The 142744-nt window shown below is 40.3% G+C and overlaps 5 protein-coding genes and 1 long non-coding RNA gene across 10 annotated transcripts; 3 read left to right on the plus strand and 3 right to left on the minus strand.

Moving 5' to 3' along the window:
• Positions 1-64881: 64881 nt before the first annotated feature.
• On the minus strand, positions 64882-68551 carry LOC113030522 (microfibrillar-associated protein 3-like). Of its 3 annotated transcripts, none has more exons than XM_026182033.1 (3): positions 68461-68551; positions 67187-67354; positions 64882-65829 (listed from the first exon to the last, which is right to left on the minus strand). In XM_026182033.1, exons 2-3 carry the CDS (start codon positions 67317-67319, stop codon positions 65102-65104), a joined length of 861 nt encoding a protein of 286 aa, XP_026037818.1. In that variant the 5' UTR covers positions 67320-67354; positions 68461-68551; the 3' UTR covers positions 64882-65101. The 3 variants fall into 3 exon arrangements, with proteins under 3 accessions (XP_026037818.1, XP_026037816.1, XP_026037817.1); XM_026182031.1 differs by having other exon boundaries at positions 67187-67472; XM_026182032.1 differs by lacking the exon at positions 68461-68551 and adding an exon at positions 68170-68237 and having other exon boundaries at positions 67187-67472.
• Positions 68552-69153: 602 nt separating this feature from the next.
• On the plus strand, positions 69154-77580 carry fam114a2 (family with sequence similarity 114 member A2). 2 transcript variants are annotated; one of them, XM_026182700.1, is made up of 14 exons: positions 69154-69436; positions 70923-71165; positions 71663-71762; positions 71933-72034; positions 72568-72683; positions 72807-72941; positions 73115-73279; positions 73403-73526; positions 73609-73694; positions 73939-74034; positions 74169-74293; positions 74393-74465; positions 74915-74968; positions 75885-77580. In XM_026182700.1, the coding sequence occupies exons 2-14, from the start codon at positions 70947-70949 to the stop codon at positions 75984-75986; spliced, it is 1497 nt and encodes a 498-aa protein (XP_026038485.1). In that variant the 5' UTR covers positions 69154-69436; positions 70923-70946; the 3' UTR covers positions 75987-77580. The 2 variants fall into 2 exon arrangements, with proteins under 2 accessions (XP_026038485.1, XP_026038486.1); XM_026182701.1 differs by having other exon boundaries at positions 72583-72683.
• A 563-nt stretch (positions 77581-78143) lies between these two features.
• On the plus strand, positions 78144-85131 carry cnot8 (CCR4-NOT transcription complex, subunit 8). Its single transcript, XM_026181575.1, has 7 exons — positions 78144-78247; positions 81656-81881; positions 82279-82472; positions 83049-83210; positions 83818-83962; positions 84110-84220; positions 84589-85131. Exons 2-7 carry the CDS (start codon positions 81765-81767, stop codon positions 84715-84717), a joined length of 858 nt encoding a protein of 285 aa, XP_026037360.1. The 5' UTR covers positions 78144-78247; positions 81656-81764; the 3' UTR covers positions 84718-85131.
• A 1192-nt stretch (positions 85132-86323) lies between these two features.
• On the minus strand, positions 86324-104620 carry gemin5 (gem (nuclear organelle) associated protein 5). Its single transcript, XM_026181573.1, has 28 exons — positions 104196-104620; positions 102584-102738; positions 101725-101906; positions 101119-101270; positions 100831-100923; positions 100368-100500; positions 99482-99647; positions 98826-99038; positions 98298-98383; positions 96980-97062; positions 95885-96021; positions 94618-94691; positions 93595-93776; positions 93285-93424; positions 92956-93127; positions 92661-92879; positions 92520-92576; positions 92320-92445; positions 92040-92135; positions 91757-91894; positions 90060-90207; positions 89829-89948; positions 89512-89722; positions 89182-89436; positions 88808-88970; positions 87615-88119; positions 87286-87373; positions 86324-86731 (listed from the first exon to the last, which is right to left on the minus strand). Exons 1-28 carry the CDS (start codon positions 104335-104337, stop codon positions 86567-86569), a joined length of 4401 nt encoding a protein of 1466 aa, XP_026037358.1. The 5' UTR covers positions 104338-104620; the 3' UTR covers positions 86324-86566.
• A 72-nt stretch (positions 104621-104692) lies between these two features.
• mrpl22 (mitochondrial ribosomal protein L22) lies at positions 104693-110742 on the plus strand. Its single transcript, XM_026181576.1, has 7 exons — positions 104693-104742; positions 104845-104887; positions 108769-108901; positions 108982-109047; positions 109514-109591; positions 109807-109876; positions 110436-110742. Exons 1-7 carry the CDS (start codon positions 104718-104720, stop codon positions 110642-110644), a joined length of 624 nt encoding a protein of 207 aa, XP_026037361.1. The 5' UTR covers positions 104693-104717; the 3' UTR covers positions 110645-110742.
• A 5087-nt stretch (positions 110743-115829) lies between these two features.
• Positions 115830-117236, minus strand: LOC113030815 (uncharacterized). 2 transcript variants are annotated; one of them, XR_003273657.1, is made up of 5 exons: positions 117170-117236; positions 117030-117083; positions 116438-116630; positions 116235-116275; positions 115830-116115 (listed from the first exon to the last, which is right to left on the minus strand). It is a non-coding gene; the product is annotated as an uncharacterized LOC113030815 (long non-coding RNA). The 2 variants fall into 2 exon arrangements; XR_003273658.1 differs by lacking the exon at positions 116235-116275 and having other exon boundaries at positions 115830-116196.
• Between the last annotated feature and the right edge of the window lie 25508 nt (positions 117237-142744).

A 142744-nucleotide genomic window follows, 5' to 3' on the forward strand; every position in this document is an offset into this window, starting at 1 on the left:
TTTTTCTTTCTGCCTCTATTTCCTTTGTGACTTTTTCTCATGAAAAATGAGCAAAGTGATCGTTTCCATATTGATTAGCAGGGAACGATTTAGCTTCTTATTCCAGTGGCTTTCATGTGCATGTGGAGAAGGGGCTGAAAATTACTTTGTGGAATTCGTGCCACAGACACAAGCATCCCTGCTGCTCTATCAGAAGTATTTTCACAATGTCTTTTCCATGTGTGTTCCTCTGTATTTTCCAGTGATGTGATTTTAAACATGACTAGATGTGTTTGTAAAGTAAAACATGTATGCATGTGTGCCTCCGTCTATGCATTTACATTTTTGCATACATAGTAAAGTGAGTTTCTTGCTTCAGTCCTGCAATCAGTGGAATGACATTTCAAGGAACAACTGCATTGACCAATGTTGGTCATTTTTAAAATGCTGCCCTTATTTTACCGAGTTTAGAAAGAAAAAAAAAACTTTTTCAAGGTTGATTTAAATTCAGTAAAATGTGAGTCCAATTAAAATCCCACAGTATACAACTATTCCTCAAAACTTTGGGTTAAGCAGGCTAAAATTTTGTTTTCTGTCCTTCCCTGAAGGTTTTCACTTGTCTTATTTTCTGTTTACCCAAGCGTGTGTGTGTATATAGTTTTCTTCTCCCTTTGTATTTTTCAGATTGTCTTGGTCTTTGTACCTCATGTCTGATTTTCTGTTTGGGACTCTTCATGACCAAATATTGCTTGCTAGTATCTTGGAGAAATGAAAAGCTTTAAGAAATATCACAAGTTGGCATTTTGGCATCAGTGTTATTGTTTCATCACATATGAATGTTTCTTAAATCCTGCTTGGCAACTCAGCTGGTAATTATAGGCGTGTGCAGTATTCATTTCATTAAGTGGCATATTTTAACCCAATTATGATCATTTGTCCCAGAGACAAATGTAAATGTAATAGTTTTGGTGAATGAAAGCACAATTTAAATTCAAGTAAAAACCAATCATCAGGTGAAACAAAGTGAAAAACACTGAAAGTGGAAAATTGGAAAGTGGTCCAGATCGTTGCCCACCTCTCAATTTTAAATACACGTAGACATTGAGGGCTAGCAGGAGGGACCATGCGCTTACCTGCTGCTCTCTGGCAGGTAGCTCCATGCCCTCCTGGGTTTTAAATGCACCTTAGAACACACATGCATCAACACTACAATGAGCGGGTGGAGGGAGGTTTGGAGTCTTCTCTCACCCCCATTCTCTGCGGCCTGCTGGAGCGGGGGGGCTAGGAGGAGGAGTTGGCCGTCCGACTGCGGTCTGGAGTGTGGGGCCTCCCTGCTGCTGCGGAGTCGGGGCGGTCTGCCTCCCCCCACCACAGGGAAAAGGGTAACAGAATCAGAATCAGAATCAGAATGGGTTTATTGCCAGATGTTGAGGTTTACAACATTAGGAAATTGCTGCGGTGCTTCAGTGCAGACAATAAGAATTAAAGTGCTATGTAGAAAGAAAGATATGTGCATGAGATATACATGAGATATATACATGAGAATAAGAATTATGAGTGCTACGTAGAAAGATATATACATGAGTGCAGGTGGTGATCAGTGCCAAACATGAAATGATGCAGTGACACAGCGTAGGGTCATGTGTTAGTGGCGGGGACAGTCATGTGGTTATTGTTCATGTGTCCAACAGCAGAGGGGAAGAAACTGTTCTTGTGGCGAGAGGTTCTGGTGCGAATGGACCGGAGCCTCCTGCCTGAGGGGAGCAGGTCAAACAGACTGTGTCCAGGGTGAGAAGGGTCAGCTGAGATCCGAGCTGCACGCCGCAGTGTCCTGGAGGTGTACAGGTCCTGCAGAGATGGGAGTCTGCAGCCAATCACCTTCTCAGCAGAGCGCACAACACGCTGCAGTCTCTGTTTGTCCCTGATAGTGGCTCCAGCGTACCACACGGTGATGGAGGAGGTGAGGATGGACTCGATGATTGCAGTGTAGAATTGCATCATCGTCCGTGTTGGCAGGTTGAATTTCTTCAGCTGCCTCAGGAAGTACATCCTCTGCTGGGCTTTCTTGATGACGGAGGTGATGGTGGGCTCCCACTTCAGGTCCTGGGTGATGGTGGTACCCAGGAAGCGGAATGAGTCCACAGAGGTGATGGGGGTGTCAGTCAGGATGATGGGGGGGAGTGGGGCTGTGTGCTTCCTGAAGTCCACAATAATCTCCACTGTCTTCTGGGCATTCAGCACCAGGTTGTTGTGGCTGCACCAAGACACCAGACGTTCAACCTCCCTCCTGTAGGCAGACTCGTCCCCGTCCGAGATGAGCCCAATGACGGTGGTGTCATCTGCGAACTTGATTAGCTTGACAGACTGGTGGGTGGAGGTGCAGCAGTTGGTGTACAGGGAGAAGAGCAGAGGAGAAAGAACACAGCCCTGAGGGGAGCCGGTGCTGATGGTCCGGGAGTCCGAGACATTCTTTCCCAGCCTCACGTGCTGCTTCCTGTCCGTCAGGAAGTCAGTGATCCACCGGCAGATGGGATCAGGCACATTCATCTGGGAAAGCTTGCCTCGGAGATGGTCTGGAAGGATGGTATTGAAGGCAGAGCTGAAGTCCACAAACAGGATCCTGGCGTAGGTTCCTGGGGAGTCCAGATGCTGCAGGATGAAGTGTAGGGCCATGTTGATGGCGTCGTCTACAGACCTGTTGGCTCTATATGCAAACTGCAGGGGGTCCAGGAGGGGGGCCGTGAGGGTCTTGAGATGGGAGAGAACTAGGCGCTCAAATGACTTCATGACCACAGATGTCAGAGCCACGGGTCTGTAGTCATTTAGTCCAGTGATCCTAGGTTTCTTGGGGACAGGGATTATGGTAGAGGACTTGAAGCAGGCAGGCACATGACATGCCTGCAGTGAGGAGTTGAAGATGCCAGAAAACACTGGGGCCAGCTCGTTTGCACAGTGTCTGAGGGTGGCAGGAGACACACCGTCTGGGCCGGGAGCTTTCCGAGCATTCAGACTCCTAAACTGCTTCCTCACATCTGCTTCATGAATATGAAGAGTTGTGGTCGGAGGAGGTGGTGTGAAATCCTCTTTTGTGTGGGGTGAGGGGGCGGGTGTTGCAGGTGAACAGTTTGAAGGTGGTGATGGCTCTATGGAGGGGGGAGAGGTGGGGGAATGAGTGTCCAAAGTGCCTCTATTGTTGGGGTCGTTGGAGGTGTGAAGGCTGCCTGATGGCTCGTCAAAACGGCAGTAGAAGTCGTTAAGGGTGTTGGCTAAGAGCAAGTCATCAGTGGAGTGGGGGGTTTTAGGCTTGTAGTTTGTAATATTCCTAAAACCTTTCCACACAGAGGCCGAGTCGTTCTCTGAGATCTGCTGCTGCATCTTCTCAGAGTGCTGATGTTTGGCAATGTCCACTTCTTTAGTGAACCTGTACTTGGCCTCTCTGTAGCAGTCCCTGTCTCCGCTTCTGAACGCCTTACTCTTTTCCAGCCACAGCTTTTTGAGTTTAGGAGTAAACCAGGGTTTGTCATTGTTATAACTCACCCTGGTGCGTGATGGCACAATGCTGTCCTCACAGAAGTGGATATAGGAGGTGACAGTGTCCGTAAACTCGTCCAAGCTGTTAGAAGCAGCCTTCATTGTGTCCCAGTCTGTGGTCTCCAAACACGTGCGAAGCTCCTCCACAGCCTCGTTGCTCCACAGTTTTTTGGTCCTCACGACAGGTTTGGAGAGCTTCAGCCTCTGTCTGTACGTGGGGATCAGGTGGATCATGACGTGGTCACCACCTGGGTCTGGGTGCAGTTCCCCCCTCCAGGGGCAAGGGTACCTAGACCCGGTTTGTAGAGTACGCTTGGGGAGTGTGATCGTGTGTACAGCGTCTCTTTATGTCTGTCTCCACGTTGGTTGAGTGTGGAGTAAGTGCATATGAGAGCATGAGGGTGGGAATGGATGTTTGTATATGTGTGTGCCTGTATGTCTGTGTCTATATGTCAGGTTGGGTGTCAGGTGCCACCTCTCTGGGGACATCTCAGGCCCTCCAAGGTTTGGAGGCCTATCTCCCCCTACCACCACTTCCCCTGCCAGTGGCGGACTCCCTCAGACATTGGTGCGTTGGTGGTTCTTTGTGTCCGGGGATGGGCGTCCGGGTACACACCGGCTCACTCCTTGGCGGCCGCTTATCGGGGCCTGGAGCCTGGGGCTTGCTCGGGCCCCTTCGGAGGTGGGGTGCCCCCGGCCTCTCGGCCTGGGGCTCGGTCACTCAGGCACAGCTGGCTGCCGGCGGAGCTCACGGGCGCGTCACTGCAATCCCCCTGGCTTCTGCTCCGCGGCTGCTGAGTGAGCCCTCATCTGGGACTCTCCTCAGCTCTTACTGGGACAGTGGCGCGGCTGCCCCTCTGTTGGTCTTCCTTGGTCTCTTGTGCTCTGGGGGCCTCTGGATGTCTGGAGTTTTGATCTCCTCCATACCTGCTTCATACCCTGGAGGACGGGGCTGTGGCCCCCCCACACCCTCTAGCAGATCATTACATGAAGGAACCTTTTAAAAAAAACAAGCGCGTCCATGCTCACAGGTGTACACACGGGTGATCACACCCACAAACTACACCCTTTTTGGCTCCTACCTCTTATGTGCTGCACAATAATGTTTAATATTTAGTATTTACTGTCATATTCCCATATATCATTGTGATGTTGTTTATTCTATTACTCTTGTTCTCCTCTGCTTGTTTTCTTTTTTCTTTCTCAGCAGGTGATTGATATATGCATTTTTTTTCTCTTTTTTTCTCTGCCCATTCTGTTGGTTTTTGTTTTTTGCCCTTCTCCCCCGTCCCTCTTCTCAGCTGTTTCTCTTTCCCTCTTTCTTTCTCCCCTTCTTTCCCCCAGTCAAGTCTGTCCCATATTCAACAAGTGAAAATAAAATAAACAATAAAAGGTGAATCAAATGGACCATTATGGCAAAGCTGGGATGGTCAATTTGGTAAAGTAAAAAAAAAAGAAAAAGAAAAAAAAAAGGAAAGTGGTCCAGATCAATCCCAGACAAGCCCCCATTCGTTACAGCAGGCTTAAATACTGCTACAAGTAGTGGGAGATGTGACAAGGTGGTAACTTGATAAATTAATGTATTTACTATTTACGTTCTAAATTAAAAAACAAACAAACATTGAACAAGACTCAACACTGAAGTATGTGGATGACTGGCAGCGTAGGCATATGATAAAACAGAACCCAAAGAGCTTGCTGTACTGTCGCGTGTTCAGAATATTGAGGATGAGAACAAAACAACACTGGTCCAGGAGGGTTAGGTCAAATGATGATTTTAATGAACACACGCGTGGGGAGATGAACACATCATTATCATTATTTCAACTTTCAATTCTCATGAGACTTTCACCAAAATCAAAACATACATTCACCGGCAATTTTACTGAATAAACATTTAATTTTGTCGTCCAATTCAGCAGACTTCGGATAAAATCAACAGGCCTGTGCCTACCTCTTTTTAAAAAGGCGCCTGTCCACTCAGCTCGATTGCCGGATCATGCCTGTCCGTCTGACCACCCTCGGACCCCGGATTTCTCCGTCCACACCTCCAAAATCCCCTCCTCAATATCACGTCGGGGATCACCAAAACTGTCGCGTGTTCAGAATATTGAGAATGAGAACAAAACAACACAGGACCAGGAGGGTTAGATCAAACGATGATTTTAATGAACTCACGCGTGGGGAGATGAACACCGTTACACACTCAGCATCGATCTCCACCTAACAATACACAAGCAGTTGTTTTTATAGCATCAGGGTATTCTTACACCCCCTCATGTGTCAAGCAGATACATCAGGTGGAAATCACAGCCATTTTTGCCCTTCCCCTTTACTCTGCATTTATTCATTGCACAGAACAGAAAAAAAGTCTCAAGCCAATCATAAGTCAACTTATTGATAATACAGTAGATTATTGGACCTAATTGATGGGCTACCTTTATAGTGTGTGTCCTCAGTCCCAACTAGTTCCATTTTAGCCTTTAAGCTGTATTGACTCCTTGAACAGATTTGCTTTCACTGTCAGATGTAACTTTACCAATGAATCTGACCAGGACCAGACAGAAATCAAGTAATTGATAATAAATTAGACTCTAGGATGATTCAATTCTGGCCCTTATAGGTTATACAAAGTAACACAATGTGACAAGCCCAGACCAGGTTTGATTCACAGCAAATGTGGGTTAATGCTTTGAAGTAAATATTTTACAAAAAGCTGTGGACATAAAAACAGTTAACAGCTTTGACAAGATTAACTGAAGACATTTAATAGTCGTGTTCAAACTAATAAAGTCGGGCTTGTTGACAAAAAATAAATATATATGGTGTATATATGGTTCATAAACCCATTGTATTTGTTTCTTAAATGAAAATGTGGAGCTTTTAGTTTATTTTCTGTTGATGTATTGGGTCAAGCACATATAGAGACCAAAAGAAGCATTCCATCCCCAGTTAAACATTTTGATATTCTGGGAAATAAGGTGGTTGGTTCTCTTTCAGAGTCCTAGATAACTATATTGTCTCCATTCATCATATTTAATTATGATGAATGGAGTCATATTTGTCCCATATAGTCTAGATAAAAGATGGATGAAGCTCCCAACATGCCACCCATTGGCTTTTGGACTCAAAATAAGCATTTTGATTCTTGCCACTTTTTAAAAAAAATTGGACACGATAGGCAAAGAATTTTGCTAAAGCATACCATGTTTCATGATCTATTTTACACTACATGGATCCATCATTTACAAAATAAACATTATGTTGTAATAAATGAGACATCAGACCATGTCTCTCAGGAAAGTGTTTGAGGTCATAAGTCATGACAGAAGTAGGTCTCTGTGTCATGGAGTCAGTCCATCCATCCGTCCATCCACTTCAGGAACATCCCAACTCTCACTGAGAAACATGCAGATACACCGTGATTGGTTGCTAGCCTATTGCAGACAATATAAATGGTCTTCTTTTCTAAACCCAGGACTCACAGGAAGAGTCACGTCCTGCCAGCCATTAAAAGGAATGAATTTTCAAGGCACTTGGTATTGGCTGAACTTTTCAGACCTGAAGATGTTCTATCTTTTATATATAGTCAATAATGTGTCCATTAAATATAAGGCTACATCTTGACTCAGCACAAACACTAGAAAATTGGGAGACAACCAGTCTTTACCTGTCCAAAGTCTGCATCTGATGGTTGCCAGCCAATCTTTGGTGACCTTTAGAAGTGCTTAGACAGGTTTTATTACCTTGTGACTGACGATGAGAGCATACTGTCATTATTCACGGTGCCAGCTGTGTTTTTAAGTTTGTGTCCCTTTGCAGAATTTCCAACACATTTTGAAGGAACAGGAGAAAAACAATTTCAAACCCAACATGAAGAGCACTGCATCACTTTGAATGAACAACGTGGAGCTGTTCAGCATGACAGATGGAGCAACCATAGAAAACACTTTACTTCCACAGCTGTACCCTCTTCAATAAAATGCAAAAATAAACCTTTGATGGAAGAGAGTGATGGAGTTGGGGGGGGGGAAAAAGTATGATGGCATATTTCAAATCGTGGATAAATTCAGTCTTTTGTGGTCAGAATGTGCCCAGGTGTCTCTTTAGAGTCTCTCCTGTTGACTCAGATCTTAATTGCAGCAACATTTACTTAACTTATTGACACATCTGTGAAGGCAGCACAGACTGTAACTAGACTGTGTTTATAGCTTTTTGTGTGCATTATGCACACATGTCTACCTTCTGCCAAATTTCTGACAATCCATTTTAGTTCAGCTTCCATGCACATATTAGATTGTGTTTGTCACACAGTATGTAATCTGCTTGCAGAAATTTAGGTACTGCTGCTGTTTGTACTGTAGTTTCATGTATATTTGAGTGTTTCCTGTTGTGTGGTAGTGTATAGCCTGCCTGATTCTAGCATGGCCCTGTGCTGTGATGAAGGGCCAGCTGCCACCTCAGTTCTCTGCCATATGGAGGCAGACCAAGGCTGCTCCTGGATGGAGAGATTAGAGAATAAATGACAAGGGCCAGAGGAGCTCTGAAAGAAAAGATGTAAATCGCAGCCGACAACCACTAGGGGAAGAAATAAGTAAAAGTGTGGAGGTAATTGACAGATAGTGATGGGGTTGGTGTTGCATCAGCAAAAACTGCATTGTGAATTTAATTATTATGCATTGATATGGAGGCTGTAAATAACAAGGTTGTCTCCATAGACCTGGTTGATGCAAATGTTTATTTGATACAGTTAAGTCTGCAACATGCTGAGCAGTCACTGCTGTATTGTCTAATTAATTGTGATAACGTAGTATACAGAACACTAAATTAGTTCTGTGTATATCGTCACTGATTGCTAGCTGCAGATGATGAAGGGAGAACGATCAAGACTGCTGAAAGGTCTCGACTGCCTCACTCTTACTTCACGTTCTGCATATTTTTACCAATAAAGACCAGATGGCACAAGAACAGCACCTAAAAAAATTACTGGGCCTCACGCTGGAACCAGCACAACAGTTGTCATGGAAGGTGGCCACCCCAAGAAAAATGTAAAAGGATTCCCACATGTAGCCTGCAGTCTCTGTCAGCCATGACCAAAGTTTTTGTTATTGCTTGACAAACTAGCTTTCTAGCTTTATGGTCATTTTAATTGATGGGACTATGTATACAAATGTCTCCAATTCCTAAACAATTATTGCAATTTTTGTTACTTTTACGCTGAAAGTGTGCACTTCAATCGCATCTCAGTTGACTGATTTAAAAAAATCTAGTGCAGTGGCACAAAAATGATCTTTTTATCCAAAAATATTTATGGACATTTGTTAACTGTGGTATTAACTGTGAAAAAATTCATTTTTAAATTTATCTTAACATTTATTTTTATTTGTCATAGTTGGTGCTTGGTTCATTGTTCAGCTTCGGTGGTTGCTACTGATGGCAATAAAGAAAAGCACGAGCTGTGAGAAACGTTTTAGTTCAAATAAAACCACGAGCTGGTGAGGTAGTAATATTATTGCATGTCTTAGCTTTGTATTTAGTCAACAGCATAGTTTCTACACTGAGTCAGGAAATACAAGGGCATGCATTCCACGCAGACAGCAATATAACAGTCCCTGCTCCATTCATGTTTGCCACTTCTCTCTGCTTCTGTGCTATAGAAGGAGAGAGAGCTGGCAAACTGCAATTTCTATTCTATTTGTTTTTCATTTCCTCACCTTTATCTTGTATTATCAGCTACGTTAAGGGACTTTGTTAGTCTGTTTCTTCTGACCGACAATATGTAGATCAGCTCTTGTTGATTTTTAATCGCTGTAATTGCAGAAGAAGAAATCCAGGACTTAATGAGGCATAAAAAAAAACTAAACAAAATTTAAATCAATTATTAGTTTTATTATAAGGGAGTTTTTCCTTCCCACTGTCATCAACTGCTTGCTTACAAGTGGTCGTTTGATTGTTGTTGGCTATTTTCTGAGTTACAGGCCACTGAATTACACACAATTCTTAATTTTCCTTGTTTTTTTATAGCATTTGTCAGAGTTGGAAAACACATTTAAATGCCATATAAAACCAGTATGTTCAGTATACTGGTTCTAAACATCAGAATTTAACGTTGGGGAACAAACAGTTCAAACTTTAAAAACTACATTTTAGGTCAACTTTAAAGGGTCCTATCACCATAAAGGACTTTTACAAATAGATTTCAAGCTCATCTGTTTCTTCTGATTCCTTCTGTGTCTAAACATCCCCCAAATGTTAAACGTGAGATTCTTTTTGCTAAGACATCTGAAAAAGTTCCCTCTGATGCAGCCTACCTGCTGTCTGCAGGCTGCGACAGGCAAAGTCAACATTTGTCCAATAATTTGTAGTCCATTAAGTTTTTTTGGAGCTGAAATGCTAGCCTGTAAATGTTACAACCCAGTGGATTTGTTTTTTCAAGTTCTTTGTTTTACACTGGCCTTCAAGCTTCAGATTTACATCCAGTCAAAAAGTACTTGGCTGAGCACTGATTATTTAGAGCCAAGCAAAGATTTGTTTGTAGGACACAGAAAAACGTTATTTTTCTTTTATTGTTTCATTTTCCAATCTAGCAATGGCAGCACATTACGCCAGAAAGCATTACTTTAATTGGACCATCATAGAGAGATGTATGAGTGGGTGTATATGTCAGCTGGTCATTGCCATAATGGAATGGAGATATCTTTTTAGAGCCATCAGATTGCAGTGTTTAAGTGGCTGCTATTTTCAGGCTGATGTTTGCTGCCATGTAAAAAGCTTCATTTAACTGATGGACACAAAAGCAATGTACTGCTGAGTATTCAGTTTCCTCATTTAATCCTGTGCTTCGCCTGTGATTGGTAGATCCATAGTAAGCTGCCAGCATCAGCTTGTTGTAGTTTAGTGTATCTTTTTGTTTTTTAAAGAAATGAAACCTCCAGTTTTGCTTCCAGCATTGAACTGCAATTTTTAAAATCTGCTCTGTAATGGAGAGGTGACCTCGGTTCAAATGTCTTTACCCAGTAAGGCTCAGTTTACATCCCTTTTAGAATGTTTGTGGGACTATTAGAGTAGCTTTACACGTTTCCCTGTCCAAAACTCTCCTTATTTATACAGGACCGTATTTAAACTGGTTCCCAGTTCATCCACTATATGGATGTAGCCACTATGACATCACTTCTTGAGTCCTCATTTTAAAGATTTACTGTTAGCCTTTTGGCCATCGTCGTGTTGTTTTTATTTTAATTGCAGAAGCTGTCTCAGTAAAGCTGAAGGACAAACCTCTTAGTCTGTGCCTCACAGCCATACTATCGGTCATTTAATTGAACAAAACACTCGTAACTAAAATATCCATTTGGATGAGTTTTAAAATCACAGAGTTGTTTAGGTGGCAACCATCCATAGAGACTCAATCCAGTGTTTAAACTAAGTTAAAAATATGATTTTAATGCTGTACAGTTAGCCGTTTTAACATGAGTGTCCATGTGGAGACTATTGGGATAGACTTCAATTTGCAGACAGCCTCAAGTGGCATCCAGAGGAACTGCAGTTTTTGCCACTTCTACATTGACTTTATTACTTTTTACTATTATACTTTAACTCCAGGCCTCAGGGGCCGGTGTCTGCAGGTTTTTGAAATATCCTTGATCCAACACAGCTGTTTTAAATGGTTAAATTATATCCTCAACATGTCTTGAAGTTCTCCAGAGGCCTGGTAATGAACTAATCATTTGATTCAGGTGCACTGACCCAGGGTGATATCTAAAACTTGCAGGACACTGGCTCTTGAGGCCTGGAGTTCCCAAGCCCTGCTCTAGAAGGTGTTTCTTATACCATAGGCCAGGGGTCTCGAACTCCAGGCCCTGAGGGCCGGTGTCCTGCAGGTTTTAGATGTGTCCTTGATCCAACACAGCTGATTTAAATGTCTAAATGACCTCCTCAACATGTCTTGTAGTTCTCCAGAGGCCTGGTAATAAACTAATCATTTGATTCAGGTGTGTTGACCCAGGGTGATATCTAACACCTGCAGGACACCGGCCCTCGAGGCCTGGAGTTCGAGACCCCTGCCATAGGCTAACGTCTGACCAAGTCTTTGTCCAGCTCTTTATCTATGGCGGTCCTACCCAAACACATTTTCACGTTCAGAGCAAACTCACACTAGCCTGTTGTAACCATGCCAGAATGTGTTTGATCTCCAAGGTTTATCTATCCATTTATCTATCCCACTTGTAAAGTCAGGCACAGGTATAGATGACTTGGCCTTGGGCACACTGCATATGTGGCATCAGCATGATGTGAGCATGGCCCTCTGCTTCCTCACAGCTGCCTCTGTTCTTTAATATATTTGTTAATGTCTTAACAACATGATTTCCACAATTAAGCCACAAAATAAAGACCAAGTTTGCACTTGACAGAGGAGTGAAACTGAAGTGTAGCAGGCCCAGAACGTTAATTGCAGTGGGGACAGTTGTGCTTGGTGTGCTATTTGTAAATACCGCCTTAAATGGTATTACTTTAACCAAGTTGTTTAGACGCCAATTCAGTTTTTTTTTTATCCATTTCTAAGTATGGGGCTACACAAACAAGGTATTAGTTTTGAACCCTCATTATGTAACTCTACATACCTGCCCAAGCTAATGATGACAGTGAGTGACTGTCACAAAAAAAGGTCAATACTTTACAGCAATTTGCCAGGCAGACAGAAAAAAAAAAATCACACAATTATGGGAGTTTTAAAATCTCTTTTGAATCCTGTTGAAAAAGCTGAGCTGCTTTATGAGTTTAGAAATTACATTCACAGCCTGCTTTGTGCCACAGAAGAAATCAGCCACTGAATCAAACCAAAGCTTCGTCACAAACTTGTCCACTTGACTAATTAACATGTAGGACTTCAGTGATACGTTTTTCACATGCCGATACCCATTTCTCAAGATTTCAATGTAAATCAATGCTGACATTAGCAGAGTAATATACACACACAATAAAAAAAATGAATGGCGCATTTTAGAACATTTCTATTTAATATAAATAAATAATCTGGGTCCTTGAGAAAAGTGTTCAATTCATTTTAACATTACAGCACATTATTATGGACCCCCAGGGTGACCTTAATTCCACAGTCATTCCCATTTGCAATTCAGAGATAAAATTCCACGCCTTTTCACAGAGAAGATACAGAATGACCTTCATTACTCAGCAAACCTATTTAGAAAGCACAAAATAACCTCTATTTTACAGCAAAACCCATCTGAGTTGTACTGATAGAACTTAATTCTCTTAAAACGGCACAAGGCTCAGCTCTGGACCGACAGAACGACCTTCACTTCACATTACAACTCTGCGGCCCTGCAGACAGAAATCTGGTACATAACTAACGCATCTGAAGAAACAAAAAAGACGGAAAGTCGTTTCAGTCTTCGGTCTAACAGCTGGTTCTCAGGGTGTAAAATAAAATATGCTGGTTTGTCAAAACCAGCAACATCTAAGAGATATGCACAAGTTGTCCTTTAGAGTTTACGACTCTCTGGTTTCACATTTAAATGTCCTGAGCACCCTTAAGCATATTTTTTAACATATCGTTAGCTTCATAGCATAAGTGCCTAAGTCATTTTTTGGTCAAATTGAGATTTTTGCCTAACTTTACTCCCCTACCACTGCTGCATCATCCTGTCCGTCTGCCTATGTCATTGGCCAATCACAACACTCATAAGAGTCAAAAAACATACTTGCCTAAGTCATTCATTTGACTTAGGCAGTTTTACCATTGGACTTAGGCAGTTTTGCTACAATCAATTTGACTTAGGCAGTTTTGATGTATGCAAAATGGCTGATAAGAAGAAGAGGTTGACCGCAAGTGAAGCCCTTGCTCTTCTCTTTGATTCATTTACATCTGGTAAAAGTTCATATTTTTTTAGTTTTTTGGTCACTAAATGTATTTTCATTCAATCAAAGAGGTTATGACCATGTTAAAAGATTACTTTTTTGTTGCAAACAAAGTATGATGGCTAGCTAACATTAGCGTTAGTAGTGTAGCATTAGCATAGTAATGTAGTACAAGCTAGCAGCTAGCTAACAGCAGCATGCTACCAGCAGAGGTGGGACCAAGTCATTGTTTTGCAAGTCTCAAGTAAGTCTCAAGTCTTTATCCTCAAGTCTCAAGTCAAGTCTCAAGTAATGTCAGGCAAGTCAGAGTCGAGTCTCAAGTCACTGGTGTAAAAGTCCGAGTCAAGTCTCAAGTCTGAAACTTTGAATTTCAAGTCCTTTCGAGTCTTTAAAAAAAAAAAGAAAAAAAAAAAGCATGTTGCAGTTATGCTAAATGTAAATATTAGACCATGTAATTTTAAAATCTGTTTTTCTCAACACATGACAAAATAGTGAACTTAGAAAATATACACAAATTGTAAAATTGCACCTCTTTAAAATGCAGCTCAATTAAATCTAGCTCCAAGAATAATTTTCACCGACGGTTCTGAGATAAGCTGCATGTTATTCTTGGATGCGGTTGTAGGACCAGCTTTAAAATCGCATGACAAAAATATCATACATATTAAAAAAAACTGCATCACCAACGTAGCCTGGACAACATTTGCTAGTTAGATGAAGTCAGCTATCTCATCGTAGCATATTTATATGCATATTTATAATCATACGGTTCTTGGAGTGAGTGCATACACTCATGAAGTTTAGTAACTTCAGGTCACTGCAACAAGCCCAGGTACAGTTTACCGATGGATGGGTGCAGGACCTTGAAATGCGTGTAGAACGAAAGACCATCGTACATATCATAAGTTTACCAGTCTCACAAATTGTCGTCATAAATACACATTCCTTAACCGTTTATTAATAGGACCTTTGAGCTCAACGGTAATTAATTAGTAGTGGAAATAATTTCTGGTAGCATCACAGAAATGTAGCAGTGACAATAATATTGTATGCTGTAATCGTACTGGGCAATTAGCAGTGTTGGGTAAGTTACTTTAAAATAGTAACTTAGTTACATTACTAGTTACTTCTCTCAAAAGTAACTCAGTTACTTCAAGTTACTCGTTACTTTCAAAGTAACTAGTTACTAGGGAAAGTAACTTTGGTTTTACTCAGAATTCTCTTGTTAATGTGTTGCTTCCATAACTTTGCCAGTCTTCTAGCTTGCTTACTTGCCACAAGTGCACTGTGCCACCTACCAATAGAAAGGAAAAGATAATGTGCACATTTCCACGAGAGAAATCCCACACCTGGACCGTCATTGACTGCTGCCATGATTCTAGCCTACGTCACAGAGTCATGTGCGCCTTTTACATCCAACACAAAAACTGCAGTCGTGGTGCTTTGATTGTACTCAGAACTCTGAAATTCTGCCTTCTGAATAGGAAGATGTAGGTAACACCAGACTGCAGATGAGCTGCATACAGAGCTGGACTGGGACAGAAAATTGGCCCAGGCATTTTGACTAGAAACCGGCCCACCATTATAGGAAAAATCTTAAAGCCTTTGAATGAAAATAAACACTGTTGTGACAGTGATGTACACTGTTCTGATGGTATATATGCATCAATCTATCAATCGTTTGTTGTAAGATTCAGATAATTATTTTTTAAAAGCGAGATATTTTAAATGAGAATAAGAAAGAAAAGTATTTCTTTGTGCCCCCCTTTCCCTGTTAATGCCCTACCTGCCCCCCTGGCAACACTTTGCTAGACCCGCCCCTGCACAGTTACCAGCTGTCAGCTATCTAAAAAAGGATCCTGGGGTTATTTGTCTCTCAGAAACAGTTCATAACTTCCCTTCAACTCATTCATGTCACCTAAAAGGTAAACCTGTTTCTCCATCACAGCTCTGATGATCCAGTAAGGACATCTCCTGGTTTCATCTTCATGTTTCCCTCTCACCAGATAACCAAACCATATCATGACCAGCAGGTTTACAGCTGTGGCTCCAGCAAACATCAGCTGATACTAGAAATTAATATTAAATAAATTCTAACAACAGCTGATCAAGCTTAAACGTGCTGCTGTTGTTTACCGCGACATCCGCTGGTTTCCTCTTTCGGCGCAAAGTGAGCGATAAACAAACAAGAGAGCTGATAAGCTGATCATTGATCAGTTTTCATGATTGAAGTAGAAACAGGAGAGGGAGGGGGGAGAATGAGAGAAGAAGAGGCAGCTGTGCAGCAAAGACACAGAATAACTCCAGCTTTGTGTCTTTTTCATTGTAGCTGAATTACGGGACAAACTGTTCCTTTTCACCTCAATAAGAAACGCGTAATATTTTCTCTGAATACCAGACAGGACGGTTGGCAACTCTAATAACTTATGAACAAAATAAGGTTCAACATCATTAACTTCATAGCACCACCCAGCTGTATAGAAACTCCGTCATGCTAGCTAGCACGCAGTACGGAAAAAGTCAGAATAACGAAAATAAACTCCACCTAAACTTGGTTCATATCTGACCCAGAGAGACTGCAGGTCAGAACTTCTTACCTGAAGTTCAGTTCACACTTGGACCGGCGGCCGCCTCGGGTCTCTTTTCCTTCTGCGTCACTTTTCCTTCATCCACCTGCTGGCCTCCACCACTTGCTAATGTTACTGAATCTATGGAAGCTCCGCGATAGCCACCACACGAAGTAACGAGTAACGAGCCTATCTAAATCCCAGTAACGAGTAACGCGTTCCTGATTTTGGCATAATAACTAGTTACCGTGCTCGTTACCACAATAATAACGTAGTTACTGTAACGCGTTACTTAATAACGCGTTAGTCCCAACACTGGCAATTAGTGATACAAAAAACCTGTTTTATCCTGTGAATAAAAGTATATGTTTTTGTCAATGTACCATAATAACAGAAGCGAAACGCAATATTGTGTCAGGACAATTCACTATTTATGCACAATAAATAAAGGAGCATAGCGCGACAATTTCTGTTCAGTGCCAGACTTGCTTGTAACCTATATCACCAGTTATGTTAAGAAAAATGACGCATTAACTACAACAGCAGACTGACCTTTGTGTAAATGCTTGGAGCAGACTAACCTGTGAGCTGGAGTGTTCTGGGACGTTATATTTGGTCTTAGAATGGCTGCAATCCAGGACACCCGTCGCCTCTTTGTTACTTCGGAAACATGGCTCGAACAATTTCTCTTCAACGACGTAATCCGATAACAACCGATCTCTTTACCCGTCGGCTTCCCGTGGCTGTCATGCGACCGGCTATTGCAGTTAATAATACAACAGCTTCTTGACATTTTTGTGTTTCTTTTTATCGCTGTATAACTGATTTTAATTGAAAGCCTAGTACCGCTTGCCACGAGTTCCCAGAATCCTTTGCGGTTCTACCCGTGAATGACGTCACATTTTCAATCTCTATATAATATGCATGTTAAATTTTATATTTGGGGTAAAATATCAAGTCTTTTCAAGTAAACCGGTTCAAGTCCAATTCAAGTCCCAAGTCATTGGTGTAAAAGTCCAAGTCAAGTCACAAGTCTTAGAACATTTTTTCAAGTCAAGTCTAAAGTCATAAAATTAATGACTCGAGTCTGACTCGAGTCCAAGTCATGTGACTCGAGTCCACACCTCTGGCTACCAGAGTAAATCTTTGGCAATTTCAAAGGCAATTTGAGCATTTTCAGCAAGTTTGCAAATTATATTATGTTTCAAACATTTGCTTTTTATTAGGAGGAGAGTCTAAGGACGGGGGACGCCCTGGGTTCATTGTTAATTGTTAAATTGGACTTTATATTGACTGTGTTCAAATGACTGATACTGGTTGAACTCTATTGCCAGTAATATTCATGTAGCCCTTTGAGGCGACTGTTGTTGTGATTTTGGGCTATACAAAAATAAATTGATTTGATTTGATATTAATAGTACAAATTGATTTTTTTTTTTTTTTTTACATAGCAGACATTTTGACTACACAAGTAGATTTAGATGTCATCTTGATTTACCATTTTAAGATACTCCAACAGCATTTTATTTTCTGTTGTATCATCAGGAAAGGAAGTTGATGTGAACTTAGAGGAGTTGGTGGATATAGATGAGGGAGAAGGAGGAAATTATGTTGATATGGGGCAACAGACTGATAAGCAGCCAGAGGAAGGAGAGGAAGATGAAGGAGAGGAAAAGAAAGGGGAAGGAGAGGAAGATGAAGGAGAAGAAAAGGAAGGGGAAGGAGAGGAAAAGGAAGGAGAAGGAGAGGAAGATGAAGGAGAGGAAAAGAAAGGGGAAGGAGACGAAGATGAAGGAGAAGAAAAGGAAGGGGAAGGAGAGGAAAAGGAAGGAGAAGGAGAGGAAGATGAAGGAGAGGAAAAGAAAGGGGAAGGAGACGAAGATGAAGGAGAGGAAAAGAAAGGGGAAGGAGACGAAGATGAAGGGGAGGAAGAGGAAGGAGGGGAGGTGGAAGCAGAGGAAGAGGAAGCCAGTCCAACCCCCAGCACTTCTGCTGTTCGTCACAAGCGTCCACTGCCCCATACGTGGAAGAAAAATATCATCAAAGAAAAGCGTCTGAAGGGAGAGAATTACAAGAATACAATGGGACAGGAGAGACCACCAAAGGCCATGGGCCCACCATGCACATCACAGCACTGCTTCAAGTCAACGAAAAGAAGTTGTGAGCTACTGACTGAAGTTGAGAGAAGAGGAATCTTCAACAATTTCTGGTCCATGCCTTCCTGGGAGACACGCAAGGTGTATATCCAGACTGTTGTTGAAAATGTGCCCATAAAACAGAAGAAAGGTGGTGTTGATTCAAGGAGAACAACATCTCTGCTATACCACCTGCAACTCTCAGATAGATGCAAAATACCTGTGTGCAAAAATCTTTTCTGTTCCACACTTGGTATTGCCCTGAGAACCATTGGATCATGGTTAACTGCAGGCATGAAACCCAACACTCATACCCAGCCCAACCCCAAGATCAACAAGACTGGTCCTCATATGCCAATATCAGATGGAGACCAGGCCTTCCTGAAAGAGTGGCTCTCTGGAATACCTACAGTCCCATCCCATTACTGCCGCCAGGTTCCCTCTTATCAGAACAAGAAGTTCCTGGAGCCAGGAACAGTTTTGAGAGAGCTTCACAAGGAATACCAGAATGCTGCCAATGAGAATGGAAAGCGTGCTGTGAGTGAGACATACTTTCGGAAGGTTTTTGGAGAGCAGGATTACTCTGTGTTCATTCCAAAAAAAGACCAATGTGACATCTGTGTAAGCGCCAAGGTAGGAAATACAGATGAGGATGCTCTTGCTACACACTTGAGATTGAAGAGTCAGGCTCAAGCTGAAAAGGCTGCAGACAAAAATGAATCCAGTGACACACTTTCAGTGTGGACAATGGACCTTCAACGCGTTCTTCTTTGCCCCCAGACAAAAGCAAGTACAATGTACTACAAAACTAAATTACAGATGCACAACTTTACCTGCTTCAACATGAACAACAGAGATGGGTACTGTTATGCTTGGGAAGAACATGAAGGCTCCCTCAGCAGTGAGGTTTTTGCACATCTGCAGTCCAACCACTTTGAGTCTGTCCTACAGGCCAACAGAAACATTGAGAAAGTCATTGTCTGGAGTGATGGCTGCGGGTATCAGAACCGGTGTGCTACCATCAGCAACGCCTACCTTTACCTGGCCATGAAGCATGGTGTCAGCATTGAGCAGAAATTTCTAGTTGCAGGCCACACACAGATGGAGTGTGACTCCATGCACAGTCTAATTGAACGGCGCATTGTGCAAGACGTTTACACTCCACGAGATTACGTTGTCATCTTTGAGGCTGCACGCATTAATCCATCCCCATACAGGGTGACTCAACTATACCACAATGACTTCATGAAGTTATCTGGCACCTATGTCACCAATATTCGACCCGGCAAAAAAGTTGGGGACCCCACAGTCCATGACCTCCGGGCTTTGCAGTACTTGACTGATGGACGGATCAGGTACAAGCTGGATTTTGAATCTGACTGGGAAGACCTGCCTCGGCGCATCAGCATACCCGACAACAAGCCATTCAAGTGGATCCCACTCTTTCCTGCTCAGTTGCCCATCACCCTGAGGAAATACAGTGACTTACAGTCAATGAAAAATGTACTACCAAGAGTGGCCCACAAGTACTATGATGATCTTCCTCATCAGTAGCATACATAGCCTACCAAATAGTACACACACACACACGCACGCACACACACACACACACACACACACACACACACGCACACACACACACCCGCACACGAAGAGAAAGAGAGAGAAGAGAGAGACAAACACACACAGACAGATACAAACACACATAGACACACGCACACCTCTTTTATGAGCCTACAGGCCTCCTCTGCAAATTAATGGGTGGGTGAGGTGAAGTGAGTAAGTCTCCTTACTCTAGCTGCCATTTTGTGATTAAAATTGAAAAGTTACAGTGTGTTATGGTTACATTATAGTATGTCATGTTCATTTTATAGTTTGAAGAAAAACTGCCTAAGTCATAGGCATAATCTGCCTAAGTCACTTTTATTAGACAAAAGAAATGATGTTGGGTTTTGTTCTTTTTCCATACTTTTCCTCACATATACTTAAATGTTCTGTGAAAATATCAATTAAAAATATGCATGTGATATTTAGAAAATTAGTTTTTTCTTGTTTTCCGAAAACACAAAAAAATGACTTAGGCAATTATGCTATCAAGCTAACGATATAGGGTTAATAAAAGAGGGATGTTTTAAAACAAACAACCTTTGCTAACTAGCTTAGCCCTAACCTTTGTTGTGCTTTCATCTAACCAAGCTCCTGCCTTAGAGCCCTGTCACTTCCCTCTTCCATCCTCTTATTTGACTTTTGTTACACTTTCAAACAGCCTGAAAATTAAGATGGTGCAAAAGTGCAGACAAGTGGAGCTTCTTAGATAGTCACTAGTGGCAGGCTCTGAATGATATACAATATAAAAGATTGAAGTAGCTGTGGAGGCTGAAAATTTAGGCTTTTGTGAAAGTGGATGTTTTTTAATGGCTACCAGGAGACCCTCTTGTGGCTGCATGATAACTTCCAATTATATAGAATATGGAAAAAAAAATCTTTCATCAGTTACTTTTGTCTGTGACCTTAGGAAACACTTTGAGTTTATGGGCACAATTGCTCGTTGGGGATTTTTATAATAAATTAAAAAAATTTGTTTTGTCACACAGGGGAATTATTTAGAGTTATATTAGCCGGTTCACCCTCAGATCCAACCCATCCAGTTGCAAAACACCAAGATAATGAGAGCAAGTTGTGAGTGCCTCAAAAGTGGATTAGTCCCCACTCAGTTTTGTAGAATTAAATTCTATTTTGGATGTTAGCTTACAAATAAGCAGTCTGTTAACCTAGTTCTTCATGCCACTTTCACACTTCTACCTCAATATGGCAGTAACTAAAACACAGAGGCCTCAAAGTTTGGAATCCGAAAAATATTGGATGATGTCAAATTGTCCTTCTTTTGTGTACAAGTTGTCCTTCTTTTAGTCTGTAGTATTGAGGCTTACTTGAAGGACCAAAATGCAGTAAAACATCAAAAAGTTTAGCAGTTTTAATTAGTCTTTAGAGAATGTATATATTCAGCTAATCGGGTGGGTAAGAGTGGGTGAGGCCCAGGTGGGTAAGTACACAGCAGGCTTTCCAACAGGCAAATAAGTACAAGGTCAACAATGACACAAAGTAGAGGCACAGTAAGAGGACTGTCACTACACTGCCTTAAAACTAACATAACAATCCGGCAACGATTGGAGTTGGAAGCCAGTTTAAAATGCTGTTGATTGTAGATCAGGGGTCTCGAACTCCAGGCCCCGAGGGCCGGTGTCCTGCAGGTTTTAGATGTGTCCTTGATCCAACACAGCTGATTTAAATGTCTAAATGACCTCCTCAACATGTCTTGAAGTTCTCCAGAGGCCTGGTAATAAACTAATCATTTGATTCAGGTGTGTTGACCCAGGGTGAACCTGCAGGACACCGGCCCTCGAGGCCTGGAGATCGAGACCCCTGTTGTAGATGATAATCACTAAACAGTGTCTGCTTAGGGTTTCCTGAGACCACACCCATCGCTCTAAGCTATTGGTCAGCTACCATGCGCACCACCCACAACACTCACACAGACAGAGAAGAGAAAGAAATAACAACCAGATAGATACATAGAGTTATAGATATATACACTGAACAAAAATATAAACGCAACACCTTTGTTACTGCTCCCATTCCCCATGGGATGGACGTAGAGACCTAAAATTCATTCCAGATACACAATATAACCATCCCTCCCAAACAGTGGTCACAAATCAGTCCAAATGTGTGGTAGTGGGCACATCTGCTATATTGAGATAATCCATCCCACCTCACAGGTGTGCCACATCAGGATGCTGATCTGACATCATGAGTAGTGCACAGGTGTACCTCAGACTGCCCACAACAAAAGGCCACCCTGGAATGTGCAGTTTTTTGCGCTATTGGGGGTCTGGGGACCCAGAACCGGTCAGTATCTGGTGTGACCACCATTTGCCTCATGCAGTGCAACACATCGTCGCATGGAGTCTATCAGATTGTCAATTGTGGCCTGTGGAATGTTGGTCCACTCCACTTCAATGGCTGTGCGAGGTTGTTGGATATTCGTGGGAACTGGTACACGCTGTCTTATACGCCGGTCAAGCACATCCCGAACATGCTCAATGGGTGACATGTCCGGTGAGTATGCTGGCCATGCAAGAACTGGGACATTCTCAGCTGCCATCTGCCCTGAACAATGTGAACCATGATTCATCCGTGAAGCGCACACCTCTCCAACGTGTCAGACGCCATCGAATGTGAGCATTTGCCCACACAAGTCTGTTACGGCGACGAGCTGGAGTCAGGTCAAGACCCCGATGAGGACGACGGGCATGCAGTTGAGCATCCCTGAGACGGTTTCTGACAGTTTGTGCAGAAATTGTTTGGTTGTGCAAACCAATTGTTCCAGCAGCTGTCTGGGTGGCTGGTCTCAGACGATCTTGGAGGTGAACCTGCTGGATGTGGAGGTCCTGGGCTGGTGTGGTTACACGAGGTCTGCGGTTGTGAGGCCGGTTGGATGTGCTGCCATATTCTCTGAAACGCCTGTGGAGACGGCTTATGGTTGAGAAATGAACATTCAATGCACGGGCGACAGATCTGGTTGACATTCCTGCTGTCAGCATGCCAATTGCACGCTCCCTCATTGCTTGTGGCATCTGTGGCATTTTGCTGTGAGTCAAAACTGCACATTCCAGGGTGGCCTTTTGTTGTGGGCAGTCTGAGGTACACCTGTGCACTACTCATGATGTCAGATCAGCATCCTGATGTGGCACACCTGTGAGGTGGGATGGATTATCTCAATATAGCAGATGTGCCCACTACCACACATTTGGACTGATTTGTGACCACTGTTTGGGAGGGATGGTTATATTGTGTATCTGGAATGAATTTTAGGTCTCTACGTCCATCCCATGGGGAATGGGAGCAAAAACAAAAGTGTTGCGTTTATATTTTTGTTCAGTGTATATAATTCAGACATATACAATAGAGGGATTTATTTACTCCTTTTAAAGATGATTACATCTATATTTTCAGCTCGAACATGATGTTTGGTACCAGCATTTATTATCATTATTATTATTGATTACATTTTCTTCTGTTTGCCTTTGCTGACACAATTAGGAATGGATTTAATGAGCAATCCAACTGCCTGTTATACGTATCTAGTCGGGGGGATATCATTGTTATGGTTAATTGAAAACATTGTCACCAGCTGACACAGACTACCCTAATTCTGGTGCAGCCTAATAGGAATTTTTTTTGTGAAATGGAATCCAATTCAGTACTATAAGAATTAAACTGGAGGGCTGTGACACTGCCTTGTCCTTAAGATTAATCATACAGAGTGGCATTGTTTCTTACTGTCATAAAGTTTTATAAGTTGGAATAGAGTTGCTGAAAACCTGTGCACGTTGTTTTGGTTGTATTTTCAACTTCGCTGCTGTTACTTGATGAGTCAAATGTCATTAGAGAGAAATCTGTTTTTTTTTCCCCCTTCCTTCCAGAGGAGATATTATTGGCTCGGTTCCATTGAGAAGGTGAAGATGGGGGCTTTTTGTAGGCCAGGTCTATTTTGGATTATGGAAATGTTGAGAACAATGTTTCTCCAATTTTTCATCTGACTAACAGATGGAGAGGGGAGACATGGGGGCAGAGAGAGAGGGAGTGAAACAGGATGGCTGGGGGTGGAAATAAGAAATAGAGGGCACTGGAGCATATCCAGTATGTATCATACTCAGCAGCAAAGGGTTGGTTACAGAGTGGGAGGGAAGAGGGTTTTAGGATCACTGCTATGGGCGTCTCTTCTCAGCTCAGCACTGTGTGGATGTACGTTTGCCGAGGTGAAAATACAGAGCTGACAGGAGAAAGAATCAGTTCATGGAATCCTCAATGTGTCCTCTCTCCTTTCCAGCTGTGCACATACGGCTTTTTAAAAGACAGAATGAGGTGGCGAGGAGATGAGAGCAAATCCCTCATCTACTGTGGAAATGCAGAGTGGCCTTCACAGTCACCTTTGAGTCTGCATGCATATTGAAATAATGGAGTTGGGGGCGTTTCAGAGTCCCAGAAAAATCATTCTTAAAAGTCATCATCTTCATGCATGAAAGTATATCCAAAGTTTTGAGAATCACACAGATTTCTTTCTTTTTCAATCTTTAAAGAATCACTGATGTGATGCATGACTTTTTAGCTTCTTTTGCAATCTGAAAAATGGAAAAAAAAAAATCTCCACATGAGACACAGCCACAAAAATAGTCCAAAAGTGCAAAATGGATGGCTCCCTCCGAGTCATAAATATTTCAGTGCTGTGATATATTATACCGAGCTTGATATGCTAGCGTGTGCGTAAGCTAGAACCAATGCTCTCGTTACATTTGATTTAAGAAACAAATTGTTCCCATGTTATCTAACGCATGTTCTACGCTTGGTTGAGTTCATTCATGACTCTTTTTCACTGTATTCTTGCTTTGTCTGGACACTGATAAAGAAACACAGTCTGAGTTAAATGAAGAAGAAGTTATTTAACGTCAGGTCATTTGATATCAGTCAAATACACCAGAGGATTTACGTAATGCTACTGAGACCTCCTTTTAAATGAGAACAAACGACAACAGTGAGTCAGCAGGTGTTCACTTCACAGCAATACGCACTGACTCACGTAACATAACACAGTATTATCGTATGTGTAGATATAAAATACACAACTGTGAAGCCAGAATAACATAGAAAATAACAAAGAACACGACAGGAAGGTTAAATATAACAAAATTGGCATTACAATGTAAATGTTGAGCACAAATCCAACCATAGTGACTTTTTAGATTTCTTTCACTTTAGCGTAGAAAATGTAAACGTCATGAGTGAATGAAATACAGGAAGTATCTGTCTGCATTTACAGACAGATACATTGATGCATTGAGTTTTTCCTTTCCAGTCACCTTTCTCGCTCACTATGTATTAACAGACCTCTCTGCATTGAATCATATCTGTTATTAACCTCTGTCTCTCTTCCACAGCATGTCTTTTATCCTGTCTTCCTTCTCTCACCCCAACCGGTCGCAGCAGATGGCCCCGCCCCTCCCTGAGCCTGGTTCTGCCGGAGGTTTCTTCCTGTTAAAAGGGAGTTTTTCCTTCCCACTGTCGCCAAAGTGCTTACTCATAGGGGGTCATATGATTGTTGGGTTTTTTTTCTCTGTATCTATGAAACGCCTTGAGGCGACTTATGTTGTGATTTGGCGCTATATAAATAAAATTGAACTGAATTGAATTGTAAAGGTGAGGCAGTAGACTCCAGTGTTAAAATACCCAACTCTACTGTAGAAACAAAAAAACAATTTGCAGCCTGACTCTATCACCATTTCCCCTCATTAATGGGGGATAGATTATTATTTTACTCAGTGGCTGCATGAAACTTTATTGGAGGCTTAGTCAAGCAGCAGCGCAGTGGCTGACAGACGGTTGCTGATGCAGGCATTTTTTAGCTAGGCTTTGCTCTAACTAGCTTCGCTTGACTATATTTGTGACTTTTAAAGCATTTTCATGAATTATCTGACAAGTAACAGATAACATGTTTGTAGATAATAAAGTCTGTCAAAGGATCCACATTCTAGTCTACAAACCAATCTCTTGTATACACAGAAAAATAACATGTTTTCATCACATTTGTCTTTCCAATATGTCAGGCCAAAATGCCTATATTGTTAATGGTAGTCTTCATAGCCAAAACTATGTGATCATCCTCAGAAAGTGACGGAGAAATGCACCGACAACACACAGTGCCATTATGTTCTCCAACATCACCATTTTGGCCCCCATATGTCCCTTAGCAACATGTTGCTACCAGTGTCAGCCAAGCCTTAGGCCTGGGTGAGTAAGGTTTTGCAGACACGTGACCAGTAACCATGTGTTGTCTTGTCCACTATGATGGGCATGTGGCAGTCATGGTGACAATATAGGGTCGAGTGAATACCACCCCAGTCACATTGGCCTAGAAAGTGGTGTGTGACCATCTGGCAGCCACCGGTCACAAGAGAAAAACGAGTATTCACCAATCATTTACTGGAGGATGATTGCAGGCACTGCTAAAATGACTCAGAATGTCCTAGTCACACAGGTCTAGAGACTGGTCAGTGACCCCCTGGCAACCAGCTGTCACTAAAGGAAAATGTATATTCCCCTTGGTGTTGAGAAAAAGTTCCTTGGGATTATTTTAGTAGCTAGCATATTGCTATGGTTGCAGTTTGAAGTGACTGAAGGAAGATGATATATTGGTTTCCACAGTTTAAAGACAAGTCAAAGTAAAAGCTTACTACTTTTACTACTATTGCTCAGCTAGTACTTTGGAGTACTTTCAGAAAATATGTCGATCTGTAAATATGCAAGCAACCGAAGGAAGCTCCTTCTTTGGGGCGATCGTGGCTCAAGAGTTGGGAGTTCGCCTTGTAATCGGAAGGTTGCCGGTTCGAGCCCCGGCTTGGACAGTCTCGGTCGTTGTGTCCTTGGGCAAGACACTTCACCCGTTGCCTACTGGTGGTGGTCAGAGGGCCCGGTGGCACCAGTGTCCGGCAGCCTCACCTCTGTCAGTGCGCCCCAGGGTGGCTGTGGCTACAATGTAGCTTGCCATCACCAGTGTGTGAATGGGTGGATGACTGGATATGTAAAGCGCTTTGGGGTCCTTAGGGACTAGTAAAGCACTATACAAATACAGGCCATTTACCATTTCTTTGCATCCAATTTCACCCAGCGGCAGCCAGAAACCTCCACCACCCACAGCCAACCAGTTGGAGAATTCACATTTTTACCTAATAACTGGTAGCGGTATGCCATAAATGGTGGACAGCTCTTGAGCAACACGTGCATGACATCACATGAAAACCCACTTGCAACCACTTCCTGACTGTTTCCACTGGGAAAAGGTATTAATTGTTTTTAAAGCTTCAAATTTGGTGAATTGTTTACATTTGCATAAAAATTTGAAGAATTATTCTATTTTTAATTAGTAAATATTTGCTGCACTCTACAACCTGTCAGTGTTTTCTTACTAAACTGAAGAGTCTGAGCTTATTCTTATGGGCTTTGCAGCTTCTGTCCAGTCAGTCACAAGATTATGTTCCACAGCAGGACATTTCATAACTGGACAACATTTTTTTGTGTATTTAGGCTCTCTACAATAAGCTTTAAAAATGAGCAGATTTCAAAAGATCACAACCCTTTCTCAAAGCATTTCTTACACTTAACTGTCAAGAAAACACCACAATTTTTCTCAAATTGTACACAAAAACAAAACCCCAAACCCTTATGCGTACACATAAAAAATGCAATAAAAACGAAAGAGACTAAAAGTGCAAAATGATGGCAAAAGCAAATGTAGTGATCCAGGAAAAGATGGAGAAAAAAGATGAAGATGACAGCAGAAGGAAATGGGTGGTAACTAATTCAGGAGATAGGTTGTGAGACACAAATCTGCTCAGCCGCAGCAGAGAACACTTCATTTTGATCATATGGATGCCCGTGTGTCTTGTGAGTCTTGTCTTACTGTATGGCCATGTGTGTCAATCACATTCTGTTTTTAGCTCCTGCTCTGTTTTGGATTAAATCACTTGTCTTGAACTCTTGTCTTTTCACAGCTAGAAAAACAAAATATCAGAGGATAATGGCATGCTTTCAGGCTGTGTTTACTGGCACTGTGGTGCTATTTTCCTGATGGATGTTACAGATGCAATCTGTCAGTTGCTTTTATTTGTGTGCAGTTAAGTAGCAGAGCCTTCAACAGGTTGGATGCAACTGTATATGGTTGTTGTTATTTTTCTCCCTGCAGGGTTGACTCTGCCTTCAACTGTCTGCAGTCAAACTAAACTTTAATACTGCTAAAGTCCTGTAGATAGTAGATGGTAGATAGTCGGTGTGTGTACATGTTTTCAGTTTAGCTTTAAATTATTGAAATTATTAGAAAAACCATGATATGATTCAAGATGATGACATACTGAAACGCTACACTGAAATTCATTATAACTGTACCTAACATTAAGATTTCATTATGTGTTGCTCCTATTACAACAGCAATACGGCTTCAAAGATGACTCACGCTGTATCAGCATTATGCTGTTCTGATTGGTTGTATTCAGGATTCAGCACTGTATCTTCAAACCCGTCTAACAGTCAGCTGTACCAACATTACTGCCAGGCATGTTCATCAACTACTGCAGGACTACTGCACTGGCATTCAAAAACAAAGAAATATATAAATCAGCTATTTACATTTTCTTTGCATTACTAAGTAAATTCAATACAAAAATGTATATACCCTAGAAATCAGCTGGCAGCTAGACGCCTAGGTTTCTCAGTGTTTTTGTGCATTTACCCAAAAGGGGAAAAATACGAAACTGAAGTTTTAATATATGAGTGAAAGAAAGAAGCAGGCGATAATAATTACCACTGGCAGACAAAACCAGAAGGGAGCCTATAAAACTGTGCGTTGAGAAGAAATTTAAAGCAAGTCACTGATTTTGTGAGCTTGATGACCTCAGGCAACTTGTTCTAAAGTCGAGGGGCCTGATGGCAAAAGTGCGGTCACCTTCAGATTTAAGTCTTTGAAACAGTAACAAGGGCCTCAACTGAGGATCTAAGGATGAAGCCTGCTCAATGGATTCAGTCTTTGTGCTATGTAGCTTGGAGCTAGATCCAGGAAAGCTTTAAAAGCAATCAGTAAAATCTTAAAATCAATTCTAAATTGCACAGGAAGCCATCGGCGTCAAACCAGGACTGGGGTGATGTGATGTTATTTGCTAGCACATCACACCAGCCGCAACCTTAGTGAGTAACTACACATTTTTTCTTTCCTTTCTTTCATTCAAAACTCAAACTGCTGGCATTTTTTAAGGCTGAAAAAAAAATCTGATTTAAGTTTTGCTAATTTACAATGCAGGCTGGTTACAGAGTATCTGTATAAAGAAGGACCTTTTCATGACTTTAAAATCTTTTTATGACAGGATTGTCAAAAATCTCTGTGGCCGATTGTTCAGTTCTTTTAAGAAGCAGACGTGTTGTTTTGGCTAATAATTTGTTGTTAATATTAAAAAAAAAAACAACAACACATTTTTCTTCAACAAGTGAGTCCCATCCCATAAGGTTGGTGCCATTTACTCTCTAACGTTTGTTGTATATAAAGCTGTCTGAAGTTCCAGGGTGAAATATTCACCCAGTTTACATCTTTGAACTTATAAGGCACCATATGGAAAAGTAAAAATTATTTTAATTGGCACAATATAAGAAAAAAAAATCCAATAAATTAGCTGCAAGCTGTGATTTTGTTTCAGAAGCGCTTGGCATTGATTGACAGGTTGGGTTTTTCACCACTTGAAAAAAACATATATGCTCCATTAGGATTTGTTTCCTTTTTATTTCTTTTTTCTTCAAGGAACTTTTGAGTTTTCTTGCACTGGGCTAAAGCAAGTTCTTCACCGTAAATGAAAACCCCGAGACACCGCGTGTCTCTCAGGGGTTTAAGTCTAGCGCAGAGATTCTAATTGGTCCCCGTCTAGCTCTTTCTGCCAACATTAGTGTGTGTGGGATGCTCCTTCACAATGGGTTTAGAGGAAGTCAGCACTCATGATGACGCTGCTTTCAGGTAGACAGACAGACAGTTCATGTGGGGGAGGAAAGTGAAAAGAGAAGTAGTGAAAATTGGCAGAGATGTGAGCTGTGATTGCAGTGGAGTGTGACTCTCACTGTAAGAGTGCAGGTGGGCCTTTATGTGCATTTTTTAAAAAGTAAGTAAAGATCTTTCTAAAGCAGCAGAGATACACTGTTCGTAACATTTGACTGAAGTCAAATTGAAGCTGCCAATGTAAATAACTGTTTTCTGTCAGACATTAATTTATAGTGTTGTGTGTGTATTTAAGGTCACTTTGAGATGAAGTGTAGAGTTGCGTTTTTCCACCATTATATACATATATATATGTGAGTATTTTACTGCATCTCTCAACACTCATAGGTGAAGCCAACCACAGTCTATTTTGCCCTTTCTTTAGAAAATAATTCCTCTACTGCTGGATTCAGCTCCATACGGCATCCTTTTACACACACACACACACACACACACACACACACACACACACACACACACACACACACACACACACACACACACACATATATATATATATATATATATATATATATATATATATATATATACATATACACATACATATACATATACATATACATATATACATATACATATATACATATATATAGGTAACGGTGGTCCCCGTGGTAATCGGAAATATCCAGTGACGATTTGAGAAAGTGTTTTCTCTCACTGAGATGTGCCATTTTTTCCCTTGTTTGTTCTGAGGAAAAAAAAAAAAAAAAAAAAAATATATATATATATATATATATATATATATATATATATATATATATATATTCACTCGACCCTATATTGTCACCATATATAAGTGTGTGTGTATCAAAAGAATCATCTGATTTTAATTCTGCAGCTCGTCATCAGTGACCATTGAAACACATACTGTTAGAAAGAGGGATTCATGAGTTTCACATTGTTGCTGGTAGCTAGCTTAACAACAGTGACTGTCATATGGTCCTTTGTCTTGTACACACACATTGGGCACTTGTACACATTGTAAGTTTTGTGTGTAAAACTTAATGTTCAGCCATGGATTGTAAAATTTGCAACAAGCTTTTATGTCCATTACGCTAACAAATATAGCTGTTTGAAATAACATTATTCTTTTTTGATACACCCTGAGGTTGGTCCTCAAGAGTCTGAACTATGAATCACCTCACGTCTTTGGGAGATTCTTTGTGAATAAAGCTAAACTTGAAAAAATTTGTTTTTCCTCATTTGTGTGACAATGTTGGTCTGAGATGTGTTTTTATGTGCTGAACTGAACTGAATTGACATGTTTTATTTATATAGCACCGCCAAATCAACAGTAGTAGGTGCTTTATATTGGAAGGTAAAGACAATACAATAATACAGAGAAAAGCCCAACAATCAGATGACCACCTATGAGCAAGCACTTGGTGACAGGGGGAAGGAAAAACTCCCTTTTAACAGGAACAAACCTGGCACACCCATCTGCTGCTGCTGGTAATACTATTGATTCCAACGCTAGATGAACCCCAGACTCTGGCTCAGTTCACATGACTTCCACATCCACTCTCAGTGTCTTTATACTGGTACTTTTGCCTTTGTTCTTGATCTCCGACTGTGTGCTGTTGGGCATGTTATGGTTTTGATATTTGGTTGCTGTTTTGGTCGGAGAGTTTTTCTCTTGTTTATTTTTGTACCTTTTCTCCTTCCATGTTTCTTAGTACTTGACCATTTCCAAGTAGCTAGTTTGTTTCTTTGTTTCCTCGTGTGCTCTTCTTGTCTCTGCTTAAGTCTTCACATTGTTATTTTGTCGGTCACTTTCTTTGTGTATTTTGGTTACTTTTGCTTTTTGCCTTTGTATGCATCCCTTCATTCTCAATGCCGTGGATCCTGCTTGTTTTTTTAAGTGCAATGAAATGTGAAAACGTAACTTAAATCAGTATTTGGTGTGACCAACCTTTGCTTTTGAGCTTCTGGATAAATAATCTTTGTGATATTTTTGTTGGTTCTACTTTGCGATAAAGGGGAGTTCCAAAGTTGGCCATTGTAATAGCCTTCAGACAACTGAAAATAGCTCAGAATTATAGGTTGTGAATTCTGCTGAGGACTTAATTTTCTAATCAACCAACAAAAGAAAAAGCAAAAGTGTAGCAGTAGAAATGTGTGTGTGTGACCTGTCCACTGGCTGTTATATCGATTGAGGAAAGACAGTTTGTGGAAAGAAATGCCACCACAATTCCTTGAGAATTAATGTCCAAATCCAAGAGAGCAGTTGGTTACACATTGGGTCATGTAAGAGAGTTCTAAAACGGCACCAGTTCTCCCAAGTCATCTGAAGCTTTTTGGAGAGCTTTACACATTCACATGTTCTGTGGACTGTCTCAATGTCTTCTGTCTCATCACATACAAAGTAAGTGATGCTGAGATCAGATGCAGTCTGCTGCAGAACTAGCTGTTTGGTGTGTTGTGCATCAGATAATAGATCAGATAATGGTATTGAATGATGGATGACTATATAAACATCTTAAGTTCTTTAAACCTTTCCAACACATTCTACTGGGCCTCAAGTAATGTAGTTTACACTCCTGTATAGGCTGTAACACGACAACACAGACTGCATTTGGCCTTGACTTGTGGTTTTGACCAGAGGAGTAGTGCTATTTGTTTAAGTATGCACATACACACATACGTTTAAGTCATTATTTGTTTCTAAGGCAGTTTCACCTCTGGGGCAGTTTTACATACATTATCCAGCTATAACTGTGGAAAGGTGTCAAATGTTAGATTTAACAACATAAGAAGTCATCTCTGACCAACTCTCTCTCTAACTTTGAGACCATCTCTCACCCTCACAATTCTCTAGTGAAGTCTTTCGCTTTAATGTCAGAGTTACAGAAATGCCTGTCAGGTGGAGTGCAGGATTCAGTGCAGAGTGGCTTATTACAAACTATTCCACTGAGTAAACCGGATATGTGTGTTACAGTTGTCCTAAAGGATGCGTATAAGAACACAAAATGTCATTTACTGTCAGATCATGTACTGAAGTTACATAATAACTGCATCATGTGCATAAAGGTGCACATTGCAGATGCCTTTTCGTCTGTATGCCAGTTGATGAACGATTCTTTTTGAGTCCCAATAATTGTACCGTTTTGACAGACATTTCAGTATTGTATATTACAGATATAGTCATATTTGTATTACAAGCCACAAAAGTCATGTGTGGTGTAGCAGAGCTGTTTTACTGCACTTGTATTAATTATGGAGCAGTTGCTATAATCCAACAAAAATCCATCGGCTCACTTTGGAAAAAATATCGTAATTGCCTGCGTGTGGCTTGTATTGTGTGGAATTGTTTGTGGTCTCCATAGCTGTGGATGTGAGTCTGTGTCCCTGAATTATACAGTGATGGGCTGGCAACCTGTCCAGAGTGCACCCTGCTTTTTGGCCTCTCAAGCTCCTACAACCTCAACTTGGATGAGAGATTAAGAAAATGGATAGATGGTCTGCATTTACAGTATTTCAACTGAACCATAAATGTCCAAAGTACCGCAAATTAGCCCCAAATATATGTCATTGTTCTGAGGTAAAGCCAATCCTTTTGCAGTGTGCAGATTATGTAAGAGCTTCCAGCTCAATTTGTATCTATTATATTTGTTTCTCTTTGAAATGTAGTTTGATAATCTCTATATTTTAAATGTAACCAGGTTTGTGTCATTGCTGGAGTTCATCAGATCAAAGTGTATCTGTATGTATATATTAGAAGGCAGAGTGGTTCCCCAAAGCAACTGGTCGCTTTGTTTCAGCAACATGCTGCAAGGCAAATCCAATCAATTTCCACGCCACACTGAGCAAGAGGCACTGTGAAAATAGCTGCTTTCTATTCTACACGTCACATGACCATGTGTTGATTTAACTCTCTTTCATCTTTTCACATATTGCAATCAAAGCGGTTTCATAGCGCCTAATGAAACACAGATGGTAATCTTGGTTGATAATTTAGATGAAAAAAAAAGAACAAAATCAGCATATGTCGCACAAGTTATTGATTTATATAAAACGGAAGCCATTTGTTATTGGAAAAGGCTTTAATCTCAGCAAATTCCCCACATGCGAGAAATGATAGTGTTGATTCAAGCGTCGTATTTGCTGTGTTATATTACAATATCCATCCATAAGCAAATTGTGTAAACAGTCTCCTCAGCCATGCAGACACCAAAGATCCATTTAGATGCTTTAAAACCGCTTCTACGTCATAACGGCATTCCCAATGTGTTCTCCAACATTTTTTCTAGTTCCTCCGTCATTCCCTTATCTTGCTTTTATTTCTCTATCTTGTGATTGTGCTTGAAAATTGTATGCTACAGATGCTCAACAGTGTTCTTTCTGATGATTCTCAAAGTTTTTATGAACTTACTGTCAGTGTTATGCATGTTATTTTACAGTGAAAGATGTCACATGGCTACAGTGCTTGGGTACAGAGTTGAATCAATTAAATTCGTAACTGTGGAGTGCAGTTTCAGTTTGATTATAGGTATTAAATGACCTGTTGCTGAGTTTTCCACATTAAGAAAACAGAAAAATGATTTCAGAGTTGCAAATCGTCAAGCCCCGCATGTGCTGTCATTCTCAGTCCCTAAAAGTTGACAAACTGGAGTATTTCACCACCTGGCTGTCAATTTAAGCAGAAAGTAAAACTCTATATTTGTTGTTTTTTTCTTCAATAAAATGCGCATTTATGTGGCAATGGCTTTGAAAGTTGTTCTCATTTGTACTGACAGTTCAGCTTAATGTGAGGATTACCAATGCTGATTAAATTGTGCCCTTGTCCTTTTCAAATATGCCACTTTTTCACTATTTGGGCCACAGCCATCATCCATCTGGCTTGTAGCCTACACCCCCCAGGCTATGTCTCTAGCATCTTATACGCCCCCTCAGTATGTTCAACATGCGCATTTGTCTCGCCCTCTAAAAAAAGAAGCAAACGCCTTTCGTTTTTAAACAACCCCTTTAATGCATCCAACAAGTGTGGGTCTTTTTTTCTTGTGTTTGCCTCCACAATTTAAATTATGTGTTGATGTTTACTGAGGTCAGAATTGTTTGCTCAACTGCTCATGTTAGGATAATGATGCATGCTCTTTTTGGTTTTACTCCATTAAAATGAGCATGATTCCTGAAAATCAACCCAAAGCAGACATTGAATGCATCGCTGCACATTGGTTGTGCAGAGGTATGTTTCTGATAACCATCTGAGCTATTAAAGTGAATTAATAAATCATTAAAATGAAAAGGTCACGCACACATATTTGAAGAGGTACCTTCCCCAAGCAAGGCACAGCCGAAGACAAAGTACATCATGTGTACATCATGGCTCAGGAGAATAAATATTCTACTGTAGTTGAATATTAATTCATTTCTTTATCTTGTGAATATCTCTCCCCCTCACCACACTTCAGGTGCAGAAATGTTTCTTGCGTAAATCCATCTTTGCTTCATCGATGCATCAAATTATTCAAAAAGACAGCTTGATAGCGATTTACAGCTTTGTTTTCAGGATGTGTGCAAAAGTAATTTCAAATAAACTAAATGCAGCTTCGTCTGGAGGCATTTGAGCAGAGCAAAGGTCATATCTACATCTACACAGGTACCTTCATCTGAAGTTCGTGTGTGACTAATGTGGCTTTTAGAACAAAAAAAAAGGAGAGGTAATTTGCTGAAAGAGGTTTATTTTAATGTTTCATTCTCTCTGGTCCATTTTTTTCTTTTGCTTCTTTATTCAAATTGTAGCTAAATTACTTCTCTCATGACTTCCAAATGTATTATGAGATGCCGGCACTAATCAGTGTTGATGATAAATTGTAATGTCAACCACTTAATATGCTGATATATTCCCAAAATGCCCTGGGATAATAGACTGAGCCTTGTGTGTTCTTACCAAAGATTGCTAGAAAAGTCGCATTAATTAACAGCAATAAATCTGGCTCTTAACTTTGATAATGACCTTGCTCTTTCTCTTTGTCTCAGAAGCATCATTGATTTCAGCATGTTATCTGATTGCGTACCAGTTCAGGTATAAGGGTATTATTAATTCAGTTATGAAAGCATCAAGCAGAGGTGATGAAAAACATACATCACAAGAGTGTGGACAGTAGCTTTGGATAATCATGTATTTCTTTTATAAAATCAGAGCATTCAGCTAGGTTGGCAGTTCAGCCTTTCAAAATGCAAATGGTTATTCTCTTGGAATTATTGTGTTTGCTAAATTTCTCAGAAATGTGTTAATGGGTCTGATGCTTCTCTGCAAGCAGGTCTGGAGGAAACATACGTATGATTAAGCAAAATTACAGACTCTTTGTTCATTCTCTGAATCATGATGCAAAATGCTGTCCTAAATTTCCAGGGGACTGTAGTAATGCTTTCATGTTGCCAGAAAACAAAGAGAGAGTGAATCAGAATGTCGTGACTAGTCATGATTTACTGAAATGTTTTTTTTCAATTTCTGTTTTCAGCTTTATTGGGTGAACTTTTGCACCTGAGCCAAATGTAAACCTGTTTTATTTTTGTATGGCTTTTTTCTCATTTTATTTGATCTAAATACCAAGCAAACGAAGTGCACAGAAATGTACTTGATGCAATTTCAAGTGAATGCCCTGGAAATACTTTAATCTCAAAAGAATGAATGTATTTAAAATCTGAAGAATAAGATAAACAGTAAGTCACAGTGGAGTAATATTTGAAATCAATTGAAAATATTTATTTCATGAAACCATTATTTGGTTAGGACTCGCAAAGGCCCAGAGACCAGTCGACAACCCCAAGGCAAACTCTGACTGCTCGGAAAAAATGAGTATTGCCAGACCAGCTGGGAAGTGTTTGCTTGCGGTTTCTGGCTGCCACTGAGTGAGATCAATTCAAAGTATAGTGCTCCACCACAGACCTCCCTGTGAAGATGTTAACTTGTCTGCAAATACTTGCCAACTAACCACTAAGCAGCAGTGAAGGAAAAAAACGGAAAAAATGAAAAAATGCGACCATTTGCCTTCAAAGTAAAAGTGGCACCACTGATGTCAACGTGGTTGAGGAAGACACATTTTCCCCTAGTGATGAGTGGTTACTTTGCAGTCACATATTAATCTTTAAGCATGCCTGAGTGAGATTTAAGTTGGTTTCAGTGCCTGCTAACAGCCTCTTCCAGCTGGTCAAGGAATATTTATTTTTGTACATGTATAAATTAGGGGGTGATGACCATATAGGTCAGGGGTGGGCAACTCCAGGGACTCGAGGGCCAGTGTCCTGCAGGTTTTAGCTGTGTCCTTGATCCAACACAGCTGATTCAAATGGCTAAATGACCTCCTCATCATGTCCTGAAGTTCTCCAGAGGCCTGGTAATGAACTAATCAGGTGTGTAGACCTAGGGTGATATCTAAAACCTTCAGGACGCTGGCCCTCGAGGCCTGCAATTGCCCACCCCTGATGTAGACGGATGCTGGGGTTGTGAAGGGGTCAAAACAGCAGGCAGCAATGCGTGGTCGCAGTTTTGCAGCTTAAAACAATATATTAAAGACAAGATAGTGGCTAAAAGCATATCATCTCTTTGCAGTTCCATCCAGATCAACATTAAATTCATATTAAATTCATACAGTATATTGTATAAATTGCGTATTATTGTGTAAATTTGCTACAGTGACTACTGGCTGACTTAGCAGGGAGTTAGCAAGGAGCACTCACTCACAGTCCTATTAATTACATTCAGTAAGAGAGAAAGACAGAGGATGAGAGATTTTGTCTTTTCCTAATCAGACAGCAGATGAGCCACGGTTTCAAACACCGTGTTAAGCTCTCACCCGGCACTGTTGCATCAGAATTTCTGCTCCGAGGATTTTATCCATCTGCCTGCGCAGAAGGCAGAGAAAAGAGGACAAATTATCTTGTCCTTTACATTTAGGAATGTGTTATGATGCAAAAAATGTTGTTGACAGCCCATGCAACGCGATGACCAATGTGTTGCTTCAACAATAAATCCCACAACTGTGCACTGCGCTTAAGAGAACAGAGCTTTTATGTCACGGTACCCTCAGGGTTTTGTGTTTTATCTTGCGTCACATTTGGATCAGATAAGATTATAGTAATCTCCTTCAAGCGTGTAGATTTAACCCACAAATACCTGACATTGGGAGATACTTAATTAAGGATAATTAATGCAAAATCCTGCCATAAATCTCATAAATTGCGTTACATTAAAGATAAAAGGTAATGTTGCATAACATACTAAGTAGGAATGTTATATTCCATTGGTAAAATACTTAAGTGAGTAGGAAGCATATTTCAGCAAGTGAAGACCTATGAAAACAACATGAGAATTGATTTGGAGTATTCATAAACAGACAATGCTTCTCTGTGAAATTATGTTTATTTTGACATTCACTATTCTTTTGTCTTGATGGAAAGACCATTAGAATACAGGTGTTGTGTTGTTTACAGAACAAGCTGATTGCCAAGTGCCTCCACAAGAGAACATTAAATCACTATGCCATTCATCACTAATACATAGCTGAGCCGGTTGAGATGCCCAGAATCAATCATCTAAATGGGGCCATGAAAGCATAGAGTGTGCTATTAAATGAGTTGTATCGGCAGCAAGGCTCATGGCTTTCCTCTGCATAATCAGTGCCACTGCTGGAAGGAAGAAAAACACTTTAACATTACAACATCTGTCTAATCACTGAACTTGAAACTAGTTTTCAAACTACAGGGCGTGGTGATCTATCTTGAAGTGTTTTTTTCCAAACTGGTTAGCTCATGGTAAGTGAATAATGTGTCAAACAGAAGTACTTCAAGGAGCCATTCATCCTATTAGCAATCATCAATACATTAAAGGTCAGAAAAATAGTCAAATCTAAATAACAAGTTTCAAGATTCATGAGTTGGTCTTTGTGAGAGCACATTTGTGCATTAATTGCAGTACTTCCAGTCCGACTCGTGGCTGAACCACAATTGATTGGTAACCTGTCGATGACTGTAAGTGTTCTAAGGATGGGTATGTACAGTGAGTGCATGAATTCATGGCCACTCGATATATAGATAGGGGCCAAGAAAACCAGCCCTGTGTCAATGAAAGACAGAAAAAAGCAGACCACATTTCCAAACATGGATATAAACAATGCAGGTTCAAAATAATCAGCTTTACAAATACTATATGTTGAAATACAGAATACACCCTTCTGCTTGTTTCCCATAAAAATGCTTGTATACCTCTGTGTTGACTTTGATGAGAGACATATCTGTCATGGTCTGTGGGAGTGTCTGGGGTTTTTCTTACTGTGGCTGCCAGTCTCCTGTCCAGGAGATTCGTGTAAATAGTTCCCCAGTGTGTTGTTTCTGCATTTGGGTCCACTCCTTATGCAAACCTTCCGTTCACGACAATATCAGTCAGAAATATTTAAAATTTACAAAATATCAAACACAAAAAATACTCAGTAAGTGTCTTTATATGTGGAACACACATATGATAACAAAAGATGTATATGAGTATTATACGGGTTTGGCTGGATGGAGGAATGCTAAGGTTTTAATGCTAGCAAGCATAGTTTGCTAGCTGAACTGGAAACAAAACAGAAATACAACACTACAATTTCACTCACCAAAATTGGAGCACAGACAGTATGATGTCCTAACTAATCACATATCAGTCAATGCCACGTTTTTCAATAACTACAATTTTTCAAAAGGAAAGAAAAGAAAAAGGGATTTAAAAAGGACGAACAAACCAGATATGATCAAGAGGTAAAGGTCAGAATTAGCAGTGGTAAGGCCTAGGGTTGGCTGGCTAATGGCAGTAGCCACCTACTCTAATGATGAACACTTTATGGCTAAAGAAAATTTTAATGAATAAGCAGTGTTGGGAAGGTTACTTTTAAAATGTATTCCACTACGGATTACAGATTACATGCCCCAAAATATATTTTGTGACGTATTCCTTTCTGTTACTCAATGAGAGTAACGTATTCTAAATACTTTGGATTACTTAATATATTATCAAGATTTTTACAACTACATGAATGTACTATTGCTGTGTGATTTATTACTATTATTGAAGGATACTCACCATACCAATACCAACTACATTTTTAAATCTTAATATAAAATGAGTAACATTAGGGTGGACATTAGGTAAGGCTGCACTTTTTGCAGTGATCTCTTATAGAAAACTACACTAGAAAACTAAACAGGTCCGCGGCTCACAAAATCCCTCTGAACAGTTGTTATAAAAGATAACTTCATGTAGTGAAAAATATATATATATTAATATATATATATTTACTTCACACCAGTAAAATTTGTTGTTCTCTCACTGTGAATCTTGCAGTAGTTCCTTCCCCTCCTTCTATTCTTGTTAACAGTGGCTTGGACTGGTGGTGGCAGTGGTGGATAGTGTCTCTGACTCTCAGTGTATTCGCAAGGTGAATGCGCAGTCAAGACACAAGGATTGTGTGTGTGTGTGTGTGTGTGTGTGTGTGTGTGTGTGTGTGTGTGTGTGTGTGTGTGTGTGTGTGTGTGTGTGTGTGTGAGTGAGTCATCAATCAAAACCATTCAAGTAATAGTGATAAGTGTCCCCTGGTTGCAGTGAAGCTGAGGTGATTGACTCTGGCATGTTTTATTATAAGTCAGAGCACTTTGCTCTCCACTTCACTACCAATTAGGACCACTCACCTTTTGAGTCCTGACCTCTGCAGGACAAAATATATTTCTCCCTTTGCACACTGATGAGACCTGAAACTGGCCTAAACTGACTTGAATCCTAATACTCTGCCCTCACCGCTGACACATTATATTCCTGACATCAGGTTATTGTTTCACCTTGACTTTAGCCTCCAGTTTGTGTGTTTTCAACCTCTGGACACACTTGGATGTAATATCCTGTAACCTGGCTGTGGACTGTTAACTAAAGTAGCTATTTATTAGTTCACTGATGAATCGTAATGATAAAGATATGATACAAACAAAGTTAAGTTCAGAGAAACATGGTGTTGTCTTGAAATTGCCAGACTCCATGATCGTAGACTCTGGGTCAAGCCAAGGTAAGGTCCTGTAGTTGGTTGTGAGTCTGGTTTAACACGTGCAGTAACCTCAAGGGGCTGAAAAAAATTAGCGCTTTGACAGATGAGCTGACACGGGCAGCTGTAGGCGATAGCTGTCTGCTGGGCCTCACTTCCAATAATTCAAGTCACTGAACTGGACCTCCTGACTGTGTTTGTGCTCTGGGTGTCTACTGCAGCATTTTTACCAGGATTATCTGACAAATAATTTGGTCCGCTCTGTTGTACAGATGTCCTCTGTGAAATCACAGAGTTTGGGTATTTGCTGGTAAGGAGAATTTAGTGTTTTAAAACAATGTTAAGTAGGAAAGACATCAACAAAGGTTGCTGCCCATCAATTTGGAAAAAGTTGTTTTTTCAGTCAATTTGAAGTTCATGATTCTACAGTGAGAGATTAATAACATTTGGAAAACAAAGCAAGCACAGTTGGCAATCTTCACAGGAGCAAATTCACAACAGCTCAGTGCTCAAACTGCAAAAAAAGCAAGTTAGTGTCAGCATCAGTTAGAGTGTTTAATGTTAAAGCTCACAATTAGAAAAAGACTAAAAATCAATGGTTTGTTCAGAAAGGTTGTGAGGGAAAAGCATCTTTTCCTCCTAAAAAGAAAATCACTGCACAAATTATGTTTGCACAGTTGCATCTGAACAAACCACAATACTTCTAGAACAATGACCAAACTGGATTGCACTGAGTGGAAAATAAAGCAAATATGATGTCAACAGCTAAACAGCAGAAAAAGAAAAGAAACAGGGTATTGTCCAAAACTCCAGGACCTGTGCGAGAGCTGTGCATAAACAAATGTCCACAAACCTCAAATAATAAAAGCAATTTTGCAAAGTATGAACGATGTGTGAAACTGATAAAAATAATTCAGAAACTTATTACTTTAGGCTATGGTTGGTAAAACTAGGGTGTACTTGGTTCTTCACAGGATTATATCTAGAAATATTTCTGTCTCCAAAACAGCAAACATGGCAGCAACCAGAACACTAATGTTGAGCCAAGAGACCTATAGTTGGCATACAGGTGATCTCTGGTCTCATAAACTGGTTTATATACAGTCTACCGTCTGTTGGTTGCAGTTTCAACCAATCATCCACAACATTAAAACCCCTGGCAGAGTAAGCATGTCATAACAAGGCAATATATTACTGAGAATCCTTGACTCCTGGTTTTTATTTGTAACCTTTACATAGACTACCCACACTGCAAGTATTGCTCAGTAACAGTACTAGGAATATGAAAAAGATTCCAAGGTGATGACTCCCCCCCCCCCCACCCCAACTCCTCAGATATGTCCAAGCAAACATCCATGGAACAAGCCCCTCACAGGCACCTTGTAACCCTCAGCTGCTAACGTCCAAGAGCCAGATGCTTTCTCTAAATTAAAGTCTTGATTGTTGCAGTTAATATTTAGTTGATTTTCTTTGTAATGTATCCATTATATTTGCTGTCATTCAATCCTGTGTTTGCAATTAACCCGTGTGGTTCTTAGAGTAACTAAAGGGACTGTCTCGACAACAGTCTTAAATCTAAGTCTTATAATTATGATGAAAAGTTTTCGGATGTCAACTTCACTTCTGTGAACTTGTAATAGTCAGGTCCTCCCGTTTTTGTTCTTTCAGCACTGTTGATTGTGTAAAAATAAAAATAGCTTATTATAACTGCAGTACAGTTGTTATTCCATCTTGAGTAGCTCCGATAGCCAGCCCTCAGAATATGATGGAGCTCCAGGTCCAACTTAACAAGCTCATCAGGTCCAGCGGCCACTAAAATGATGAGCAGCTCCAGCAATAAACGTCTTTAACTGCCAGAAGTCCTTTCAGTGGGTATTTTTAACCACATCCGTCTGTATTCCATCATGGTGAATATATATTCTCTTTGCTACCTCATTAAGGAAAATTTGATAAAGGGATGAGTTCCTAAAGGACATTTCTGCTTTTCTTCACTTACAGATCTTATTTTGTGTTGCAGGGGAAATATGAAGTGCATACATTTAGAACGCCCCATTTGAACATTAAAATGTTAGTAAAAGTGCAGCTAAGTAATAAGAAGCCTTTGTGATTGTAACTAATGTTTATGATGCTATTGAGACTGGGACTGTGCCTTTAATTTAGATATTCAATCAAAAGTGTTTGGCTTTGTTAATCATAACTTAGAATTGTCATGTGTTTGTTTTGGTTTTCCACAGGTCATATAAACACTGAATATCAAACACAGACAGCAGCCATAGACATTGTCTGTGCGTTAACTAACAGAGAAATGCTGAAATGCACAAGAAATGTTTCATTTCCTCTGCAGTTGCTTATGGTAAGAGCTTTTCATCCCCTTCATTTTTCATATCATAAAAATCTGCTGTTGCTCAAACAAAGAGAGTTGCTCTCATGAACCTGCATTATGTTTGGCTATTTTTATGCTGACTGATTCAGTACCATACCACAGCAATTAGACTTAAAAGCATCCCAAGGTTTGGATAAGAAAGCAGCCATTGCTTTTGCATTCTGTGAATAGCTCTGGGTACATATTCCTTCGATTCTGCTCGATTTCTTTTCACTTCCTTTGTCATGCTTTCCTTTACTTCTGCTTTTATCCTCTGACACTAAGCAGAAGTCTTCCACATTAATGTATTAAATTGATATGTTTTCCTATGGTGCCATACGGGGCCAGGATAAAAGCAGCATCGTGCGCACAATAAAGAAAAAAAGGGCAATTCGGGTCGTGGTGTGATTGATCATTGGCATTCTGAGAAGCTTTGATAGCCTTCATGTTGTGGTCTACAGTTGCAGGCAACACGTTTTGATCTTTAATGCCTTTAGTGAGATGAAAAGAAACTTTGAATCACTGAAACTAGCTCCTTCTCCTTTTTTTTTTTTTTGTAAAGAAGAGGAATCTTACTTATATGTGAATTTTTTCCTGTTCCTCTCTATTCAAAATGTGATCTCACAGAAATCTACATTTTCTCCTTGCGTTCTTACAGTTCGCCACCTGGTTCACTCTCCTCTGGTGACATCCGAGCACAGTGGCACATCACAAACATCTGACATCTGCCGTAAAAAAAAAAAAAAAAACTTCCAAGACTTACTCTCTTATGTTCAGGGGCTGAGGTGGATAATGTTTAATTAATGACGAGAAGCATTTCTGTAAAAGGAAGGGGTTGTCTGTCATGCAGCATCTGGAGGAAAACAAACAGTGAAGGAAAAACCTGCAGCCTTGTCATCGTGATCTCTGGAGCCTCTTTGCTTCTGTATTGCACTCCACTCTCTGCCATCCATCACTGCTCTTAGCACCATGTGTTCATCTGGCTTTGTTTTCCTCTCCTGTGGATTTGGGTGCTGATGATGAAAACATAACTGTCCTCCTTTGCTTTATAAGGAATGCGTGCCGATGCACCGTGAATGTATTTACTGTGTGTGCATATGCATCAGGGAGAGGTGATTGTGTGCCTGTCTAAATGCGAATGCTTAAAGCTACATGTATTTCTCGGCATATGGCCCTGAAGTAAACAAAAGCTAGCAGGCCGTGTGACTTTGTGCAGGTGCTGCTGGGAGCTGAAGTGCCTGAAATCCTCCAGATGTCATTTCACTTATGTTGATATTTGTTCTAAACTTGCTGTGACAGCACCTAGGATGGAGTACTTAAACTTAACACTGGTACGCTGTTTCTCTGAAGGTACACATAAATGTCTTGACAAATCGACAGACAGACGGGATGTTACTGCAGGTTAAAGATGCTTCAAGGAGTGGTGGGCAGCAGACCAGACAAATCACGGCAACCTGTCATGCAGACTTGCATGTCAAGCAAGCTGGTGAGTCGAGGTCGAGCCCCTGTTGAAAATAACCAGCGTACATACAAGTGCTAAAGAGGCTAAAGAGTTTTTCATCAAACTAGCTGCAAGGCTTTGGAACAAGTTTAGTCAACCTGCCCACCCCCCATTTCCCCAAAAGGCTGGGAGAATGTAATTGATTCTTTTTGCTTGTCTGCTTGTTTGTTGGTTTTGTCTAAAGTTTTCAGGATATAATTTTCGAAAGTTGTGTAACGAATGACAACTCAAGCTGATTTACTTTAGGTGAAAATCGGCTCAAGGTCAAGATCACACCAAATGTGAAAATCAGTAAAAAAGTTATATTACTTATAATTTTTTTTATGGATCATCTTTAAACTTCACAATAATATACTAGGCCTTGGGTGACACGAGTACCTAGGTTGACCTTTTTGTTAGTGCCCAAGGTCAAGGTTGACCTTGAAGGAAAATTTCAAGAAACCATATTGAGTAATGTATCATATGAAAGGGGATGGAGACAAAGAGAGAACTGAGTTTTGTTTTGTTTTCTTAATGTATTCCTGGATTCAGGTGTAATTTTCCTCCATATTTATTGGACTGGATTAGCCTTCACTTCTCTCTCAGGTCAGGTCTTGCCACAGGGTCATGTGGTTCTTCTACCTAAACCAATCTGTCCTTAAACATGGATACCATGTTCCATGTTTAAGGACAGATGTCCTTAAACATGGAACATCACCAATGGAATGTCATTGGTGATGATGTTCTAAATCATCACCAATGACTCCAGACACAACCAACAAACATACTATTTTAAGAACATAACACTATTGTAGTATTATTTCTGTTAAGGTCAGACTTATCATGTATGTGGTCCAAACATGAAGGTTTGGGCCACTTCTTGCACTGTTCCAAATACTAAATTGGGGCTTCGGAGTTTGTCTTTCCCAGAGGTTTTCAAACTTTTTGTGCCCAGTGGACAAAAGACAAGCCAAATTTCACAGCTCATCTCTACTCATGTCTACATTTCTATGTCATCTGAAATAATTTTATATCTTTTTAATGTAATGTCAGATGAAGGCACTTTGGAGCATGACACCTTTACTTTGCAATAAGCGCCTTAAGCATATAACTTGCATCCATCACCTTGTTAGACGCAATCTTGCTGCTTCTGGTTAGATCCTGTGCTCTAGTTTCACTCGGAAGTAATGTTTCACTTCTATGCAAATCTGTTGTTCATTGGTTGGGAGAAGCTAACCATCTTTTGTTTGACTGTTTTCTTCAGGTAGATTTATGTAGTTGTCTTCAAAGAAGTGATGGATTTTAACTGCTGTCACATTATATGCTCCTCACTAATACCCGATTCTCTGATGTGTCAAATCAATTTAGAAAACACTGCTCTTATCCAACTCTAAACCATAAACATCACAACCAGCTATTTTCTGGAATTTTTGGATGTAAAGTTGGTCAGAGTAAGAACTGAATGTCCGGTCTTCTTTTATCTCTTACAGTGTTCAGCCGGTGTGCTGCTTCCTGTTTAACTACAAAGTGCAAGAGTTGTGTCCACAGCAATTCAGGAAGACTCTACAGAATCTTTGTCAGACCATCTATCGATTTATTCTCTTCCCCTTGTCCTTATCAGGGTCACAGGGAGCGTTGGAGGCTATCCCAGGTACTCAAGGGCGAGAGGCAGGGTACACCCTGGACAAGTTCGCAATTCTGACACAAGGCTAACACTGTCGTTACCACACCCCTCACAAATCAGTTAGTGTTGAGGAATGCAAAGCTGCAGTCTGGCAGCAAAGTCGCAACAGTGAGAGATATTAGTCATTCAAGCTGACAGGTATATGTTTCTGAATTATGTATATTTACAAAAAAGGATATATCTGCTCAAGCGGTCTGACTTGTTGAATACCCAAGTATTCAATTTTTCATTTAAAGGACTGAACATTGGTAATACTTTTCTGTTTTGTTGTGTTTTGCCATTGTAGACCATGGTGCAGTAACTGATGTGAATACAGTCTGTTTACACATGCAATCACTCACAAACTTTATGTCTTTATATTTTGTGCAGTTACAGTTCTGTGTTGTTGGGTTTTTTTAATCATTGGAAGGTAGTGGTGCACTGTAGCTCATGTATAATTAAACATTTGTAGGAGGATAATGGCTCCACTGTGAGCACTTGCCTCACCTGTTAAAGAATAGGTATTCTTGTCACAGGCCCTGTCAGCTGGAATTTTCCACATGCAAATGCTTGTCATGTCCACGACTATGAAAAAAGCAAATTGTAAGATCAAAAGATTTTGTATTTGCTCAGAGCTGTATCACTGTTTAAACTGACACATCTGATATGGATCTAAAAAAAAATGCCGCATGACCCGATCAAAGCAAGGTTTGCCTATTCTGATTAAGTCAGAGCCGCACAAAGACGAACCCGCAGTCCCTTCATCCGCAGGTAACCTACAGCCTTTTGAAACACAAGCTCTGCTCGGGACTTTACCCTAAATCTATTTAGGGCACCAAGCCTCATTAGTGCCATTTTTAATCCAGTTGATATCTACGTAACACTGGAAAGGGTAAAGGCTCCTTGAGGAACAATTTAATTCCAACATAGTGATGAATAGATTCACTTTCATAGAGAGAGAAGTAATACAGAGCAAAAACTGATGTGACAGAATAGATTTGCAGTCCTCTGTAGTCCTGTCTCTGGTGGTTTTCCATCAGTTAGTTTTTTCCTTATGCGTTCAAGTTCTGAGCACCATACATACATAGCTGGAGTGTAGTAGTTCACCGTGACCTCTCGTATCTGCTAGTTTTGAAGGCCCTTCCAAACTAAAGAGGGATTACACCACAAGGTAGTAAGATTCATTCAGCCTTCAAACAGGAATAATGATATTATATTTCTGACTTTGGAACGGGTGCACACTGTGCATTTTGTTAATGTTCTCCAGGTCACAGCAATCCTGTGGCTCCTGTGTAACAATAACATTTGTGTTTTCTGCATTTTAATTTCCCACTGAGACGTACACAGCTGAAGTTTTTCAGTAAACTTATTTCTTTTTTATGTGTATTCCTTTGGAAGACAGGGATTGTTCTAATGTACTAATGAGCTGTCATAGACTAAGTAAACAAACTTCTTTCAAATACCCAAGTGAGCTCAACATTAAGTTGAGGGACAGTTTCTCTGTCAAAAGATGCTATATTTTGCAAGGGGTGAGGTTTGAAATCATTATTAGAAAAAAAGCTAAGTTTTAAGACTGTCAGGCATTTTCTTTTCTACTCTTTGATCTGTATGATGTCAGTTAGGGGGATATCCTTCTTATTGGCGACTGTCAAGCCTTTGAGTCGCCGAGCAGCTGAATAGGGGAATAATGTTGACGCGCCCGCTGTTTAAAACGTAAGTCAAAGTTCCAGGTTAAAACTCCTTTATTTGTTATCAAATCATTAAAATCCGTAGAAAAACAGTGATCAAAAACATTCTAAGCTTGAGCGGTCAGCAAAAGTCGACTTCCCCCATCACCCACTCATTCACAAAAATTCCCTCGGGCCGTGAACAGGTGATATAGCAATCATTATTACCGACACCACGTGATCCAAAGCTACGCCTATCCACAACACTTCTTATCGTCATTTCAAGCACTTAGGTGTGACCACATTAACCCCACCCACCTCCTCCTATGTGTTTATGAAGTACAACCAAGAAAATTGAAAAAGGAGTGGCGCCAAAACCGCTTGTTTTGGGCAATGGATGAGGGCTCAGTATCACATAAATAAGGATTATTTTGGACTGTGAATCAAGCAAAGCTGCTCTAGTAGAGTCCAAAATTGGATGTGGTTGGCTGTTGAAAAACTATTGAAAAATTGTTACACTAACTTCACTAAATCTTATTTTTATATAATTTGACAGTATTGTTTTTAGGGAATATCATGTCAGTATAGCACATTGGAATTTGAATTCACTAAACTGTTATTTGGTGTCAGTTTCCGTTTACCTTCATGGACTTCACAGATGCAACTAGTGCAACATCTTCTTATCTGTTTGCAAATTAAATCAGCTCAATGGTCTTAGCAAAGAAAGAATGAAAACGATAGTTGCTATAAAACATTTAAAAAAGTAGCTTGTAGCTTTGGTGATTTTTGGTCATTTACTGGCTGACTCCTTTAGGACAATGAAAATAACCTTCATCAAAAATTTGTGATGTTCATGTTTGATTTTTCTCCCTTATATCTTGTGTAAAGTCAGAAGCTGTAAAAAATATCATGTTCTTGCACAGCATTATGGTAACAGTTGCTAAAATTGCAGAATTTCTGCCTTACCCAAATCTGGGAACCCACCACAGTCTGCAGGCTACGGCCTATATTTTAGTGCTTCTGGTGTAGCCAGCAGATATCTGGATAGTGGAGAACAGATATTCTGGCCTGTTCCCTTTATGAATGCAGACAATTGCTATGTTTATGGGATGGCATATTGGCAATTGCATTGCCTCCTTTGCCCTCAGCACAGACTGTTTCCCTGCATGCAACCAGAGCCTGCTCAAACATGATTAGTTAACACTACTTGGAGCTACAAACAGACTACAAACAAAAACCAAAAAGCTTCCAGTACTGAAAATCTTGCATATTCATGTACAGGAGTACAGGAGCTGTGTATAAATTAGACTTACCCTTCTTAGCACTCCATGAAGCATCAAAAAGCAAAAAAGTTAACCTTTATATAATTCAGAGTCACTTTACCATAAACCTTTCTTTAAATAATCAGCACACTGTAGAGGTTTTCTTTGTGGGGATGCTTGCTTTAATTGGAGAGGTTTTTGTTTGTTTTTAACTTCTCTACTCCTGAGGTCAACTAGCTTGTACCTCACTAGCAGCTGTCAGTGGGAAATGCTATGGATGTGTTTTAATCTATATCACAACTACGGCTAAAAGGAGGAGGAAGAAAAAGTGATAAACGGATAAAAATGCGACATCTGAACGTCATATTGTTATTCAGAGCACGGGCCTCCCTCGGGCCGCATTCATAAATATGTTATGAGGAGGCCTGCCGCTACTATACAGTCCAGCAGTGATGGATATTCAGGGTGAAGGGGTTCTTGTGAGAGCAGCATGTAAAGGATGACTGGGCCGGAGTTAGTAACGCACCATTAACTGACTCACAGGATGCTCACAGACTGAGAAGAGAAGGAAACCCGGTTAGTCAGGAAATCAATATAAAACACATCAGTATGGGAGTCGGTGAGAAGCGGAGAAGACGTCTTTGGCATATTAGGATCAGTTTAAACACACTGTGCAACAAATACACTGGAACATACTTGTAGATGGTTGTACTAAAACAAGTTTGACTACATGTCGGTGCAAGGTGCTAAGATAACAGAGCCTTCAGTGCTATAGGTGAGCAGACAAGCTGCTTCTGTGCTTCTCCTCCAGGAAGACCTCAAAGAAACAAGTGGAGCTAATTTAAAGTTTTTTCCTTGTGTTTTGAATCTTGCAGGCAACAGTTGTAGTATAAATACAGGACATGACGGATGTAGTACTCTATACTAAAGTGATGGTACAGTAACTTATGGGGCGATCGTGGCTCAAGAGTTGGGAGTTCGCCTTGTAATCGGAAGGTTGCCGGTTCGAGCCCCGGCTTGGACAGTCTCGGTCGTTGTGTCCTTGGGCAAGACACTTCACCCGTTGCCTACTGGTGGTGGTCAGAGGGCCCGGTGGCGCCAGTGTCCGGCAGCCTCGCCTCTGTCAGTGTGCCCCAGGGTGGCTGTGGCTACAATGTAGCTTGCCATCACCAGTGTGTGAATGTGTGTGTGAATGGGTGTGTGAATGGGTGGGTGACTGGATATGTAAAGCGCTTTGGGGTCCTTAGGGACTAGGAAAGCGCTATATAAATACAGGCCATTTACTTATCATGTTTTATTAAGATCCCTACAAGAGAGCACAATGATTTGGGGGAAATTAACAAACCCCTGTAGAAAAATGACTTCCTACTGTGTCTTTTGTTTAGGCTGTATCTGTATTGTGCTCAAGAATACCAGAGGCGCAAAACACCAGCTATTGGCAGACCAAGCAGTCAGCTGAGACTGCAGGACCAGACGGACCAACCTGTGCACTGCCTGGATTGATTACAAGAAGGCCTATGACTCAATGCCACACACCTGGATCCTGGAATGCCTAGAACTATATAAGATCAACAGGACCCTGAGAGCCTTCATCAGGAACTCAATGGGGATGTGGAGGCCAACCTCAAGCCCATAGCACAAGTCACCATCAAGTGCGGGATCTACCAAGGAGATGCTCTGTCCCCACTGCTGTTCTGCATAGGCCTGAACCCCCTCAGTGAGATCATTAACAAGACTGGCTACGGATACCGACTACAGAACGGAGCAGTTGTCAGCCACCTCCTGTACATGGATGACATCAAGCTGTATGCCAAGAGTGAACGAGACATCGATTCACTGATCCACACTACCAGGCTATACAGCAATGACACTGGAATGTCGTTCGGACTGGAGAAGTGTAGTCGGATGGTAACAAAGAGAGGGAAGGTAGTCAGAACTGAGGGGATTGAACTACCAGAAGGCAACATTGCAGACATAGAGGACAGTTACAAGTACCTGGGGATCCCGCAGGCGAATGGGAACCATGAAGAGACCGCTAGGAAAGCTGCAACCACCAAGTACCTGCAGAGGGTCAGGCAAGTCCTGAGGAGTCAGCTGAATGGTAAGAACGAGATCCGGGCTATCAACACCTATGCCCTGCCCGTGATCAGGTACCCTGCTGGGGTAATAGGCTGGCCAAAGGAGGAGATAGAAGCCACTGACATCAAGACAAGAAAGCTCCTTACCATGCATGGAGGGTTTCACCCCAAGTCCAGCACCCTGAGGCTGTACGCTAAGTGGAAGGAAGGGGGCCGGGGACTGGTGAGTGTCAGCACCACAGTCCAGGATGAGACAACGAACATCCACGAATACATCACAAAGATGGCCCCAACTGACCGAGTGCTCAGTGAATACCTCAGGCAGCAGAAATCCAAGAAAGTGGAGGAAGGCAGGGTGCAAGATGGTAGCAGGCAGGGCATACATGGAACGCCATAACCAAGTGGCCAGCATAGTATACAGAAACATCTGTGCCGAATATGGCCTGGGAGTTCCGAGGTCAAAATGCTGAGACGCCCCCAAGGGTGGTGGAGAATGACCGAGCTAAGATCCTGTGGGACGTCCAGATACAGACGGACAAAATGGTGGTGGCTAACCAACCGGAAATAGTGGTGGTAGACAAACAGAAGAAGATGGCCGTAGTGATCGATGTAGCAGATCCGAATGACAGCAACATCAGAAAGAAGGAACACGAGAAGCTGGAGAAATACCAAGGGCTCAGAGAAGAGCTCGAGAGGATGTGGAGGGTGAAGGTAACGGTGGTCCCAGTGGTAATCGGAGCACTAGGTGCGGTGACTCCCAAACTAGGCGAGTGGCTCCAGCAGATCCCGGGAATAACATCGGAGATCTCTGTCCAGAAGAGCGCAGTCCTGGGAACAGCTAAGATACTGTGCAGGACCCTCAAGCTCCCAGGCCTCTGGTAGAGGATAAACCGTCCGCAGGGGCGAGCTGTGTGTTTTTATTTATATATATATATATATATATATATATATATATATATATATATATATATATATATATATATATATATATATATATATATATATATATTTTATCGTTTAGTATTAAGCTTTGCTTGTTCTTCCATATTCAGTTTTTCAGCAAAACTTGTTTGAGTCCATAAGAAAAGATTGATTCTTATATCTGAAGGAAGACTTTTTTTCAATAAATATTAATGTTAGCCTGCGACTTTGTTCCAGTTTTGAATTTTGGCCCACTGTGTATATGAGTTTGACACCCCTGCTTTAGAGCCCATGGACACATGAATGACGCAGGAGCCGAGATCCCTGCAGGAGAGCGTCTGAGCCTGCCTCAGCGAGGAGTCGCATGCTGTGATTGGATGAATGGAAGTTAGGCAGAAGCACAGAGGACAGGCTGGCACAGAGAAAACAATGAACCTGGATCAGTTTCACTGTTTAAACTTTTGACCAGCAAACCAATCTTTTCAGCATGTGTTATCACAATATACAGACAAAAAGTGTCTTCCTGTGAGAGCAGGAGCTGCATTCAGTTGAAACAAAGCTTTTTCAGAGGAAAATGTACTAAAATATCATAGAAGGTATTAAAAAGATGGATCTAGCCACTGCTGTTGTAAAGCATTTACCTGGTATCAGAAGTGACCATATTCAGAGGGCAGACAAGTTATCACCTGATCCAGCAGAGACAGATACTTAACAATCAGTGCCAAGTAACATACAAATAAAATGCAAGTGTCGGTAATCAAAGATGGAGCTTTTTTTTAAGGAACAGCTGGCAGTTTTAAACACCTGGCACACCCCTAAAAATTACTTTAAGTCTTAATTCAAATTTAAATATGCTTGTTATTAACTGAGACTTTAACTGATCAAGCACACACATCCATACATATGCAATAATACTAAGTGCAATAATCCTTTCTGTCATCGTTGTATTTTTACTCAGTTGTATATAGTATTTGTATTTGTATTCTATTTTTATCTTATTGTATATTTATTTTATTTTACTCTACTGTATATAGTATTTTATTCTATTCTGTACAGTTGTGTACTGTATTTATTCTTATTGTATTCTAATTTTTGCCTCATAACTTTTGCACTGTCCACTTCCTGCTGTGACAAAACAAATTTCCCACGTGTGGGACTAATAAAGGTTATCTTATCTTATCTTATCTTATTAAAGAAAAAAATCAACCTTGGACAGTTTTCACAAATAAAGAAAATGACTAAAGTGACAAAGACAGCTTTTTGTTTGTAGTTGGACAGTTTAACAACTCATCTGTAGGGATGAATTCATTTCTAAGAGCAGCCTCATGTGCCCATGAGCCGCCTTTTTATCAGTTTGTAAAATACCTACTATTCACACTTAAAGTGCAGCTTTTATGTCATTTTTCAAATGTCAGAAATCTTCCTCAACTAACTATACAAAGTTGTCTTGGATGTCTACAGCATTAAGATACGTCAGTATCTCTGTGCACATTTTGTGGTGGCAGATTTCTCTAGGTGTTACTGTTAAAATTACTCCACTCTACTATCACCAGGCTTTCACAGCTTGAAGTAACTTGTCTTGTCTCTCCATTACACTGGCATATCCAGACTCCTAATTGGTTTTCCTGTCTCAGCAGCTTAGTCGTCTGTTAATGATATCGAAACCTGTGGTGTGAAGATGCAAGAGACCTCCTGTAGGAGGGTTTTTTTTAAGAAAGTGCTTTTCTTCTGAAGCGCCGTGGGAGGTGGAGGGCAAAGGAGACGTGTTTGTGTTGGGAATATGCATGGGTTTGTGTGTGTGTGTGTGTGTGTGTGTGTGTGTGTGTGTGTGTGTGTGTGTGTGTGTGTGTGTGTGTGTGTGTGTGTGTGTGTGTGTGTGTGCATGTGAATGAGTTTGAGGCTGTCTGTTGTTTACGGGTGGGTAGTTTTGCTTAAGATTTTGTTTACACAAGCTGTTGCTCCCATGTGGCGTTTCTTCTCGTATAAAAGCTTCCTGAAAAACTCAATGTGTTAAAAGTGCTGCCAAATGAACAAACACACACTGACAGCATTTGTCTGCGGCACCATTCAGCTGCGAGACGCAAAACGATAAAATAAAACCATTACAGCAGATGAGATGGTCGTTCCATCCTTGCCAAGATCCATTTGAGTTTTGAGGGTATGATTTTTCCTCATTCGGGGAGTCAATGGAGCTCTGAGTCACACGAAAACCTCGAGAAAAAAAATGACGTCCTAACTGCTAGAAATCCGACACGCCGCGTGAAAGAAAAATGGGCTGATATTTTTCTGCACAAGCGAGCGGTTCTGGTCTTTTCAGCATGATTCATGTGAATCAGTTCTGACTTCTGCCACATAAATTAATTGACACTAACAGACAGTGGCCTCCTAGGTTTGCAGTTGGACATGAAATAAGACGTTACATAAATTGTCAGTGTCATACAAGAGCAGCCACTCAGGGGAGCTTAATAAGAACATCAGAGAAATAAGCATGAGGCTGTGGAGGGTGGAGAAATGGGCCATTAAAGCGATAGGACTTCTCGTGGGAATGACGAGGACAAGACGGCTTTCTTTGTGCTCGCTGAATGACGCAAGGGCACGCTCCTTTAATCCTAAAAACTCAACCTTCGTTTCCTCCTCATCTGCAGCCATCTTCACTGCATGAATCCACTCTAACGGTCCTGAAAGGCTACAGAAAGCCTTTCCTTTATAAAGAAAGAGATTTCTTTGACAGATTTCTGCAACGCAAGGTTTTGGGGGAAATGGCATATTTTTTATGTTTAATGGAAATGGACTAGACTAGTGTCGGTCCCTTAGATCCAGTGTTTAGATACAATGAAATTCATCAGATACCCCTCTCTTTGTATTTTTTTCACAAAACAAAAGACATGGCTGTTTCTCATCGTCAGAGTACAAAACACAAGTTGGCCTTAGTATCAGCAGCCTTTCTCTGGTGCATCTCATTGTGGCGCTACAGAGAGGAAAGGGACAAAACTGCTATATGCAGGAGAAATCAATCACTGTCATTATCAGCCTGACCAGTCAGTCAGTGAAGCCTGGCTTTTCAGACAGGAAGTAAACTCTCCATGTTTCTGTTTGCTGTCTGTCTGAAAACCCAAGGCCAAATAAACAACAAAGAAGGAAACCGGAGAAAAAAGGATTCATAAAAAGAAAGCATAAAAACTACAAACTTCAGAAATGGCTTAAATCCTTCAGAGCAAAGATTTCAAAGATTAAGCAAAAGCCAAGGATAGAAGTGCATGATGGACTGATTAGATTTTAGATGTTAAAAACTTCCCAACACTTGGTTTTTTTTGCCATAACTCAAGATTTCTTAAACTAAGTATGATTTAATTTCACACATGTGGTAGTAATTATAGTAGTGATTATTTTTGACATTTTTGTCTCGTTTAAGCCCCCACAGCCCTTCAGATTACAACAAAATGAAAGTAATTATGTGTTGACCATTAGCTGCAATTTATTTGTTTATGTTCAGCTCAGATGTACCTGAGCAAATATGACCTGAGTAGAAATGTAGTAAACAGCCACAGGGGACCAAAGCATAAGAGACAAAGAAAAAACAGTTGCTGATGAAATTATAAATGTAGAGCTTCAGTGTGAGATCTTTTGTAGTCAACATGTGAATTCAGTGACACACACATATCAGCAGACACAGAATATCTTCCCTGCTGTAGCTCCATCAGGCTTGTTGTAACAGGCATATTCATGTGTTGTGCTTGTTTCACTGGCTCCGCCTTCAGTTTGGTCTGTTGCCATGAAACACGTGATGCGATTACGATCATGTGACTTATTTGGCCAGGAAACCAAGTCCCACTATTTGCCTAGTCTGTATGTTTAGGATATTTTTTAATCACAGTTTATCTAAATCAAAGCAAACTAAAACACAAAATCACCCCCTTAAATCTCAAAGCTATTGTTTATTTTAAACTGCAATATGCTGCAGTACTGTGGAGCACTGAAACTACAAGAAAAATACAATTTATTTAAAAAATAAATAAAATAAAGGGAGAAATGAATTAATTCAAATCAGTTTGCCTTTGTCTTTATCCACATTAATTTCACCCTGACACACTGTGAATGACAGACTGCATAGAATAGAAATGCATAAAGAAAAGTTTAGTGAAAGATCATAGCGGGGAAATGCAAAGTTTAAAAAGAATACAGGGAGAAAGTAACTAAAGAGAATAAAAGAGAAAGAGTAACTATAATATATAATGTAACTAAAATAAAGGCAAATGAAATCAAAGCATAAATGCATTTGTTTTTTTCATTGTTTTGGTCAGTTTAAATTGTGTAATAATATATGATAGACTTCTCTACATTACAGAAAGGAAACAAAACACATTACTGTTCAAAAACTTTACTGACTTTACTTCTCCATCACTCCCTTAGAGCCTACTGAAATCATGAAACATCACACCGTATATTGTAATAGTAATGTGTGATGTCTTTGAAGACTGAGCACAGGCTGTATAATTGACTTGCCATTTATTATGACCTAAATATGACAGAACGATATTGCCATGCAGCTCATATGGAGCCCATGTTGGCAAGCCCTGAATGAACACTCTGCAGCCTGAGACTGCCTCTGAAGGCTTGGTTTAGGCTGATTTATGCTAATATAACCCAAGCTAAAACCCTCCATTTGAACAGTGGCTTGAATAGTAACTTGCAGTCATTACAGTAATGTTATCCAGTAGATTCCAGAGTCTTATTTCACAGAGGAGCATATCCCACCTGTCTGACAAAAAGATGGTCAATAAATATTTCATAAGTTTCATTATTGCATATTTATAGAGTGTGTGGCACTCAGTAAATCTGCCTGAGTCTGTGCCGAGGAACGATCTTTAGCCCATCAGCCACATAGTCGAGACGTGCGGAGCGAGGAAGGCCGAGTCATCTAATTTACCTGCCCTGCCAAGTGAAGCCCAGAGAGTCGTCACTGCAGGCCTGATAACTACAAGGCCAGAATGTTGTTAGCTGAGCTAGTGTGGTGTGAAGTTTGTATGTGAGAGCACAATATGTGCAAAAGCAACAACAAAAGCTGCAACACAAAACCGACTGTCTAAATTCCAAATTACACGCCAGAGGTTGTTTGCTAAATGAAACTAAAATAAAAATCTAGCCATTAACATCACAGCTGTCACTTGAAGGACAATAGTTCGTCTCAGTCGGCTACACATGTCAGTTATCAGTACAAAGTTATTGAAAACTAGAATTTACTACTAAAGAATTTTAAAAAGCTATGTAATGTCTGTGTGAAAATGTCGAAATGTCTTGTGAAATTCAGTTTATGTGTCAGACACCGTTCACACATATATATATTTGTGTGTGTGATGATAAAAGCATGAAAAACAACATAGAAGCCCATTTGGTGGGTGATTTTCCAGGAAATGAAGGACTGGTATGTGACAGACTAAACCTAATCCAGGTCTTTTTTGTTTTGGGTCAAGAGTACTCAAAAAGAAAAAAATACATAACAAACATGTGTTCTCCAACAGTGACAGCTCACTGATGGCTAACTCTACAACCACTGTACTACAATAAAATGTATTTGTGCTGAAACAACGTCTTTGCATTTCTAAACAATCTGGAATTTTATTGGGATTTTTTTCATTCAAAAAAGAAAAATAATGTCGACGTGAATGGAAGCAAAGATCGAATAAGTATGAAATATGAATACACTTAAAACTGCAACTTTGTGGACGTGAAGCCTGTTGATTTTTGCCTGCTGGATGAATGCAAAAATAGCCACATGACGCATAAAGTATCGCCGTTGGCTGCTTTTAGGCTTTAAATTGTAGGCTTGAACAGACGTTACAAAAATTACTAAAATTACCTTTGCTGATTTGAAGAATGATAATGGAAAGGAACGGGCCTCTGTGGTGATTTCTCTACACCAGAGCTGTGATTTAATGCTCTTAAGTATTGACTTGGTAAAACTCACATAATGCAAGAAATTATAGCCTGCAAGCAGCCATGTTTGCTACTTTTGGGAATCAAATTGCTCTCGGTGCAAAAGGAGCGGAAAAAAACAAGCAAATTTCTTGGCTTTTGTTCTGTTTAGTTTTTTTCATTGCTCTTTTTCAAGTTACAGTATGTGTCATTATTAATACCTAAAAAGCACAAGTGAGGTCAGAATATATGTTTGGTTTTCTTTTTGCATCATTTCCTTATGCACCAACCATTTGATAAAGTTTTGTACTTCAAACAGAGAAAATGGATACAATGTTTAGCAAGTGTACTTATATACAACCCCTCATTACAAAAGTGGGTGATTGTATTTGTTTCTTTCATTCTTTTTGCAAGTTTCTAGAAAATGCTTTGGAAATTATAGCTCAAATAAAGGTGCGCTACTTTCTATCCATTCCTTGGGACATTTAGTTTTGGATCAAGGAAGGAAAAATATCAGAGAAATGACCTCTCGGACAAGCCCAGAAGTTTCTACTGTGACAGTCTTAAGGCGCAGTGTGTGTAGCCCAGACTGACCTACAACTCCCTAAAAGTTTCATGCGCACACAATCACTCCCACTGACTTCTCTCAGTGTGACCTTCATTTGGCCAACGTCATCACTCGCCACTTTCATGTTTTCCCTCGAGATGTTTTCACTTTCTGCAGATTGTATCTGTCAAAGAATACAAAGAGACATTGGAAGATGTGACCCCAATACCTTCACCCCAGTCCCCATTGAGCTGCTATGATGTTGCTTCTGCCATTATTTCCCATTAGCCCTTGACAGCTGTGTGGTTTGTTGCAGTGAGACCCTGCAGAGATTCGGGTCAGATATCAGTTCCCCTTCACTTTGTTACCACGTTTGCTTGGCTCCATTGCCAGGCTTCGACACGCTGGCTTTTTTTTTTATTATTATTATCTGAAAATAAGGATGTCTAACCTGCATTTGGGATGCTTTGTGTAAATGCAAAAACAGAAATACAGTTTAAAAGTAGCCTAAGTATAAAAGCTTCCTTTATGCAGCCCTTTGTTAAAATAAATAAATAAAAAAGCAGGACTGACAGAAAGTACAAGAAATAGCTTTCTCCATGGTGCAAAACAGTCTGAGTGTGGAGTGATGCACACTTCTCACCCTCATTGGTCATGCAAGGTGCCACCAAAGCAATGGTAGGAGGTAAATGGACTGGAATTGGAATAGTGTTTGAATAATAATCTTATGGCATGTTTGGTTATTTGGAAACTCACCAAATAACCAAACTTAAATGTCTTTCTCCCTATAACATCATCATGCAGCTAACATTGGTATTGGAAATGATGATGTTATAGGGAGAAAGACATTTAAGTTTAGCTGACAGTGTTGTTTGTTTGTTTGATTGATTGATTGATTTAGGCATTGACATGATATGTTGGGGTCTTATTTAATTTTGTTGCCATTCATGTCTGTTGAATGATCTTGAATCACTGTGGTCAGAAATTCAATAAAATGCAAATGTTCATAAATTGTTAGCAACCTTTGTTGTTCAAAATTTACACAGTAAAACTTTATACATGTAGTTGCACCCGTTCAAATATCTAATCAGCCAATCCGATTGGCAGGGGTTTGTTGGATTTAGTCATTTAGAAAAGGTCAGGATGACCTGCTGAAGTTCAAGCCGAGCATCAGAAAGGGGGACAAAGGTGATTTTAGTGACTTTTAACATGTTGTGTTTTTTTAGCAGTAGGCTATTCTGGGTATTTTAAACTGCTGGTCTACTGGGAATTTCCCACACATCTCTAGGGTTTACAAAGGATGGGACAAAAAAGAAAAAGAAAAACATCCAATGAGCAGCTGTTCCCTGGGAGAAAAGGCTTTGTTGATGCCAGAGGTCAGCAGAGAATAGCCAGACTTCTTCGAGCTGATAGGAATTCAACTGTAACTGAAAAAACCACTCAATACAACCAAGGTATGCACAAGAGCATCTCTAAACACACAACAGGTCAAGGCTTGAAGCAGATGGGCATCAGAATACTACACATGCTGCCACTCCAGACAGCTAAAATTGGGAAATAGAAGACTAGAAAAACGTTGCCTAGGACTTGGTGTAAACAACATGAAAACATGGATCCATCCTGCCTTGTGTCAATAGTTGGTGGGGGTGTGATCATGTAGGGGATGCTTCTTGGCACACTTTGGGCTCCTTTAGTACCAACTGGGCATCGTTCAAACACCACAGCCTGCTCTAGTTCTGTTGTCCATCTCTTAATGAGAACAGCATTAAGAGATCTCAAAGCTGGTTTCTTCAACATGGCAAGGAGTTCACTTTTGGGATGTGATAGAACAAGTGAGTTAAATCATAGATGTGCAGCCAGTAAATCTACAACTGTGTGATACTGTCATGCCAATACACACCAAAAACTGTGAGGAATGTTTCCAGCACCTTATTGAATCTCTGCCACATGAATTAATTACAAATACCGTGGTAGCATCACCTTAGTAACAATAGAGAAGCCACATTTATTTCCACAAATGTGCAGTATTTACCAAATGTGCAAACTGGAGAGAGACTCCTACAGTGTTCCTGGCTTACATTTCTCTGTCTTTCCAGCCCAGCATCCTGCTGTGTTCATTATCCATCCATTCATTGGAAAAACTGTTTCTGTCTTACATTCAGAACACTCTGAAGCCACATCTTTGCTACACAAGGATCACTTTTTCATATGTTTACCTCATCATTTAAAACTTTGACTATGTTTATTAGAACCACCCAACAGTGTGCCACTATACTGCAGATAATCTACAAAGATCATCTGCTCATGTTTAATAAAACTTTAAAAAGAAATCTCTGGATTTTGCTTTACGCTCTCATTTTCAGGTCAATGAGGTCACATTTTTTATAATAATATACAGATATATAATAGATCATTTATACCAGCTACTATAAATTAGCACCACATGGCCAAAAACGATGCTATAGACCACACAAATGTGGTTAATATTTTGCTTTTAAAGGTCTGTTCTACTCCATCTAATCTGCTGAAAAACACAAATGCAAAAGCACACGGTGACATTTTAGAGAACAGAGCTTTTAAACACGGCGATATCCTCACAGCATGAAGCATTACAAATATTTTTTTTATCCATGTTGGTAACAATTAACTTGACTGGGATCCACAGAACCCTTACCTCACCAGCCATTAATATTAACGGGTGTAATGCAGGTAGTGAAGCTTTGATTGAGGCAGATCTGGAATGGCAGATATCCTTAACATGCTGTTATAAAAGTCTTAACAATCTTTAATTTTCACAACTGTCCACTCTGATGTTGGCTTTCCAAAACCTTTAACCACTTTTCCAAAGTTACTGCAAAAAGTTAGGTTTTCCTGCAAATTGTTTTCCTGAGCCATTCATATGCTTCATCATCATCATCATCATCATTTTACTATTGAAAACACAAACCTATGGTTCAAATGCAACCTTTGGACAGATGGCCTCACATTTCCTTCAATCAGGTTTTTTGATATGAGACAGAACTCATAGCTGAATCAGTGACTGCAAGCTGCCCAGTCCCTCAGGCAGCATTTCCCCTGTCATGCTTCATGGCCGGTGTGAGGTTCATTTCCCGAAAAGCTGTCTTTGGTAGGTGCCAAATATGCCTGCTGTTATTGTGGTCAAACAACTGTCACGAAACTGGCCAACCTTAGTTTTCTTTAAATGTTCTTTCTGGAATTCTAAAGCTTTTTCCTGGACCTGCAGCTCATGCAGGTCAAATGTATGTCAGATCTCTTTGTACCTGAAGAATCTGCAGATCCTCTGATGGCTTTTTTGTTTTCAGGCCACTCTCTGAATTCAGTGGCCTGTCTGTCCTAGAAAAGTTGTCATTACCAGACCCATTCTAATTATGTGTTTGTGAGGATTTGATTAACGTAGGGGTGTCATTGTGTTTTTATGTGACCTGAGAACACCTACACCTTTATCTTTATACACATTTGTTCTTAAAAGAATAAAAAGTTTATTCAAATAATTTGCAAAAGTACTTTATATGGCAAAAAAACATATTTCTTTACTTCCCCTTTACCCACATATATGTTAGTCTTTTATATAAGCTGTGATAATTGCTTTAAAACTGTACTTGACTGTGCACCTCCACAAAATATAGAGTTCAATGCAAAAGTTTTGAGCCATCCATTATTTCTTTATATGTTGCTAGGAACATGAAACATGGAAATACAGCATATGAAGCAAAAACAGAGTTTGTGTAGTTCTAGTGAGCTTGAAAGTCAGTACTCTGTAACAATACTCCCACATCGCCTCAGTAATGTTGAGGTGTGGGCTCTGGAGAGGCCAGTCCACGGCTGATAGCACTTCCATTCTGGCATTATTTTACTGCATTGGGAGTGTGTTCGGGATCATTGTGATGCTGAAAAATGAAGCTGTTGCCAATCAGATGCTTTCCAGATGGTTCATAAAAAAGTTATGGTACTTTTTCTGTATTCAAAATTATTACAATTTTGAAAGATCCCAAGACCACTGGCTGAAATCCAGCTGATGACAGGGCCTCCACCATGTTTTACAGATCCATTCATCTGTCCATGATGTATCTGGGTGGATTTCAAAAACGAGCATGGATAAATGTTCATACGTCTTCCCTTGTTAACCTGCACACCCCTGTACAGTCTCATTTATTTCAAAGTCTGAGGATATTCCAGTTATTCTAAAGATTTTAAAATAGTGAGATTAAAGTAGGCAGTAGACCAGATCAGCTCCATTTAAATAAAAATGGATCACAATCCAGCCTTATTAATTTACATGTGTCTGGATGATTTTACCAGATCTTCCAGCTTCACCCAGATGTAAAGACTTTCACCTAAAGTTCCTGCAAAATGACAGCGTCTGCAACAAGAACAACAGCTTTCTAAACTGGATCCGGTGTTTAATCCAAGCAAGACACTGACATATTGGCCTCAAATCAACACTTTGCCCATGAGATGTGACAGTTCAGCTACCAGCACTAAATCTCTCTCTGCTGGTATCAAGTCTTCATTGACATCTGTTAGCAAGCACAAGCTTCCTTCAGGAGTGTTACAGCTTGTGAAAGTAGCAGGGTTGGAGATGCTTAACCCAACAGCTCCACTGTGTGGCTCATTTGGAGCATTGCCTGTAAATAACTACCAGACATTTACACATTTTAATTGTGAATTACAGGCTTTTGCTTTCCCTTTATGAACTGCAGTAGAATTATGTGCAAACACAATTCAGGTTCTGCCACTGACTCAGTGCTGATTCATACTATATAATACAGGCTTTTATTTCCTTTTTTTTTTTAAACATGCGCAGTAAAGAAGCCTGCAAAGCTGTAAATATTTTCACAGATACCATGGAAACAAATACCAATACTGGTGTTGGAGGCACACTGCCAAACACATTTCTGTGCTGTTAATAAAGTTTTAATGAAAACAATGAATTGTGCCAGGAGTCATTATTTACCTTTTGTACTTCATTAATCTGTCAACATGTCACACTCCTTAAATCAGTATGGGTGCCACTATGACTCACTATTTACTCACACGACACAGACGTGTGTTACAGACATGTAAGAAGCTCTATGTGAAGGGTTTTCAACATTTTCTTAACAGCTGATTTAGTTTCAGGGTGTGAAATCTCAGAACTATAAAACAGATTCTATGGAAAAGGCTAAAATACTGAAAACATCCTTAAGTTAAATTGTTTTTCAAATGGAAAAAATATATACATATTTCTACATACACGAGCTATGTATGTCAGTGAACATCTTGTACCAGACATATCAGTGCTTCCCTTCTATACTTGATTAATCTGAAGTTTCACAATGAAATAAATGACTCTGCAGATGCTGAATGTCACTATGCCACAGAAAGTTATAATAAATATAAACTGACTTCATAATAAAAATGTTTTTGCTGGCATAGAGAGATCGGGAAATGATTTATATATATGACCATTAAACAATCAGGAATTTTTCATCACAGCCACGATGATTGCATCCTAGATTTGCAGCTTATTCTAAAAAAAAAAAAAAAAAAAAAAAAAAAAAATTTAAAGAATCACATTTATGCTACTTTCCCTTTAATGCTTCATATTACTTATTCAATTTTGAAAAAAACCCAACCTGCAATTAGCCGCTATCCTTACTCACAAATGACTACACAAACACATATGTGACACAGGAATAAGTCTTGGGATGATTATTTCTCCGGCTTTTACATCTGCCTTCGAGTTTCAAGTGAGTGACAGGAAGCGCTGACATGAAAACAATCGACACGGCGATACGAGAACATTTCATTGCAGCATTTTGCTCTGTGGAAGCTCACTGACTGTCAAAGCGAACGCAAGTGAAGAGTAGCAAATGATATCTGAAAGAGGATAATGAGCGCTTGCTGCTTCATCGGCTGTGTGCAGAAAAACTCAAAGAAGGCAAAGTTAAAGGTGAGCCAACACGCAGGGTTGAAAAAAAAAAAAAAGGAATACAATATATTCAAGAGGGTAAAGGAGGAAAAAAAATTACTATTCTCTGCTGTATCAAACTGAGGCAAAATGAGACCGAGGAACTGTTAGGGAACAGCTTTTGATTCTTGAGAACAAAGCTGGACCTTTTGCACTTTCCTCATCATCACTAATTAAACAAACGTTAGTGTGTGTTTGTGTGTGTTGCATTATGTGCAAAAAGGGAGATTACTGCAAGCATAACGTAGGAATAGATGTGCAAAATGAAGGAAATTCAGTTTTAAGCAGGAAGGAAAACAGTATTTTAATGTCCACAGATGAATTCATAACTTATCATAAACAAGATGTTTCAATACAAGACTTGGTGACACAATTAAATAAGAAAGGGAGGAGATAAGAATGTTATCTAATAATCAGCTGCACAATTTAACAATTTCTTGATCACTAATTTGCAATCAGAAATTAGTTTTTGATGGGATTCACATTACTTATATCACACAGATGTTCGTGTGCCTGGTGGGAGCACATGAGCGGGTCCTCTATCCTCACTGACGGTCTTCTCAGAAGTTGTATGGACAGACACTTTGACGTAGTCACCACCTCCATCATTCCTTTGCCCTTTGCTTGAAAGCAGTGCCTGCTCCTCTGCATCCTTGTCGGGGTTGGGGGGGGCAGTAATCTGTCTGTTCCCTCTCGCCACAGTCGACTCTATGTGTTCTGACGCAGGGTTCCCGGTCTCCCCCGTCTCCTCTACCACCGCCCGGCAGTTTAGGATGAGTGGCGGCAAAGGCACGCTGCGGGCCAGCTCCTCGATGTGACGGGCAAACTCCATAGTTTTGAACTGCGTGACCTTGGCGAGCTCCACCGTCTTGGCTGAAGTGACAATGGGGATGCTCTTGGCAACCTCGAATGCCTTCTGCAGCTTCTCTGTGCCCTCTGTCCGGAAGAACTCATTGATGACCCTCTCCATCTCCTTGAGGTGGCTGCTGACCATGCACAGGCGGGCCACGTTGAGGATCATGGTGATGGTGAAGGCCACCAGGCACACAACGACGAAATGCAGCCCCAAGCCACTGTCAGAGTAGGCAACGCGAAGAGTCACCGTGTAGTTTTGGGTGCCGCCGCTGGCGCTCGAGGCAACGCAGGTGTAGCTGCCGCGGTCCTCAAACAAGACCTCGGTGATGTTCAGGATGCCTTCCTCTTGAATCTGCCACCTTCCACCTGCGGCAATAACGCACAACATATTTTTACTTTTACCACAAAGTTTCTCATTAAAACGTTCAAATCTCCTTCATCTCCTTAATCAGCAGCATTACCTAAGGCAATTTGTCAAAGACAAGAAATAGAAGGCAGTCATTCTTTTTCTCCAAACTCTAATCAGTACACATCTCTGTCACCTGCTGACAAATAGTTCAGCAAGTCAACCAGAATGACAATTTCTGGATTTCTTTAGTATTTGAAAATTAAAATACCTACAGAGACCTTTTGGTGACATGGTAACAAGTGTACAAATACAGAAGGTGGTTTTATTCAATGCCAGTGTCCTGGGTCTACAATTATTTAAATACAACATCGTGTAACACATTATAGCACATCGGGATGTTATGTTAAAATTCACGGAAGTCCAATTATTAAAATGGCAGCACGAGTTAGGTTTGCAAAGTTACATCTGAACAGACTCAAAGACTTCGGGAACAATGTCCTTTAGACAGACAAGGCCAACGTGGATGTGTTTGGCAATAATACCCAGCATCATGTTTGTGCTGATAAGCTGTATTTGATTTTTGTTAAACACCTCACACTAACTGTTTGCTAAAGGCCAACTGTTTGACAGCTAAAACTAGGCCAAAACTGGCTCATGCAACAGGACAATGATCCTAAGCACAGCAGCAAATCCACAAGTTGCACAGGCCCAGCCAAAGTCCGGACCTCAACCGGACTAAACTGCTATGAACGGACCTTCAATTTATTTCTGTTAAAGGTGGTTCAGCAAACTACTGAATCATGAGATGTACTTAATTCATCACACACTGCTTCTGCAGTTTGTGTTAGATAAATAATGATGCAGTGTGTCACATAGTGTAGGCCAGCAGGGGGTTTTCTACGGAAGAGGATTAGGGCCACTAAGTGGGTACGTCTTTTTTTTTTTCTTCTTTTCCTGAATTCTGAGAAAAAAGTCAGAATTCTGACTTTAATCTCAGATTTTTTTTCCAGTGGCCCTAATCCTCTTCCGTAGTTTTCAGTGTCTGAACACACAAAATTTTATATATGAAATGAAGCATACTTCCTTTTTCCACATACTGTTTGTGACTAAAGTATTATTCATGGTAAAAACAGTAACAATGATTGACTAAGTGATTGATATGCTGGTTGAAAGGCAGTGCTTATGTGTCTTACTTTACATAAAACCTTTTTGTCACTTTCAGAATTAAATGCCACTGAAATATCAGCACGAGCACTAACTCTGAAAGTATGTTTTTCAGTTCATTTGATTGCTTTCAGATAAAAAAAAAAGCCATGCAGGACGAAAAGAACTCGAAGCTGATCAAAATCTCGCTGCTTCATTTCCTCGTCCTACCTGCGTCGTCACCCTGCAGGGGTCCTTTAGAGTTGTACCAGCTGATGTTATCATAGGTCCCGGTCACGTTACACGTAATCAGCATGCTCGACCCCTCCTTCACCACGATGGGTGGGATGCTAGCCCGCTGCATTGAGGTCACCACCTCTGACCCATTGTGAGCTCCACCTGCTTTCCAGCAATTGAGCAGTAAGAATGTGGCGAGCCAGTGAGAGAGGTGAGGATTATGAGGCAAAAACATGTTGAAAAGAGCCACAGGTTCAGCTCACATTGGGACGAGACAAACCTGCAAAACAGGAAAAGTCAACGGTCAAATCTGATGTAGCGTCATATGACAACAGGCCCTTAGCTCTTTAGTGTCTTTATAATATGTACGTCTGCATTTCACAAATTTGAATGTTTAGTATATTAGTATTTTATGCAGTAATCATCAGGACATAAAACCTTTACAGGACAATTTTAATTAAAAGGAAATCACTTGAGTTTAAATGTTGTGTTTAAGCTCTTCTTCCAGTGAGTTTTTTTTTTTTTTGCTTGTTTGTTTGTTTTTTAATCTTTTTTTTTTTCAGAGCACTTTGTTGAATTCTTGATCTCATTTTTCTCCATGTCCCAACATTTAAGTTACAAAATCATCACCCTTTTATTTGAATAACATTATAATTTTGCTCTGAAGTCACTTTTAGCTCATTTTTTTAATCTATCTTTTCTGAACCCTGTGTAAGTGTACTGAAAAGAAATCTCGGTTATAACATTAAGTATACGGCGAACGGGACAGGCGTGAGGCACATTTACAGTGATGCTTATGAGTGCGCTAAACTAACAATTCAGAATAAATTATCGGAAAAGTGGGCAATTCCTTAATTCGTTTACAGACTGAAAGTATCAGTAAAAGGTACTGTGGTGCTATAATACACCGAGTTTTAAACAGAAATATAACATAGGTCAGACACAGCTTGATTAAATAACAAACTGGTTCTTGTTACCGCACTAGCGTCCCAGGCACGATAATGGTTTTCGAACTAAAACCATTCAAATTCCCACCTGTTGCCCCTCAGAAATCAAGGCAGCCAAATCCACCATCAGCAAGTGGCAAAAAACATCAGATATGTATAGGATTCAGTACCACGTACGAAAGTGACCCAGTTCGGATGTCGGATTTGTGCTGTTCACACCGTCATACCATGATCGGATATGGGTCGCATAGGGTCAAAAAAGTCGGATTTGATGCGCTTTCGCCTGCAGTGTGAAGTTTTACAATTATTTTAGTAATTTACCTTGAGTGTGCCAGCCAAGGAAGCACAATCCATCCGATCCATTCACTTCCTAGTACAGGTATGAGTGAATGGGCGTGGTTTTCTGTCAACTCTTCCATGCAGGTAGGTGAGATCACGTCACTGTCGCCTATTTATTTATTTTACATTTTTACACGATTTATAAGAAATAATCTAAGTCAAACAGTTTATGTACTGAACGTTTTGTTATTTATTCAATGATTCATTAGCAGTTTTTATCTTTAATCGTGTTTCTCTATTTTTTTCAATAAGTAATAACAAGGGATTTAATAGTCATTTGTATTTGTATATTGTTGTTGGAATTAAACATTATTATTATTATTATTATTATTATTATTATTATTATTATTATTATTATTATTATTATTATTATTATTATTATTAAAGTAGCAATACATTAACTAAGCGCATTTTATTTTGACGTTTCCGGAAGTCTTGTTTTCTTTTTTTAATCCAGGACGACAGACCCCCCTAATGGGACTGATTCATTTCAAAATAATATTGCAAAAACTGAACCCTAAACTACTAACCTAACTTTTCGGTTCGAGTTTGTACTTTTTGTAAATTAAACTTTGAGCACATTTGTTTTTTTTCTCTTCTATAAAGATTAATACGTTTGACGTTACAGTCAATTTGTGAGCATCAATGTGCTACATACTTTTATTTTGAAGAGAATAACAGGAATTCGTGTTTTTCATTGTGACTAACAGCTAGACTTTGAAAACAAAATATGACGTGGCTAATCCGGGTGGAAAAACCACAGCACGAAAATCTGAGCCATTAAAGTGTTTGTCAGAAAACTAGAAGTTGCTAAAGGTGTAGATACTAAAGTGCAAACCGAAACAATAAAAGGCGGATCTTATTTTTAATTTGGAAGCGGAAACTACTACAACTATTAGCTGATTGAGCTAACGTCACCTGCTAACATTACGACTTTGACAGCTGAGCAGGAGAAAAGGTGAGTTAATAGCAAGGAACTTAAGTTAGCTTGTTTTTTCTCATTAAATTATTAGTTTATTATAGTTGAACCAGCAGTCGATGCTAGAAAAACAGCTGACGCTCGTGTAAAGGATACTTGCAAGACACGAACTCGATGTTCTCCTAAACTGTTAGCAAGCGTTTTGAAAGGGAGAACTTAACAGTAAATCCAGTAAACATCCAGTACGTATTGATCCCAGCGCTAAACTATTACCACGGACTACAAGAAAACGTGACACACACATTTTTATGGATTATCTTTATACTTGTACAAACTCCTACTTTTTCTTCTGTGTGATGATTGTTTTCTTTGTCACTTTGGACTTTCTATGTACTTAAATATGATTCAGCATCACTACCTCCAGCTCCCATGGATAGCTAAAAGCAATGCAAAGTCGGATTAATGCATTAATCTCATATTGTAAGAATAATTCGATTTGTCCTGACAGCTCCACGATTTAACGCTTGGAGATGTGAAAAGCTTCTGCTTCAAACCCATAAGAAAATACATCTCCTTAGAGTTGGTTAAAGCCTTGGTTAAGGGCCAAGCTAAAGAAACATTTAGTGCACCTCGTTTTTATGAGTAGAACAGCTTATGAACAGAGCATTATGTAGTGTTTCTTCCTCTTGTGAAGCCCCGGTCAAAATATTTCTGTTTTTATGAAAAGACGCAGAGATTCCCTCACAAGTTTGATTTACTGGAGTCACTGTTACAAGACTAAGTCTTTTGAAATTAGTGATTATCTCCCTGACATTAGAATGTATCACCCCCCCTTAAAACAGTTAATTTCATATAAAAGGTCTCTTTTTTTTCTACCTTTCTTTTCTTTTTTCATTTCTTTTGTACGTACATTTTGATAAAATCCTGATTTTGTTGAAATGTTTCGATTGCAGATCTTATCCAAGTTTAAGTGTCGTTGGGTTTTTTGTTTTGTTTTTTTCTTTTTAACTGTAAAAACTTATAAAGTTATAAATGTACTTATAAAGTTATGAAGGTTTAAAAATTCTGAAAAAGTAACACAAATTGAAATCCCAGCCCATGTACATCAAGGGACTTTTAATTTGAAAATATTCATAATATGAAGGTAAAATTTTCAGTACTTTTTTAATGTGTGTTAGTGTGGAAAAAAAAAAAAGGAACCCGGACTCCTCTGGGAGGTGAACTGAATTTACTCATGATTGAAACTGAATACTACTACTGCTATCACTACTACTACTATTAATAATGATAATAATAATAATAATAATAATAATAATAATAATTAAACAAAAAAATTAAACTCACAAGTGAAGTTGACTGACTCAGTTGAAAGGTCGACTGACACGTGATGAGGTGAGAAGTGCACAAGAGAGTTAACTACAAACCAGTACCTGGCATTTCCGCTACTATCCAAAGCAACAAGCAAATCATTTTGTTTATTGCCAGAGTTTATGCAGTGCCTTTTTTTCCTCCTCTTTCTTTCCAGGTATGCACTGAGACATTTGGTAACATGTCAGACAGTGAAGCTTCTTGTGCAGCAGCCAAGGGTGCAGAGGCAGCGCCGGAAAAGCAGAATGTCTCTCCCGCTCGAACCCCTGACAGCTCCTCTCCATCCACACCTGACATCTCCACTGATGTAGCTCCGACGAGAAAAGCCAGGAGGAGGCCAGAAACCCAGCCTGCGGCCAAAGTTCAGGAGACTCCAAAAGAGGATGAGCAGCCAGCAGAGGTAGTAGAAATTGAAGTACTGCTCATACTCGAAGAACTAAAGATGATTGCAAAAAGAGAAGAGCTGAAGCCATAATTTCCATCATGACTTCTTTTTCATCCTGCAACATATCATGTCACATAAACATCTTCAAAAGAAGCTTGTGTGTTTGGTCGTTGACACTGTAAAGCTATCTCACAGGGAAGTGTGATACCTGATGAGCGTGGGTGCAATAACACTTTCACATGAGATTCTTAATGACCCTGCTGATGTGCGATGTCATCTAATTATCTATTGGATGATTTAACAACCTAATGGGCTTAGACTAAATGGTCTGATGTGTTGGATAGTTATTCTTGTGTGAAATGTGAGTTTTAAACAAGCTGCGTTTGTCATAATCTTTAATGGTTTTCTGTGAAACCACTAAAAGGCACTTGTTGAAGTCATCTTTCTGTTTTACTCATTCACAACATCTGTTTTGTGTCTTTTCTTCTTTCTCCTTCTGTCCTCATTCTCAGACATCCAATCAGTCGACCGTGTCTCAGGGTGGCTGGGGTTACTGGGGCAGCTGGGGCAAATCCATCTTATCCACAGCAACAGCTACTGTGACCACTGTGGGTGAGTATCCAACACATCACTCAGTCTTTACAAGTACACAGTTGGCTCCTCTGAAAAATAGTACAACACCAAGTCATTTGTTGTTTAAACGTAGTCTTGCTTTGGCCTTTTTCATTCTGTTACTGTTAAAGCTTCTCTGCTATATGTACTGATGTCTTCTGTCTGTTTAGGCCAAGGTATCACTCAGGTGATCGAGAAGGCTGAGACATCACTGGGAATCCCCAGTCCAACCGAACTGTCAGCTCAGGTGGAGGAAGAAGAGAAACAGAAGGGTAAGGCCGCATTATTGTGAATATGAAAAATGTTTGTTAGAACCTGGAGGATCAATAAAGCCAGGCTCTCCAGTCAAGATGATCAAGATGTATCAAAACACTTTAATGGGCACATTTGATTTGACTTTTCATCTGCTGCTAATGAACCAATCAGATGTTGATCACTTCAGTCAGAGAGGACTGGCTGATGGAGATCTGCCAAGAATTCAAAATTAATATAAAAGCAAAATGCAACACCGGTACTTCAGATAAGACGGGAGCTGGCAGAGTGTGGCAGAAAATTGTTGATCCTGTAGATTGCTAAGTGGATATATTTGCTTTAGTACTCCGTTTCTGATGTTACAGCAGCAAATTAATAGAGTTTTACTTTCATTTTGATTTAAACATCTTTAGGCTACTGAGTTCCTTCAAGTCCCATAGCTTTGTGAAGGAAAGATTTGTCCAAATGAAAATGAAATTAATTGAATTGACCCATTTAAATTATTATTTTTTTCTCTCGTGTAATCCTTGGACATTGATTTTTATGTCGTTAGTGTCTTCTCCTGTAGATGGCACCAGCATGGAGCCCGACAAAGCAGTAGATGAATCGTCAGCAGTGGGAAGTGCGATGGGAATGTTGTCGTCACTCAGTAGCGTCGTCCAGAGCACGGTAAGCTGATGCTTAAAACTAGAGAGCACTTGTGTGTTGGTGCGACTGTTCTCACTTGACAAAAGTTAGGAATTTATTTTAGCTCATATTTTAAAGAAAAGTTTAAACTGGGCTTCCTCACAGGGTAAGACCGTGATAACAGGAGGTCTAGATGCTCTTGAGTTCATTGGGAAGAAGACGATGGACGTGATAGCAGAAGGTGATCCTGGCTTTAAAAAGACCAAAGGACTGATGAGACGGAACGCCACTCTCTCTCAGGTAGGTAGTAAATACAAAACCAAGCTAAAATCCTAAAATCTCACTCAAACTTAATGGACAAGAGGGAACATATATATATGAAGACTTTAAAGCTTAGTGGATGACAGATTTCTGGAGCCGTGTCGCTTATCATGTGTCACACTCTCTCAACTCTGTCACTCTTTGTTTCTCAGGTGCTGAGGGAGGCGAAGGAGCGAGAGGAGCTGCAGTCAGCAGACAAAGACTCGGCAAATTCAGACAAGAAGGTGGTCGCTCACTACGGGATGCTGTTTGATGAATTTCAGGGTCTGTCACACCTTGAAGCTCTGGAGATTCTATCTCGAGAGAGTGAGTCAAAGGTACAATGAAAGTCTCTGCCAAAATATCACTTCTGCTGTAGCTAAAAACATACAAAGACACTGTTTCTATGCTTTACATTTCTGGGGAATCTAGTAAAGTATTTTCTCTTGTGTGTGCTGTAGGTGAAGTCTGTGCTCTTGACTCTATCAGGAGACGAGCTGGTTGAGCTCAGAGATGAGCTCGACCAAATCAAAAGCTCCTTCTCCCTGGTGGAGTTCGATGATGAGGAAGTTGATGAGAGTAAAGGTAATGTCTTTTAAATCAGCTATAAAAGTTTCACAGCTGCAAGAAGAACCTGAAATAAATGATGGTGCATTTCTAATTGCAGATGAAGACGGATTAGAGTTTGAGAGGGAGTTAAAGGAGGCCATGGAGGGCCTCAGTGTTTCTGCAACTGCAGACAAACTGAGCAAGGTACAGCTCAAACAATTCACTGTGCAGAATCATATTCCTGCCAGTTTCTGACTCATTATTCGAAATGTTACAAGGACCTTAACTTGTCTCCCTTGTCGTTAATTTGATGGGAAAAGTAACAGAAATATGTCAGATACACTCATAGCTTTTAAATCTATTAGACTGGTCTCTTTCTGATTTACAGTAACTGCTAATTCTCAACTCGCCAATTTCCTGTTAAAGTATGATTGCTAACATCCAACAGGCCTGTAAGAGCTCCGCCAGCCTGATTAGTGAGCTGACCAAACAGCATGTGGAAACAGATGTAAATGAGGAGGATGTGAAGAAGCATAGTGTGGAGGTATGTCTTACTGACATCATCAACATATATATATTTTTTCAGTGTCCAACATTGCAAGTATTGGACGTTTGAGGGTAATACTTGACTGCAGGATTTGACCAAGTAGCAATGGTGTGTGTGTTGAATCTTGTCAGGAGGTTCATGCTGCAGCTATCAGGAGTCTGGCCGAGCTGACGGCCAGATCCATCGAGCTTTTCCACAAACTGGCTGAGATGATCCTTTTCTCCAATGGCAGTGCAGAGGCCAGCGTCCTGTCACAGTAAGACAGCATGAGCGGGGGACTCAGGGGTGGGGATATTTCACTTTTTCTGTGCACTTTAATTAACTGTATACCTTTTGTCATGCTGTCTGTTCTCAGGTTAACTGTTGTCCTGTGTAAAGAAATCTCACTGCTGTCCAAGAAGTTTACTTCCTGCCTGACAGCAGCAGGGGTAAGTTTCAAGATCCTATCCATCTGTTTTAACGTCAGGGCGTCACTGATACCTGATGCTTGTAAAGCATTTGTCCCACCACACTTCGATTTTCATATTTACTATGTAAATTTAAAGTCTTAAAAGTAACAGATGTTTTATTTTCCACTGATGTCATTTATTGTTAATCTGACCTCCACGTGTTTATTATTTCTTCATATTATCACACTGTTGATAAGGAATCATAGTAAGCAGTTCAGCTGATGTCTCACAGTTATTATATTATAAATATCATTTTAGAAGGAGATCTGCATTAGCCACAAACTTCATCATTTTGTTTCCATCCACATTTTTCTGTTTTTATGTCAAACCCTAATTTATGCTTCTCTTTGCAGTGTTTTCTCTTCCAAACCACTAATTCTTTGTTCCACAGAGAGATCATTTTAATTTAATTTTTTTCTGTTTTACAGTCAAACGAGAAGGGAGAAGTCCTCAACCCCCTGATAACAGGAGTATTTTTAGAGGTTTGTCATATTACTGCAGCCAACATATGTTCATTAATGAATTGTCCAAAATGTTTTTGTTTTTCGAATACATACAACACACCAGGGGTTCTGGCACTGTCTACTTTATAGAGATCCTCATCTTTTGGGATTCTTCGCAGTTCAGTATGTCAGTTAAAGGTCCGTTCGTGTAAAACAAGAAGCGTTCTCGTCTTTCCTTTTAAATTTGGTGTCCCACAGGGGTCAATTCTCGAACCTTCTTCATTTAGTCTGTATTTCCTTAGTTGTGTTGTCTGTAAAATTCCTGATGACTTACTTAAGATGTCTGATTTTTCCAGCCAGTAGGGTTCTGGAGAAACCTCAATATAATCATTTCCTGTAATTTAAAACTAAGAAGTCGTATCAGCTCATTGCTTCGGCAGAAGAACAGAACAGAATCAGTTATCTGACTGTCGTTGTTACTTAATTGCAAGAAAAGTATATCAAAAATATTTACTATAGCTAAAATAAACAAAACAATTTATTTATCTGCTGCTCAGAGCACTTTAACTTTTGGTTGTCTTGACAAGGACTGTGCTACAATGATATTAGAGTAAATTAAGACTTTTGTCAAAGAAATATTATTTCAGCTCATGACTGAAACATGACTAGATGTCAGGAGAAGATTTACAGCTATTCAACACGAAAGCTACGTTCTAATAGTCAGAGAAAACTGTGCTGAGACTTGATTTTATGGTGTTTTATACAAAGTGTGACCAAAAGCTGATTTAAAATTGGTTGGCTAGTTCCTCCACACCACTTCATCCTGCTTCATCAGGATCTCTGCTTGTAGAAGTTTGAGTTTTAAAACCCCATATAGATTAACAGACATTAGTATGGACATTTGGAGATTGATATTTCATACTAACGTGTTCTTTGTTTTTTCAATCCCACACAGGCATCCAACAGTGCATCTTACATCCAGGATGCCTTCCAGCTCCTTATGCCAATACTGGAGATATCTCACATCGAGAGGAGAGTTCAGCTTACGCAGCAGTGACCCGCTAACCTGACCTCTGCACTCCACTACAGCCACTAAGCTGGGGCTCAGAGTCTCAGCAGAGAACTGACATATCTTTAAAATGTTTAAGTTGTCTGGTTTTTCAGCTCAAGACAAAATCTACTTTGAGATTAGGAGAGAAAATGTTTTCTTGTCAAACAGTGTTACCTTTCTGCGCATTGCTGGTTTATTTGGACTGTATGTTATATGAAGTCATTGGTGTACAGAAGAAGAAGAACAGTGTGGATTTATAATGAACGCAGAACAATTTTTACTTTCATTGCACAAAATACACTACCTTTTCTTGGGTGTTATTCATTCACTTAGTTCAGGCATCTCATACAGGATACCAACCAGTGATAACTTGTTTCCAAAAGAACATCTTAACAAAATAAATGGTAAGATGTAGACATGAGGCTTCACTCTTACTGCAAAGCAAATCATTGCTGGTCCTGGAGCAGCTGGACTCTGTGTTTGCTAAAATCTTCAAGACTCAATAATTTTAGTTTTTGGCAACTTGTCCTTAAATCAGGGGCAGACTGAATATGATAAGCCTACAGTTCTGTTGCTTTTTGGCTAACTGAAGGATGATATTTGGAGTTTTCTTTCCCTTTGTTTTAAACCCACATCCTTCTAGGTTTACATCCAATATCAATTTTAAATTTTGCACCATCACATGTCAGCACTCGTTCTAGCCAACGTCTCTTTTTCTCTATAGACAGCCTCAGATTTAAAGAAGACTTTGAGCCAACATTTCTTTTACGACTGAACCACTTTTACTAGATTTGATAGAAAAGTCGTGGAGCATTTAAAAAAAAAAAAAGACCAACAAGCTGGTCACATAGCTTCAATAGTTTACATTAATGCCCTTGCATTCTGTAAGAGCATTTTAAATAAACCTTTAAGAAATCGTCTAAATGTTTAAGCGATGCTGAGTTGAGATTCAGAGTTGCAGTTTGTTTAGGAGAAATAGAATAATAAATCTTGAAAGGGACGTATTATTTTCATTTCCTGCTCTATACTTTTGGTCTCTTTTTAAGCAGCTTTGTTCACAAATTCAAAATGAACCTCATTTTTCTTATACTGTACAGTTTATCATTTAACTTGAAACTCCCGTTGAACCAACTTTATATTGATTGGTTACCTCTTGTACAAAAATGTACAAGCTCAAATGTTGACAATCAAAAAAGTTTGAACATCCTGTCCTGCCACAGCTTATAATTTACTCCATGTCTGCTTTGTCCTTACTGTCCATCCCCAAAGCCTGTAGGTACCATGTAGAAAACCATTGTTTCATCAATTTTTCCATCAATGAAATAAAAAAGCAGTGCACAGCAAAATAAAACTCATTAGTGAGGTATACAAACATGATGATTGTAAGTGTCAGTGTTATAAGCCTGCTTTCCCCTTTTGTCATCTATCCAACATGAAAACTTCTGTCTGCCAAGAAGATAGAGGACTGCTAACAGCTGAGTGTTGTGGGCATGTAAATTTATGGTTTCGGAGAAATATGGAGCAATATACTGTACGCTATGGCATATTACTGAGATGAGATTCAAATAAATGTGCTTCCTTCAAGCTTTTTGTGTTTAAATTGCAGGGTTACATGTTGTCAGTGGTTTTTGACTTTTTGTGTGCGCACATACTTTCTTTGGCTTCTCGTGACTAAATTAATCTCGTGACAGAATCCTTGGTCTGATGAGAAACCAGACATGTTTTTTGTTAATCCTTTATAGAAATTATCATTTCAATTTTTCAGTCTGGCTAATTGACTGTTTTCACTGTGGTTGTGTCTTTGGTAGAAAATAGTTCTTATGGTGGAGGGATTATCCAGATCAATGTAAAAGCACCTCTTTCACAGTTTACAACATTACAATTAGATTACCAATGAAATGTATTAATGTATATGTTATAAGAAGTAGATATATGAATATCTGAGTTAAAGCACAACAAAAAAATTTAAAGGTAATCCTGAAGTGTCTGAAGTGAAACCATCTAGACGTTAGGGAATTCAAAGTAAAAATATATTTGAAAGCAAAAAATAAATAAAGATGAAAATATCCAAAAATGGAAACAAATGTACCCCAGCATGTCATCTTATCACTTTATATTCTCCGGTTCGATGGGTGGCGCAGTGCCCATTTGAAGGTTCTCACCTAATAAACGCAAAGAGGAAGAAGCAGCAACAGCAGAAAGAAAGCGAAGAAGAAGATAGGGGTGCTATCACCTAGCTTGGAAGGGTACGTTGAAGAAATTTTCAGGTAAATTATTTTTTTTATTCTTCCACAGCAGCGCTGTGGTGTAGTTGAAGTGCGTTCAACTATAGTGAGACTATGAGATGTAGAAAAGCAGAGCTGCTTTTATGTAATCTCCGTTTCCGTGATGGTAGCTTTCCCGACAACGCGAGGCTTAGCTCGTAAACGTTAGCCATTCGTGCTAAACGCCGTGCTAGCTTCAATATTTTTTTTTTTGCAGTGTCGTCAGTTTTATTAAAAAAAAAAATTAAGCTGCACGTTATTAAAAGCTCTCAAACTTTTAGCAACAATTTCCCCCAAAAAAGACCCTTGTGCTTTTTTCATTTTAGCATTTAGCATTTGGGTTAGCTAGTCTAGTATCGTAAACAAAAGCCAATGTGAGTTCTTCATGATGTCATGGTAACACAAAGGCGCTTTATACCTGTCACTGTAACAGCAGGCATCACTATAATGGGACACCTTTCAGTAACAGGTTAAAGTCCTTCAAGAACAAAGTGTCGCCGCTCGGTGGTCAGCACAGGGTACTTATATGGGTAGTTATTTTGGAGCATTGTCTAAGTTCATGAGCTCGATACTTCTAAAAACTGGATGTGTAGAATAACCCACACTTAAAACGGGTAGAAGGCTGAAAGAGCCTTCAATTAAAATACCTTTGATTTGTTCTTAGTGCTGCGTGTTTAAACGGCACATCCTCGGTTGTTTTTTCGTGTTTCACACCCATATGACTATAGTACTGATTACTGTTTTTAGTGGTTATATTAATTTTTTTACGTTACGTTGTATACCGTAGTCTTTGTAGTAAAGTTCAGGATTTTATTTACGTACTTATCTATATATGTATGTATTTATTCTCTTTATGTCCACCAGTGAGATTTTGACCAGGAATTTGCTACAAACAAACAAACAAAAAACCCCCACTGATTTTAAACATTTTTTTTTAAAGTGGGTTTAATTTACTAACGTTTTACATATTTCAAAACGAAGTTTGTGATGACATATGACTAGCTGAAGCACCGTTTATAGTATTTATTTCACTATTTAAATTGTAAGAGGAAGTATAACTGCTGAACAGTTTTTTACTAAAGTAAAGTAACCATATTTTTTCAGGAGTTGCACAATGTTTTTAGAGATCCACTTGCAACTTGAAAAATAGAGGAATAGGTGCCCCTCTGTCGCCATGCAACCGTATCACTAATTTCCATCCACTGTTTGCTCTTCCTGTCATATGGATTGTTACTACGGAGAGCTCAAGCTGTGCTTGATGAAGAAGTCATTTGTTTATTTTTGGGTCACACATTTCCAGCTGCTAGTTTCTCTCATGTACCTTCATATCCTGGTTGTATACAACAGCGTATGCGCACTAAACGCATGGGATCATCCTGTGCTTGATGTCACAATGTTTTTATCACACAAAAATTTGTACTGGCTTCATCGGATATGGTATAACCATCGTACCCATTTTATCTCTTTTGTGTGGATTAATTTATCTAATATAAGCAATCTAACTACCGTATTTCCCGGACTACAAAGCGCACCTGAATATTAGCCGCACAAGCTAAAATCAGCGGAAAATCCTGTTTTGTACATACATTAGCCGCACCTGACTAAAGGCCGCAGGTGTTTCAATGTTGACTTATCATATGTAAGAGAATATGCACAAAGGGAATTGTCGGGAAAGAGATGGCTGTTTGGAGACACCCCTTTTATTAATATTTTGAAAAACAAGTTATGGGTACATATTTGCATAACCTTTTAGGTATATGTACAAGTAGCAGTAATTACAAGTAGGAAACATGTACTGTGCTTCATAAATGAGTAACAAATGTAGTACATAACAATAACCTACAGCACACCAGAAAAATAGATTCAGACTACCTTTTAGGCTCAGGTGCAGTGACACGGCTTTAACAAGAAGAAAAGTCAGTCATTCACCATCATCTTCCTGCCCACTAAAACCACCAAAGTCCTCTTCTCCAGTGTTGGATACGAACAGGCTCAGGGTGGCTTCATCATCCACTCTCAGCTTCTTTCCTTCGTTGTCACTTTCAAAACCAAAGAAATCCTCGTTGTCAGTGTCAGAGTTGAACACCCTCAGAAGGGCCGTGGCGGGGTCCTCCTCTCCATCATGCAGCAGTCCAGCCCTTCGAAATCCGTTGGTGATCATTGATGTTTTCACACTTTTCCACGCTGTCAGAATCCACCGGTGGAGTTGAGCATAACTTGCTTTTCGCAAGTTTATCGCCGCACATCATCCACGACTCCCGCTGAACGTGTAGCGCTACTTTGAAGTTTGTTTTTCGCACTATGTTGTCTGGCGGATGGACACGTGACCAACACACCACTCTTGAACCCCGATACTGTGTGTCTGATCACATGCCCTTCCGCCAGGCAACGTAGTGCCGTACAACAGCGGAACAAACAAAACAAATCGTCTTACGATATGACAAAAATCACGGACAATCCATAGAAAAGCCGCACCTGACTAAAAGCCGCAGGGTTCAAAGCTTGTGCAAAAAGTAGCGGCTTATAGCCCGACAATTACGGTAAGTGGTCGGAGGTAGTTATCAACCCGACAAGTTTACCCAGGGTTTCTCTATCTAGTTAAAAGCATGTTTACATAAAAAAGCTGGTGGAGGCAGCATATAACCAATCATACTGATGAATAAGCAAGAGAACAACTAATTTTCCAGTGGAGGTCATAACTATACTATTAGAAAATGTGAACACCGTAAAAACTTACTACAAGCTGAAAGCGACAGTTTCATTGTTTCACTTCTGGTTTTTATAGGTAAATGATAATTATGAAAACAGAGTTCACACGTAGACTTAAACCTATGTGCAAATTTGTAATTTGCAGTAAAGTTGTGTCAAAATTTTGCATAGCTGTCAAGGAAAAATCAAGAGAACCCAAATTTCTCATCACGGAAACACAAAAACTTGACTCTTCATGCACTGAGGTCTGGTGGATCTTTAAACCTTTTTTTTCTGTTTGTTTATTTTGGTTTTCCCAAAGATTTTTCCAGAGAATTGATTGAATTGGTTGAACTGTCAGTAGGTGTGGATTTCATATCTCAAACATACCCTGTTGAACAAATTTGGCCGTAGTTCTTTAGCACTGGACTAGCCTCATAACACTGGAAAGAGTTAACCCTGAAGTTGTGTTAATAAGACCCAATCCTGCTTTATAAGACCGCCCTCAGGTGTCTGACTGTCTGGCAACCCTACGATCATGAACTGATGTACAAATTGATGAATAAAATTTACCAGAATACAGATAATTAAGTGACTTGACTGCAAACCTCTCTATTAATGTGAAAATGAAAAGTATTCCCATATGTGTGTGTTCTTTTCTCGTGTTACAAGCATTAATTGGCCTTCTCTTCTGATACCAGTTTTCTTTTCATCTTCCCCCAGAGTTGTGTTTTTTTCTTTTTTCTTTTTTTTTTTCCTTTTTCGGTGTACTGCCGCCCGCCGCCTCGGTAACGAGTGCTTTTGTTGGGCTTTTTTCACCTGACCTGCCAACATGCCAGCCGCACTTACAGATTCCAGTCAGATAATCTGTGAGGTCTGGGCGAGCAATGTTGAGGACGAAATGAGGAAGATTCGGCAGATTATTCAAAGCTACAATTACATTGCAATGGTGAGTCTCTGGCGTGATGGCCTAATTTCTTTGTCCAATGTTTTTACACAGTTGAATTTGAGGTGAATTTTGTGATATAGTCTTTTTTAAATTTAGTAGCTGTGGTTTTACAAATGACATTTGTCTCTAGATACCTGCCCTATTGGTATCTTTTTTTCCTGCTCCCATTTATTTATTTTTAAAATCTCTGTTTATTGATGTTTTCTGTGGGGGGGGCAGTTGATCTCAAATATTATTTTCATATTTAATCGTAAAATTTACCTAAATGTCCTTAAAAGACTCATGGCTACTCATTTCCTTAGCTTTCACTGCTCTCAGGCTCTTATTTCAGTGAGTAATGACAGATTTCTGAGTGAAGAAAAACTGTAAACAAACACTTGTTGATATTGTTCACCAGGACACAGAGTTCCCCGGAGTTGTTGTCAGACCGATTGGAGAGTTTCGGAGCACAGTGGATTACCAGTACCAGCTGCTGAGGTGCAATGTCGACCTCCTGAAGATCATCCAGCTTGGGCTCACGTTCATGAATGAGGAAGGAGATTATCCCCCTGGCACAACAACGTGGCAGTTTAACTTCAAGTTTAACCTTACGTGAGTGGACTCTCTTTAAATCCTCGTTCTTTTCATTGTGTTGCAACCATCTGAACGTTTTAGTGTACTGAATGTAGAGAAGAAGGGCTGACTTAACCACCTGTTGCATTATAACTTCATCTCCACCATATGTCTACATGTCTTTGGAACTAAGTTGAAATCATGTTAGAGCAATTGTAAATTGATTGTTGCACTCAGACTGTATGTAAAAGATGGACACAGCTGGCTTTTACAGCACCTTCTGGTTAAAGTCCTGTAGTTAAGGGTCAAACTGCACACTGACAGTTTCAGACATACCCTGCTTTGCTGCCCTCTTTGACAATACAAAATGAGCATTATGTCATATTTGGTAAGTTTTGAAATAGTAACTGACAATTTGCTCTGTGACTTCCTGATGAGATCAAAAGAGCCAAAGGGTTGTTTTTTTTCCCCGTAGATGTCTATACAACCGCAGGTCTTTTTGCAGCTGCGGGATTCGCCACCTGCTGGCTGTTTAAAAAGGCACATTTCAAAGCGTGAAGCTTTTTTAAACAGTGTGAATTTACTAAATGTGTTTTTCTCCGGTTCTCCTTCCAGAGAAGACATGTACTCGCAAGACTCCATAGACCTGCTTCAGAACTCTGGCCTCCAGTTTAAAAAACACGAAGAGGAGGGAATCGACACGCTCTACTTTGCTGAGCTCCTCATGACGTCCGGCCTGGTGCTGTGTGAAAACGTCAAGTGGCTCTCCTTCCACAGGTCAGTCGTGTGTTTGCACCCTACACCACCTTTTAGTTGTATACAATAAAAAAATGATTTTAACAATAAATAAATGGTGTAACGTTGCTCTCTGCAGACCTTTCTAAAACCATGAATGAAGCTCAGCATGTGTAGTGTTAAAGCAAACTGAACCGTTTTCTTAGAGGTATTTCTGTGATATTTCTGCATCTGTGAGGTGTTCAACGAGTTTCTGAATCTCTGTTTCTTTTAGCGTTGTTTCTATCCCAGGAACTTTAACCAAAGAGTAGGAGGTTTGAAGGAAATGGATTCCATGGCCACCGGGATCTAAATTAAACTCTGAGAAATAATTTTAGTGTCCCAAAGAAGCAATAAGCTGAAAGAAGGGAACATTTGACTTCCTTTAAAGCTCCTGGGACTAAAAGTTGTGGATACTGGTGGAAATGAAAAGGCTGAACCTGATCAGTTTAGACATCTGTTACATTCTCCAAGACACAGTCCACCTAATTTCTCAATTTCATTTCGGGAAATAATTTTAAATAAGTCTCGTTCCTGCAGAGAAGACTGTAAGTAATTCTTTAGACATCATCAGTGTAACCCAGCTGTCCTCTTGTCCTTTGGTCCTCAGTGGGTATGACTTTGGCTACTTGGTGAAGCTCCTGACGGATGCACGCCTTCCCGAGGAGGAGCACGACTTCTTTCAGATCCTCAACTTGTTTTTCCCAGCGATCTATGACGTCAAGTACTTGATGAAAAGCTGCAAGAACCTGAAGGTAAACCTGGATAATTGAGTCACTACATCTGAGTTGGTGCTTCGGCTAGACTTGAAGCTGTTAATGGCTTCGCTTTTAAATAGAAGACATCTGTCAGATCAGATCAGGATGAGTTTTGACAGATATCTGACCGTGGTGTGTTTGCAGGGAGGGCTACAGGAAGTGGCAGACCAACTGGAGCTGAAGAGGATTGGACGGCAACATCAGGCTGGGTCCGACTCACTGCTTACAGGCATGGCGTTCTTCAGGATGAAGGAGGTACGCTCTCACAGATACCAGTTTGATCTCTGGTAGAACTCACGATGGCATCTGCAGCATTATTAAATGCTCATGTTTGCTCTTTATCCGAACTTTGAGTTACTTTGGAGATCTGAGTCAAAAGATCAGATATTACAGTAGTTTAATGTAATTTACCACTTTAAATATTTAATGTTATTCACTAAACTCAAACTGGACTTATTTAGCATGTTTGTGAATCCAAACGTCCTTTCTTTGAAAATAAATATGAATTTAAACTAATGGAAATCAGATACAAATTAAGCAAGTTTTGATCAAACAACATTCCTGTTTGCACACCTGAGACAGTGTTTGAGTCATGTCAGTGAAACTTTATATTTTGTCTGCAGCTTTTCTTCGAAGACAACATCGACGACGCAAAGTATTGTGGGAGATTGTACGGCCTGGGCTCGGGCTCCACCCAACCCCAGAACGCCATCTCCAGCTCGGGCCAGGAGGAGACCAACAACAAGCACTGACTGAGCGCTCGACCCTCCAAGTGGAACATGCACTTGTTTTAAAACCCAACCAGCAGACCCCCCACCACATGCTCTCAGACGTCCCTCGGCAAGACTTTACTAAATGCATATTTGTTTGAGCGTCGCCCTGCCAAGTGACAGTGGCTCCTTCACCGCTTTCTTTTTAGTCACTTTTATGAGTATATGGCCATATATTCATAAGACTTTTTTAAAAAAGCTTTTTTTGTTTTCTTCTCTCTCACAGCATCAGTGACATCTTTCTTTACAGCATGGGACCAGCTGCTCGATCTTACTGTGATTTTTTAGACCAAACATTGACACGAAAGGTCGGGTCTTTTTCATCAGCCGGACTCTTCTCTTGTTGCAGGGATTTTTTTTTCTTTCCTTCTTTCTTTTTAAGTTAATGCTGGAAGGGCCTGTAAATTAAAATGTATAATTTTGATGCAAATAAATGTTTTAGCTCTTTTCCACTTTGAGAAACTTTTAACAGTGGGAGTTGGAGTGTATAATTGTGCTTGGGTACTCACATGCTTCACTGGCCAAACTGCTGTCCTTCTGTACATTCACCCTCAGATCAAACTGTCCACGGTCACTTGTGCAGGTGTTGTGGTCACTTTTCTTTTTTTACATTCTTCATTGTTTTAAACAGTTGTACATTAAATTGTTTTGTATTTTCAATGCAAGCAAAAAGCATTTGCTCTTTTCTTAAGTAGATTTACAGAAACACAGTGTGTGTCTGTGTGTAGAAGGGTTAATGATATATAGATGGACTCCATCACAGTTTGTGCTCATAGAGAAAATTCTGATAATTTTGGAGAGAGAAGATGAGCATTTTGCACAAATGTACAGCTTTCTGAAAACAGGAAAATCATCTCCTCCTAAATTTTGCTTCAACTCTTAAACCATTTGGTGCTACAGAGAAAATTCTGATGGTTTTTGAAAGGTGAGCTTTAATTTTACAGGCAAAATTAAGAAATACGTCCAAGCAGCCTGTACGATACAACAAAGACTTCTGTGATGTTCTTTTGAAGATGTTCATTGAAAACGAAATTTGACATGTCAGTGTGTATATCAAAGGTGTGCTAAGACGACCATTAGTATGAGTTTTTCTAAGGGAAGCTGTGTAGTGAGAGACCACCATCACTACCTTCTGATGCACACACAGTTCTAAAAGCTTTTCATGATCATTTTAAATCAGTTTCTTTTTTTAAGACTTCAGTCTCTAGAAGCGGCAGATATTTTATGCATCGGTTTTTACAGTTAGGACTAAATATGTAGAAACACCAGTGAAAACAGTGTTTGGTTATTTTGCTCCAAAATAAGGCTTTAAAAACTTTCCACACAGTCACCTCTGCCATCATCTCTTTTGGTGAATTCTCCACTGGGTTTAAACTCAGGGCTCTTGTTCAGTCCGGCTGGACATTTATGTTCTTATGCTTTCAAAGGTAATAGATATTACTCCATCCAGCCCAGTTCTTATCAATATACAGTAGATCCATCAATCTGTGATTGTAACTATTATAGAAATAATTTGACCTTGTCCGGCTTCAGAATTGGTGAGACTCCTTCAGGCACTTTTAAATGTGGAATCAAGCTGACTCAGGACTTTTTATTAAGTTTGTTTTTATTGTAGAAAAAAACTGCAGAAATGCTGCTTTGAGTGTATCAGAAAACTCAAAGAAACATATCAGAGTGTGTAAAGTCTGCAGTTTGGAACCACGTGCTTTTTGAGGTGTCTGACTGAACACATCTGAGCATGCTTTGTGTGGATGCAGGTAAACAGTCAGTGTAGCAGCGGAGACATGAAGTCAGACCATCAGGCGGGTCCCCAAACTGCCAGCAAAATGAATCAGATGAGGAATCGCTGCGAGGCTTTCAGGACAGAGGGACTTGTCCCATATTTACGAAGCAGATCTTTAGCTTCTTGTAGGAGCGAGTCCGAGAAAGACATTGAAGATTTGCTGAGATGCAGAAGAACCAGACAGCATTCCACAACATCTGGGTGAGGGTACACCTGAAAGACAAAAACATTCATTCTGTAGCCCTGGGGATCAGTGTTTCATCCTAATAATATATTAAATTGCAAATATAATAATACATCTAAAAACTGAAGAGCATCTTACATCACAATAAAGAGTTCCTGTGACATGTGAAGAGAAATCTGCAACATAGTGAACTATTTGTGCAACTTAAACTCTTCATACTAAGCACTTCTTGCTGTTAAGATGTCAAACTGTCTGGTTGTGCTAATCAGAAATGGAAAAAAAACAAGGAGCATGATGGGATAGCCAGCAGGTACCCTGAGGGTAGAGCTGTGAGCAGAGAAACAGGTCAAAACTGACACATGAAACTGCTCCCCTCTCTCTCTGTGATCTCTCTCTGTAGGTGGGAGATCATAGAGGGAGCACAAAGGTCCTTGGTATATCTTACTACTTGACTGTCATGTTGAAATGACAAATACTGCACGCACAGAATCAACATTAACATCCTCTCTAAAAGGTTTACTTCCACGACTGCCTTCAGGATACTTTGGGAGAGACGACTCTCTCTTGTAAGCTTTGGTTATACCTTGAGTGTGTTTGGCAGCTCAGCCAGCTCTTTCTGATGCTTGGACATCTTCGAGGATAATGACAGCAGAGTCTCCGGGTCCTCAGAACTGGGGAGAAGAAACAGCCGCCTGATTCAGCAATCAAAGTTAATCACAAAGAAAATAAGACCACGAGATGGCTGAGACTGATGGGAATGAGGTTAGTTTTAGACATGGCCCTGCCAGATTTCAAAGAAAAAGTGATGCGCAGTAAAACTAGTTTTATAATCATGGCTATAGTGCTATGATCATGGGTCTGATAATCACATATAAACAATAAAAACATAAGAAGCTGGCACAAAGCTCTCACCCCTGCTCAGCCTCAGCAGAGTCCTGACTGTCTGAGGATCCCCTGGTGGTGGAAATCACTGCAGGGCTGTCATCCCGTTTCTCCCCAGAGTCGAGCTGCCCTCCCTGGGTCTGGCTGTGCTGCTGCACCATGGCGGCGAGCTGCTGCTGGATCTGTCTCACAGCTCTCTGTGTGGCCTGGCAGGCAGCGTGAGGCTCACACAGAAGGAGTGATGGATCTAAGCCCAGTTTATGAAAACTCCCACTCACAGGACGGTGGGTCTCTGCCGACTCCAACAGCCCTCCGTTTGACACCTCATCCTTCATTTCATCTTCAGGAGACGAGTCAGCCAACGACAGGGAGAGGCCGTTCTGGATCTCCTGGCTGCCTCCCGAGGTCCTCCACCAGCATTCATACAGGCGGTGGTAAAGGACAAAAGCCTGAAGACTGCTGGCAGCAGCTTTGGCTGCTTCTTCCGTGTGATGAAGCACTTTGGGATGTTTCCGAAAACTAACACTGACATCGCCTGACCAACAGAGAGAAAAGCAATTTTCAGGAAATGTATTCATTATTAATGCAGATTAACCTGTTTATTCCTTTTATTTATTTATTTACTTAAAAGCAGAAAAGAGTACAACATACAAACTGCTCACAGGGGCTCGTCTGATTGTTTCTCTGTATTCTTTCAGGGTCTTTTAACATTACAATATTTAAGTGCCCTGAGGTGACTGCTACGATTTAGTGCTATATAAATAAAATTGAACTGGGTGGCTTTGCAGTATCTGCAACAGCTACAGAGCAATGCAAAAGGCTACCACTGCTACATGCCCAGAAAGGCCGCTGAGCTCAGTGTGGTCACCCTGTTCACATATATACAGAGGCTCCTCCCTCTGCTACCACCAAAAATACAGTCTACTCCTGTGAGAGACACTGCAAGGTAAAGCTGCTAATGCCTGTCAAACACAGTTCTTTTACATTGTCCTAACATTTAAATTCATGCATAAAAGTCTCATGAATCTAAGCTCAGATGTTACAACACTTATCACCACAAGGTGTCGCCAAAACGACTGCGACAGAACTTAAGAAATGCTCATCTTCTGGCTAAAATGTCAGTTTGCCCTTATTCTGTCTCAGTAGTGCAGCCACCACATTTAGGATTGATATGATGTACCCTGATGGACAGATGACTTCACTGTTCTGTTAATAGGACGTACCATCTGGGAACAGCAGCCTGCAGAGCTCTGCAGAGACACAGAAGTGTCCGGCCTCTCTCGGCCAAGCCACTGCGTGCCACAGCTCTGTCACCAGCTGATCATCATCAGCCAGTAACCAGCTGAGCACAGCACAGGTCAGGTGGAGGGATGAATGCAGCAGGACCTGCAGATGGAAAGGCACATGGACAAGATTTTAGTCTAAATTCATTAAAAGACTTCCTTTAGTTTTCTTTCAGTTCTCTGCTTCAAATATGCTTCTACGTCATATTTAAGCTGTTTTTTATATCTTCTGTTGTGCATGCTTCAGTTCTTCTATACATAATACATTTGTTTCCAGCCGTATCATCAATTATGTACCTAGTTTGTGTCTGTACCTGTCTGAGAGGACTGTTAGCAGTGGGCATTGGGCTCTCTGCAGACTTGAGCTCCTGCAGAAGAGCCCCAACGCTCTGATGTGAAACAGCAAACTGCTCCTCCCACACATCTCTCACTCGATCCATGATGCTAATGTGACGCTCACCCGGTGACGCCCACGGGTGACGGGAGGCGCAGGATGCTGCAGGACTAACTTCAGAGTCTCCCAGCATCTCAGAGAGCAGCTCAGCCACACAGAGATGCAGCCTGTGGACCTGCAGAGGGTTGGAACAGGTTTCACAGACTTTCAGTTCATCTTCTAAACCCAAATTCACACTCCGACTACTAACCAGGAGGCTGTCTTGCAAACTCAGGACCTCCTGTGCTCCGACCCAGTCTCTAGCGGCTGCCAGATCTTTGGCACATCTCAGCGACAGAGACTGAGCCAGAGAGGAGTCTCCTGAGATTCTTGCTAGACTGGCCGCGGTCCTCAGTGACAAGACGTCATTCTTCCTGGCGATGACCTTGGCGGCGTCAAAGCTGGCATCGGCAGCGAGGTAGCTGGGAGATGATGTCAAACCAATGAGAGAGGACCCATTTAACAATGTTTGCAAAGCAATTTAAATAATCATTAAGAGCAACTTTAAACTTTCTAAACACTTCTCACCACTTAGCTGCTGCAGAAAAATGCCCATCTTTCTCCAGCACTGCAGCCCAACACGTGTACAGCTCCTTCAGGAGAGGTTCGTCTGCTGGCAGCCGGGCTTTAACCAGCGCTATGGCCTCCCTGATAATAACAAATGAACAAAACATATCACCAGAATATGTAGCAAACAAACCTGGAACAGAACTTTTTTATTTAGAGGAACAAAACAAAGCAACAGTAAATAAAGCAAACCTGTAAAGCTTGTGGGAGCGCAGCAAGTCGACTGCCTCGTAGAGTTTGTTGATGGACAGCAGGTGGGACGCCGCTTTCAGGTACTGCTCCTGCAGACACAGCTGCTTGACGAAGGCCTCCACTGTCCGGCTCCACACCACGAACCCAGCTGGAGGAGCAAATAAAACACTTCCCATTACACCAAAAGCAGAGAAAGTGGATCAAGAGCTGAGTAAAGAAACCGAGCCGTTTATATTTTTAGCAAATATCGACCCCATTTGTTGACATGGCCATAAGATGACATTTACCCTGTCAGCAGCTGATATTTATCCCTTGGCTTACATACATTTTGCACTGACTAAATGTTCAAAAACGAACCCTTCAGCTGATCCAGAAAGCTGCAGCGAGTGCGTTAACAGGGACAACAAAGAGAAAGCATATTTCCCCCCACACTGGCTTCTCTTCCTCCCTCTGGAAGTCACAATCAAATTTATGTCAAATCAAATGCTTCTCCTCACATACAAAATCTTATAATCAAACCGTGTCATATGTAAAAGACCTCATAGTGCCGTACGATCCTAACAGAACACTTCGCTCTCAGACTACGGGTTTACTTGTGGTTCCCAGAGTATTTAAAAGTAGAATGGGAGGCAGAGCCTTCAGCTTTCAGGCCCCTCGTCTGTGAAACCAGCTCCCAGCTGGGATTCAGGAGACAGACACCATCTCTACTTTTAAAATTAGGCTTAAAAACTTTCCTTTTTAATATAGTATACAGTTAGGGCTGGATCAGGTGACCCAGAATTCTCATTTAGTTATGCTGCAATAGGGTCTAGGCTGCTGGGGGCATCCCATAATGCACTGTTTATTCTGCACTCACCCTTTTCACTCACTCTGTGTTTATACCCCGCTCTGCTTTTAATCTTTAGTTATTATTATATTTCTCTCCCGCTAAAAGGGAGTTTTTCCTTCCTATTGCCACCAAGTTCTTGCTCATAAAGAGTTATTGGATTGTTGGGTTTGCCCTGTATTACTGTATTATACTACATCGCCTTGAGGTGACTATTGTTGTGAACTGGCGCTATATAAATAAAACAGACTTGAAATGAATTTTTTTCTTAGTTTCTTCAGAAAAATAAAAACAAAAGAAAAATAAGACTGAAATAAATATTAGCATCAGTTGTATAACTGAGACTACATACGAGTCACTGAGCCTTCAGTAGGAAGGAGGAACCAGGGAACAACTACCAGAGTCAAGAAAGCAAACAAACGATGGTGGGAATGAAGAATGAAGACTTTCCTCAGAGTCTAAAATAAGAAAATTACTCCCCCCCCCAAATAAATAAATAAATAAATAAATAAATAAATAAATAAATAAAACACAGCACAGAGAGGGCCCAGCTGCAGGTGGCATGAAGAGGACACTCTCCATTTTTAACATTTTTCTTTTAGTGGGCTTCTGTTGATCAAAGTCACTGACACTGTGGAAGTGGTCACAGTTGAAAAGAATAGAGAAGGTTAAAAAATATATAAATGAACAAACATAAAATAATAAAATATGTTAGTCCTTTTGTTACGACGTTATGGGTCCCAGATATAGTATAAACACTTTGATGATACACCTGAGGACCAATACATTTTTTTCTCTGCCTACATCTGTGCCAGTGTCACACACTCTGCAAAGGCTCAGTCTCAGGTTAAGTCAATATTCTTGCATTTACCCATGGGAGCGATGGAGAGCAGGTGGTCGTTCAGCTCTCCTTTCTCTGTGGCGAGCTGCAGCGCCCCCTCCAGGTCGCCACTCCACAGCCGCAGGTACACTACGGAGTCGAAGTGACCCGCCTCCACGTGGCCCTCCTCTGAAGGGCAACATCAACGTCACAACGGATGAGTCATCCAACACATCATGTAAAAGAACTCCTCTCCATTTAAAGCTTGTTCCGAGAGCTGAACACGCATTCACCACTTTAACTTTAAAGACTCAGACGAAAAACTAAAGCGCACCTTCTGCATCAAACATGCGGTACAGAGCCTGTCTGTCAGCAAACAGGCCCAGATGGATATGATCTCCCTGGCCTGGGACACAGCCTGTGGGAGGTGCTGGAATATAAATGCACACGCTCATTGAACAGTCCAGATGATATTTGCTTATCAGCTTCATTTTGCTTTCATGCAAGCAGAAAAAAAAAGGTTAAAAGGGTTACATTTTTAAATAAAACGTTATTAAAAGTATAGTCTTTACAGTAATCACTGTCTAAAACGATAAACTGCATGGTGGTCTTACTGTTGTCGTGTCTGACAGAAGCCAGAGTGATGCAGTCCTGCAGCAGCTCGTCTTTGGGCCGGTGGTCCATGGATGTACTGAGAGGCAACATGGAGCGAGGCTTTTTCTTCTTCAGCCCAGTTAAGTCTTAAGATAGACACACGCACGGTTACATACAGAAATGTGCCAAACACCCGTTTCAAAAGGACATCTGTGCATACCTGGCTTGTCTTTACTCTTTACAGCAGCCGAGGATTTTCTCTGCATCTCAAATGTGGCTGAAAGACAGAAAATATTTGGAGCTTCAACGCAAAAGTAGCAGAAAATCTTGAAATGGCAACTGCTGTTTTCTGAACTGCTACCTGGTGAAGGTGCTGGGCTGCTTGTTGAGCTGGCTTCATCTTCGTCATCTTCACCTGACACCCCTTGTCCCGTCACTGCCCTCTCTCCGATTGTCACCGGCGCTCCATTGACCTCTGGCTGTGCAGCTCCCTCAGCCCCCGATGGCCCAGCCTTCTTGTTCTTCTTCTTCTGCTTCGTATTGGCCTTCATCTTCTCTTTCAGGTCGACCATCTTTTTCCCTGAAAGCATATGCGTGTCACGGCCTGCTGGTCAGACAGAAAGGCCGTTTTGTGCTGGTTACGGTTCTGGCGTTACCTTTAGGCGGCTTTGTGAACTCTTGTTTGGAGACGCTCCACTCCTGCAAGGTGAAGTCCTTCCCTCCAGTCCAGATCACATCTGGATCCACAGGGGACCAGTCCACACACAGCAGATAACCAACGTGTCCTCTGTAGTTAGAGACAGCTGCTTCCTCCAGAACATCCCACACCTAAAGAACAAGAATATTCAACAATAAAACCCAAAGATGTGTCGACATGCTGAGAGCAACATAAAAACACGTCTACCAACTGAAAAGCCAACGTGTTGAGGTAGAGATTCTTATGCATCTACCACCATCATTTACAGGTTTACACCCATCCACTGACCTGCGCTGTGCCATCATATGAGACAGTGACGAGCCGAGCGTTGTGATGCGGACTCCAGGCCATGCTGGTGATTTTAGCCGTATGGCCACACAACCTCCGATAGGGCTCCGTCAGCACCACGGGGCTTTCTGGAGGATTTTCTGCACAACAAACAAAACACTGATGTAAATACAACCACAGCCATCAAAGCCTTAAATATGTCATTTACCTTTTTACTCGCTCTTTACTGACAGTTTAGATTCTTCCAAATTGACATAATGAGGATTGCAGTACAGTTCGGTTGACATACTACATGTTAAAGAGGACTCACCTATAACAGAGCGGAGATCGTGCACGTAAACGATGGCGTTGCTGGAGCCCGAGGCCAGGAGGCAGTGCAGCTCAAGTGCAGAGCTGTGGTCGTGATGCCACCGTAACGTGTTAATGATCTTGTGGTGCTGCTGGATGCTGCACAGCAACTTCAGACTGGGAGCCTGATATACGTCGATACACCTGCAGCACAGAGCAGCTGGTCAGCTGGTCGCAAAAAGCACAAAAACACTTCAAGCAGAAATGAAAAGCAACTGTAGTCCCGAGACGACAAGCAAACAAAGAAGGCAGTACGGGATGCAACGTATGAGATTACAGAAGAAATATCTGACTTTGTTCACCAACCAGCTACCAGCTGTGCTTTTCATCTATTGGCAGGTTGTGTACAGTGGGTTTACCAGCTGTTGATATGCTTTTTTAGACATCAGCTACTTCAACGTAGCCAAGATATCTGCAAAAAATTACATTTTTACAGCTGAATATTGACCATTATTAGTTACATTACAGCTATTGAAAAAATGCTAAAGTGCATCTCCTGACTTCAGGAGTGCCCTCCTGAATTTTTATTATCTTAAACACACCATCCATACATTCTAACACCTACAGAAAACACATTTTATGACCTCATCCTTTGGACTTTTTAATGACCTGTGAGAACTTTGCAGAGTTGTGCAATAACTCTGTAGGTTCATGAATCCAGTTGCTTGTGAAGACGTATGATGAGCCACAAAGTGAAACAAACAAGCTGCAAGCCATTTTCTATTGCATCTAATAAATCAAATGTGGTTTGCTTTGAACCTGGCTGGTTCAGGAAGTGTAGACATCTACATGTGTCAGTGTGGCACCCAATCATAATCCCTGAGAGCGACCTAGATAAGAGGGGGCAACAGTTCAAACAGAACAAAATTCATTATTCTGTAGCCTCGAGTCCAGACACTGTCAGCAGACAGTTGGACCCTCAGAGGACTCCCGCCGGCTGCTGATGGTGTGTTACAAGATGGGTCACGCCAGACCGTTCACTCACCCATCCTCGTTGCCGATGGCAACAACTTTCCCATCTGGCTTCCAGCTGAGGTCGGTGTGTGGAGACAGCTTGTGCTGTTGGGAAGCAAATTTTACCTTTGTAACTTATTCAAATCTCCTTTATTTACATTCAGCAGCAGACATGAAACAAACTGTTGCAGGCACGAAGGACCTGCAGAGTGAACTTGTGCTGTCAGCTTTCTTAGTGTGTCAGGTTTTATTTTGCCTGACATGTTGTTGGTTCACTGAGGGCTTAATGAAATCTCTGCACAGATAAAAGTCCTGCTAACAGACTACAAAGCAACAAAAACACGTCTCTATACATGTGACTGCTTTACTGTCCATCTTACCAACTGCACACAAAGCTCTCTTTGCTTGGTGCTGGAAGTGAGATGATGGTGAGGAGGGTGTCAGGCTGGGTTATTTGTGCCTTTATCTGCAATGTAGCCTATAACAGAGTCCTGTTTGATAACTGATCTTATTTCAGTACAAAGTTAGGTTGTTGGGAATTACATCAGGAATCAGTGACCACCAAAGTGATTAGCAATAGATTGCTGAAGATTTGCTTTATTATATTTTAATCTCAGCAGCACTTATTCACCATCCTCTCGAAACATGAAAAAAAAAAGAAAAAAAAAAGAAAGAGGGAAATTCTAGTTTTAAATCATCCTGATTTATCATCCTGATTTAAAACTAGAGGTTAAATTAACGGCGCTTTTGCAGAAAGGCTAGTTTTTGTTTCACAGGGCGTCCACGTTTGTCAGTGAAGGATTTCATCGTATTGGGAGCACACGACAAAGAGTGGAGGAGAGAGAGGTGAGCAATGTTGTGCATATAAAAACAGATTAAACAAGTTTGTAGAACCAGGAATGTGCTACGATCCTGCAATTAGCTCTAAGTGTGTCCAGTGTTAACCAGTGTTACAAGCTAGCATTATCTCAGGGAGGTGGCGAATGAGATGAGCCCTCATGTGCATAATATTTCCAGAATATTTTAATTTAATTAATAAAATATTGGTATTTGTCATCCCTGGATCCATACAATATCACCACATAATCCTATATCAATTTTTTTACCCCACCCCTTACAAATATGATCCGTTCATGTGCGTGACAGTGGTTTCCACCACTGCATTATGGGTAACTACGTGTTAAAGAAAGAATCGTTAGGATCAAAAAGGATCAGTGAGTAATACTTCTGAGTTATTTATCTGAGGATAAAGGGACTGCATAATTACATCATCATCATCACATCAAAGCCCCTCCCACCTTGATGTCGTTAGTATCTCTGATGAGCTTGTCGATGTCCGACGCCTCTCCGTTCAGCTTGTATGGATCGTGCTGGAGTATGACGCCCTCGCCGGCACAGCTGTACAGACTAAAGGAAGGTTTTCCTCCTGCTGTCCCTGAACGCCACACAGAACATAAAACTCAGTGTCTTCATGACGGAGGTCTACTGTGGACAAACTGTGGGTTTCAAGTGTTTTTTGATAGCGTTTACCGCTACATAACAGTGTGTTAAAGCCAATTACTTAAAGACATTTTACTGCATTACAGTAAATACTTTTAGTTTTTAACTAGAACTTAAAAGATTAGTTAATTGGACACCTCATTAATTCGAGCAAATCGTAAATTTGTAATGGCATCTTTAACTTGAAATGACTTCACGACTGCAATCTTCACACAGGAGAGCCGAACTTAAACATTTTAAGGACCACAAGTCTCAAAGATATAAATGAATTAAAGACTTGGTTACTATAACTACCCATTCAATATATACACAGGCATTATTATAGGTAATATAGATAAGATAGACTAATCTGTGAACACCAGGTATGTAGAAGCCTTAATGTAAAGAGCAAAGGAAGCATGGCGGCTGACAGCCCTGAGAAGCAGCTGGTCCTGATATACTCTGCACACCTATTGTAAGTCATCCTGACAATTTGAACCAATCACAAGTCCACGAATGGAGCTGAACTGGTGCCAATGCTGTGGGTAAACTAATTAGCAGCTACTTTTGTTTGTTTAGGAGCCATCAGCAGAATTTTTGGCAGTGCAACAATTACATTTATGGCTTTGAAGCCCAGTGACTGATACGCTAATCAAAATGTCATCTGCCGACAGCTGGTAAAATTAACTTCCTACGTCTTGATTTCCCCACATGCGGCTCAAGAGGAAGGAGGTGAGGAGTAAGTGTTTTCTCAGCTCACTCAATTACAGGGTCGATTACGAAAAGGCGTGCAGAGATGGTCGGGCTTTTTCGCTGACTCTCTGCTTATTTGGTGTCCCACTGCCAGGCTTTTTGCTGGGTCAGAGCGTTCAGAGCAAACAACAGCAGTTGCTAAGAGTTCATTAAGAACTTACCAAATGACATTGGGGGGACCGGGGGCCCCCAGGCCAACGTGTACACCGTTTTTCTGTGATAGGAGCTCGATATCTGAGGAGGCCTGGGAGGAGATGAAGCAGAACAAACGCTCGGTTAGGGATGTGTGATGTGTATAGCTGCAGGAAAACAGGCCTCAAGGGAGTATAAGAAGAAACCACAAGACTCGCACCAGAAAACAAGCAAAAGATAGACTTTGAAAAGTTTTCTGAAAGTCACAAAGTCAAACTCCAACTGAAATCACAACAGTTCTGACGTTTTGCATAAAAATAAATAAATAAGAAAGCAATTTTCTTACAAATTATTTAAAGTTCTGTTTGTTTCTTCAAGTTGATTTATTCTGCATTTCCTTTTTTTTCTGTCAAATGCTGGTATAATACTGGTGGATGAAAGTTAGCAACACCACAGATTCAAATAATGAGATCACCACAAACCTCTTTCACATTCATTTTTACAGGTGCTTTTTTCTAAGCATAGCATTCATGCACTTGCTCTTGGAGAGATGTATCACAGGAAACGTTTGGAGTTCGGCTTTTTGCCCGCAGACACTCTGAGATGCAGGTCGGAGGAGCCAGACTGACCTTCGGATCAGCAGACAACCTGCTGTACCTCCTGAACTACAGCTGCCACATTTTAAATAGGTGTTTTACTTATGCTTTGGGTCTTTTGGTTGATGGGATTTCACTGTATGGTCATTTCAGACACTGGTAAAGCCCTGTAATCCACTAAATGATGCCCCAAAGATTGGTACCAGTGCCAAAATCAAAACACTTCTGAAATTACTTCTTAGGAGTATAAGCTCTTTAATATGTGCAAATTTGATTAACAATTAGGCAAGTCTGATGCAGTTTGTAGATCACAGTATCAGTTTTATTTTGTTTTGCTTTCAAAGGAAAGGCTTGAAGTTTGTTTTGGGAATCTCGGAAAAGGGAATGGGAGGTGGTGTTCCATACAAGCCCTCAGTTCCGGTTGTGGAAGCCAGACGAGGGGCAGCCAATTAAAAGAAAGTGAGATACATAATGATGTTTTGAAAAGGGAATCAAGCAAAGATCATATTTTACAAATGAACATAAATGATCCTCTGTGGAAAAACACAGCATGGATCACCAAAGTTTAACACATACGCTTCTTCATAAACAATGAAAGTGTTTTGAATACCACCGACACACACTGATATATGCTTCTGTACGTGCTGTCACCGATCGTCTATCAAGGCAACAGCATGAAACAAGCACAAGCAATAAACACGATAAGCATGGGGCGGGGTCAGACAGCTAATCTTAGAGAAATGAACCTTACTTGTTGGAGAAGACGTCATAGATACCAACTTTCCCATCATCTGTTCCAAAAGACAAAGATCCCTCTTTTGTCGGATGCCACGCCAGCTACAACAAATGAAACCCTTTTTTTATGCACTTCATCTTTTGTGTCAGCGAACAGCAACAAGCTTGTAATAATTTAGCCACTATCATCAGCCTCAGACATGATGGAAGCTTGAAGAACAAAATAAAATTTAAAGGCTGCTTAAAGCCGATAACATAAGTCTGACTTTAATGTCCTCTCAAAGTCTCATCAGCAGCTCCGCTGGATCATTTTTTAAAGCAGACACTCGGACAGCCGACAAATTGTTTTTTCATCCGAGAAGTTGTTTCTTTACTGATCTGAGATCTCATCCTTTAACGTCTTTCAGAAAACTTCCTCACACACACAGACTTTAAAGTGAAGTAAACCATTTATATTCTTCCTGGGTATAAACTGATCATGTCTCTTATTGTCCCTAATAGTTAACCATAAATCAGCTGTGCTTTGCAAAAAGAAACTCCTTACCGCTGTGACTTTGGACTTGATCCCCTGCCAGAAGGACCTGACGTCATACTTGTTCTGAGTGGTCAGCGTGTTCCACACCCGGATCATGTTGTCACCGACACCGAGCGCCAGACATCCAGTACCCACGGGGGAGAAGGTCAGGGCGTAGACGAAACCGCCCAGGGTGGGCAGAGTCCAGCAGCACTCCAGAGAGGCCAGGTCCCAGCACTTAACCTGGAAGAATGAACCAGCTTTCAATGAACTTCCCTCTTTAAAGGCAGTTTAATAATAAATGACAGAAATCCTTATTTGCTTTCATGCAAAATTCCCACTTTAAAAAACAGGCCAGATGAACGCTGGAACACAGCAGTGCACTCATGGCTAAAAAAGCTTCTTCGAGTGAATCTTAACTAGTGCTGGGAGATTAATCAGACCGTGGTGTCAGACGGTTGTTGCCTTTGGCTTTCGTTCTCCCTCTGGCCACCAAGGAGGTCTCCTGATTCGCGTGAGCCCACTGCCAATTGGGTTTTGTTGCTCGATTACTTTCCACAGAGGAGGATACGGGCTGGCAGCAACAGCTGTCCTCGCAAGAGCTTTACAGTTAAAAAACACCCACTGGCCTGTACTGAATTCCATACTGGCACAGGCCATGTACTGTAAGTTCAAAGGTCACTCACCTCTCTGTCCATGGAGGTGCTGATGAGCAGCTCTCTGCCATCCTGCAGGTGAACCGAACTCATGTTAAAGACGATCCTGCTGTGGTTCTGACCCTCTGAGGATGTGCCGAACAGGGTCCACCTCTGCTTCCCTGTCTTGGTTAAATCCCACATGACCAACTCACCACTGGGGAGACACCAAATTAAGCCTATCAACTCAATTATCAGCCAAGCTTTTGGATACAGCTAATGAAGAAGCCCAAAAAAAGGAAACTAAATCCAGCATTGACAAAGCACTTTACCGTTTTACATTTTAATGGGTCTGTTTTATGTTCTATTTTGCTTTGTTCCTGACATTTTGCCAAGAGACTTTCGACAAACACACCTCCAGACAATATCCTGAAAATTAGAGGCCAAATAAAAAGGTCTAAAAAGCAATTACAAGTGATTTTGCTCCCAATTGTTACAATCCTGAAATAACAATCTTCAATTTCTGCTGCTTGCAGCTACATCACAGTTTTGATTGATTGATTGATTGATTGGTAATTTATTTCAACATGTGAACAATATACAAGTACATTTAGAAAAGAAATAAGAGAGAAAAAAAATACTATACAAATTACATACAAAAAAACATTCTGATTAATTTACATGTTGAAAGGGAGTGGGAAGAAGTATACACTTATTTAATCCCACCCCTTCATTGACACAGAGGGAAAAAATGTGTTTTTTATACTGAAGGAAAAAATATTAAAGCAGGCAAGTTATGTAAATGTTAAAGTGATGAGGAAAAATTCAAAACGGGCCACAGTTTTACAATCACTTCTTGTCGTGATCATTTTGTTACTCAGTCAACAACCAAAAAAATCTTCTTTAAACCGTTTGACTGATTGCACACACACTGTACCTGAAGCAACTGGACACGAGCTGCGTCGGCCGTCCCTTCGGCCAATGAACGCTGAGCCAGAGACGCTCTTTCACCCCGGGGTCGACTGCGGTGCCTCTCCTCTTCAGGTAGGGCAGCTTCAGAGTCATGACACCTGCAAGGTGAAGGTGAAGATGCTAAAAGGATTACGTCTTACACCAGGTATGATCTAATCACCTGCGGTAAACCTTTGTCATATCATGGAGTTATCAAAAAAAAAAAAAAAAAAAAGCTTTTTATGCTGCGTGTGGGGAGGGAAATAAAATCTAACACGAGCTTCAGAGGTGATCAGAATTTGTATACACTGTGCTTTTTTTCCTAAACTCTAACCCTCGTGTTTAAGTGAAATTTTAAACACTCATAGTGAATGAAACATTTTCTTCTTCAAGGCTGATTTCTGCAGCATCAATTAAAAAATAAATCTTAAAAATGAACATGAATCCACCTTTTCCCTTGGCTGTACTCCAGAGCCTTACAGTCTGGTCTTTGCTCCCAGATGCGAGATAGCAGCCACCTCCTCCAGACACTCCATTGGTTGCTATTACATGAGAGGAAAAAAAAAAGTCTCATATACTTGTGTTGAATTGGCTTCTTCGTGCACAACGAACATATTTTAAAAAGAAAAATAAAGAGGATAATTTAAATACTGCCCAAATCACAACAGCGGTTGCCTCAGGGTGCTTTATATTGTAAGCTAAAGACCCGACAATAATACAAAGAAACACAACGTTACCTTCACCGTCTTCAGGTCTGGTGTAGAGGGCATCTTCATGGGCCAAAGGTGACCACGCCAGCGCATGGATCTCATCGTCGTGTCCACGGAGACGGTGAATCACCTCGCCTTTCTTACTCACATCAATCAGCACGATCATCCCATCTTTGTACCTACAGCAGCATTGTCACAGTTACCGACATCATGTTCACTGAATTTAAATTTTGATTCATTTATAATCAAGACTTCAAATGATCATGAAAACATGTTTATTGAGATTTTTGTCTGTTACCTACAGCTTTGTGAAAGACTTTAAAAGAACTGTAATCTAGATGCTCGACTGGTTAAAAATCTTTCTTCAGACATTTTTTTCCTCAAACAAACCTGAGCTCAGAAAGTTGCCCTTCACACGAGTAAAATTTAAAGCGAGTTCTCTCTTTTATGGATAAAAACTACTTTGAAACACTTAGTAGTAGACCCACTTCACTCACTTTATAATGTTAATGTAACCTTTGACAGTCAGTTTGGTAAAATGCAGAAAAACTACCCTCGTTCATGCAAAGCGCTTTAATGTTCATGATCCAGCAGACTAATCTGTCCAGCGGTCGTCTTTCTTGGTATCCTTACCCAACAGCCACATAGTTCCAGGTATGAGGAGAGCAGGTGAGGCAGAAGATGGTTCTGGGCTCAGGGAAGAAGCTGGTCGTGTCACCCGTGTGGTACCAGTGACAGACCACCACGCCTTTCTCATCCCCGGACACCACCAGGTTTTTATCCACAGGGGACCAGTGCAGCGCTGATACGGAGCTCTGTGGACAAAAAGAGACCCGAGTGAGTGCGTGTCACAAGTTCTTCTTAGTCAGGTGTGTGCTGACAGGCAGTGAGCTGCTTCCAAAGACATTTATAGCAAATACTAAACACCAGATACTATTATCTAAATGTAAAACCCTTTGTTAACATTTTGGCATGATGAATCAATATACTAACGTTTTTTTATGCGTTTCATGATTTGTCAAATAAATATCCTTTCTGGGTTTAAACATCTTCCCAATGATATTTAACCAACATGTCATTACATGCAGTTTATTATTCAGATAAATCCACAGACAAAATACTGCTTTAAGGCATCTGCTCAAGCAAAGAATGGAAAATAAATATGCAATGCCCTCAGTAACCTTGACGACTGTTTTAAAAATGCCCTCGAGAGAGAATCACAGAGCTGCTGCAGACGATGTTTTTGCTGCGCATCCCACTGAGTCCTGTCGAGCTCTGATGCTTAACTTTCTTTCTCCAGACCTGGTCAGGGGTCCAGTCTCATCAAGGAGATTGGACCATTTCATATAAATGTGAAAAAAACAACGTGAGACGGCACAACACACATACAAGCTGCTTCCAAGTTGGTGTAGAGCACACAACATCCTGTAGGGGGCGCAAGCACGACACAAAACCTCTTTCTGTGTTAGTGGACACAGGACAGGACACTCACCTGATGAGCTGTGTGCTCCCTAATAAGAGTCTTGCTGCTGGAGTCCCAGAAACGGACACTGCCATCGCTGGAGGAGCTGACACAGATGTGACTCTGCCCTGCATGCTGGCAAAACGAGAAGCCGGACACCAAGTCCTTATGGCCCACGAGCTCACCTGAAAAAACACACAGAAAAGGACACTGATTTCACTGCGACTGGAGGATTAATCTGTTTAATTTCAATTATGATTTTAGCTTCCAACAGTTATAAACCCAAGACAAACTGGAGAAAATATACTAATAATTATTACTTTTTTGCTTTCAGCTTCTAACTTAATCTATAATAGTAAATCATGAGGTTTTACTAGATACAAACTTTACATTAGAAATGTATAAAATAGAGTACAGCTACTAAAGCTCTGAACTTGATGCCCTCTGTGCCCCCTTTAGACTGTGCTGGATTTAAAGTGCCAATCTAAATAAACAGTCCATCTGCATACACGTGCCTTTATTTTTGGCTTCTTCTTAATTTAGTTGTGCAGGCACTTTCGTAAATCAGTGGTGAGTGGGAGAAGTGGAAAAGATTGATTTTCTTCACATTTAAGTGATCCAAATAGATGATTTGATGAAGGACTTTTACTGGTATTTCAATAAGAAAATAAAATATACAATAGGTCTATTTTAGTGAGGGCTATGTGGTGAAAAACAGCCAGTATTCTGAGCCTGCCTGACCACCCTGTGTCCTTCATCATCCTGCCCACCCTCATTTAACAACAACAAAAGGTGAGGCAACAATGAGACAAACTCAAAACAGGAGTGGTTGTACAAGTGGAGGCCAATTACATTTTTCCCGCTTCATCTTTTTTGACTGTTTTGGTTTTTTGTTTTTTTTTACTAGCATTGCATTTGGCTGGGGTCAGTGTCAGTAGAAAACAGTGGACCCTATAGAACCTGGGCAAGTACTCCAACTTCTCCAGGATGGCACATCACTAAGTTTCACTGCCAGGAGGTTTGTAGTGTCTCCCAGCACAGTCTCAAGAACGTGGAGGAGATTATAGGACACACAAAGATACTGTAGGAGAGCTGGACACAATGCTCGGCCTCTTGTGGTAAGAGTATACAGGCAGTTCCTGGAGAATGAAGAAACCACACTGACTGGCCCGCACCTAAATCCAATAAAACACATTTTTGCCATTGTGTTTTCTTCAACCTGACGCCACCTGGGTGTACAGACTAGCACCAGGACAAGCTCCTGGTACAGATCACAGAAAAGATCCCAAAGGATATCCATCGTCTCATTAGGAGCATGCCCTGACATTCTCAGAAATTAATACAAGCACATGAGGGCCATACAAACTACCACAATCGATTAGCCTGTCACTGCATTTTTTCACACTGACTTTTGTGGTGTTTTTGGTAAGTTCATCATTTTTATTTCCATCGAATGTTGTAAAATCCTTTCATTGGTCACTGCAGCCCATCAAAGCCCGAGATCCTCTAATCTCTCCGATTTGGTCAGGCAGATACGTTGTACCTGAGTTTAACGCGGTGTTTCTGGCTGCGGGGACTAAAACATGAATGCCACGATCAAGTCTGTGCTATGTGTGGTGTCCAGCGGTGACTGCTCACTCACCTGCCACTCTGCACGAAGATACAGACACATCTATCAAGTAGATGATGTTTTTGGCCCCGACGCCCAGCAAACCGCTGCTGCTGACATCACTGCAGCGCGAGCAGTACCAGTTGGGAGAGGCGGGAAGCGACCGTTCCCGCATGACGCCCTGGATACTTTAAAAATATTTTTTTTCTTTAATAAAGTCCTAGAAACCTAATCCAAACTTCTCACATGTTACCTGCACTATCGTAGCTACAACACTTATGACCGTACACACAGCGTGGTGTCGTAAATCCTACCGGTGCTTACGACGGAAGCCTAGCTGAGACAATCTAAAATCCCAGGTTGTCGAGTTAAAAGCAATAATTTCCAAAATTTATTTTGAACAAAAACAAAAGCTATTTATTAATTTCCCTTTTAACACGACATTTAAATGACGATAAATAACTAAAGTAAAGGAATTACATGCGTTGTGAAAACGCAATAGACTAATATTGACACTGCCATAAAGCGAAGGCATGAATGTCGTAAAAAACCAACATGGCGGCTGGAATGACAGGACGTGGTGAGAGAAATGCAGATATATTAGCCAATAGCTGACCGTTTCGTTGTATTTATAATAAACCTCGTCTACAGTTTGAGTAAAGTGATGTCTTCTCGTTTTCAGGTGTCTCTTTTATTAGGAGTATACCTTCGGTGTTACTCTCACGGTAAGTGCATCAATACGAGTGGCAGGTTAGCTGTACCGCTAACGCTCTCTGCAGAAGGACAAATCCAGCTCAGATTGACTTTTTATGTTACCCAGTCCTGCATCATTAGAGTGGGAATTCCGGGTATCAATTGAAGACAGTGTAGGAAGTTATCTTAATTTTACAGCCGCTATTTCTTCAAGTTTAGGTAACCAAGAAACTGAGCATAGTTAGTCTTGGGAGAAAAAGAAGGTTATTGGATTTCTTTAGGTTTGTAAAGACGTTTCATCTCTCATCCAAGATGTTGCTTCAGTTTATAAAAAAAAAAAAAAAGAAAAGAAATGATGTATAGTCCCGCTTATTTAATTTTCTAGGTGGGTTTATATCCTTTGAAGGTAGTCCTGAGGGTCGTTGATCTATTTTTGATCACCCATCATGAGACCATGACTATTATGTGAACACTGGCATCACTGAAAGAGTGACCTTCATGCTTTTGGTGCACATGTACAGTTGGGTCTTGTCCTGTTGTGAACCGACTGTTGGGTTTCTCCTGTGTGCAGATCTGAGCACTCCTTGCTGTACTGCATGCACTATGTGGCTTAGCTTGTGTGACAGTTGAGATAAACCAGTTTTTGTCTCAGAGAAAGTCACAAATATTTTCTACAAATAGGACATCCCAGTGCTCTTCAGAACCAGCAACACCCTTACTATTTACTCCCCAGTCAACTCTAGCGTGCAATATAATGCAGTTAATGTGGAACAGGGTCATTAAACTGAAATGTCTGATTTATAGGATATGGAAAACAAATCTTAATAACCTTTAAACCTTTAATTAGCGTATTGAATTTATATGTTCAAAAATGTAAGCTTAATGATTTGAAAAAAAATGTTTTTGTACATTTGCTTACAGACTGCATGTGCTGACTTATTATTAATAATAATAATAATAATAATAATAATAATAATAATAATAATAATGCAACAAATAAGGATCTTTTATTAGGATTCATTATGATGTATTATTTTCAGTCAGGTTTGTTGTAATTGTGATTGTATGATATTTGTGCCACAATTTATTTGCTTAACAGTTAAAATATTTGTTGGAAATTTGATGGATGTAAAATTATTAACAAGCTGAATATGGCAAACACACAGCAACACCATCGAGTTCAGCTAAAACCTTCATATGAAATTATGAAACAACAAAGAAGAATTCTGATGAATGAAGAGACTCTGTTCTTCTCACGAGCAATTCCTTATAGAACTGTAGGAAATTCTTACAGTGTAACACCAGTGACACAACTCCAGGGGTCCGTTACTTTCTCCTGATATTTTCTAATATTTTATATTTTATGTTGTTATGTTTATTGTATATTTGATAGTCATAGATAAATTATTGCATTTTTTTTTTGGAATTCCGTAGTGGTAACCCCCCCCCCCCCCCAACATGGTTCAGCTTCAGGGTTAAAGCAGCACCTCAGTTTCTTCTGTCCTGGCAGCAGCACATGGTAGCATCTCATCTCAAGTTTAGTGGACAGTCTTTTCGGGTCGCCGGGATCTGGTGAGATCCTATTGGCTCAGATCTGCAGCATTTGATGTATATGTCCCGTTGGGTGCACCTCCCTATCTTGGGAATGATTCTCTCTATTGAAGTTTTTCCTGGGTGGAAGTTTGAAGTTCTTTAATCATCTGAGTTGGTAGAGGCATTGATGGGCTTTCTTTACCAGTGGGGTGTCTAGGATGATGTGGGGTGGCTGTAGCTCAGGTGGCAGAGCAGGTCAGCCACTAATCAGAAGGTCGGTGGTTCGATCCCAGGCTGCATCCTGGCTGCATGCCAAATGTCCTTGGGCAAGATACTAACCCCGTGTTTGCCTACTGGTGGTGGTCAGAGGGCCCGGTGGCGCCTGTGTCCGGCAGCCTCGCCTCTGTCAGTGCGCCCCAGGGCAGCTGTGGCTACAATGTAGCTTGCTATCGCCAGTGTGTGAATGTGTGTGTGAATGGGTGAATGACTGAATGTAGTGTAAAGCGCTTTGGGGTCCTATGGACTAGAAAAGCGCTATACAAATGCAGGCCATTTACCATTTACCATGTAAACATCAAGGTATTTGAAGTTATCCAGTTATCCACCAGGGCTCCTTTAATGCTTAGAGGGTAGAAACTTTTCTGCTGTTTCATGTTAATGTCCACTGGGGCTGGGCCATATCATACCGTTCACGGTAATAATAATGTTGGGCAACGATAAGAAAATGAAATATTGCGATAGAATATGGGTAAAATGCGCATGCGCAGTGCCTTTGTTTTCATACACGCATGGCGGCGACAGAGAATGAAAAGGGCGAAAGTGGATCGTTGAATGAAACGGATGAACCAGTTTGTAAAAATGCTGCAGCTTCAGTGGTATGGAACTGGTTTAGCTTTCGTCCGTCAGACACACAACAAAGCACTATTTTTGGTAGAGCATGCTAGCGGGCCGTTGTCGTTACAGTGTTTTTTGGAAAATACGGCACACTTACAATCAATCCTTTGATTTTTCTGAAAATCAACAGTGCCCTGTATAATTCAGTGTGCCTTATGTATGAATTGTAGTTGTGTTTACTGACCTCGAAACTATTTTATGTACACGGTGCTTGAAAATCTGTCAAATATTTAGTACGACTTTGCTAAGCTACAAAGCTGAACCGCTTGATGGATTGTCGGAGCATTACGGCTATCGTAGTCAGGAGCCTGGCGGAGTGATACGTACTGTGCTTCAACATAATGTTACCGTATTGTGTGTGTATAACCTCTTTTTAAGTTTTGTGCATATTATACATGGTTATGCTGAGGATATGTCGGCCAGTTTCCACTGGAAACGCCTTTTGGTTAAACTGTCAGCAAGGAATTTGCATTTGCACTGTTAAATTTTTATAGAACTTTGATGCACATAAAAAAAAAGCTGCTAGTTTAAGTAAAAATACATTGATGGGTTTGTTTTTTGGGGGTTTTTTGCACTAATAAAGTTGTTGAGTTGTAAAGTATTTTCAGATGTATATCGTGATAAATATTTTTGGTTATATCACCCTGCTCTAATGTCCACTATCATCTCATTGGTCTTACCGGCATTAATCTTGAGATTGTTCTCCTTACAGCAGTCAACAGGTGGTTAATCTCATCCTGGCAGTCAGATTTGTCATTCTTTGACATCAGATCTGCGCATATTTTAGAGGGTCCAGAGTGGCAGCCAGGGAAGAAGTGATGGAAGTTATGATCAGTTTCTCAGCACCTTTCATGACCACAGACATCAGTGCTATGGGGCAAAAGTCATTTAAGCAGCTGGGCTGGGGTTTCTTAGGAACAGGGACTATTATTGTCTTTCTGAAGCATGTCGGAATAATGCACTTAGACGGGGAGAGGTTAAAAAATTACTGTGAAGGCTAATGAACTGCAGGCTATTTTATAAAAAAAAAAAAAAAATCCATTCTTAAGCCTCCCATAATTGTCTGACTGGGATTTGATCTGAGTGAAGTTGAGTGCAGTTACCAAAGGGAAGGAAGGGGGGGAGAAAAGTAAATAGCATACATAAGTTTAATAAAAGAAAACCCCAAAGCACCAAAGACAGGATCCATCTCTTACCGGCTCAATAGTGGAAACAATATTAACAACACCAGAAAGTCTTTATTACAAAGCATCACTTTCCAGTTCCTCCAGGGGAGTAAGTGATAAGTGGAGTGTTCCTTCCCCCTCTCCTATCCTCCTCATCTCTCTTCCTGGGGAGAATGATGTCAGGACTACCCTGCTTGGCCTGCTGCCACAATGACTTGACTTTAAATAAGTGGAAAATAACAGATGGACAGATGTGGTGTACACCTGCCTCACACTACTGGACTGAACCCACCTCAGAAACATTTTCTCCACGTTCCCAGGTTACAGATTCTAGGTGGCTCCCAGCAGATCTCATGTCTCCACACCAGCGCATCCCTGGAATCCAAAACCTGGGAGAGGAGGAACCTAAAAGTGTATCCACCTCAGCTGCCTGATGAGCCTCGCAGACCAGCAGTGAGTCTTTCTGCCAGTGTGTGATGCAGAGTGAAAAGATGTCCTGAACAGGAGCTGATAGAAGTCTTTTCTTCCCACAGGAGATTCACCACAGTAGGAGGCAGATTAAGTACAGCAAAGACAAAATGTGGTATTTGGCCAAAATGGTAAGACATACTATATATTCAAATCATTCAACAGCTCCATCCTGATCTGTAGTGTACAGCCATAAGTAATGACGTGAACTTAGAGTTAGCATCATATTTTGAAGTTGTCATCTGATCAGAAATGCTCAAGGAGCTATTTCAGCTTCTTTATTTAAAACACTGTAATTTTGAAAAATCACTTTTCTTGTGTCATGATCATCATATATTCAGTTTGTTCTTCATACTTCACATTAGTCCAAGACAATTGGATTCTTTTAAATATGTTCTATCTCAAAACGCTAGACTGTGTATGTGCACACATTCCACTGTGTTTGTGGCACATGTTCTCATAGACTTGCTCTGGTTTGTAGGCTTAAGCTCAATGCCAGAGTTAAAAAGCAGTCCAGCATCTTGCCGTCCTAACAGCTGTTCAGAAACTTTGATTTGATTATTTAGTCCAGCCTCTTTTTAATTTTTTTTTTCCCAGATCAGAGGGATGAGCATCGATGAGGCCATTGCACAGCTGGAGTTTAATGACAAGAAAGGAGCAAAAATAATGAAAGAGGTTTGGAGCTGCATGTTCACCCTTTTAACTGGTTGTTACCGTGTGTTTGTGTGCACACAATCTCAGAGTGAAGATTAATCAAATTCCTGTTGGATTAAAGCGTTCCTGGTTTCACTGCTTATGCTACAGATGTTTGAGCTGTGTTCACACACCATTCTAACATCATCCTTTATGAGCTTGAAGTTTATGAATAAATGTTTGCCTGTGTGTTTCAGGTCCTTCTTGAAGCTCAGGAGATGGCAGTGAAGAATCACAATGTAGAGTACAAATCCAACCTGTTTGTAGGTGAGTGTGAACATCTGCACATTAGTACCAGAGCAGAGCCTCTAGGTAGATGGTCTGCTGTGTAAATGCAGTGTGCTAACCTCTATGAGGCTCTTGTGTCTTAACATAAAGTTGTCAAGAATAAAAACATGCACTAAATATGCATGCTTTTAAGTTAAAGATGCAATATTGTTTAAATATTTTATTATTATTTTTGGGACATTTTTCAAAGATTTTTTTTTTTTTTTTCTGAAACTACTTGAAAATGTCAAATCAATTCACACACTCTCACCAAAGGCAAGAAGATGCCTTTAAAAGTGAGCAAATGACCTTTAGTAATGGAAAGCAGGTAGCTTGTTGCCTTGTTTAAGATGAGATGCTGTGCAGAGTAATTCATGTGGAGTTGCAAACATTATTACAGAGAAGCCTGAAGTCCACCGGCACAGCCTTCATTACTTTGGCCTGTTTTCGTCGCGGGGCACTCTTCCAAATTAAAACTTATCCCTTCTCTTTCTCTTCCTCCAAATCTTTTGCCCTCTTTCAACTTCACTCTGTTCCCATCCTTTCTTTGCTCCTGCAGCCGAGTCGTATTCTGGCAAAGGGAAGTACCTGAAACGGATCCGTTACCACGGCAGGGGTATGTTTGGCATAATGGACAAAGTTTATTGCCACTACTTCGTCAAGCTGGTGGAGGGCGCACCACCCAAAATTGAGAAGAAGACTAGCTTTGACCAGGCCAAAGAGTACGTCCAGTCCCTGAAGAACCGAACCATCATCCACAGTCTGTAGAGCAGACATCTGACACCATTTCAATCTCACTGTAACCATTTTTATGTGTATGTATCATTTTTTTCTGTAAATAAATACATGAGAATTTCTGAGCCTTATTTTTACAACAATATTTTTTATGAAAAATACAATTAGCGTGCAGAAATAAGAAAAGACTTAAATTATTTATTTTTTATTATGTTTCATAATCTGCCTAAAGTAATCAAGTGTATTATCAGGAAAAACAAGCTTTTATTTTGTAGAAAGAAAGGGCTGAATTTATACAAGTGTGTATTATATAACTGAAGGGGAGTACATTTCAGTTCCTGCCATTACACATTAAGAATTCCCACTTCTTCAACATCTGCTTATAAAGTCAAAGAGTTCAGTGAAATGTGGGCTGATACAGTCAGAAGTTTCAATATAACATCAAACATATTGATGATATATTCCAGTAGGGTTTAAATTACTAAAATACCTGATTTAAAAAAAAAAAAAATGACAAAGGATGAACTGAAGCTCTGCCATCACGTAATGTCGCATACTGCTGTTTCTGATGTCATTTAAAAAAAAGAAAAAATAAAATAAAATACCTGATTAACCCCAAATATTTTATGTAAATAAAAGTATTTTTGTGTCTCGTTCTTATGACAAATAGGCATCCCAAATAATATATTTTAATGTATATTCTGTATTAAAATGCTAATTCAAATCAACATCAGTTTGAGGGCTAGTACCAACTCCAGTGCTCGTATTGGTTTCGGCTGTAACTGCTGAGCTGAACACGCATTTCAAACTAAGTTTGTGCGTTTTTGATTGACCTTCTTTTCGTCCACACCTGCAACCTCATAATAAATAAAAACTCTGTTTTAGAATTAAAGGTTTGCTGCTGGGAGACATACAAATGCAGTTTTGCAGGATGCCACAATAACATTTAAAAACAAAATATCAGAAGCTTGTCAGCGATGCACATATGATCATTTCTATAGAATTATTTTCTATTATTTTATAGAAATTGCCTTTCAGTGTGGGGTTTGCATGTTGTCTCTGGTCCTGAGTGGGTTCTCTTTGAGAAGTTTGGTTTCCTCCCACAGTCCAAAGACATGCATGTTACATTAACTGCTGACTCTAAATTTAAGTGTAAATGGGTGTGTGTGTGTGTGTGTGTGTGTGTGTGTGTGTGTGTGTACACCCTGGGCTGGTCACCTGATCAGAGCATACTTAGCTCTCACCAACCCCACAACCCTGAACAGGATAAATTAAATATTCTAATTATTACTTTATAATGAAGCAGTTAGCTCTACATCAAATATATTGCTTTAGATTTCACAGTGTTTGTTGGGGGCAGTGTTGTGCCACAGCATCTGTTAGAAATAATCTGTTGGTGCTGTAGCCATCTAGAGCTGAAAACCAGCTGTGCAGCCAATTTAAAAGTTGCACATTCCTGGAAGTTTGTGAGCAGATGTAAGAAAAAAAAAAGAGGATTTTTTACTTTTAACAGCTTTGCACACACCACAGCAACGTCTGACATGAACACTGCAATTTGCCTCTGATGTAGCAGTGACACTCCCTCAGCTGTGCCTTTCATCCCACTGCTGCCACAAAATGGCTGCATGTGTGGAAAAAGCATCCTACAGCACCTCAAGAAAATCTCATAGTTCCTGCAGTGCATGCCCAGGTAAGCATGTTTGGGTGACAGCAGTTGCTACGGCTCCTCCCCTGAAGCAAATCTGCCAGCATTGCTGGTTTTCATCCCTTCACTTCGATGCCAGCTCTGTGAGAGTCTGACTCGCAGACACTATCAGAGCTGCAGGAATCCATAAGCTGAAAGTGAGTTGCTTGGCTGGGAAGCCTCGTCTGAAGAATGGAGGAAAAATATTCAGTGTTTACAATGAGATTTCACAGGTAGCAACAAGTGTCTTTATAAAGCTCGGCCTCGTTGTTAACTGTTCAACCTCAATTTGCTACTTGAATCCACTCCTCCGCTGCCTTTGCTTTCTTATCTAAAGCTCCCAAGGAATGCAATTATGTTTGCTTAATGCAGTGTCTTTCATGTGTTCATCTATTTATTGCTTGCCTTTTTCTTTTGGATTTCTCAGACACGCTCGTCATTAATGTCTGTTATTCTCCAAAATAAATTGAATTGAATGCGTTGGAAATGACGCTCAGGAGGAGACAAAGTGTTTCCTCATTGGGAATTTGTACTTTCGAAAGGTCGCAGTGTTTTGTCGAAGCCCAGAGCCTTGGTCTCTGCTGTTCCTAATTGGCTTTTATGTTCCTGTCCGTGATGTGAGTTTGTGTATTTGCCTGTCACCGTCCCTCCAAAGCCCACATCAGGTCTGAGCAGTTCTGAGTACATTTTCAAATAAAATGCCATTTGCTAGCCCCAATTTGAGCAGACAAGTGCCCTCAATCTCAGGTTGGAGGCTGTCTTGGTCCCACAGCACACATACACAAAAGCACTGACTTCAGCAAACAGCAACAGGCTTTATCTCCTTTTTTTTCTCTTCATTCTCTCTCAGCTGAGGTTACAACCTGAATGTTCTTTTTTTACAGTGTACACACACACACACACACACACACACACACACACACACACACACACACACACACACACACACACACAGAGAGACAAGAAATACATCTTTGGATTTTATTTACAGTTTAGAACAAGTAGGCATCTAGTTTAAGTCTATCAATATAGTCATACTGAGTTTTTGTGATGGAAACCAACATTCATCTTTGATTTTTTACAATATCAGACAATATTCATTTTTGACACTAATCAATGACATTATCCATCCATCAATAAACCTTACTGCTGATGCATCTTATGACAGGTTACAGGAGCCTATTCCAGGTGGTGGCAAACACCCAGACAGCATCAATGCATCTAAACATGTTATAATCAAATTTGCATTTCTTAGATAAGCTGATAAATACATTGTTTACCATTTACTGCCCCGCAAAGACCTTTCAGCACCTCCCAGTATCAGCAGCTCTCATTTTAGCTCTCAGGAATTCACCTGTCCATTTGCAAGTAGGAGGCCAGCGAGGTGTTCTACAGCCCAGGTCAGCAGTACATAAAAGAGGCTAAGCTGTTTCATTTGAGGAGGAGACGTGAGGGCTTTAATGACCCAGAAGGATGATGCAGAGCGTGGAGAGCAGATCACAGTCTCTGGAGAAGCTGGTCCTCTGAGCAGTGCATGAATGTAAAGAGTCAAAACAGAAGTACCATCTAAGCAAGGAGTTGTTTTAATGATTATGTTTTAAATACACTGAAGAAAGTTCGGTGAATTGAATTTATCCACACAGTCAGTTAATTAAGCAGCGATCATTAGAGTCGCTTCAGGAGTACAAAATATTTGATAAGATTTCGCCTGGTGACCCGAAGAAGATCCTCTGGTTCTTCTGAGCTTTCTCAGTGTCCTGGTGCGGTAGTGCCTTGGCCAGATCTACATGCAGTAGCTGTTGGGTGTCAGGACTCTGGAGATTTGTTGAATTCCCACAATTCCTCTGTTTGCTTAGTCAAACAGACACAAACAGTAGAACATAAATCCCTCATTAGAGGTAACAGGTAACAACCGGTGACTTTCATTTGCATGACAAACAAGTGGATTTAGCAATATCATCACTTATAATTATTATATGAGTGGGAATGCTTGTCTGTTTCTGTGTGTTGACCTTGCAGCAGACTGGTGACCTGTCTGGGGTCCCTGTGAACCAGAACTGAATCAGCTGATCCTGTTTCTGTTACTGTTAAACATTCTGGAAATGGATGCTGGGGACGATACTTCTTCCACTATGTCAAAGTCATAGTATATAAATGTAGATCTGTTTAAAAAAAACATATAAAAAGCTACATCTTTGCAGGGGTGGAGCTAAAAGTGCAGCTGGGGTGGCACCGCACCCCTCTCATGTACCTCACAGTGGTTTGGTCCACTGACTGTGTTTGCACCAATGGTTTGCACAGGCAGTGGACTTCTTTCAGGATTTGTGAGGCACTGCTATTTGCTTCTACCACTCAGTAAAACAAAACACATTTAACCAGGCCATTTTTTATCTGCTCCATTACCTCACTGTTAAATCTTGAGCTTCAATGTCCCCCCCCCCCCCCCATATTGTTGGGGTGGATTTTAAAACACATGAGCCACACGTACAGTCTTACATTCATTCCAACATACACACTTCCATACATACATTAGATTTAGACTATGGGTAAATAAACCAACAGACAAAGACTTTTAATCCCACGCTGGGGAAATGCGCATGTTGCTGCGAGGGTCATCAAAAAATACAAATAAAAAGTAAAAAATAAATGAAATAAAAAATTCATCTTACTGATGTCAATGTGCAAGTAGGATTGAGATTAAGGAAATGCTAAGATACAAAAATGAGCTTTTTTATTGAACCAGGAAGTTTGCCTTAGTTTGTCTTTCTTTTTGGGTTTTTTTCCCCCCATTCCTGATAGAGTTTTCAGATTCCCCACGAGCATGACAGAATTTCTTCCCCTAGCTCCCAGAAATAAACTTCTAATCAGTATTTATGATCGTGAAGACTAACGTGTGGAAAGGTGGTGGTGCAGGATTACGCAGCATACCAGGCTCATCAGTAACAGCAGTGAGTGGACTCTGCTTGGTTTGGTGATTTAAATAATGTTTGAACTAAACTGCATGTGAATCAGTTCAGGCTAGTCTCCAATAACCACAACAGCACGCAGGGTAAGTCAATGCAAAAGTTATGCACGGTTTCCAGAATCCTAATACCTTTTGTCCAAAGTGACTGATATGATGAAATATTTATGAGGGTTTTTTTGTGCGCTGTGGTTTTCACACGTCACATAAATAAATGATCAAAAATGAGGAACTATGATTCCATACAGCAACACCTCTCCCGTCACCCCTCCACAGGGATGCCATGTTGGAGTTCGGTGGTTACATGGGGTGAATTATGTATCATATCTTTCCAAGCATGAACTCATCCTGCAACAAGACAAGCAAACGTGCTGCCAGCACTGGGAATTAAGTTGAGGAGAGATTTAAGTTGTCTGGAGTTCATTATTCATGACGGGTGAAATTGTGCATTGAAAACACTTCTGTACACAGGCGTATGCGCTACACAACCCAGACCACCTCACACACACACACACACACACACACACACACACACACACACACCTTGATGAAAGAATGAGATGCCATGATGCTTTCTTTCATTTGTTTTTAATGTCTGTTGTCGGTCAGTGTGCTGGGCGGCTCAGCAGAGGCTCGGATTGAGAAACAAATAGAAATCAGAAGCCAGTTGTGTGGGGAGTGCCTGAGGGTGTTATTCATTTCCTTTTAACTTTTCCATTTTATGTTTTTTTCCCAGCCTCTCTGCGGTGGCAGTGTGCAGAGAACGACAGCCGCAAAATAGTGTTAGCTCCCAAATGAAATCTTCGGCATAAAAGCGGCAGAGCAGGCTGCCTGCTGGCCGGCGCTGGATGCTTTGCCCTTGAGAAACAAATCCAGACATGGAACACTTTGTTAGCTCTCTGGACAGCCTCCAATGAAATGACGTTCACCTCTTTTCCCCTAGAAGAAGAAGACAAAAACAGCAACAACATCCTTACCTTATAGTCTTTATCTTTGTGATTCTGTGACAGGGACGCATCTGTTCTTAGAGTAAAGAGAGGAAGCAGAAAGTGAAGTACTTAAGTCCTCATCTGTTCTGTTGTTACAGCTTATTTGTTTTTGGAATGAATAGGAAGCTACCAACACAGTCTCCTCACTCTTCAACATGAATGGTAAATAACATGAGGGATACTCTACTTACAATCTTATGATCTTTTGAACATTAAATATTCCCAGCAGGTTAGCAGCGGGCTGAAAAACTGCACCGTGAGTGTGGTCACCTTGAATCCTTGTCAGCTAGAGCGCACTCTGGTGTTTTCCACCGTTGAAAAAGTATACTGCCATCATTTTTTTCTAATTGTAGTTTTTTTTATGTTCCTGTAGACTTTTTTACTCTAAAAACACATGAAATACAATAAATCTGCATCCACAAAAATAATATTGGTGATGCCTCTGAGTTTGTCATTTCACAGCCATGTGGAAGATAAACGGTGAACAGATTTACTTAATAAGTACCACAGACTGTATGTAAATGATGGCAGTGAGAGACATCACAACCACATGGCAGGTGTGAAATAGTGAAAGGCTAGCATGCACAATCAAAGGCTAGCGACTTGTCAGTTGCACAGTAGAGCATATCCTGGTTTTATACATTTAAAATGTACCATGATTTACGAAATGAATATGTGTTATGTTCAATGTTACTTGAGACTAGCGAATAAGCTCATAATGTCAGCAGGAAAATTGCTAATTGCAATTAACACATTGCAGGGAAGGCATTTTAGTATACGTACAATCAGCTGTCCTGTTGCTGGTTATACAGATATCTGCGTCTTGTCCTACTGACCCTTGGAGAGAATACAAGTTTAGCGCACTTATGCATCTGTGGTTGCAATGTCATACAGGCTAAACTGTATAAAACCATATCACACACCAACAGCAATCATGGTCTAAAGCAGCGGTAGGCAATCTCAGTCCACGAGGGCCGGTGTCCCTGCAGGTTTTAGATCTCACCTTGGGTCAACACACCTGAATCACATGATTAGTTTGTTACCAGGCCTCTGGAGAACTTCAGGACATGTTGAGGAGCTAATTTAGCCATTTAAATCAGCTGTGTTGGTTCGAGGACACATCTAAAACCTGCAGGGACACCGGCCCTCGTGGACTGAGATTGGCCACCCCTGGGCTAAAGGCTCCATAACTAAAATAACCAGCATAACATTTCTCACCTTACACATTTATATTCAGTCTTTGCACTTGTCAGGGAAAATGTGCCTCACTTGAGTTCACAGTACTAAATAAAGTGATTTTGTGCTGATGAATTATGAGGTCATTGCAATACTTCAATACTTGTTGCTTTTGAGAAATGAAATATTAACAGTTTGGCAGTATAGTGAACTATATAGAATAGTTTAGTATATAATGCAGATGTGGGAGTACAGTGTGTTCCTGAGTCAGGGACAGTCAAAAACTTCATTCCCGTTCTATTCTATATCACTATTTCCTCCTTTATTCTCCCATTGAGCCAGCATGTGTATTTGGATTATTATGAGTCTGATCCCAGTTTAAATCATATTATATCTGCCTTCAGCATAAGCACTCTGGCTATTCAAAGGTATTTGTTTTTACACATGATGCAAAGGAACAGCAAATGAGAGCTATATTGCAGTCCTCTCTTTTCTTTAAGTGTTTTAGAAGTGATCACATCGATTTCTAACTTTGTCCACAGTGTCAGTGATCTACTGTTTGAATATCATTAAACACCTAGTCGGCCCAACATAAGTAACCCCTCTGCTAGCCGGCCCTTTAAAATAACCCTACAATGATTCATTATGGTGATAAAAGGTATGGCCCACTTTTTATTTTCATTATAAAATCTAGTCACCCCCCCTCATGCTTAAAGTGCTCAAGCATTGGATGTTTAAATTACTATATGATTTAAAACATGAGATAACTTTAACATTATCAATAATTTCCATAATCCACAATGATCAGTAAATACTTGATGTGTTTCCTCGAGTATTTTCCTTGCACTGGGTGTCACTGTTGCATCATGACTGACTTCACCTGCATATTGCAACTCAAGGCCTGAGAGTCACGCTTCACATGGGGCAGAGGACAGCTTCCCTCCGTGTGTTTTCAGGCTTCTTCGAGCGATCGCATCCCACATGACACACCCACCGAGCGACACACAGAAACCAATCTGACAGAATCCTACTGGGTGTACGCACCGCATGTCTTTCAATTCATCAAGATGAATTTCAATATTTCAATTTGTCACCCGTGCTGCAGCTCTCAGCACAAAGTGGTATAATACAGAGACGATGAGCATCAGGCAGAGACAGAGAACATACTATTAAAGACTGTTACAGTAAAATTGACTTGAGGTAATTCAAATAGTGTGCATGTGCATTGGAAGATTTCATTACAGCTCCACAATACTTAATCAAATGTCCACACAGATGCTCTACAGTTCATTGTTTTCTCCTTTACTGAACAGAAACTCGCATGTATTTCCACATGCAAGAACTTGGCATGCACGCACAGTGTTGTTGATTCATTTAATGCACGACAGTCAGTTTTTGTATCTTTTTCTATTGTACTTGTGAAACGTGTTAATTATCTGTCAAATGTTGGTGCAAAAATGTGATGAGAAGTCGTTCTGCTGGGGGTTTTTTTTGTAACATTTGACTTTCTCTACAGGAGAACAGTCAAAGTGTGCATCTGCTGTGTTTTCTGTCTTTCTGTGCTTTGATAGCTGATGGAAGGGAATGAAAACAAGTCATTTGCAGGAGGTCCCTGGGTGACAACAGGAATGCAGTGGTTTGATTATTTACAGACCCCCAGAACATGACAGTATTTATTTGAAATCTTGGTGATAGAGCTTTTGGAAACATGTCTCAGAAACTATAATTAATGCTTGTGGAAAATAATAACGCTATAAACGCGTGGTGGTGAGTCATAATGTGTTTACTTTTTCTTCCAATCTACCCTTGTCTAAGAAGGTATTTCCACAGCAACAGGCAATTCATCAACACTGTCACAAACAGAAGGAGAAATTTGCATGTCTGCTACTGGTTCTCATTTTTCCTCTTATTGGATAGATCCTGGTCTGGGAATACTGCAGATTCTTTACCCTCTTGAGGAGACTTCATGATATGTGGGAGTTTTCCCATCTACATGATGTGTTTTGTGTATTGGAATATTCATATGCAGTGTCCAATGGAAGATGCTTTCAGAGTATGGGGTATTTGGCATTGAGCCTTTTGTTAAATGCTATTCAGACCATGTACTATTCAGACTGTGCTCAGAGCATCTGGTAATAAGTCAGACTTGTTTTTGAACTTCACCAAAGCTGCACTTTGTCACCAGTTCTGCTCATAATTTTTATGAGGACAGAATTTGGAGACACAGCCAAAGATCAGAGGATGGTGCAAGGAAGTAGTCTGCACATTTCTGGCTTGATTGAGTGATATCCTCCAACTCATACCTCAATAGTGTGCAGCACAAGCTGAAGCGGCAGGAATCAGAATTAGCACCTTTAAGTCTGAGGCCATGGTTCTCAGCTGAAAAAGGGTGGAGTGCCCACTCTGGGCTATGGATGAGTTGCTGTCCCTCCAAAGTGTAGAAGGTGAAATATCTGTGGGTCTTGGGAACAAGAGTAACAAGAGTAATTCAGGAATTTGAAAGATGAACTGGTGCAGTAATGTGGACGCTGTGCTGATCTGCTCTGGCAAAGAGAAAGCTGAGCACCAAGGCAGAACTGTGGATTTACAAGCCCACCTACGTTCTTATTCTCTCACCTAAGCTTTAAACTGTTCCTAGTGAACAAAGAATTAAGACAGCAGATACAAGCAGTGCATCTTTGTTTCTTGTTCTTTGCTTCTTTTGAAATCACCTGCCACTTAACCCCCCAGAAGAAATAAAATTAAAATAAAGAAAAACATTACTGTGTTTAGGTCATGGTTCCCATGTTTACATTTTCTCTAACTTGCTCATTTTTATTTTGACATCTGTATTATGGTTCTGCATTCTGTGTTCTTGATATTTGTCTTTGTGTTATTTCTTAGGGTTTACATGTCTTGTCCCCCCCCTTATCTTATACAAGTTCCCTCTGGTGTAATTTAATGCTGCTCTGTGCTCCTGCTCTGAAGTTCTTTAGGTTTAGTCTGTGCTTTTGGTTTTCAGATGGCCTGGTGTAATGGTTCTGTTCCTGTTATCTGTGCCTTTAGTTGCATGGATGTTTTATTTTTCTCTTTTGTATTCCTCTTCTGTCCTCCAACCTTGTCTCTGTGTTTGTTTATCTTTTGTCTCTGTGTCAAGTGCATATGTCCTCATCCTGGTCTCAGTGTTAGTAATTTGCTGTTTTATTTTGATAGTCTCTTGTGCTTTGTATTAAATTCTGCTTCCTCTGTCTCATTATCTGCGATTGGTTTCAACTGTCCTCCCACCTGTTGCCTGTTCGCTCGTTGTCTTGTGTGTGTGTGTGTGTGTGTGTGTGTGTGTGTGTGTGTATTGTTGCATTCTCCCTCATGGCTGTGTCCATCCTCATAGTATGTTTTCCTAAAAGACTCTCAGTTGTTTGATTATTTGCTCTTAACCTTCTTTTCTTTGTATTTTGTAAGAGCTCAGCAATAAAGCTACTTTTAATTTTTGTTTCTCATCTTTCTAGTTTTGCATTTTGGGGCCACACAGCCAACCCTAACAATGTACACTCTTCAGTAGTGCTAGCTGGATGCTTGACCTTGACCACAACCTACTGAGGTGCTGCACTGAAAACCTCCTTAGTATGGTTTTGTTTTTTAGCAGATTGTATTTTGCATAGAAAGTGCAAGTTTGCCTGCAAGCATTCACCTGCTTCTATACAACCTACAAACTAATAACTGAACTGTGGCAGTTTGCTATTTATCAAAGTAATCACAAGGAGATTTTTTTGCAGCAGCCTGTTTGGTGGATTGATTTCACCCAGCGACACTTGTCGACCAGTTGGAGAATACACAGTTTGACTTTGCACCTGGTGGTTGCCTCAGGGCTCACTGGCCAGTCTCTAGACCCACGTGACTAAAGATTCAGTTAACAAGACAATACTGTTGTCTAATTAAGACAGCAGATACAAGCAGTGAGATTCAGCTTCATCCAAAGTGGTAATTTGTGGTTATTGTGAAAGATACGCTGAGCAGCTCGGGTATTTGGGAGGAGCTCAGAGCAAAGCGGCTGCTCCTCCACGCTGAAAGAAGCCAGTTGAAGTGGTTCGGGCATTAGGATGCCTCATGGAACCTGCCTAAGTATGACGCCTCAGGAAGATAAAATTCAGAAGAGACCCCAGGGCAGACACAGGACACGCTGGAGAGATTATGACTCTCAGCTGACTTGGGAACACCTCTGTATCTCCCAGCAGAGCTGAAGGAAATGGCAGATGGAGCCAGAGACCCAGCCCTGACATTAGGCCTGATAAGAAGATGGGTGTATGGATCGTTCAGCAGATGTACATGGTGGATCAAGCATATCATCATATGACCTTAAACACACCTCAATAACATTTTTAAAAGCAGAAATTTAAAGACATAACCTGCAGTCAAATAGTTCATAAAGAAGCCAGTTTAAATGGGATTGACTTGCCAACTCGTACAGTTTCATTAAATCAGCAGTCAAATCATCAGGCACATTTTCCCTGTGCCTGCTTAGGTTTTCGCTGCATATTAGGTTAAACTGGTGATTCTAAATTGTCAGTAGGTGTGGGTGTTGGCATGAACTGTGGCCTGTCTCTCTGTGTTATCCTGGTAATGGACTTGCAGCCTGTGCTGGGTGTTTCTCGCCTCTCACCCACTGTCAGCTGGGACAGGCTTCAGCCCGACTGCAGCCCTGTTGTTGGTGGTTAAGAAAATGGATAGAAGGGTGAATCTGAATGCCGATGTAGCTATCACAGCGGTGTGTTTATGCGATGCAGCCCCTCTTACCAGTTAGAGATGATTATTAGCTGTGGTCATGAATCTGACTAAGTTTACCAAAATTCTAAGTACGCTAATGTAGTGCAATGAATGCAGTGTCTTAAGCTAATGCTGTTCTAAACGTAACTCTGTAGCTACAGTGTTGCATTTTCTCTGACAAGTAAATAGCTCATATTTGTTTTCTGACTTGCCACTAGGAAAGTCACCGGATGCCTGGCGATGCTGGACATCAGACACCAGTCATAAAAAGGCCCATAAGTGCAGAAACCATAAGAGGGAGGATGATGCATGTGTGAGACTGTGTACTGGAGGGGTAGCGAATATACTGAAAGTGTGGGAGGCCATCAGAAGCTACAGTGCCTCCTTCCTAAAATTCACTAAAGCTAAACATTAACTCTGTGCTGAGCCAAACCTTCTTTATTAACAAGGAACATTGCACCTCTATCCAGTTAATGAAATATTGATTTGGAAATTGTATTGTAAGACGATGGAAAGCTTTTAAAGGGCTTAGTGCCTTTGCTCTGAGCCAACTTCATCAATTATTATTTTTTAATGGTATTATTTGAAAAACGCTCCTAAAGACGAGAGCAGTTTTCCCCAGGCTTTGCGTGCACCGTGTCCATGATTAGCGTCATGTTTCCATACAGAGGGAACACGGGACCCTGAAAGGCTGCATGTTTTTTTAATGAAAGATGTTGGCGTCAAACTGAGTTTCATAACGATGACAGTGGGACATTGCTGATTTAATGATGTGTTTGTTCCTATTCCAGTCAAGCTGTTAAAAGACAAAAAAAGAAAAAAAGATGGGAATTAATCACATTTCCAAATGCTTTCCGCAATCAGCGACTCAGTTTAATGGGATTGTGTGTCCCTGGTGTCCGAGCTGGGCCAATTTTACGAACCTCGCGAATCAAAAAAAATGGCAAAAATGTTGAATCCATCTGTACATTACAGATAACAAAATAATCCAAACCAAATGGAATCTACTTGGTGCCAGAATTTAGTTATTTTGGTATCTGTGTTGAGCAGCTGACTTTGGTGAACCTTACAATTCAAACTGTGCGATAAAAGCATCAGAGCATTGATTTTTTTATTTTTAAAGCTGGAAATACATAAAAATGTGCACATGAATACCAAACAACTCAAAACAAATGCTGGTTCAGTTTAGTCAGTAAAAACGTTCAGAGTACAAAATTGAGCATAACGGCAGTTGAGGCAAAAGTCCTGGCAGAGCAGGGACGTCTAACTCATTTTACACCGAGGGCCACATACAGCCCACTTTGACCTTGAGTGGGCCGGATGAGTGAAACTCCACTTTATATCAGTGAAAGGACATTTAATGACACATTTAATACTTGAGATGTGCTAATATAAGATAAAGAAGCTGAAATTTCAACAACACATCTGAGTTCTTCTACATGATAAAAGTGTAAAATTACAGAAAAAGTTCTGGTAGCTCTAAAAAACTTGTCCTGCTTTTGACTGAACGCAGATAATAATATCAAATCTCTTCCAAAAAATGACTTAACCAGATGAAAATATACGCCAGATCTCTCTGAATAGAAGTAAAAATACTAATGTTACTTTGGGAAAAACAAATCATTTGTATTTATGTTTGTGATATTAGTGACCACAACATAAAATAACATTAACATAATTAATAAGAGCACACAGTCAGTTTCTGATATGATGATTATTAAATTTTTGAGAAAACCTGATCTTGACTTTAGTTTGGCCGACTGTTACAGTCAGGCTTTTCACTTTGAGCCTGACTAGAGGCCTGCAGCTGACAGCCTGGTCACTAGGCAACAATGTGTAGTCCCCCATCTGGCTGGGATGTGGTTGCACGTAACTTAAATAGAAGAAGTGCAGATTAAAAAGTATTCTGGTAAAAACAGAAATACAGAGTCAACTTCTTTAAGTAGGAAAGTGCAGATTCTGAAGACTCTATGTACCAAAAGTAAAAGCAGCTTTTTGGATGATTTTTACTACCAGTTATTTTTGTGCAAAGCTAACTGAACTGCACGCCATATTAATATAAGGGAAAAAAAAATTAAGCCTCTCTTTGATGCTTTATTTCCTCTCTCTGGGAGCAACTGCAGCTTCAACTTGCAGACACATGGTTGGTTTTCTGTTAAGCAATTTTCTTCGTTTCTTTTGAAATCACCTGCCACTTAACCCCCTCCAGAAGAAATAAAATTAAAATAAAGAAAAACATTACTATGTTTAGGTCATGGTTCCCATGGCTTTGAGTTTTGGGATGTTTACATTTTCTCTAACTTGCTAATTTTTATTTTGACATCTGTATTATGGTTCTGCATTCTGCATATTTGTCTTTGTGTTATTTCTTAGGGTTTACATGTCTTGTCCCCCCCTTATCTTATACAAGTTCCCTCTGGTGTAATTTAATGCTGCTCTGTGCTCCTGCTCTGAAGTTCTTTAGGTTTAGTCTGTGCTTTTGGTTTTCAGATGGCCTGGTGTAATGGTTCTGTTCCTGTTATCTGTGCCTTTAGTTGCATGGATGTTTTATTTTTCTCTTTTGTATTCCTCTTCTGTCCTCCAACCTTGTCTCTGTGTTTGTTTATCTTTTGTCTCTGTGTCAAGTGCATATGTCCTCATCCTGGTTTCAGTGTTAGTAATTTGCTGTTTTATTTTGATAGTCTCTTGTGCTTTGTATTAAATTCCGCTTCCTCTGTCTCATTATCTGCGATTGGTTTCAACTGTCCTCCCACCTGTTGCCTGTTCGCTCGTTGTCTTGTGTGTGTATATTGTTGCATTCTCCCTCATGGCTGTGTCCATCCTCATAGTATGTTTTCCTAAAAGACTCTCAGTTGTTTGATTATTTGCTCTTAACCTTCTTTTCTTTGTATTTTGTAAGAGCTCAGCAATAAAGCTGCTTTTCATTTTTGTTTCTCATCTTTCTAGTTTTGCATTTTGGGGCCACACAGCCAACCCTAACAATGTACACTCTTCAGTAGTGTTAGCTGGATGCTTGACCTTGACCACAACCTACTGAGGTGCTGCACTGAAAACCTCCTTAGTATGGTTTTGTTTTTTAGCAGATTGTATTTTGCATAGAAAGTGCAAGTTTGCCTGCAAGCATTCACCTGCTTCTATACAACCTACAAACTACTAACTGAACTGTGGCAGTTTGCTATTTATCAAAGTAATCACAAGGAGATTTTTTGCAGCAGCCTGTTTGGTGGATTGATTTCACCCAGCGACACTTGTCGACCAGTTGGAGAATACACAGTTTGACTTTGCACCTGGTGGTTGCCTCAGGGCTCACTGGCCAGTCTCTAGACCCACGTGACTAAAGATTCAGTTAACAAGACAATATATGTGTTTAACCTAGAGGGGTTAGAAGAGGCTCTATCTAGGAAGTCTTTGAATCTTTCATATCACAGACAGTGAACATGGCTAGGAAAAGCTGAGCTCCACTAACAGGATCACTTCCACTGTTTTGCTTACCCATCCATCCAGCCTGAGCTCCTCACTAGCCAACTTTCATAACATCATCTGAATTCCACTTTTGTCCTTCTCTATCACGTTAATAAAAAATTGATTTGGACGTTGTATCATAAGGTAGAAGCTTTTAAAGTGCTTGGTGCATTTGCACAGAGCCAATTTCATCAATTTTTTTTCTTTTAATGGTATGTTATTATTTAAAAATGCTCCTAAAGCAAAAAGCAGATTTCCCTGGGCTGACTGTGCATCGTGTCTGTGATTAGTGTCATATTTTTGTACCAAGGGAACGTGTTGTTTTAATGAAAGCTCTTGTCATCAGAGTTTTATAATGATGATGACATTTGTACACTGCTCGTTTAATGATGAATTTGTTCCTGTTCCAGTTGAGAATAAGTTAAAAGAGAAATTTTAAAAGCATAACGAATTAGTCACATTTCCAAATGTAGTTCACAATCAGTGATTCAGTATAATGAGATGGTGTGCCCCTGGTGTCAAAGCTGGGCCAGTTCTGAAGCGTGAATCAAAGAATGGCACAAAATTGAATGTGTCTGCACAGTTGAACCCAGCTGTACAGTACAGATAACAAACTAATCCCAACCAAATGGAATCCACTTGGTGTTTACATATGGTTATTTTGGTATCTGTGCTGACCAGCAAATTTTGGTGAATTTCAAACACTCAAAGTATCATATAAAACTAACAACTACCAGTATGAATAAAAGCTGAAAACATTTACTGTATGTTCTGTTCATGAATAAGAAACAACCCAAAGCAAACACTATTTGAAGGATTTTATTGAACCAAACTACAAAATATCTATATGACTAAAATGCTTAAAAAATATATAATTGTAACTGGGTGATGATAAACCATTAAACTGACCTAACTGGTTTTTTACTTCACATTTCTGTACTTCATGTTTGCAAAGCAAACAGTGATATATCACACAAACAGTGCACAACTGGCACTAAGCAGACTTATAGCTACCTTGATGAGCACCTGCAAGCATGGATTAAGTATTTATGTTTTAATCCACCCAGATATTTGGTAGATTAAAACTGCCTCTAGCCTGGATTGATTTAAGAACCAGCGATGAACTCTATCCCTCTCCTGCCCGGTACACTGCTGAGAATATATGCCTGCTTCTACCGACTACTCCGAGTGATCAAACTCTGTGCAGAACCTTAAAAAAATATGTTGATATGTACAGCAGTTTTCAATACAGCAGTACTTTTTAGTGAGCTTACCTGAATATTTGCCTTTGACTGCGCTTCAGCAGTATAAAACACTGCAACACAAATGACCCAAGTCACAAGAAGACAGGTTAGTCACTTTTGGGTTTATTTTGTTTGGTTTTTGAAATACTGCCTGATGCAAATGCATTTGAATTACAAACGTTAAAGAGCAAAATACCTTTTTGGCCGAACAGATTTTAGCGGACAATTTTTTTTCTTTTTTGTAGGGCAATTAAATGGTATAAGTTGAAACTCATCTCACTTATAGCAAAACTCAGTCGAATTATATCAGAATAAAAGGCCACTAAGAAAGTGCATGCTTCATCAAGGCCAATGACCTCCTGTATGTAACAGTTTTAAAGAAAATGATTTGGATCACCTCCAAATTTTAATGGATTCACACTGAGCTCGTGCTCACTAAGTTTAATGAAATCTTCCATACAGGTAAGTGGAAATACAAACTGGCAGACTCTGGAAATGGCTATATTGATACATTAGTGCATTGGTCACATCTATACTGTATGTAAAACAATATGGGGGCGGGGGGTGAGGCTTCATGCAGTTTAACACTTTAGCCCAGCGGTCCCCAACCCCCGGGCCACAGACTGGTACTGGTCCGTGAGTCGTTTGGTACTGGTCCGTGAGAGTTGAGGCTCGGGTGTGAAATTTATGGTTTTCAGCGTTATTTTTTTTTTTTTTCGTTTTTATCGTTAACTCAGTTTCCCTGGGTCTTTTCCCCTGTGTTATGAATAAATCTTATATTTTTTTTTGTACTGGTACTAGTTTTATTTTGTTGTATTTATCTGCGACACCTTTAAGGCCGGTCGGAATATTGTCGAACGTAAACCGGTCTGTGGCGCAAAAAAGGTTTGGGACCTGCTTTAGCCAACTATTGTCCAACCACTGTCCGACCTTAATAATGAGTTTGGTGCTCAGAGTACATTAGAAGAAACCAATGTGTAAAGTCAAGATCAGGGTTTGCTTACTAAGCAATAGATATTTACTACAAACCAGTTCTCGTAGAAATCAGCTTCACCATTCCTGGAAATCTTGTCCTGGAACCTGGTTGCAAAGTGGGAGTTAGATGATCATATGAAGATATACATTCACTGGCTACATTGTTAGCTACATCTGTTGAAATACTTGTTTATAGATATGTCTAATCAGCCAGTCACATCAATGACATGGGAGCAACTCAGTGCATTAAACGTGTTTACATGGTGAAGAAAATCTGCTGAAGTTCAAATTAGACATCACCATCAGAAAGACAGGTGAAGTGAAAATGGCAAATTGAACAACAGAAGATGGCCAGACTGCTTTGAGCTGCCAGGAAGGCAACAATAACTCAAACAACCAGTTGTTACAACCAAGGTATGCAGAAGAGCATCTCTGAATACATAACATGATAAACCTTGAAGCAGATGGGCCACAGCAGCAGAAGATCACACTTGGTACCACTCCTGTCAGCTAAGAACAGAAACTGAGGCTACAGTTCACATGGAGTCACCAAAACTGGACAATGGGAGATTAGAGAAATGTGTCTGGTCTGAAGAGTCTCAATTTCTGCTGTGACATTTAGATGGTAGAGTAAACATTTACTGTAAACACCACGCAATGGTTTTCTTGGCACACTTTGCACCCCTTAGCACTAATTGAACATCATTTAAATGACGCAGCCTACTTGAGTGTTGTTGCTAGCCATGTTCATCCCTCTATGACCACAGTGCACCCACCTTCTTATAGCTGCTTCCAGCATATCACAAAGCTCAAATCATCTCAGACTGGATTAGAAGAACATGTCTTGAACATGACAGTGTTTGCTTTACTTCAGTGGCCTCCACAGTTACCAGATCTCAATCCAGTTGATCACCTTTGGGATGCTGTGTTATACTATCATGTCAATATGGACCGAAATCTGTGGGGAATGTTTCAGCACCTTGTTGAATCAATACCATGAGAAATTAAAGCAGCTCTGAAGGTAAAGGGAGTCCAACCCTGAATTAGCCAGCTGCAACTAATAAAGTGTGTATATTGTTTATGAAGTGTGCATATTCCCTCTACAGGGAACTGCAATCCTCGATCTTTAAATATAATATAGCAATATATTACTAAAAGCGAGAATGATTAATGTACTAAAACCTTTTATTTGTTGAGCTCATATGATTTGCAAGAGAACCACCGACTGAATTAAACAATATTTTTAACTATATCTGTTGTGTCCTCGCTCCCAAGACCATTTAACAACAATAGAGTTGCAGCTGTGTGCAGCACAATTAAATTAAATACACAACTGCAGGCTAATTACAGCCACATTTACTTTCATAATTATTAGCCCTGTCAATATTCATATTCACACAGTGGACACATTTGTACCTTTTATCTCTTAGAATTGGTTGACAATGATAGTTTCTTTTGTTCATGCGAGAAATTTGGGCTATAAACCTGTTTACCTTTGCACATGTATGTTTAAGCATTTATGATTGTTGCAGTAGTTAAGATTTAGCGAAAATGAGGAACTTGACTCATAGTATACCCCGAAGGTGCGTTTAAACTGCATGTAAACCCAGTTTCTACTTTGTTCTGAATTTTATCACCAAAAATATGACTTCTATAAAAATAAGGATCTGTGTACTTTAAAAATCTACACCTTTAAGTCATTCCATTACCTATGACAAGAGGATTAACTGTCAAATGCACTGCAATAATTTGGGTGAGTGACTTTGACACAAAACGGATTTTCATTGTTCCATCCATTAGAAAAATCTTGAACTTCACATGTTCAAAGTAGGTAGAGAGTAGCTGCTGGACAGGATTTCATCTATTTCATTGGTGCTTTAGAGGGTCTGTGCTGCAGTGTGTGAATTAGCAGGAGGTCATCATGGTTTATTACACCGAGTCCATCAGAGCCATTTCCACTCAGCTGACTTGTAACACGCGTCCAGACTAATCAGCAGCGCGGACAGCACCTCTTACACTTTACTCTGCTGAACCGCCACTTCACACCATTAAAATGCACAGCAGCATTCACACTCCTGTGCTCTCAGCTCTGCCTTTGTTTTCACTCCGTGCTGCAGAAGCCATCCACCGTTTATTAACCATTGCAATATGAGCTTTAATCAGATTCGTACCACACAGACAAGTTTGTTTCTTTGCTGTCTTTGACCCTTTGAAATGCTGCGTGTTACTGCAGTCAGAAAACATTCACAGTTTTCAACAATGCTGTGTTTTAAGTACCAAAGAGAAGTCTTTACACACCCTGAGGTCAGCTACTGTAGAACCTATCATTGTGAAATCTGCGCTGCAGAGTAAGATTTTCTTTTAATATATTTAAACTTTCTATATTAAATGTTATGTTGAACTTTACACATGAGTTCCAATAATCCATTAGATGACATTTAGATATATAGATCACTCCCCTGCAGGATTAGCATTTTTTCAGTTGTGTTTTTTTTCCTCTGGAAAGATTTCTACATGTTCGTATGAGCAGTATAAGTTTAACATGTGAGTATTTTCCACAGCTCTGGACAGCGGCGGAAGCAGATTTACTTACATAATGTTATTATTAACCCGATTTTATTGTTCATATTCACACAGTAGACACTTTCTTTGGACCTTTATCTTCTAGATTGGGTTAAAGATGATGTTTTTTGTTCCTTTGAAAAATTTGGATTATAAACCAGATTTTATTTGTAAATGGCGATCTGGTGCAAACAACCCATTTTCAGATAAATACACTGATATCTACATTCACAAAAACTAAATACTAAATACATTAAATATTATTCTTTTTAAAACACATTATGGAAAAAGTAATTTGTAACTCTACTCATTACATTACTTTTTCTCCATATAATGACCTGAAATGAAGGGTAATAATTGCAACTGTAATGTAATTGCTACATTTAGTACAATAGTGGGTTACATTACAGCATTACCAAAAAGGTAATGTGATTTCTGTAGTACATTACTTTGAAAAGTAATGTTACAAAGTAACACTTTACACCAAACTCTTTTTAGCACTATGCTTAATTTAGGAAGCCAAGATGTCTAGAACAAGAGCTGTTACAAGCAGTTCTATTATATAAAACAAAATATGGCAATAAATTAGTGGATTAAAGGATCAAGTGGTTCTGCTAAGTAACAAGTTAGAAAAAGAACATCACCGAGTGAGCAACTGTTTAGAATTTAACACTTAGAGAGAGAATTTGATGGAGAGGGAGCTGTTGCTTAGGTAAACTGGGGGATGAATGGTTAACTGAGCCAGTGAAGGTTGGTCAAGAAGGGATAATCGTGCTTAACACAGCACATCTTTATTGAACACAGCCCACGACCACTACAACGCCAGGTGCCACCATAAACCACAGTCCTGAGTGTGGACTAGCACATTTTCTTAAGACATAAGACCCTCACCCCAACAAATTAGATAGTCAACCAACATTAGAAAAAAATAAAATTCAAGTGGAAAATAATTGGCACTTAAGTGGCAATGAACCATTAAACTCAAACATAACATAATCTAGAATGATTAAATCTGTATCTTGTTCATACTCAATAAATTTTACAAACCCAGCAGTTGCAGGTTTGTGTCTGAGAAAATGTTCTGTTACTAGTCTAATCAAGAAAAATTCAAAAACTGAAGTATAAATGAAGCACTGGCTGATTTACTAAATCGTATAACATACCTCTGGGGTAAACATCAAGCCCCGGGCTATCAGCTAATGAGCTAAACCAACTCATTTAGCCTGGAAGAAATACTGTTTGGTTTAGCATTCATATCAAACACCAGGACCTACTGTAGCTAGTGCCAAAGAACAATCTGGAATGATTAAAGCTCAGAATATGGCTACCTAATGGTACATATACTGCAAGCATGTTCCTTGGTGGCCTTAGTCGTGGTGGGTCTCTTGGTTAGGCCAGACAAAGCAGCCTACATCTAATGCATGACTACTGCCTTAAAAGTCCCAAGCACAAGAAAAGGTTTGCGTTTTATAGAAGGAGGATACGATTCATTGTCTATTATGTGCGTTAGACAGCTTTAGAGCGATTGTCTCTCTTTTGTTTGTTTTAATTCTGTTATAAAATCATCTCTCACACAGAGCCGTGTCGGAGTGTTGCAGTAAGCGCTGATGCATTTGAGTGTGCTGATCATCTAAAACTGCAGAGTCATTTGCTAAACAGAAAACCCTTTATTCTAAGAAATGATCGAGTATTTTCCCCACTCCCTTCGTACGGGACCACCACTGAGCCCAGAAGTACACGAGGTCTTGATACAAGACCACATGTTGTTGTGTTGCCTCTGCTGCAGAGTGACTAACATTTTCATTAATCACTATCTCAACACCTCCCCTCCTCTTAAACAATTGAGCATATGGGCTGCCTTGTCTGCCACAGAGGCCACAAAAAAAGCGGCACCCGCCCTGCGGTGCATCAAGGTCCCACATGATGAAGAAACACGAACTGCTGATCTCCCTCTAATTTAATGATAACTATCACCTGTTCTCCTAGCGAGGCACCATACTCTCTCTGATTTCTGAGTAATTGGTCTGTGCCTTTTGCTTGATTAATTTGATTGCTACATTTTTCACTGTCCCCTCTCTTGTGATTGTCGTGGCACTACAGGTGCTGGGTTTCATTAATTATGCCCGTAATTGGTTTGGAAATGCTGCATGCAAGTTTGTTTTGGGGGAAGGTTGCGGTTTGTTGTGAGCAGCGAAACCTCACAGAGCAATTTGTGTGTCTCTGTTACTTAAGATAAATGAACCTCATCTTTCAGCAGATTGCGGTGAAGATTCCAGGAGGATCGAAACTCAAGGACGACAAGTTGTTGGTGTGGCTGGAGAAGCAGTGGAAAAAGTGCACGCTCTTATTTCCTTTCCTTTTGCTCAAGGCTAAGTATAAGCAAGCATGACTGCCTATTAGTTATGAGAGTTAATGTACAATTAGCACCTGAACATGTTTTCCAGATGTAGGCTCTACTCCATCAAATTTCATCATCAATGAGATTGTTGTGGCTTGTTTGAACGGCCTACTGTAATATGTTTAGAGCATAAACTGTACATAAAAATGGACATAGCCATGTCACATGACCCACTGAAGTATAAAGTCTTGTTCTTGATTCTACAACCTGAGTATTTTTGTCATCTTAGCTTTTTAAAAACCTGAGAAGGGGGTAGATCTGATTGCTTTATCAGCCTTTTTGAGGGCCACAATTTACAAAACGAATGTCCTATTTAACTCTGTAATGCTTCACACTACTGACTGAGACAATATCCTTAGTAGTATGTCTGGAAAAAGTATGGATAACAGGGAAAGTAGGAGCATTTCTGTACAATCAGGATTCAAAAAGTAAATAAATCCAGAATTGGCATTTACTGGCCATTACAAAGAAAGCATGTTTATGTCATTTCTGCTCCAGTTTCCCTTTTAAATGTTGTTGTCTTCACTGGTTTGCACTTGTGTTTTGGTCTCTCACTGAGGTCAAGAATTGGTTGGGCAGGCATGGTTCCACCTCTGGTTGGAGCTGTGATCTCCCACTCTGTACCTGTTGCCCAACCACTTCATCCTTCAACCCCTTAACACCCAGCTCCTACATCCAGTCTCTTCCAGATTGTCTGCACACCTTGTGTAATAATCAGGCTCCATGCTTTTCCTGCATCCCCTTGAGTTCGCTAGTTTAACATCTTTGTGTTGATGTATTTGGAGTGTTCTCCACATGGCCGAGGAGCGTCCCCCTTTCATGGATCATATCACCTGCCAAAACCAAGGTGTAATTCAGTGCTGAAAACTCTCAACGGTACACTCTGCCTTCGTTACCTGTCCAGCCTCCCTCCTGTGACCTCCAGCACCCACTGTGAGCAAACCAATGCCCCTCCCTGCAGTCACTCTGTCTGTGAACACAAGCCAGCTCTCCCACCTCCTGAGCAATATTCGGAACTCTCCCCCGAATGTATCACCTGGACTAATCGCTCTCCCCCTCTTTCAGTGAACTCCTGTTAAAATCTCTGTGCGAATAATTCCTTTGTGTACAATAAAGACTGAGCTGTCTCAGTCCACTCACTCTGCAGCATTCCTAGCCCTTGGCATTCACACAAAGAAGCTACATCCATTTCACTGTCTATACTGTCCATAGTTTGAGGCCTAGATGGCAACTACCCTGAGATCTCCTAAAATACATATGATGTATTTGCAAAATAGTGCAAAAATATATACATTTAGTGAACTTTTTTGTTATTGTATATAGAAGATTACATCAAAAGTGTCCTCTGGTGCATCTGTAGATGAATTGCAGGCAGTTTCTGTAGACTGTAGAGTAGGACTGATGGGGATAGCTCTCCTAGATCTGCTCTGAGGAAACTCTACACTATACAGCAACACAGAGGCATGACCAAGGGTGCACTGTAATCCCTAACAGTTGTTCTAGCTCATAACTAATAAGCTCATAACACTCAAATGTCGTTTTGTAGTTGAGCAAACTATAAAGTATTGAGCTCTGTTGGCTTTTATGCAGCTTTAATTGAATAGGGCTCAATATTTTTTAGCTAAATTTTTTGGAACGCTCAAAAAGTTTAAGAAGCTTAGTTTAGTGACGTTCTGGTGGGTGGAGTCTTGTCGCTCCCTCAGGAAAGCTTAGTCAGCCATCTTGAATTTACCTTGATACGGGGAAGTTTTGGCCAGCCCGTGTGGATTAAGAGTCCCCAACTTCAACCCACCACGACCACCACCTTATTTTTTTTTCATCAACTGCCCTAAATTTGGTAAGTCTAACGTGTTTTTGTTTTGTTTAAATTTAATTTCAATAAACATTCTTTTTTATTTTTTACTGGAAATATATTTGTACTTTGTGCACAGTGAATGTTTGTTATAAATGAATTCGAATCCAAGTAATTGTAATTTTAGAAGTTTTCTAATGTGACAAATACGTAATGTTATTTCAAATTAGAATGATGTAACGTTTTGGCGGTTTTCCGTGGGGGACAACATTTCCCATAACTTTCTACTAAAACTTTCCACTGGTTGTCGTATTCGCCGGTAATGTATGTGCGTATTGTGAGTATACTTATTTCAAGTGTCCGTGTCCGTGTTACACAGTCAGTAGTTTACGCTGTTGAGCTGTGTGTGTGTGCTAGCATGAAGCGAACAATAATAAACAACATGAGTGTGTTATCATGATGGTAATTAGACACGTTTGTATTTTTTCGTAGTCTCAAATGTGTGGTTGTGAGATAATCTCGAAATCCTTTTAACAGTTTAGAGGGGTATTCCACTAAGCGAGCTCTACAAGTCAAGGCTTGCGGAAAAATGCATCGCCTGATTCAGCCTAACATTATACACTGGTCGAACTCGGTGCTACGAACGAAGTTCAGCTAAATTGTTCGCGCTAATTCGACAAGGCTCAACCAGCCAGACTGAGGCGCCTCCTTGACACCTTTAAGCCAGACCCTATCGATCTTTGCTAGATAAATTGAAATGAAATGAAAATAAAGAGCCGCGTTCTGCTCCCAGGCTAAGAAAGAATCATTGATGCAGACTGTGCGGATCACAAATACTCCCTAACCTGTAAGGCTGGGGTGTCCAAACTTTTTTCACTGAGGGCTACTTACTAGAAATTAGGTAAATAACCTTAACTTTAGTGTATTAAAGTGTATTAAAGATCACAAAATCACTTAAAAGTGGTCGAATATGTTATATTGTTGAATATAATTAAAGACAAAACTGCTTTCATCACAGCTTTCCATAAATGGATCTTTATTGATTCATTCAGAAAAAGCTTTGGTAGCTTATTTTCAGAACAGCAGCCTCAGATTTCTTTTTAGACAGAAGATTTACAGCACAGAGAAAAAACAATAAAAGGGAAAATAGGACGGGTAAATTTCAAGTTTGTTATTTAAGTTATTAAGCTTAGCAACACACTTATCAACATTAGTTTGAAACGGTTAACATTAACAGACTGAACTGGACTTAATAACAGGAGTGCATATAATCTTAGTAAATTATTGTGGTGAGTATCAGCTGCGCTGGGTATGTAAATCGGGCCATCCAGCTGCGGTGCTGATTCGACGTCACTCGTGCCAAAAATCCGGACAAATGTCACTTGATCAAGGAGCAGATCTGCATCAGATGAGATCAGCTGACTACTTGTGTGTGTGTGCTGTGCAAAAAATGTTTTTGAACATTAATAAGTCGTCTTTGTGCACATATTGTTTACAGATATCAGACTGCAAAGAGCGCTACAGAGAGTCAACATTTCACCAGTTGTCAGTGGGTGAGTTTTATAATTTGTGTCCCAATTTAAATAAAAAATAAATACAAAGAAACTAGAGAATTTTGCCTTGAATTATTCAAAAATTTTAGATTTTTTTTGGGTTACCCTTCTAGATTGACAGGTTTAGCCCGTTACACAAAAAGTTTGGACACCCCTGATCTATAACAATGACAATCAGAACATGGCTATCCAACACTTTGTTTTTACTCTGCATTTGTGTAAATACTATTCTAATAGATATTGTGTGTTCATCTAGGAACAGCATGATGTAAATACAAGACGGGCCCTCGTCCTTCGTGCACTTCCTGTGTACCTGCGTGAAGATGCCTCCACGTTATTCAGGACTTGTGATGTAAGTGTACTGGCCTCAGCATCAACCATATGACATCGCTCAGAACTCAAGGAGAACCAGGGTGTACAGTGGGGCAAAAAAGTATTTAGTCAGCCACCGATTGTGCAAGTTCCCCCACTTAAAAAAATGACAGAGGTCAGTAATTTGCACCAGAGGTACACTTCAACTGTGAGAGACAGAATGTGAAAAAAAATCCATGAATTCACATGGTAGGATTTGTAAAGAATTTATTCGTAAATTAGGGTGGAAAATAAGTATTTGGTCACCTCAAACAAGGAAAATCTCTGGCTCACACAGACCTGTAACGTCTTCTGTAAGAAGCTTTTCTGTCCCCCACTCGTTACCTGTATGAATGGCACCTGTTTGAACTCATCATCTGTATAAAAGAGACCTGTCCACAGCCTCAAACAGTCAGACTCCAAACTCCGCCATGGCCAAGACCAAAGAGCTTCCGAAGGACACCAGGAAAAGTATTGTAGACCTGCACCAGACTGGGAAGAGTGAATCTACAATAGGCAAGCAGCTTGGTGTGAAAAAATCAACTGTGGGAGCAATCATCAGAAAATGGAAGACATACAAGACCACTGATAATCTCCCTCGATCTGGGGCTCCACGCAAAGATCTCATCCCGTGGGATCAAAATGATCATGAGAACGGTGAGCAAAGATCCCAGAACCACACAGGGGGACCTGGTGAATGACCTGCAGAGAGCTGGGACCAAAGTAACAAAGGTCACCATCAGTAACACACTACAACGGCAGGGAATCAAATCCCGCAGTGCCAGACGTGTTCCGCTGCTGAAGCCAGTGCATGTCCAGGCCCGTCTGAAGTTTGCCAGAGAGCACATGGATGATACAGCAGAGGATTGGGAGAATGTCATGTGGTCAGATGAAACCAAAGTAGAACTTTTGGGTATAAACTCAACTCGTCGTGTTTGGAGGAAGAAGAATACTGAGTTGCATCCCAAGAACACCATACCTACTGTGAAGCATGGGGGTGGAAACATCATGTTATGGGGCTGTTTTTCTGCCAAGGGGACAGGACGACTGATCCTTGTTAAGGACAGAATGAATGGGGCCATGTATCGTGAGATTTTGAGCCAAAACCTCCTTCCATCAGTGAGAACTTTGAAGATGAAACAAGGCTGGGTCTTCCAACATGACAATGATCCAAAACACACCGCCCGGGCAACAAAGGAGTGGCTCCGTAAGAAGCATTTGAAAGTCCTGGAGTGGCCTAGCCAGTCTCCAGACCTCAACCCCATAGAAAATCTGTGGCGGGAGTTGAAAGTCCGTGTTGCTCGGCGACAGCCCCAAAACATCACTGCTCTCGAGAAGATCTGCATGGAGGAATGGGCCAAAATACCAGCTACTGTGTGTGCAAACCTGGTAAAGACCTATAGTAAACGTTTGACCTCTGTTATTGCCAACAAAGGTTATGTTACAAAGTATTGAGTTGTATTTTTGTTATTGACCAAATACTTATTTTCCACCCTGATTTACGAATAAATTCTTTACAAATCCTACCATGTGGATTCATGGATTTTTTTTTCACATTCTGTCTCTCACAGTTAAAGTGTTCCTCTGGTGCAAATTACTGACCTCTGTCATCATTTTAGGTGGGGGAACTTGCACAATCGGTGGCTGACTAAATACTTTTTTGCCCCACTGTATATCAGGAAGGATGTTCAACACAGTCCTCATCTGACTTGTTTTCTCCCATATATCAACTATTGTTGAATAAGATTGCAAGAAGATTGTTACGCATAAACCAGAAAACATGAAAATAGTTGAAAGATTATTATACAAAAAAAATCTGCAGATAAAAACTATCTCCCTTTTTAAAATTCAAGTGTTCTATTTTTTTGGAGGTGCCATGTTGTGGTCAGAGAAATGTTTGGTAAATAACAAAAACAAATATCTTGGCATATATTTATTATTGAAAACATTTATTTACACATATGTTTTGAAACCAAACCCAAATTAAGATTATTGTAATGCATCATGATGTATCGCAATATCAAATTAAATCGTTGACATTATAATCCTAAAAGAAACGTGCGACTTATGAAGATTCACACCTCTAATCAATAGCATGATTTGTGTCCTTGTGGGGCTGAACTCATTCTTGTATTATTTTTGTTTTGCAGTCAGCAGATGGTCCAGACCTCACTGACACTCCTGTGGCTCTGCTGACAGTTGTCACGGATGACACTACTGATTCGGCCCTCTTCAGTCCCGAAAGCATCTGCATTGTCGTTGAGGATGAAATACTTGTGAATGGTCCCACAAATCTGGCTGAGTCATTTCTCCTGCTCTTTGGGTACATCTATGCATTAGACCTACAATACCCAAAGAAACTTGAGCTTACATTCACATTTATCCAGAAGGTTGTGATGTGCCTTGAGGACAACAAACCACTGAAAGGGCGTCTACTGATGCTGAAGAATGATTTGTTCAATGAGTGAATCACTCAGAATGGACTACTTGTTAAGCTGAGTATTGAGGAAGCTTTTTTGTTTGTTTTTTTCCTAATCATTTGCCTCTTCTACACTGAAAAAAAGGGACTGGCCATCTCTTGGATTTATGTAAGCATCTTGCATGTATTTAACACAATTGCCTCATGTTTTAAAGTTAAATGTAACTATATAGTGTAAAAACTACATGATATGCAGAAAGGGTGTATTAAATTGTTCATATCATGTTCAGGTGAAGTAAGTCAATAAGATAGCAACGTTAAATCTCGTGAAACCACGCGTGATTTCATCTCGCGGGCTTTGGATCGTGGTTTAAAAAAGGCATCCATCTCAGTCAAGTCGAGCAGCCAACTCTACGTTTTTGGTATGTCTTGATTTTTTGAATTAATATTTACCATATTTCAGCCAAATGTAGTTAAACGTCTAGAGTGTCGCCATGTAACATGCTAAAAAAGAGCCGTTAGCTTATTTGCTGTTTTATCTGTTGTCAAAGAATTGGCGCTTTTTCATTTGAATTTGTCTTTGGCACAAGAGCCGTAATATCACATTAAACCTAATTATGAGGCACTCATAACATAATTTGGTTTTCTGTGTGAATAGATTTGCCAACTGACTCTTCAGTTACAATGTGTATTTACTGCACCGTGGTGTTAGTGAGATTTTGGACATTGAACAGCTTTAGCTAATATCATCAGCGGCATTATGCTAGCTTACATCCCTACCCCTCCTGCCCTCACCTGCTGTCCTTTTGTTTTTGTTTTTGTTTTTTTTGCTGCACATTGAGAGACGACCTCTATTCTGCATTTCACCAGGAGTCAGCTGATGGATTGTGGGTTCAAGGTGTTATGGTAAGAAAGTATATTCTATTTTCGTTTCTGTAACTTAATTATAATAGGTTTTTTATAATTATTAGGTGCATGCATACTCACCCTATTAATACAACTGAGAAATCCAAAATCTGCCATAGGTTTAACCTGTATGTATTGTCAGAAAGGTGATTACTGGACTCGCATTAATGCACACTTGAACTGAAATGAGGTTGTAACTTGTGGGTTGTTGGGTTGCAAATCAGAAACAAACATCTTTGGATTTTTTTTAATCCCATAAGATCTGGAAACACAGTTTTTATTCAACAAAACATTACTGATTAACCAAGCACAGTGCCTGCTGTTATTTCAAAATAATTTTATGTCATTTCAGATGAAATGCAGCATTCCAGTGCATCCCAACCTTGCCTTTACAGTCAAGGTTTCTGACGGAGCTGAGTTTCTCTCTGACAGTCTGCTGAAAGTGTTTGCAAAGTGATCGGGGGAACAGGGCACAAAGCTAAAGGATGTAGCTGCCATGATGACAGTAAGAACTTTAAAATTCTTTAACTACAAAGTGTATATGTATTGCATTAGGTCAGTAAAAGATTTTTATGCTACATCCATTGAAACAGTCAACTATTACCTGTGAGTAATGATTCCACTAAAAGGATGCCATAATTTTCGTCATGCATTTACTGGCCCACTGAGAAAAAATTATCTTTTTTTAAAAATAAATGTTCTGGAAACTATATATCCATAAAGTTGATGTCAAACAGGAACTTTTGATATTGCTTTGTAGATGCTGGTGTTGCATGTTGACTGGTTTAAAAAGTCAAGAGTTTTTGTCTGGGATCATTTTCTTCTGTGCTACTGAAAAGTTCACAAATCTTTGTTTTCTTTGTTATAATACTCAAGGATGACATTAATGCTCGGAGTCCCTCATCAAAGTGCTCCGCATCTGTGTGAAAGACAATTGCAACATCTTGGTGCAGGAGTTCATGGTGAGTGTTTTATGAGTAGATTGTGGCTTTGCAACATCTAAAAATGCATTTAGTTATCCACTTGATCCTCATTGGACTGGTTAGGACCAGTAGTCCTCTTTAATAATTTGAAGTTCACATGAGGCCTGGTAGTGAACTCGGCCGCCGGCCCTTGAGGCCCCACCCCTGTATTAGGGGTCACATCAGTGTGAAAAAACTTTAAATTTGTCATTCTAATGAACAAAGGAAAATCCCACCAGTATTTACATTAGCTTTTGTTTGAAAAAAAAAAAAAAGACCAACTGACCAACAGCTAACCAAATTGTGGGGCTGAAAGTCTAAATTCTAACATCTTCTGAGTGACATAACCTGGATTTCTGATGGGCCGGTGTCTTTCTAACAAAAACGAATGTAAAGCATTTGAAATTATTATGTTTTTCACCCTCTCTTAGAAACTCTGTTAGACCATGAATGGCAGCATGGCAGGCCACTCTTTGGCTATAGCTATTTACTATGTTGCTTGCATTGGTTTAAATTACTCTAACATTAGAACTGGTAGATTCAAAAGAGATGAGCTTAAAAAGGAATCTTAAAGAAATGTTTTGTGTTTAACCAGGACTTGCCTGAGGCCACTGCACAGATTGAGAAAACCACAATGAACATCTGTCTCCAGAGATGCGCCAGGCAATGACTTTTCTGATGTTGTTCTTCAAGATCTGGATAACGTGACCTTTGCAGTAGCCATGCTGTTTGGACCTTTTTTATTCCTTCAACATGAGTTACCCATCACAACTCTGCTACACTTTTGAGGTGATTCAAAGGGTGGTAATGGAGTTGGATGCAACTCAGCTCTCAAGAAAAGCTCACAACTAAGACAAAACTGCTCCTGCAACGAAGCTCACTGTTATGCATGTGAGGTGACCAGCTCTAGGTGAGAGGACATTTAAATCTCACACTTGTTCTGCTGCATTTTTGAAGCTCAATTCCAGGAACGGATCGCAGGGTTCATTTTTATATACTCTGCAACTGCCATGAGGACGAGCTGTTTTTTGTTGTTGTTTGTTTTTCCTTTTGCTCTGTACAAGTTCTGTTTGTCTGTTTGGCAGCATTTTTAAATTTCTCTTTGTATTTTTTCTTTCTTTTACTAGTGAAGAGATGTAGCGTGAACAGTTATACAGTCTAAATATCCCATATGGGTCGTGTGAAATGGTATTTTCAGTTTCATTCAGTTGAAGTAAAGAACGTTGAATATTTCTAAGTGTGCTGTTTTGAACCAAGATGTCACAGTATGATCAGTGCTGTATTTTTTGACAGTCACTGTATCAATGTTATTTTTGCGTCTCTTGAATAAAGGTTTTGACCTGCAAGTGCTAATTTCTTTAGTTATTGGGGTAAAATGGGTAGTGTTAATAGGAAGGTGTTTGCCAATTCAGTAACCTAATTTAATGTTAATGGAAACTAACATTACCTCAAATTGTTTAGTTATAATTGTTGTTTAACTGAATCTTGACGTCAGAGGCCTTAAATAGAATGTTTTGTATTGTTCTTTCCCAACATTTTTCAAAAGAAACAGTCTAATTTCTTTGCTGCGATTGATTCCAGAGAACACGGAAGAACTGACATTATTTAACTGTTGATTTATATAGATTCAGTAGAGGAGTAATGTCAGTTTAATTCTTTACCTACTGCAGTGAAATTAGACATGTTGTTTTGAAAGGTTACTGGTGGATGCCAGCAACCATCTTGGAAGAGAACAATACAATCTGTTATAAGGCCTCCATTTGAAAATTGTGTATTTGATACTAGAATATAATAGCAAAATGTAATTTGAAGATAACATGTAGTATTTAAGTGACCAAGTAGTATTGGGTAAAAGTTATTGAATGGTGTTGGGATAAAGTGAGAAAATTGTGAAGGATTAAAATATTTCAAGAGCTCAAATTACTTCATCAAAACATGTTTAAGTCACATTTTATCAA

Source organism: Astatotilapia calliptera, chromosome 10, assembly GCF_900246225.1.
Source record: "Astatotilapia calliptera chromosome 10, fAstCal1.2, whole genome shotgun sequence".
In the NCBI taxonomy this organism is placed as follows: Eukaryota; Metazoa; Chordata; class Actinopteri; order Cichliformes; family Cichlidae; genus Astatotilapia; species Astatotilapia calliptera.

Coding starts and splice junctions, on each gene's coding strand:
- cnot8 (XM_026181575.1), top strand. CDS start 81,765: ATGCCAGCCGCACTTACAGATTCCAGTCAGATAATCTGTGAGGTCTGG. Junction 83,963..84,109: donor AAAGCTGCAAGAACCTGAAG/GTAAACCTGGAT, acceptor GTGTGTTTGCAG/GGAGGGCTACAGGAAGTGGC. Junction 84,221..84,588: donor CGTTCTTCAGGATGAAGGAG/GTACGCTCTCAC, acceptor TTTTGTCTGCAG/CTTTTCTTCGAAGACAACAT.
- gemin5 (XM_026181573.1), bottom strand. CDS start 104,337: ATGCGGGAACGGTCGCTTCCCGCCTCTCCCAACTGGTACTGCTCGCGC. Junction 94,692..95,884: donor GAGATACTAACGACATCAAG/GTGGGAGGGGCT, acceptor GCTTCCCAACAG/CACAAGCTGTCTCCACACAC. Junction 92,880..92,955: donor GTTCACAAAGCCGCCTAAAG/GTAACGCCAGAA, acceptor ATATGCTTTCAG/GGAAAAAGATGGTCGACCTG.
- fam114a2 (XM_026182700.1), top strand. CDS start 70,947: ATGTCAGACAGTGAAGCTTCTTGTGCAGCAGCCAAGGGTGCAGAGGCA. Junction 73,280..73,402: donor CTCGAGAGAGTGAGTCAAAG/GTACAATGAAAG, acceptor TGTGTGCTGTAG/GTGAAGTCTGTGCTCTTGAC. Junction 74,466..74,914: donor CCTGCCTGACAGCAGCAGGG/GTAAGTTTCAAG, acceptor TCTGTTTTACAG/TCAAACGAGAAGGGAGAAGT.
- LOC113030522 (XM_026182031.1), bottom strand. CDS start 67,427: ATGTTTTTGCCTCATAATCCTCACCTCTCTCACTGGCTCGCCACATTC. Junction 65,830..67,186: donor CCTGCAGGGTGACGACGCAG/GTAGGACGAGGA, acceptor TTATTGCCGCAG/GTGGAAGGTGGCAGATTCAA.
- mrpl22 (XM_026181576.1), top strand. CDS start 104,718: ATGGCGGCTGGAATGACAGGACGTG. Junction 104,743..104,844: donor GGCTGGAATGACAGGACGTG/GTGAGAGAAATG, acceptor TCTCGTTTTCAG/GTGTCTCTTTTATTAGGAGT. Junction 109,877..110,435: donor CAAATCCAACCTGTTTGTAG/GTGAGTGTGAAC, acceptor TTGCTCCTGCAG/CCGAGTCGTATTCTGGCAAA.